This window comes from Octopus sinensis, unplaced genomic scaffold, assembly GCF_006345805.1.
Source record: "Octopus sinensis unplaced genomic scaffold, ASM634580v1 Contig09616, whole genome shotgun sequence".
NCBI classification, from domain to species: Eukaryota; Metazoa; Mollusca; class Cephalopoda; order Octopoda; family Octopodidae; genus Octopus; species Octopus sinensis.
Genome location: NW_021831849.1, coordinates 20,175 through 164,353, shown reverse-complemented (window position 1 = coordinate 164,353; position 144,179 = coordinate 20,175). Strand labels below are relative to the sequence as shown.

The following is a 144,179-nucleotide window of genomic DNA, read 5'->3' as shown; positions in this document are numbered from 1 at the left end:
ATTATGACAAAGCTAATGTTTATAGTGTTATTCAAAATTTGGATTCGCAAATTGTATTTTACGTAATCACCTTTCTAGACAACAACTACTAATCTTGGATCGGTTGACAGCTCCTCTGGAATTCAACGGAATGATAAGTTTACTCCTGGAATTTATTTAATTTTCTTACACTTAAAAAGTTCGAGCACAGACAAATTGTATTATCAATCCGTTGATTTTTCATTCAAATATGAAGAATTAGGTACACTATTAAACCATATTTTCAGTTAAAATAAATTCCGTTAAGATGATACCTTTGAATGAACTTAAAGTTTGTTTTACAATTAAAACAAATCAATTAAAGTATCAAGTGCATTTAATTCTCGTTGATACAACTACTGTATGAATTTATTTTAATGCCAATTAAATAGAATAAAGAAATAGTACAAACTTGTCAGAATTGTAAGTCAATTAATGTTTACAATTGTACTATTGGGTCGAACATTGAGTTTTATCTGAAAACAGTGGTTTTCAATTATGAATACATTAGCAACAAATTCCAATTAATCTACGACAAGCCATGTTTTACATGCTCATTTAATATTAATTATAGTCGAAATTCCTAAAGTTGAAATTCATAAAGAATTTATAAACATTGATTTGACGAAGTTTAAAATTTTGGAAAATGAAAAACTTGTTATTAAGGTCTTGGAAGGAAACAATATTGTAGTAAAATATTGCTGAATTTATAGATTCATGAATCAGAGGCAACAAAAGATGTCGGAAATATTGTTTCATTTGATGGTCTGAAACCTGAAACAGTTTTCTCAATTAAGTTCTACGTTATAAATGGAATAATCATAAAGGAGCAAACAAAAATCATTACAACTAAAAAATGTGATTATTTTGTGAACTCTAAAATTAGATTTTGAAGAAATTTCTATTGACATATCTCAAAAAGGGTGGATTTATATAAATTATAATAAAATTACAAATATTAAGTTTTGGATATTTTGCCTTACAAACACAGTTACAAAAGAAGTACTAAAGATTTTATGTAATCTAGAAAACTGAATTTAATATTTCAACTAATGATATTACCAAATTCAAATTTGAAAAATCGGGAACATTTATGATCACAATTAAAGTGATTGGGAATGACGGCGTAATTCATTTTATTGATAAAAATACCATCAGTATACCAAAAGGTTTCGTTTTTACTGAATTTGCAGATGAAATTGTTTTTGAAACTCCAAATATCGATGTTAATACGAATTTCCCAGTATTTAAAGTGCCTAAATTGGATTTGAAAGAAGAAACATCCATTATCATACATTGCTTTGATCTGGGCTCAAATAAAGTTTATTATTTTTATTTACATTCTAGACAAATGAAATACTTGTCCCTACTTATAAGGCAGGCCAAACTATTAGCTTGCCCGGAATAATTCCTTTAAAACCTTATATTATGACAGTCATTATAAAGATTAATGGAGTTAAAACTAAAGTTTATTCTAAAGAAATCACAATTGTCTCAAAGAGTACTTCCATAAATATATTGTGATATTTAGAGATCGATAAACTTATACTTAATTTTAATTCGATAAAAATTAATCCAAATAATGGTCACTGTGAGATATATTGGTCTACTTCTCACCCAAACGTCGCTGGACAATATACACTTCAAATTTTAAACGATAAGGTAATTCTGATCAAAAAATAATCACTACTATTAGTCAAAAGAAATTGTAAATCTCAAAATAAACAGCAGTTGTCCCAAAATTAATGCAAATAATTTTAAACTTGGCGAAAAATATACATTAACTTTGATATTCACGGACAAATATCAAAGAAAATACAATTCAAGTCATCAAAAGATCGAAGTAGAGCAAAATGCAGGTAAATAGATTCTGACGTTGGACTCAAATTAGTTGTTGCTAAAAACGTGATTTCATTTGAGAACGGGTTTGAAGTTATACTGGATTCTATAATTTCTGAGTCTCAATATATGATAATGTATTGGAATTCTGCTATCCATGTTTAAATATTCTAAACAATTATTTTAGAATGAAATTTCAACTTTAAAAAATTATGATATGAAAACATTTACTCCAAATTCCAAAAGCATAAAAATAGAGAACTTGAAGGGCAATCAATTGTATATGTATAGAATTATAATGCTAAAAAATGCTATTATTTCTTATGAGTCTGATATGTATTCCATACATGTGATTTCAGACAGTATTTTTATACAAATTAAATACTTACAGATTTTATAAAAACTGTTAATGTATATGAAAACAGTGTCTTTGAATATATATTTTCATATTTATTTTCAGCTGGAACTCATATTCAGGCTTATTACATTAAAGACGGAATAGAAGTAATTATACAATTTTCTGAGATATAGAAATTATTAGCAAAAGATACGATAACCGAAGAAAGCAATAAATTCGGTTTCACAATACATTCATTCTCAACAATTTTAATAAAAATAAGAATAATTATGAATGGATTCAATATTCAGCCTGCTGGAATAGATATTCAAAAAACACCTTTAAAATGTTTATTCTTATAAATTATTTTTTGGGATCGAATCGATTACCGTTTCTAATACTGGAATAGCAGAAATTGACTTTGATAGTAAAATTAATGACAAAGATTATGTTTATTCAGTCAAAATTTTCTCGGGGAAACAAAATAATTATGTATAACTTAATCTAGATTCCTAATTTGTTCAGAGTCGGAATATTTTGATAGATTCACATAAAGGACAAATTAATGAAATAAACCCCGGTGTCAGATATAAAATACAAATCAGTGCCGTTAATAACGAAAGAGCATACCATAGCGAAATAAAAACAATATTTTATAATTTTATTCCAAGTTCGTTGACAATTAACACAATATTTTAGAGTTAAATGATATTTCATTAACCTCTGATGATTTTTTAACATTTACAGCAGTACCAAGTGGTACACCATCTCGAGTTTTACATATATCAGTTTTTACTGATAATAAAGTTTTTAAATGAATATATATTTTTAGTTTATTGATGAATTCCAATATGAAAATGATTCTAAAAAAAAGATTGTAACGGAGATAAATCTTAAACCAAATAATTATTATATTGATCATTGTCTAAATTTAGAGAAAAAACTGAGAGTATGTGGAAAAAGACAGCAACTGTCAATAGCTGGTAAAATATGGTATAAAATTGAACAGGGTTGATGTTTAAATCCGTAAAGGTATCTTTGAAACATATTCGAGTACAAATTTATTCAAATGTAAATATAAAATTTACCTCCGTTGTATTACACGTTGAAAACCAAAATAAAAATGTATTGTATTAAATCGAATTATATAGGAAACGGTAGATATGCCAATTGAAAATAATGAACTCGTATTTGAATATGATATAGACTTTACTTATAACATTAGACTTAATGCAATAGATCAAAATGGAATTGTTTATCTTAGCGAAAAGATTTCAGTGAATTATGGAAATTTCGGTAATTCACGGTTCATAATATATAGACGCTAAAATTGAAAAAATAATATTTAGAAATGATAACCTCGTGAAAATTAAAATATCTAAAGAAAGTGAAAATCCAGAATCGAAAATATTTCTAGTAATATTTGATGAAAATTCAAAAGTAATAAATTGTTGCTCTATTTGAAGAAAACGCAAGATATTTTTGCAAGCTCGAACTATTTGGAATTTAAACGCGACTCTTTGGACAAATTTCAAATACAACTAGAAGCTCGTTTTGATAAAGTGACATATTTGAGTTGTAAAATTCCACTAAGTCATTTATCAAGCGACGGTGCATACATATTTTTGAAAATGTTTTTAGAAAAAATAGACATTAATAAGATTGTGATCTGGGAAGATGGACATGTAACACTTAAATTTGCAAACAAACTATTGTGGTTTAAGGATTCTAAAAAGATCAAAATTGTGATATCTGATCAAACAAAATCTGAAAATGTAGTTGAATGGAAGTAAATAATTCATTTTAGAAAATCACGACAGTGTTGGACAAAAATTTTGTAAATGATTATCTAAATTTTGAAAATATTTTTTCAAGATTAAATTATATTATTAAATTCTATTATACATTCAAGAATATTGAATATGAAGGGAATTCTTATTCTCTATCCGCTCAAAAACTCAGTGATTTATTTCCTCAATAGCTAATAGATGTCACACCTAAATGGATAGACATTCTGAGCGATGGAAGACTGTTTGTAATAACGCCTATTGTTCAAAATCACTTTATTGCTGTTTCAGAATTGAGTGAAGGCAGGCATTCAGTATTTTTAGTTTTGATTATCTAAAGCCGTCAAAATATGTTGAAATTAAAAACAATGAGGGGCAGAAGTTTATGATTGGTGGTCTTCACCCTGGAAAAACGTATGAAATATGGATGGAGTTCAAAACAAGTCAAAAGACATATATTGCATCTATGCCTGAATTGTTCACTCTTTTTGATCATAAAGAACTAAATAATAGTTTAGTAAACAAACTTGAATTTTAAGATATTGGAATAAATGAAGTTATTATCGACCCATCGAAAAATGTGGAAATAAAATGGTATCGAAAAGAAGATTTTGGAAAGTCTTTTTTGTTAAATCTGTTAAATACTGAAACCCATAAAGTAATATTTGCGTGATTAATTTGGTAGTCCCAACTTTTTGAATGTCCCGTTGACGATTCCCAGTTAATCATCCCAGCTAAATATTTCACAAATGGAAAAGGATATGAACTATCGATAGTTGCCAAAGTTTCCCATAACTTATTTTATCACTCTACGTCAAAATCTTTTGATTATAATTCAGAAAGTTGTTTTTTTTATCTATAAAAATACATTTTAGTACCAACTGACTTTGATGTCAAAACAAATAGTAAAAAAGGATCCGTACAAATTTCTTGGAACGAACTAAAAAATATTGTGTCGATGGAAGTTATTTGTGAGGATTCTGACGGTCAAAAAGTAAAACATATTTAATTAATTTCAGAAAATAATAAAATTAGACAAAGTTGAACAAAAAAATATCGAAATAAATGGCCTCCCGACCGGACAAAAGTATATAATCACAGTGATCATGACTGATATAAACGGGGTCAAGTATATTTCTAAAAAGATGAGAGTAACAATAAATATTTTGGGTTTTTAATATATTTAAATAACAAATTAGTCACTAAAATCACAGGAATGAGAATTCAGGTAGCAATGCGTGAAAATAATGGAATTCCAACACTTTATTGGACATCGATAGGAAGTCACTTTAAATATTACATTGAAATAAATGAAATCGGAGGAACATATAAAGTTTACTTAATTTATATTATAAAAAGGACACAATTCCTGTGACAGGGAATAAATATGAATTTTATGAACTGATCAACGACAAGACGTATGAAATTAATCTCGTTGCCACATTCAAATCATTTAAAATTAAAACAAATTCTATTTACTATCTCTATCAAAAGCAAATCGGTTAATCACAATATTAATTCATAGACGTTGGGGTGATTGAATCTGAAATTCATTCTGATAAAATAGTGATTGATTGGAAAACAAATGTCAAATATCAGACCACAAAATTAACTATAACAGATTTCTCAGATAATTCTGTATTCAATTTAAACGTTATTTTTTAGATTTTTAACAAAGAAATTAAAACTTATCCCGTCAATATTAACATTGATTTGTTTAAGGAGGGATACTACATCGCAAATCTTAATTATATTACTAGTTCAGGTGCAGTCAAGTCACTGGAGCCTCTGTTTCTTTATATTACTGTTAAAGGTTCTATTTTATTGATATTTAATTATAGAAAAAATTGTTTTAGCAGATATTACGCAGAACACGCGAAATATTGCAATTGGAAACTCAGTTATGCTTAAATGCGAAGCTTCTGGCAAAAGTATGTTATTATTATAGACAGTAGCAATTTCTTGGTCAATGCTCGATAAAAATTTTGAAAATAACGTAAAAATTCAAGGGAACACTCTTTCTATAAATGTGATGAATCACCTAAACGAAGGAACGTATATATGCACTATCAAGGACACACAACAAAAGATAAAATATCCTATAGCTGTTATTAATTAAACTAAGTTTGAACTAATAATTCTAATGATTTATTAAAATTTACTAATAAATTATTAATAAAGTTTCGTTGAAATGTGTATAATCTTGATTGATTTGAAGCAAATTTTGTTTACTTTTTAATATTAATTCCTGAGTGTAGAGCAGAGGTTTCCAATGGGGAGGCGCGCCTCCCTAGGGAGGCGTTGACTCGTGTCAAGGGAGGCGCGAAAAGTATTTCAGAAACATTTTTTAGAAAATTATATCTATGTAAAAAACGTGACTATATTCCGATAATAAGAGTTATTAATTTAAAATTATATTTTTTCAAAAATTTATTTAATTTATTAGACAATTAAATAATTTTAACACATGAATAAATTCTTGAGTGGTTGCAAAAGAAAATTCACGAATAATAAAGATTTTGACGATGGTTCAAAAATCAAAATGATTGGAATATAATCAATACCACTCCAAAGACAAGAAAATACTTTCCATCTTACTTATTGTTAGGATTCACACGTATCTTTGTTGATTCTATGGAAAAACCCCTCTGTTTGCTTTGCCTCAAAACACTTGCAGCAGATAGTATGAGGCCATGCAATTAAGAAGACATTTTGAAACGATGCATTCTGAACATGTCCATAAGTCTGAAGAATTTTTTAAAAGAAAATTAGAAGAGTTTGATAACCAAACGAAATCGTTAAAAAAACTTGTTTCTGTCTCTTCAAATGCTTTACTAGCATCGTACAAAGTTTCTTACAGGATTGCAAAATGCAAGAAAACGCACAATATCGGAGAAACTCTAATTATTCATTAACTTTTTGTTTTAAAAAATGTTTTTTGATAAATAATAATTTCTATATTATGGAATATGGACAAGATTGTACTTTTTCTCTAAGGAGTAAAAAAAAGCTTGGAAACCTTGTGTAGAGAATGGGGATTTGGTGTTTGTTCTCAATTCAAAAGTCAGATTGGGAGTCATACTCCAATTATACTGGATCAGACTTAGATATTTTTAGGAATATCATTAATAAAATTTCAAATATAAAATTCAAGTTTTTGTGTTTTGTCATACTAGTTTTGATCAAAAGTTGGAATCGACGAGATTGGATAAATTCAAAATGAGATTGCTCGCAATAGTTTACCAAAAAAATTTTTATTTTATGTTTTGATACGCCTTGATACGAGTTTCATAAACAACAGAAGTTCTAAATTTTAAATTAGGTATTTTAGATTTGTGAAATTGCGAGAAAGGATTTAATATTAACACATGGTGCGTTTCTTTTCTGGTTGTGCAAATAGCAAAATTGCAAATAGCAAAATTAATGTTAATTTCAAACAAGAAAAAGAAAATCGGAAAGTGTCGATAATTGTACGTGTGTCAAACACCTCTTTTGATTCAATTGAGGTAGCCAATATCATCTGTAATTCGAAAACTGCCCTCAAGGCGAGAATCTCCCGTCGCTTTGATGGCTCATACGAACTTGTCTTGGCGATATCGTGTTTTAGCGTCTTAAAATCATAAGGGACCAATTTTGATTAGAAATCGCAACTAAATTAATATTATTATATTATTTTTTAAAAATTATTATAATTAAATTTATATGTACAATACTGTGGCAACCCTAAATTTAAATTTTTTAAAACTACATTTTTTACAGCAACTTAGTAAAACATGAAAACAGTGAAAAACTCGAATTATTAAGACAAAGGATACTGAGAATTAATAGTTATTAACATTTTAATAAATGCATTCCCGCCTCCACAGGGATACGTATCATTTCTCCACCGCCATTCAAATTCCGCCAGATAAGAATTAAAAAGAACACGGGATGTTCCATTCATCCTTTTTAGCTTGTTCTTGGCGTGAGACCACAATGACTCGATTCCCTGCGTATGTGTGGTGCGATTGTTCTGATCAACAAAATTGCGGCTGTGGTTGACTCTTAAATGATCGGCATATCCTAACAATTCGATTCTATTGTAGGCTGGCCAATAATCCGTACAGATAATCGATCCATTCTGTACATGAGTTTGGATTATTGGAATCAGCGTGTCTCGACTCCGATCAGGAACTTCGACCAGAAAAATATTCCTAGGGTTGCCCCTCTCTTTTCCACCAATAGTAACAAATCATATGTTGGTTGAGTATTATTAACAATAATAGTCGATGAGACGGCCTTCCACGAGACATCATTCAAAAATACTGTTAAAGCGTTGCAGATAATAATTAGTTTGATAATTATAATAATTTTTAAAAAATAATATAATAATATTAATTTATTTGCGATTTCTAATCAAAATTGGTCCCTTATGATTTTAAGACGCTAAAACACGATATCGCCCTTGTCTTTAATTCGGAACTGGATTTCGAGTCTTTTAAAAACGATTGGGAAATGAAGCTTCCTTTTGGTGACAATGGGCACACAATAGAGCACCGGACACCCACGGATTCGACCTTAATGATGAGGAATTTACCTTTTTGGGTTGATAACGAGGATCTACACAGGCTTTTGTCGAAAGTGCTATCTCCAGGGTTCAAACTGGAGAGATTTAGTAAAAATGGGAAATATCTGCCACTTGGCAAGCTTACTATCCAGGACAGAAACGAAGCACAGTCGTTGATCACCCTAGGTCTTAAAATTGGCTTCAACCAAATACGTTTTACCTGGTACAAAAATCCCGAGAGGCAATGCTATCGATGTTACAAATTTGGACACATCTCGTTATACTGTAAGGAGACAGTGCGCTGTTTGTTGTGTGGTGATGCACACGATCGCACCCAATGTACGATCGGAACAACGTCAAACTCCCGTGCATCAACTGCGGATCACATGGACACCGGGCGAACTGGTTGGGCTGTCCGGTGGCGAAACAATCGACAAAGAAGAGAAACTGGAAGTGACTCCCACTAAGAGAAATCGTGTAAATGCAATACAAATGTCTGGCATACAAATGTCTTGGTCGAAGAAGTACTTAATCCGAAATGCGATATTGGTGTTCAAACTGACGTTATCGTCAAGAACTTGATCGAATCGGAAGTCAGACCTGCTTCATTAACACGGGAATTCAAACGGACCCATGCCCAGAACAAAACCCGCCGCCCCGAAGGCGAGAGCAGTGAAGAAAACTGCAGTAGCAAAATCTGGAGTTCAGCTGCCAAGCCCCGAAGCCCGGTGGAGGACGATGGGACGCCTCCAGAGCCGGCTGAAACCGGTGGCAAACGGAAAGCAGGCAGACCCCCTTTACCGAAAAAGGTGGCGCTCCCACGGGAGGTCAGCCACCCATGTCGGAAGGATTCCTTGCTCTGACAATTCTAAATGCCCGCTCGCTTGCGAGACGGGCATCGGAGCTGAGGCTCCTGCTGGCCACAGCGAAGTCTCACATATTGATTATCAATGAGACTAAGCTGAAGGAAGCTACGAGGGTGGAATTCGAAGGCTATAAGTCTATTAATATACCATGGAAAATAAACTCAGTGGCGGGGACAGGAACCTCAGTCTACTACAGGGCGAACCTTAAGGTAAGAAACATCAGAATTGTGGAGGAGTCACTCTGTGAACTTATTGTGCTCGAGCTGCACACGACTGCTGGCTGGCTAACCGTCGGGGGAATGTACTCAAAGTCGCTAAGGCGCTATTCAAACGTTATTGGACGTTCTTTGAGGAAAATTGCCTGTCAATCCTAGCAGGAGATCTTAATGCCAAAAATGTGAGTTATGGATGTGAAACTACGAATATGGATGGAACTGTCCTTGAGGACTTGGCCAGTAGCTTGGGTTTTTCGGTCTTTACATCGGAAGAACTGAATCATTATGCAGACAGAGGCAGGGCTGATCGCTTGGGTCTCTTTCTATGCTCGGCATCAATTAGTCCTTTATGTTACATACCGAGGTTGGAAGCGGACATTGGCTCTGACCACGTGCCGCAAACGATGTTGATAAAGATGACTATGAATGTTACGGAGGACTTGTTCATTGGTTACAACCTCGTGAACATGAACTGGAGTTTATTCGAATCATATATGCGGGATTCTCTTCGAAATGTCGTGTCCCAGCCTCTGAGAAGCAGAGATGATATTGACAATCTCGATGATCACCTTAGATTGTCAATCATAAAATTCCTGGATGTTTATGCATTAAAAAATGTATGGAAACCCAAAGGAACGCAAAAGCGGATGAATTCGAAACTTGTCACTCTGATCAGAACGAAAGGTACCCTGGAAAATCGCAGGAGAAGATGTCGGGTTGAGTCAATCAAATGCCGCCTGAAATTGGAGATCGACAAGATAAAATCTACTATTGCAAAAATGGCCAAGACTGAGGTCGAAAGTAAATGGAGGTCTGAATGCAGAAAACTGGATAAGCGAAACCCTAATTTCTGGAAAGCATATCAACGCCTTACCAGAAATGATGCCAAAGGATTTGAAATTTCACTAAAAGAACCAGACGGGAAATATATCCTCTGATCGTATCCCGGAAGTACTCAGGAACCAACTCAGTCAGGTTCAAGAGGTCGAATCTACCGTTCCACGAGGGACTTATGACCGAATTGTGAAGAAGCTTGGCTCTTCGCAATTATCGGAGGGACCATTATGGGGGGCGATAACACAGGAAGAGGTTGAAAGGGCAATTGCTGGGTTGAAGAACAAGGCGCCTGGCTTCGACTACATCCCTCCGAAGTTGTTAAAGAAGGCCCCTGAAATCTTGATACGAGCATTGACTATGTTGTTTCACGCCAGCTGGACGTTCGGGCACCTTCCATCGGCGTGGAAGCATACGATTGTTCGAATGATTCCAAAATCTGGTAAATCGACACTGCTGGCACAGAACTACCGGCCAATTAGCCTCATTTGTGCTTTCTCTAAGACAATGGAAAAGATTGTCTTTAACAGACTCTCTGGTCATATAGAGTCACAAAATTTGCTTTTACCCGAACAATGGGGATTTCGTGGAGGAAGATCCACAGGGGACTGCCTCAGGGAGTTAGAGCACCAATTATCCCGTGCTGACAGAAATGAAGCATGGCTAACTGTGGTGTGTCTGGATCTGGCCAAAGCCTTCGATAGCGTGTGGCACCTGGGCCTACTCTCCAGAATCCATGACATCGGAGCCGGGATAAAGACCTATCGATGGCTGGAGAGCTTCTTGTCAGGAAGACAATCATTTGTCCGCTGTGGAAACCGCCTATCGGGGTGTGTGGAACTTAGAAGGGGAGTCCCGCAGGGATCTATCTTGAGTCCACTTCTGTTCAACCTCTTCTTGGCGGACATTCCTCTGCCGTCGACACGTACTGGCAAGCTCGTTATCTATGCTGACGATATCCTGGTCATGGATACCTCGAAAAGGATATCGCAGTCTTGGAGACGACTGAAATCATACATTGCAACGCTAAAGATGTGGACTATAGAGAAGGGTTTGACCCTAGCACCGGAGAAGAGCACCATTTCATGGTTGCGGAGAGGGAGTCGCTATGCGGAGTCGTGTGCATATGCGATGAGTAGCTATGTGATGGATCTCCCGAAAAGCAAAAATCTTCTTACCTGGGAGCAACCATCAACTGTCGTGGCTCATACGTAGAGCATATAGCAAATCAGAGAAAGAGGAGTGTGAGGATCCTCAAAAGCTTAACCAGGTTCCATCTGGATCCGGAAACGTACATCTACGTATACAAAACGTGTGTGCAGCCAGTCCTCACATATGGCTACGAGGGCTGGTACGGTACGGAGGAGAGTGACTACCTGATCGAACAGTTGGAAAAGACAAGACGTTCGCTATGAAATTGGCTTACGGAGTACAACTTGACGGAAGGTTAAAAGACTCACAAGAATCCTCTGTGCCCACGATCCGGATGGTCTTGGAGAATTGTCGTCAACATGACTAGTATTGGGGATACGCATGGAAAGAGACACTTCGGTGCCTTGTTTTTATCTCCCCGCCGATGATTTCTTCTTTGTTTTTCTTTTCGCTCAATAAACGCTATTCTATTCTCTATTCTATTCTAATATTAACACCTGAATACATTTTTGATACTTCTTTATTATTTAACAACTAAACCCAAAATGTGAAATTAACTAATTCATGAATCCTGGTCTCCGGAAATTTTTCTCTTCTTGGGAGAACTTGAGGCGTATGAATCCACCACCATCCTTTTCAGCGTCTTCTTCATCACAAGTGCCTGAATGTATGTTCTCGTCGTGCCTTCAACGGATAAATTTCCTATATAGGCTTTGTAACAAGTTGAAATTATTCCGTCCCATGTCAGCACAATTGTAATAATCTTCACAGGTGCCCCAACCAGAAGATTGCATTTATGTAATTTTTTCAGTGCAGTTTTCAGGAGTCTTTCCTGCAATGTAATTCTAACTTCAGTTATAATAATCACATTCTTCAGCTTGTCGTAGATAGATATCTGGCTTATTGAATTGAACTTTGGTATTTGTTGATATTGATGTATCCATCCGTATCTCGACATTTTGGGTCAATACAGTAGATTGCATAAAATGGGACTTTAGCTTCCCAGTTTTTTTTTACTCAAAACTGTCTGCAAATGTGGATGCATCTCACAACCTCACTACTTAGAAAATGGCCAAGAACTCTTTATTCTATAGGATGAAAATAGATTAATAAACCCATATGGTTATTTCGAAGCAAAAAATATTCTTACTCATGTTGATAGGTATATTGATCATGTCTTTGGTTTCATTAACCTCTTGTCCTCTAAAACCTTAACGATGAAAAAGCAGAACGCCTAATCGATTTTTTGATCTTCATTGTTAGATTTAGTGTCGCCAAAAGCCGTCCTGATTTAATGGAATAGTGTGAGCAAGAGATCACGGAGTTACTTGAGCTCGTGTATAGCGATGAGGGTGAAGGAAAAAGCTACGAACTCACCCTTAGTATTAGTTTGGTTTTCTCAAAGATCTTTGCTGCTTGTTACGAGAAGCCAGAGTTTCTTTTATGTAAAGGCTGGATCAAACAAACCAATTATTTTTTAGATCAAGAAAATTGTATGCTCAGAAAATTGCATGCTTTTTGATAAAAAAAGTTAGTGGACTCAATATCACTAGGAACATTAACAAGTGGAGAATACTGATTCGATATTTTATTTGAGTCATTAACAAGTCTTTTATTTTTTATTGCCTTCTTTACTCCGTACAAATATTCTGCTTTTAGCGAATTTTTTATAGCAAATATCAAAACAAATTTCTACATAGGTTCTGGAGGTAACAAATACCCTATTTTAGCAAATAGTTACCTTTGACTACTGTTTTTGAAAACACGTTTTTTATGGTGGCAATTCGGTTGGGCACCAAAAAGTAATTTAAGTTTATCTTTGCAACAATTGTAAATAAAATGTGCAATAATACTACGTAGAACAGATTAGGATACAAACTAACTCAAAACTAAGACAATTTATTAAAAAGTTGTCTAGAAAGTTTTTTAATGTCAATAATAAAAATAAACAAGTAAAATTATTACTTGATTTGAACAGATTTTCGATAGCTTTTAATAAACTGGAATTGATATGTGTTAATTGAATATTGATTAGAAAATGAGTTTCATCCTTGAAAAGGGCGAATCAAAGAATTATAAATAAGAATTAAGTAGACTTGTTTAATTTTCAGTAAAGCACTTAACCCTGAATACACTATAAAAACAAAATTAAATTTAAAACAGAAATGAATCATTTTGGTAAAACTGACAGGCACATGGGTTCTATAAAAAACAAAGGAATCATCGAACACGAACTAGCTAAAGATTACAATAATACGTGGCTCGAACAGGAAGGATGTGAATGGTTGCAACAGTCACAGGCAGTTTACTATAAGGACCATCGAGTCCTTAAAATGACACTGGGGGACATGACATTTCATCATTATGACTATAAAAAATAATATTCATTATTTATCAATCTAATGGACTGTCAGTTCTTTTTTTAACAATCATTGTTATTAGATTTCTTATTCAATAAATATCAATTTTACTTTAAAATTATCAAATTAAGAAGAGTTTGCCACAAACTTCAACTGCTTGTCGACTCGGTTCGTAGGCCGAGAAGGTCGAATCCACGAAACTGACGAAATACGAGGATTTGTGCGATCGCTTTTGCTGTTGGGCAATTGCCGTTAAGACTTCCTGTGTTTTCGGGGCCATACGCTTGCTTACCTAAAGAAACTTGGGTCTGTGCACCCATCGCTCCAGAGATCCCAGGGAATGTATATTCCTTATTCAAAGGATCTCGCTGGCTGTTTTACGCGGGAATTGTCTCTCAATCCTGGGAATTGTCTCCTAATTGGATTTTTGTTGTTGTTGATTTGATTTTACAAAGGGGATGATAATTGGACATTATTTTCCCGAAGAAAACAATTGAAGAGATATCTAAAATTCTGGAAATTCCAAGATCGACTTTGAAATTTGTGACGAGAAAGTTTTCAAAGACGGTTCAACAATTCCACAAAAAACTGGATCTGGACGTCCCCCGAAGTTGTCTTCAGATCAAAAAAACACATTACAATTAATCTCGAGGGATGAACCATCAATTGCCAACACCAATTTCAATGTTGACGTCTCTCTCAAAACAATTGGTCGGATACTAAATTCATTTGTGCTATATGCCAGAGTAGCAAAACAAAAACCTCTTTTGACTTGAAAAAACATGAATTCCAAATGGTTAATTTCGAAAAAGTTTTTATCCATATCTGACGAGGATTGGAAGAAAGTCATCTTGTCGCATGAATCATGTTTTGAAGTTTATAATAGTAAACTACGAAAGATTGTTTACCGTGAAAACGGCCTGGATATAAAAAGTCCAATATCGTGGCTACTGCTAAGTATGGTAAAGGAAAGTTAATGGTCTGGGGATGTTTCTTATATAAAGATGTGGGCAATCTTGTCATCATTAATGGAAAAATGAACAGTGCAAAATATATAAACATTTTCTCAAATAATCTGGAACAATCAGCGTCGAAAATAAAACCAAACTCTTTTATTTTTTAGTAAGATAATGTCTCTTGCCATACTTCGCGAGCAGTAAGTGAATATATAAAAGATAGAAAATATACCATTGAATCCAATAGAGCATTTTTGGGGAAAGATGAAGAATAAATTATTGCAAAACCCACCAAAAAATTGAAAGATTTGGAAACAAAATTATTTGGAATATGGGAGGCACTAGCAAAAAAATGCTGACTCCATCGGGGCGTTTCCCGTCTCCACGCTCAAGCCCCACAGGTTTCAGTTCGGTAGGGAATCCAGCGGCTTGTAACGCAGCCGAAATGATCTCGTTAATGGCGAAGTGGGTGCACGGCCAGCACTCTTTCTGCATGAAAGGGGATTTAATCTTTCAGTATCGACTTTTCTACCACATCGGCATTGGCCCCCCGTCAGAAATTGAGTCAATCCTCACTGTCAATATAGAGAAAAGTTCCAGAGTGGGAACAAAGAAGGGCATTAAGCCACGCACCACTTTCAGGTCTAAACAGAGGAGGCGGTTTTGATCCAATGTAGATCTGATTGCGTCAATTTTAGCTTCGCTGGAGATGACACCCAATTCATATTGGCGTAAGATTTTGGATGGAATGACCAATCCGGATGCCTTCCAGAGTTTACAAGCAAGAGTAACGTAGGATTTGAGTGATAAGGACATGAGAGCTGGCGAATGAGGAGAGAAAGGCGGCGAGGGCCATGTCCAGTGGCGAATTGGTCCAACTTCACCAAGGCGTAGAGGTAATTTGCAACAAGTCCATCCAGCGTCATCAAAGCCTATGTTTATAATTTTTTCAGCGGCCAACTTCTGAGAAGTATCGAGCGATTGAAGCATGTCAGATTGTATTGAGCAGTTTGACGTTTGCAGCATTGAAAACATAAGGTTTATTCTGAGCATGAAAAATCTGTAGTGAGTATCAAGCAGCATAGGTTTATTTGTAAAATCGTTGACCCATTTTGATTTCTCAGATAGCGACTTAATGAGTTGGGCGTGCCCGCCGAGGAAAAGAACATCATTAATGGGTGTGGTTGTCAGCCCTGGCAGGCGAAGTTGCAGTTTGTTTGATGCGGAACCAAATTTTGCACTAAGATATGAATGATTATTTTTCGATAGCTTCTTTTTTTCTTAGAAATGAGTGATTAGCCGTAATTTTAGTAAAATGTATTAATAGATTCTTTTTACTATATTATCATGTCGATGAAAAAAGAGCATTTTTTAGATCTAAAACAACCTCGAAATGCTTATTGTTCTCAGAGGCTAGGGGAAAAGAAACAATACCTAAGTCGGTGGATGGAGCCTTTTTTCCTACTGAAAAAGTCCCAGACCTTCATGGTTCTCGTACCCATGTCCCCTAAACGCTAATTTCTTAAATTTTCTTTTTTTCCTTGTTGGCTAAATTGCTCCAATAAACCAATATTCTATTTTTAGTGTCCTCATCTGGATGGCTCCCGAATATGCCTGCTCTATGCCCAAAGACGAAAGGAATCGAACTACTCCTCTTTCCTGAACAGTCTGGAATTCGGACTACTTTTGTTCGTGGTAAATGGTGTCATCGGTGAGAAAGCAAAGGCATTTTTGAAGAACAATGATTTCGAAACGTGCTCCGAAGAGAAGGGAGAGGCTTAGGGATTCAAGATCATCTCAGTGACTATCCTGGAAAGTAACCGCATGACTATCTGCGGTACAACCCAATCTACACTCCTGGAATAGATCAAATAAAATGTCACCGGCCGTAGGATGGACGGCGCCGTTCATTGGACACTTTCAAAATCTCATTTATTTCAATTTTGCCCATATAAAACATACCTTAATTTTTTCCAAGTCCCATTTGAAGCCTATTTTCGATGAATTTGGTGACTTTTGAGAAAATAAGAGAGCTAACAAAACCAACCACACCGTTTTTTCTACGATTATTGATTAAAAATCATAATGTTTATTATATTTCGAGGTTTACCATTTTAAAATAATACTTTTTAATAGTTATAAAATCGAATTTATTTGTAAAATTTATTAAATAAAATAGACGTTGGTATCCTAACAGCAATTTTAGAGATGACCAGTACAGATTTCTAAAGGGAACCCTAACCAAACCTTAATTGCTGCACACGTATTACTTCTTATCCAGCCTTAGGCTTTCAGGCAGTAAGTCCAACCAAAACCAATTGGCCTACGGCCGAATTTTTTTTGGAATCCAACTATTCCCCTATGCGGCCTTCGGCCGCGGTGTGTAGTTTTTAAAGTCCTACCTAAACCAATTGGCCTACGGCCGAATTTTTTTTGGAATCCAACTATTCCCCTATGCGGCCTTCGGCCGCGGTGTGTTTGCTTCTTATTTTAAGTTGAAAAACGTTTAAATTGTGTTCAGCCTACAAAATTTGATTTTATATTTACCTCAATTGTTTTCATCTTAAATTCATTTTGTTCGATAGTGAAGAATCTTAGTTTTTTACCATTTTTCAAAATGAAAAGCACAGATTGACATAAATAAAATTTTTTGAGAGAGAACGTATTTTAAAACGTTCTTTCCTCTGTGTTTCATCTTCTATCAAGCCAGTTTCAATATAATTAATTAATTTTTCAACAAAGGATTGCAATAGATACAACAAAACCATTCTCACGCGATTCTTAATTTAAACAAAAATTAGGAATATTTAATAAATTATTTAAATAATTTTGATTTTTTAATGGAGATTATTATTGTAAAAATATTTTTAATTAAAAATATTGCTTAGTGTCCACTCAACGGCGCCGTCCATCCTACGGCCGGTGACATAAAATTTGTACCAAAATAATTAATTATTATTTAAACCAAGAACACCGTCAAAGTTAGAAAAAAATCGGTTAAGTAATCCCGACATTCCCAATCAAATCACGCAATTTCTCTCTGTGTTCAGCAAGGGATCCGACGTATCTTTTGATTGGACGGGGATCCAAGGGCTATTTTCAGCATGTTTTAACGTATAACACAGAACCTGACGTCCATACAAGCGTTTTGAAAGCAGTTGGCTTTATAGGCCGTTCATTGAAACTGGGGATAGACTTTGCAACCTTCCGCTATAAGTTCGAAATCTGCAGATTTTATGAAGTTAGATAACTAATGGAGGGCTCGACATTTTGTTTGTATATAGTGTTGAACCAGGGTTGTTTTATTCCCGTGCATGAACCAAGAAAGGCGTTTAAAAAGTTTAATCTTCTCGATAGTTTAGTTGTAAAATTGTCAATATGCTTAAAGAATGAGAATTGTGTATCTAAGGTCACACCAAGAATTTCCTGGGTTTTGTCCGTGGAATTCTTGTTCCGTTTAAAACAACATTGATTTCTGAGTTGGATATTTTTTTGTTTGTCGTGAATAGAGTAGGCATGGATTTTTCGGGACTTGGGTTCAACTGGTTTGTACATAGCCAGAAAAATATGTTGTTAATATTTCCCTAAAGTTTTGGATTTCTGTGAGTAGATTTTGGTCCCGTGATCCTATAATGATATCATCAGCATTTGGTAACAGTTTAGAAACAGAGTTTATTCGGCCATAATTTACAAAGCCTCGACATTCACTCAAAAGGTTTGCTAGCCATAGTTGAATGAATGAATTTTTTATTAAAACGGAAAAGCCGAAAAAAAGAGAGAGAAAGTTAATGAGACAACGTATGCCTCTTCTCCGTTGTTTCCCTCTTTTTTTTAATTCGAGATTCGAGAGGAAAAGGCTCTCTCAAAAACAATTCCAACCGTTTCCGTCGCGTCTTCCATCTCTTGAGGGATGGGTTGGTCCAGCTGGAGTCCATTTACCAATTTGATGGCATATTGTCTCGTCTTTTCGAGCTTAGCGATAATACCATCCCTCTCAGCAGTAGGGTACCATCCCTCAAACCCGTAGGTAAGCAATGGTTCGACGAACGTTTTATAAACATATAAAAACGTTTCTGACAAAGGTGGAAGTGAATTATGCTCCTGAGAATTTGAGCGCATTTCCTTCTCCTCGAGTCGATGTATCTGAAGTAAGAACCCTTGGATCCAACTTCAGCCCCAAGGTATTTCAGGCTAGCTAGTTTGAGGTTCAATTTAAAACAAAAAATTTGCGAAAAGGTTCTTTCTGGGGGGGGCTGAATCAAACGCCTTTTGTATGTCTACTGAGCAAAAAGTTGTTTTTTATGGATATACTTTATTTTAAAGCCTGCGTGAATAAAATTAGAAAATTTTTTTCAGATATGAAGATGTAGATACTCCTTTCTTCAAACCATGTTGGAACGGTGCAAGTGAGAGAGATGGTTGAATCATTTTTAATATTAGTTTCTCCAAAATTCTCGATAGGACGCATAATAGAGAAATGTGTCTATATGAGACAGGATTATCCTTAGACTTCCCGACCTTCAGAATTGGGCGGATATGTGACATTTTCCATGTGGTTGGCATTGCATAGAATAGTTGTACATTTTTATCAGCGCCATAATGATCAAGATCTATGATGTTATGCTGGGGATTTTGTCAGGTCGCCATAAATGTGTATTTTTAGTCGTATAATCACGTCATGAACTTTATTAGAATGTATATGGAAACCGAGCGTTTGTCTTCTTGGTTTAGTCTTTGAGATCCCTGCGACTATGATTTTTATGAGCAATAGTGCTTTATTGTTTTTTTTTGAGTTTTGGTTTGTGTAAAATCCATTCATTTTCATTGGTTTTTTCCGAATTTTGAAACGTCTCAACATTTTGCATAAATTAAAAAGGGAAAATAGGCTTAGTCACACCTGTTTTAGGTTGTTTGCGTTTTATTCCTTGTAGTCTTCTTATATTGCTCTCGATTTCCTTGTTGTTGATCACGTATTCTGCCACTGACATCTCTTACTTTACGTCTTTTTTTCTTCAGTTTTTTTTCTCTAATAAGCAAAGTTGTTTGTGCATTGAATCTCCTATTCGGTTTTTTAATTATTCGTCTTGGAACAAAAAGTTTTCCTTCTTCGAGAATTGTATTGTTAGAAGTAATACACGACACAATCAAGGGAATTGAAGTTAATGATGTTAAAATTGGTCAGAGCATACTCAACGTAATTTGTGAAACTCGTCGAGTCAGGGTTGTTGTTGTATTCAAAATAGGTTGTCAATTTGTTTGGGGGGAGAATATACTGTTGAGATTCAATATTATAGGGTTGTGTCACTTCGTAAATCGTAAGAAATAGACCAACCAGTGAATAAAAATAGCCGTGGTGAAAAGAATGAAATAACTGGAGGAGTAACTGGGTGCTTTTCATTGTAGGAAATTCTCGTGTTTTGATTTGGGTTGTTGAGCATAACAAGTTTTTCAAATTGTGTCAATAAGAGGTTTAATCTGATGTACGATAATTGTTTTGTAAACCAAATTGAGTGCTTTACATTTAGATCGCAAAACAATATCAGACTCTCCATATTATCCAAGTCGGACAACTTAAGATTAAAGTCCTTTGGGCAGGATCCCGGTGGTGGAATATATGTTGGCAATTATCAAGTTTCAAACCGAAATAGGTAACTTTATTCCGATGAACTCGATCGGTGACTCAGCAAAAATTTTAAATTAAAATGAACAGTTTTTTGAAAATCCGGGACTGGATTCAATATCTCAATGGGTGATCAGAAGTAGCTTTGACAAGAGTGGAAAGTCGTAAAAAGGGGAATACCGTCCAGGAAAGGACAATCTTCCGGATAGTGTATAACTAATGGTTCTTTTTGGTGCATAGTACTAAGCCACATGTTATCAGAACCTCAGAATTTACTTATGGTGAATCAGACATCGATATTTTATTATAAATCAATAAAATTGATAAATTTAATTTTCAAGAAGATTTCAAAAGCCATTTAAATATTGATTAGTTCAAATTCTGTCACGCGCTTTTTGTGTTGCATTGCACTTCAAAACTGTCTGATGTCATTGGGTCGACAAGATGTTTACTTACATGAAAAATTAATATCGAATATACTACTTACTAAAATTAATCATATGATGGAGGCCGGGGTTGTTTAAATTATTTTTAACTTTACTAGGAATACGGAAAAATTATTTTTTATGTTGAAAATATCGCAAGTAAAGAAGAAAAGGAAAATCTGGATGTTAAACTCGTCTATGTATTTGCGCTATTTGAGTTTATCAGTTCTTTTGACATTTTTAGGAGAAACTTGGACGAAGATCTGGAACTTGGGATAAGAATCCTTAAGAATGTAATTCTATCTACTTTCCTATATATAGGCTTTAAAAAAATTTAAAAGATGTACAGAAATATGTACCCTTCTTGCACGAGGAAACAAAAATAAATATTTAAAGTCAGAAAGCACTGAATACGCTCTTCTTTGCAAGAAATGGTACTTTCTGAGTGTAATGTAGGTATGAGAAAGCTCAGAATCTGAGTAAAGACAAGTACGATATTGTTAATCCAATAAATGTGCTGACATTTTCGTATGCTCTTGGAGAGGACTTTTCTACCGAAAATAAGAAGAAATTGGGTTTTTTACTTTTAAACAAACACAGTCGCCATGGTTGAAGATCGGGCAATTAGCGGTCGAAACGACGGGTACTGGAGTGCGTCAACACTTGTCATCCTTTCTTGTATTGTCGGTGAATTTAATAAGCTTGAATCTCATTTGAGCTTTATAATAGAATATAGGCCTTCTGAGAGGTTGGCATCCGTCAATTTATTCTAGAAAATTGTCATCTCTTTTACGAAATGTGATAATTCTGACTCACTTTGGAGGAGACTTGTACATGGCAGACCAGTCTATTTTCAACAATTCTGTAATGTATATATTTATACTTTTAGTTTGCTCAAATAGTAGAGAACATTCTTCGAAATTATATTGTGGATGTATGCTCCATATATGTATATTTTGTTTATTTACATATTCAGGCACTGACAGAGATGCAAAGATCTATTTGTAAAGTGACCCCAGTCTACGAAGACAACCGCATTGTATATTCTCGTTTTAGCTTATGTTTCTTAGAATGTAGTGTTTGAAACTGCTGATAATTTTTGTTTTCTCCAAAGAGCAAAATTTACGTAATTTCTTAGTTTTACAATTGCAGACTGATTGACAACAAAATAAAGATTTCATCAGCGACAGGCGATCAGGATTTGACTTTTATAACTTCTTCAAAAGCAGAAAGGTTTTGTAAAGTTAATTGACATTTTTTAGTGTTTTTTATTGGAGTTTAACTCATTCGCAGAATCCTCACGTTAAAAAATCTTTTTTTGATAAAGTATCTATCTTAAAAGAAGTAGTTCAGAATTTTTTACTTCCACCAATCGACTTCTCCTCAGTTTCCGATAATTGCACGTTTGGGATACAGGTATCTCAAAGCGAAAGGGCAGTGCTAAAGATCATTACTTGTGTTGATTTAAAGTTTATTTGTTTTGCCATTGTCGTTTTAGTGAGGCCAGTGATCTACATTCAATAATAAATCTTGTTGACACAATGAATATTGTGCACGAATTTATTTTTGGATATTACGGCGTGTCGATGAATGATTTGTTCGTTTCCGTCGCCTTTAGTGGATCTAACAGTATTTTAATGATAATAACATTTAAAGTGATTTCTTTGAGAATTTTGGCGACGTTTCGAGAATTTAAATACGTAGAAGTTATTGACTATATCGAACAGTTGATTTACGGTCTTGGTTTTTTGGTAATGTATGTTTTACTGTATTTCATAGCATTCTCGCGAGTTAATTCATCTCTATGTCTGTGCAGAGACTGTATTTCTTCAAAATACCAAGATAAAGATCGAGTTTTTTCACATTCCTATTTTTTTGACAATCAGAAGGCAAGAGTTGATTTGTCGTGATGAGTATCCGGAAATTGCTCCGGAAATTTCAAAAAATGATTTTCCAAACTATTCCAAAAAGGTTTTGGTTTTTAAATATTGGCAGATCGATGTCTGGGGAGTGGGAACAGTGGCATTCGAGTTTTTTGCCAAACAAGTTTTTCATCCTGATTTGGTTTTTCTTATATTTTAATATTTTTAGCTCAGAAATGAAATTAAACTTGAACCTGAAGTAGATGACTTTATATCAAAGTTTGATCTTTTTATAATTCTGTAGATGCCTTGTTGAAGATCCTGATTTTAGAAGCCCGTTGGAATCACTCAAGGACCATTCTTTGTTGAATTAATTTCTATTGAATAATTCTACCAAATGGTGTTTCTTACTTCTGGAACGTAGTTTTCTTATTCTGGAATGTTCAAGGATGAGTTTGCATTCTTAATTGAGTCAATTCAGACTGGAAGTGCGAAAAAATTGTTAAAGAACTTTAAAATTTCAAAAATTCGTCCTGTCGTGAATTCTAAATATGAAATTAACTTTTTTAATTGAAAAATTGTTAGTTCTTTGTTTTGTAGTGGTTTATTATTTAAATTAAATTTTTTTGTTAGAATATGACCTAATTTATTAGATATTATCAGCCATGAAAAGGGTTTTATTTGTTATGCAACTGAAAAAGTTATTTTAGGAAAATGTGAAAAATTCATCCCGATGGAAATTTTTGATAGTACATTTATTAACATACAAAAATATTGAAAATGGTCTTTTTCAGATAGTTTTTGATAAAATGAGCAAGAAATTGCTAATAAATACGAAAATACAATCTTTAATAGTATCATTTTTGTAGAGCTTTATTTTATGTTTATTTCTGGATACATTAATTATGAGGAATATTATGAATTGTATATTGTTCTTCAATATTAAATTCCTCGAAGCACAAGTTTATGTAAATATTTAATTAGTGATAATTTTTTACCGAATTTGAGGCTTTGCAATCGTAAAATCTTGAAACTCTGACTTTTGATTGCAAAATATTTTGTTTTTTTAGGTTTTTTAATGCAAATTTTCAGAATTCTATTTTTTAAAATTTCCATCTTAAAATTTTAGTATTTAAACAGAAGTTTTTACATGCTATTAAATTATAAAAATATCAGTTTTTTTGAAATTGGTATTTAACATAAATGTAATATCAAATTTATTCTCAAGGCGCTCAAAGAAAACTCTTGCTTAACCGAATCAGCTGTAAATCACTACACTCGGTGATGTTTAAATGTATGGAGGAATCAAATATTGACCTATCTACTTCTTCGCAATGACTATTGAAGGGTAACAATGATCCGCTGAGCAAAGCATTGTACTGTCTTTTACAAGATAGTAATTTGTTCTTTGCATAAACTGGATCACTCTGCGTCCATTGCAAAAAAGCAAGCAGACTGTTGACCGTCTAGCCATGCGGTGTAGTAGGATGTTAAACAGTGATTATCTCCGAAGACATAATGAAGTGGTTAAGACACTTATGTCTAATGTATGGAATTAAACGAAACAGGAAATTGAAAGGATATTTGTTTGTATCAATAATATCGACCCAAAATGTAGAAATCAGAGTTGAAACGTCAATTATGACTCAAACGAAAGTCCAATTTAATAAACATGACTTTGTGTATTAGAAGAGGAAAAAAAATAAATTTAATTGAAGTGAGCATTAACTCATAAGATCGTTTAAGGAATAGTCAAATTTCTCTTTCTTTAAAAATGAAAGCAAACATTCCACATCTTCACGAGTCTTTTTATAAAGTTGAATATTCATAAGGGAATTCCCGCACAGTCCAGCACATGGAACAAGAATTCGTGATCCGCCGAATTGAAGCCTTTTTTAACATCCACTTATGATGCACAGAGATCATTGCCATATTCTTGATTTATGCATTGATTGATAAAGGCTTGTTCCTTAACACTTTGATATTTCCTTCTCGTTCCCAGTTGATTTTTAGACACCAAAACAAAAGCATCCAAATAATCAGAGAGCTTGAAGTTTACACATTTTTTCAAAAGTTTATACAGAGCAGGCATCCACGTTATAAGGCGTAAATTGCGGGGGGTTTCACAAACTTCTTTTGGGGATCAAGTAAGTGACGCCCGTATAAAACCAATCTTCAGGAATGTATTTCTTATTAACTATTCTGTTCATTTCCTGGCACAGGTATCCATGTAAAGAATTAAATCTTTTGATAAAGAAATTATACACTCCATCACATCCACATGTCTTCAAATGGGAGAACCACTTAATGGTCTGTTTCATGAACTCCTCGGTTAATTCAAAAATGAACTCTCAATACCAGTGATCCTCTCATCAACGACCCCAACTGACTTATTGGCATCGAACTTCCCATTTTGGGATTCTGCGCAACCGTTCTTTTGTGACTCCCACAATTTGGAACACCCATGTATTTTTAGAGGTCACTAATGATTGCATTGAGAGAGTGCAGGTTTGTTGACATATTTCCAGCATGTATAGGATCACAAACAGTTTTTACTGTGGCCTCGTCAAGCCCCAAAGTCAATTTTCCTGCGTCCAATAATTTACACGCTAAATAATTACATTCTTTAATTTTACTTAAATTAAAAATTTACACAGCAAAATGTTTAATTTTTTTTTAATATCAAACGAACACAACAAAGTAAATAACTACAAGTTAATTAATTATTATTATTATTATTATTTAAGCCAAAAACAGAATCACCGTCTTAACCATTAACTAACGTGTTCAGGTGATTCCGACACTTCTCAACAGTCTAGCCATCTTTTCACGATGTTCAGACCGTGACCCCACACACTTTCTGTATGTACGGTGAAATGCTTGTGGTCCATCTCCACGATCCCTCCCACTTGCCTCTACAAGAGACTCCAGTGTTCGATGGACAATTTTCATGTCGGTATGGTCCTTCAGTATGTTTATGGATTTTTCTTGGATTTTCTCGATTTTTAGTTGGTTCGTTGCCGCCAGGTTACAGCCCCAAGCAGCACATGCATAGCCTATTGTTGGCTCGATATACTGCTTGTAAAGGGTCTCTACCCCTGGGGACAAGTTCTCCCACAGTTCGAAAGAAAGGCTTTCACAAGATTGATTTTCTTTATACAAGTTGACACGATCGATTCAACATGAGGTGAGAAACAGAGGAAAGTGTCAAACGTTACACCCAATATCTTCTGTGTTTTCTTTTGTGGTATTGGGACTCCATTCAGCATGACTTCAATAGTTTTCGTCCCCATCTTCCTGGTTTTCGTGAATAGGGTGACTGCTGACTTTTCGGAACATGCATGTAGTCTGTTTCATATAGCCATCCATATAATTCGTCCAGTATTCTTTGTAGTCTTTAAAAGCTTGATTATTATTAAAAGCCGAAATGTTTAATTATTATTAAAAATATGATTTTTAATGTAAACTTCATTAATGTTTTTACTAATTTGTATAAATACCTTTGAATATTGTTATTCCATTTTAAGTTATCTTAATCATAAATTCACTTAATTAACACTCGAACTAAAAAAAATTGAGTTCAAAAAAAAAGTTATCTTAATAAAATTTTCAGATAAAATTTATCGTTAATTTTTAATAAAAATGATTCTAGATTTATGAAAATTAATCAATTTTAGCTAATCGAGAAATATTAATTTCGTGTAACCGCTCCCCGTCCTTCTTTTCAATGACATAGAGATCATTTGTTTGCTCGACAACAATATACTTATTAACATCAAGTCCATCGTACAGTGGATACTGCCGAACATTGGCATCGTTGTCCTGTCTAAAAATTAATTTGACGCTGAGACCTTATAAGATCAGTCGTTCCGACATTGATATTTTTTTCGTCGTTTCTACTTGGCTTTGTAGATATTAATTTTTTCAACTAAAAATATTTACTGAAAGGAGTTATTACCTGACAGAAAGCACAAAGCGAAATCACCTTGGAGATTTCTTCTCTATTCAATCCATAATAGAGATTTCTTAATTTCGAACAAATCCGGTCTCTCCAAAAGTGGTTATAGTTATGTTCCGCCTAGCTTTTATTTATTAAGCTGGACCTCAACGCACTTAAGCTTTAATTCGATTTCATCTTCACAGAAAAAAACGCAATTTAAGCCTATTCTTTCGAAAATATGTTTTTCCTCCCCAATTTTGTGAGCCCGTATTGCTCATGCCCTCGATTGAGGATGTATCAAAGTTTGGGTCCTTCATTACTAATGAGTATAGTTACATTATGTGCCCTCGTCTTGAACTACATGTAATACCACCCAGGCCGGTGTGTATTAACGATGGGCACATACGGGTTCCATGTCCTTTCCCGCAAGAAAAGCGCAGTTCGTATACCTCGCCATAAGGCTCTTTACAAGATTTTCTTGAAGTCCTCAAAAAACAGACTATCCTCGAGCCAATTGGTTTCGAACTAATGACAGAAAAATGCCTGATGGGTCTACGTCGTTCGCCTTTAACACTGGAAAGCCACTAGTTTGGAATCCCACGTGTGTTGACACTTTTTCTAAGCCGGCCATCAACGAATCTATCTCTCTGCCCGGGTCTAGTGGTAATAATGAATTTTCGAAATTTAAGAAATATCAGCGCTTTTTAGACGGCTTTTAATTTAGGCCAATTGTTGTTGAGACTTCGTGTGTCTTTGGCAAAATAATTATCTGAAGAAACTTGGTTACTTCTGTTTATTTCGCTCCGAGGTTCTTATGGAATTTACTTTCTTATTGCAAAAGATCATGCTGGCCGTTTTTGCGTAGGGGCAGCTGTCCCATCCGGCTTGTTGGCCCATTAAGTTAAGTCTAAAACGTTTTCCCCAATCTATTACGTTGCTTTTTCAATAAAAATTATAAAATTGATGTTTCAAAAAAATTACTTATTTATGACTACTTTTCAATTTTGTTAAAATTAGTATTTAAATACAAATTTATTACTTTTCAAAACATTATGATTACATATCGGTTTCTTTACTTTATATTTCAAATCAAAGTTTTCAATTAAATTTTCAAAAAAATGTAGTAGAAATTTTTTCAAAACCCAACATAGCACATGTATATTTTATTAACATTAACGAAGACTAATGAATATTAAATGTCTTCTTTTCAGTTTTCACAAGCTTACTGTTATTTATATAGTTAAACAAAAAATTTAAAGTTTTTTCGGTATAACTCCTAACAATAATACAACTTTTAAGTTAGTAAGATAGCAGATAAAAAATGAGAAAATTAACAAAATGAACAATTATCGATATTTATCAAAAAATGCATTGTATTCTTCAAGTGAGTTAAGGTATTCCCTAATGACAGGAGACTGTGTCGCTGCAACTTCTCTAATGACCTTGAAGCAATTGACATCCGAGTAGGGAACACCAGTCAAGGGATCCTTATACTGAGCGGGTTGGTTACTCAGCCCACATGTTTTAGATTCAGAATTCGGAGTAGGCGTATCAGACTTTGAAAAAAAATTATTAAAAGAATCGACGTCCGAAAAGCACAACAAACTAGAATAAGACTGTTTATTTGTTTCAGGACTAAACAAATTTAAGAACATGAAACTTGAGAGTTTGATAGGATCGATATGAAATGACTTTTCCTACATTTTTCTTAATCAATTTATTTCTCTTCTTTTTGGCAACTTCCCTTCGATAGTACCTTTCTAAATAATATAAAATCTTTCAAAATACCCAAATGTCGGATATTTCTCTCCTCAGTAATTTTAGCCTCCAATAATAATTCCTCCTGAGTAAGACGTCGGAGAGAAGGGCCAGGAGCTGATATTCGTTTTGTGGGTTCTTTTCTATTAGATTCGTTCACAGCAGTCAATCCACGTTTAGTCAATGTCGAATTCCTAATACTCCGTGTTATCGACAATGGAGAGAATTCTTTGATTTGTTTTGTCTTTCCTTCTGATTTTTGAATTTTTTGCTGTTTTGAACTTGGTAACTATTTGAGGTCACAAAATTAAAAAAAAACCATATAAGACGGTTTTTTTGATGACTTTTTTCTTTTGCGGGGATTTTCAGTTTCCTCCTCATTTTCGTCATCTTCGTGGCCTGAAAGAATCTTTTCACATTCTGAGTCGATGGACATTGAGGATTCTGAGTGGGCACTGACTGATTGATCGGACTCAACAGCCTCTTCATCCTAAATAAATGAATTAGACGAATGTTAACAAACTTTAATCCAATTTTGCATCAATGAATCATAAAATGCATCTTTTGTGGCATTTTTGATAAGATTGTCCATTTTTGAACCTGCATTTGATCTTTTAGGTCGATCCATATACTAATATACACTACAAAAGAATAATTTTAAAAAATTTATTGTATTGTATATTATAAACAAAATTAAGTGAATATCCTTTCATTAATATTTTAACATACAAAGTTTAATTATGCACGAACGCAACAATAAGAACGTTGTGTTTTTATCATCGTTTGTGCAGCATTTGGAATAATTTTCTCAGTTAGACGCCTTTACAATTTTTTTGAAATTACGATTTTCGAAGTTCGTCTATATTACCAACATTTTCTAGTGGCATTATAATATTTTTTGGATCATTTTGTATGAATACTGGCAGAAATGTACGTGTCTTCTTTGAAAGGAATCGATGCTTAGGAAATACGATTTCTTGAGATCATTTGCAGAAGTAGCAGGGTCCATTTTCCAGATATGTCAAATTAGCTTTCATTGACTATTGCTTATTGGTCTTAAGTATTCAGATTTATACCTAGTGTATATGTTCTGGTTGCTGTTTTAGCGTATTTCTAATATCGGTGTTGGCTTTTTTCTGTAAAATGCATTTAGGTTTTCACTACATGTTTCATTCAAGCTTTGCTTTATTGAGTTCTATTGCAAAATAGGCAAAATAAATCCATTGTATAGACCCACTTTTGTATTTGTTGAAATATGTAGATATCTCAGCTATATAGACTTTAATCTTCTAAGTGCAAGTATAGAAAGCATTTTCCTTCGCTGAACATTTGCACAACCGCCAATTAATGTGTCGAGTTTCTGTTTTTTTACATTTCTTAAATGTCAGATGACAATTTTTAGTTGCGTCTTTTTCTTCGTTCGGTTTTAGAAACCATGCCTTAAAAAATCCAAGAAATTGTGAGGACTGTCCTGATCTTTTTCATGTCTCTTGAGAAAAATTCTACGCAATCCGCGTATATCAATTTAAATCGACCAATTTTTACTCGCAGGTTTTAAAAGGCAATCTCCAGATTAATAAAAAATAGTATTGGAGGGAATAAATCGGTTTTTGAAGTACCAATATGTGTTTTAAATTGACAGGCCCCCTCCTAATAACACCAAACTTATATTTCATTAGCTTTCTTTTGAATACTTGGGAGAATTCAATTTCTATTATGTGAACAGCTTTCTGGAATTTTTGCTTTTTGCCACATATCCATTTATCTGTCCATACGATATATGCAGCGGACCTTCCTCTTCTAAATTCACTTTGACTCAGAGAGTTATTTCCTATCCAAGACAATCGGAGACAGTAGTTTATGTAGATTCGTTAAAAGAATTATAGGTTTGAAATTTATCACCAATCCGACCAGCTTCCCTCGTTTATGTATAAGTATTAGAATTCCTTGCCCTATCGGGACAGGCCTGTGGTTCAAAAATATATCATTTAAGATATCGTAATTAATAAGCCAGTGATGTTGATGAATGTTTCAAAGTTCTTTTTGATATCATCAATTTCCGGATTTCTATTGTTTTTCAGGTGTTCAAAAAAACGTGACCAATGGAAAATGTAGGTTTATTTTAATTTTTGTAGCTTACTTTTAAAAATTTTCAAGGAAGACAAAATTTAAAATAGTTTTGTCTACACAATTCAATTTTTATATTTGTCACAGTCGGCTAAATTTCCAAAGTAAAACATATTCTAAAAAATCTTTGTTCAAAAATGTGACCGTAAGTATTTAAACACTTAATTTGTTTTCCTTCTTCTCATAGACTTCCAGAACTCTTTTTTGTAAGCTCAAAACATATTTTGTAGGTCGTTTATATTATCGGCATTTTTCTAATGGCATTTTGAGATTTTAAAGTCTTTTTTCTGTAAATAGTAGCAAGTTTGTACGAAACTTGACTCGTTAATTGCCGATTGGAAAATGTTCGACGGAAAGAAATCCCTTCGATACTTGCATTCAGAAAATTAAAGTCTAAATACTAAGATACCCACAGATTTAAACACATAAAAATGCCTTTACACGATGCAATTAGTGTCAAAATACTTCAAAAACCATCTGGCGTGGAGGACAGGGTAAAGGCATACATCCAGACACTGGTGTTGCGAAAGACCTTAGAAAGCATGCAAGCCGAGACAAGGCACGGCTTATCGATGCCTGTTGATGAGGTAGTCCCTAAATCTAGACTGCGCGTTGACATCAATCTGCCCATCCGTGCACTCAACGTGGGCCCTAAGTAAATTTTAAATGAAACAATTTTTTGAAAAAAAATAAATGCATAAATGCATTTCACAGAATACAAGTAAAATTGACCAGCAACCAGAATTTATACGCTAATTCATTTAGCTATTGCAGCGCGACACTGATTTGGTGGGTCTCCTAAGTTCAATTTTTAAACAAAACGGAAATCTCTTGTATTTAATGCTATCTGTGTTCTGGGAATGGCGCTGTTAGATGTCTGGCATGAGAAAGTTTTTTTTCAAACTTAAAATAAAGTGAGAAAACTGTCACCTAAGGATGAGTACTAAGTCTGACACTGTTTAACGTATTTTCGACTTCTTTATCCAAACCAAAAAATGTTTTGTCTAGAATGTATTTCTACGAGATCACTCTATAAAGCCAGAGTGTGCATTTCGAAGAATGCAAAATGTTTTCGACGATTTCGCACATCCAATTTGTTTCAACAAATGCAAGGTCTTCAAAAACCTAACTGTATATAAAACGAAAAGCCAATTCCAGTAGTTTAAGAATTAGCTGAACTTAGAGTGAAGTTTGAGAAAATGCACTTGACTCGGTGCACTTGGCACTTTTCAGCTGGAAAGTTTTTAGACTTTTGTAAAAAATCCAGTTTCAGTTCTTCTGCTTAGGTAAGGGAAAATAAGGTTTTCGGTATCAAGCCATTGGAGGTTAGGTTTAATAATTGGTTTTCGAAGAGAATTAATTATTTAAAATAAATTTTGGTCTTCTTACAAAATAGGAAGATCGTCCTTTTTGTTTGTTTGGAATGAATAGCGTATTGACAGATACCTTGTGTTATTAAAAATTAGCAAGCTTGGGACTATACCGTATTTGTCGCAAAATAAAGTAAAAGTCATTAACATAAAAAAGAAAATTACCGAACGAGGGTGTCAGAGATAATTAAATCGAATAAGGCGGAAGATAGTAAAGATTATTAAGCACACTATTGGGCACAATTTCCCAAAAAATTATTTAGTCCAAACAACACACATGTGATGAGGAAACGCGTAATTATGTGGTTACATTTTTTTGATCCAGCCAAAGTCAGATTATTAGACGAATTCTGTCAAATTGATTTGGTTGATGTATGATCAAGTTGAAACTTAGTGGCCTATATCCCTTTGGGCCTCTAGAGATCGTAATGTTCTAGGATCCTGCCTTTATGTCGAGTATTCTGAGGTTTTTCGAGAACTGGTTCACGAACTTCAATTAAGGCATTTGTCACCTAGCAAAACAAGTTCACAAATCTGTCCGTTTATAGATCATTATCAAACTGACCAAATTGATCAATCGTTTTTCACATTGATCCCACTTCGGAAAGCAAAAACAGTTGCGCAGAATTTCATTGAATTGATAGCTCATTTATAAACGCTGTGAAATATGGTTACTGGGTTCTCTTATATAACGCAAATTTGTGAAGCTTTTGTTTATTACTTTTTAATATACACCACAGCCCTGCAGTGCTTGACCGATTGAATTCACTATTCGAACCAAACGGAGTTTTTCACCTTAACAAACTTGTTTCGGTTGATGGAGAGATCACAATAATTAAACGCCATCCAAATTTTAGGTATGTTGATTCTGTTATATTTTTAGACTTTTTCTAGCCGTTAATCCTTCTAATGGAAGAGAGCTCTCCCTTGCTATGCGAAATCGCTGTGTAGAACTATTTAGACTTGGTATTTTGAAATAGTGACCGTTAAAGGATTTTGTAAGTGTTGTGGATGACGAGAATGCAAGTATAAATGAAATATTAAATAATAAGTTTTTTTATATTTAAAAATTAAGTCTCTTGATAATTTGATAAGATAATGTCAATCAGTAATTCGCAATTTTTAGAACTTATCCTCGGTTCACTTTTTCGGACATCGAAACTGATAACTTAATCGACCACATTTTTTGTTTCTATTAGCAAACTGCCATATCCTACTGAAATTGATTTAATGAAATTTTTTGTTGACAAATAGATTTGAGGGTTTATGTTTTTAATTATTTACTCCATAGAATTAAGTTCCATTGATTGTCGCATGTCATTAAGTCAATTATTGTACCGACGTCCAATGATTTGGATATTGTTAATAAAAATGAATTTTTCTTTAACAAGTATTTCATTATTTTGATTTTCAGATTTTTCGGCTTTAATTTCATTTGCAAGTTACAAATTTACGTATTGAGTGAGCAAGTTCGCAATGGTTAGACAGTTTTTTAAATATTTTCAGATGAACAGCTTAAAGATTTGTTGTCTATATATAGAAGACCGGCCTTGAAATTGAAAATGCAAAACGTCCCGATGTTTGTACTCTATTCGCTTTTAAATCAAAGAAGCAGCTTGTTTGGTACGTCACCTGTGCTGACTCTTTCGCCAAGGGAGCCTTGAATTTCACTGAATGTCGACCCGGTTCATTGCTTGTGAAGGCCAAATCCATGAAACTATCGAAGTACTATGATTAAATAATTTTGTTTCTTAATTTTTTAAAAATCGATAAGGGGTACGCGAAAATTATTTAGATGGCAAAGAGTACGCAAGTCAAAAAAGTTTGAGAACTACTGGTTTACGACATAATAAAAAATGAAATTACTTTCATTAAACTGGGAATTACTTTCAGGAACGCCTGAAGCAGACCGAAGTTTAGAAATGCCATAAATACGATCTATTGGCTTGGTAGTTTACCAGCCTCTACGACGCTCAAGAGAAAATAGTTTTACTGTTTCAGACCTGGGACAAAGTCGTTTCCAAGTTTTTAAGAACTAAATTGAAAAGTTGGATATCGAAAACGGAATTTGGAAGAAGCGGTAACTGATTTGATGACAGAGGACGAAGAAATGGTGTTGGTTACTTTCTCCTCTAAAAGGAGGAGATTAATCTCAGGCGGATAATGAGCGGATTAACATCGTAATAATTATTTTTGATGTATTACACGTTGTATTTTTACAGTTTTTTTTGTTTATTATTAATGAATGTTTTCAAAATTATTATAATCAAACGACGCTCCGTAAACACTTTTTATTGCTTGAATTTCATCTTCATTAAAATTGAAGCGGTTTCTAAATTTGATAATCTGAATTGAAATAAATACGTGATTTCTGAAGAGTTTTGTACATAAGATGAAGATGATTTACTTCCATTAAGCTTCCATGTAAAATACAATATAAACTAGTGAGATTTTATGTATTTTCGTTTTTTCATGATTTTGAGGCACCAAATTTTTTTCAATTTTTAATTTTTTTTGATTTTCCTTCTTAAGATCATTGTATAGAATAGTCAGCAACGTTGACTTTGATTTTCTCTAACATTTTAATTTTAAGATAAAGGTACACTTAAGGATGCGAAGCTTTCACATGTCAATGAAGCCAAATAAGCATTGATCAGTTTTGGGTACAAAATATTTTTAAATTGTGAAATCTAAAAGTACATAAAGTTACAAAACTTCTGTAAAACTAGAGGGAATGATTAAACTAAATTCTTCAATTTCCTTTCGTGAATGAATGACAACCTACAAATTACTATAAAGAAAATACTGAATAAATTCCTCTATGTTGCAATAATGTAATTACAACAAAAACATGTATCATTTTGGATGTGATCATTTGAGGATTAAAAAGAGTCTCGTTTTCACGAAAAACAATAACCACCACATCGTTTCCGATAAATCTTTTTTTTAAAAGCTAAAAATATTTTTTCAAGTATTTGTTACACGATCTAATTCGACGTTATTAGTTTTTATCATTGTAGCAACATGAACATAATTTCAAGATCTTTAAAAACGCTATAAAATGATTCTTTTCCGCTTGAATCATTTGATACATCCAATTCTCCTGAATATCTAGATTTTAATAATTTTAGTTAATTCTTTTTAAATCCTTTGAGCCGCACTCTCTGTGCAATTGATTTAAGAAAAGTTTCAAAATATCTGGTTGTCACATTATCAAACATTGATTCTTCTTTGACCTAAAAGTTCACGCGTAGATAAAACTTACCTGCCCATCTTTTTGCAAAATAACTCCGAATTGGAATTTTTTCAAAAGCCATAGTTGATCCCAATGTAAAATTTTTAGATTTACAATTTGACTTGAACACATTTCAACTTTTATGAGGTCTACTTGGTTATTTGTAAACTTCTAGATTTAATATATAATAAATTTGATCATTTAACTTTAACAAGGGCCTGAATAGACACTTCTTCGTCGTTTATATCACTGGTTCCCATATAAACACAACCTGAAGTCGATCTATTTATAGCAAAATACTGTTACACCGTATTATAAACATATAATTAATGTCTTGGCGCATCGAAATAATTAATTTATTATTTTCACTATCGATTCCTAACAAATTCACGTGATACTAACATATTTAATATACATTCTAAATACTGATTTGAAAAAATATTTTTCATAATAAGAGGACAACAAACATTCAGCTAAATTCCATTCAATTTTAATACAGTCCATTCCACGAATAATCTTTGAATTGCTAAAATCCAACTGAGGATTCTTAAATTATTTTATTGACACTATTGAAAACTCACTCTAAAAGTATTCGACTTTTTATTTCCGATTTTAAATAAAGATTCTGTCGGAGTATTACAAAATCCATTTTGATCAGTTTTTGAATGACTGTCCTACAGCATAGAAACAAAAATCACTTTTTTATCAATTTCAGTTTTCAAAAATGTATTCTTGAATGAAGTAAATAATTTATTTTTAAAGAAAGTATTTTTAGAATTTTTCATAAAATCCACTTCTTAAAATAAAATAAAGTATAAATTTACTTTCCCTTACATCTTCATTTTTTTCAGTCGGTTCAGGATTATTTTTAAGACAATGTTTTTCATCTATCGAATTTTTAAAAAATGGCTTTTCTATTTTCCAAAAACTCCTACATTATATTAAATTCATAGTTCAACTTAATCTTATTGAATCTAAATGTAATTAAAAGTATTAATCATATATTGTTACTTATTAGATTCGACTTTTTTCATAATTGAATTTTGAAAGTTTTACTAAGCAAAAAATTTTCAGTATTAATCAGAGCAAAGATTTTCTATTTATAAATTAAATAATCAGATTAATAACATAGCGTAATAAACTTGAAAGGATTATCTTTCAAAAAATGTATCTAAATGAAAATTTGAAGTAAAAGAAAAAGTAGTACAAATATTAAAGTTCTCCATTTTCATCAATTTAGGGTTTTCCGAAATCAGATTAAAAAGACTTTTGCGTGGTATATCAGCTCCAACTTCTCAGATAGGAAATAATATTTTCTAAGCTTCTCAATCTCTACATGACGCAGTCTTTGGCCAGATGCATTCCCAATTTCAATCAGGAAAATATGATTCTTTTTAATCAAAAACACACAAATCAGGCTTGTTATGTAGTATCACTATATTCATCTTGATAAATGTATCGACTCTTATTTCTATCACGAAGCAATATCGTTAAATTCGGATTAACGAAAATTTTTAAGAAAATCAAATTTTAACGAAAATTTTATTAACGAATACGATTTTTTGAATTTTGACTGATGCGCGGACAAAAGAATAACGCAAAAAACAATCGAAAAACATGTAAGTTTCAAAGAAAGCTCAAAGATTTTAACTATAAAAAAATTTAAAAACATTACACAATAAAGTAAAGTATTCAACATGGCAATAGGAACAATAAACAAAATTCTAAGCAATGAATTTTATTTTAAAAACAAGAATTCTAACAAAATTTCCTCAAAGTTTTCCTTAATTCATATACCGCTTTATGAATGGATTCAGAATAAAAGATCATTTGGCGAGACTATTACAAATGGAATGCAATAAATATGCCATGGAATGCTACAACAAATTCAAAAAATTTAATTTCAAAATTTTAAAGCTTCAAGTACATGATTAATTTTGTGAGAATAAATTTTGAATAAAATCTTGTACTATATTAGGAGATGAGTAATTAGTCAATCCTATATTTTTATATGAAAGCCATGCTGACTTTTTATCAAAAATGTCATCTCATGATCTCAAAGATGTGTTTAATTGTGGCGAGACCTATAAAATATGCAAAAACAATGATGAAGAATTTTTGGGAACAATTAAAGATAAGGTTATGTCCTGTGAAGATAAGGATCAAGAGAATAAAAATGATAAAGATGTAGAGAGAATTGGTTTCTGTGATGAAATGTGTGCAATTGAGACTATGGCAAAGTTTATTCTATAAAATTCACCTTCAAATATAAAAATTACTGGTGAACTACAAAATGTAATGCAAGATATAAAAAAAAGGAAAAAAACTTTTAATGACTGATTCTATTTGTAAAAATTCGAATGTTCGTTAAAAAATCAACCGTAATTGGTTTAGGACTGCTTACAAAACCTTTTCTCTTAGCTTATGTATAGAAACGAATACTACGAATACTATATTGAAGAATACGGCGACTTGTACTTCATTCACATGTGGAGAGTATAATATTGTTAGAAATCTAAAACTAGCAAATCATCAATGATTAAGACTATTTATTATGTCTTAGTTGCGTGAAAACCATAATTTAGATTAAATATGTTTGACAGTACGATCTGTAAATAGGAAATATCCAGTTCCTTGCCATTTATGTACAACTAACCCGCCAAAACGAAATTAATAAGTGATCAAACAGCTATCAAATAAATTATTCAGTTCTTCGGAGAGAAATAAAGAGATCCCAGTTGTGGGTTCCGTTCAAAACAAGTTTAAGCAATTTTTCAGCAGCAAGTGTTTTAAAAATCAAAAGGATCTCGGTATGTTAAAGATTTTTCAATCCGTTTTGGAAATGTTGGCTTATGCCTCGCTATTAATTGCTATTTTTTTCTAATTCGGCTCTCCCCTTTTATTGTTTTAAACAGCATGGGTTGTCTGAGTTTTCGTTCCATGTTCCATGCTTTCGTTCCATATGGATTTTTTCTGGTCTCGAGATACCTGCAAATCTTCATGTTCAGAGGAACTGAAACTATATCAATGACTTTAAAATTGCGAAGTCTTTGTACTAACGCATCAATGCTACGTGCAAACATCATTCTGGTGATTGCCTAAATACTTTGCCATTTGTATTTACTGGATTCATCCAGACAAAGAGTATATGAAAATTGGAGTATACTTGAAGCTTGGTCTTAAAATATGCCAACACCATGTTGTGTCTATGAATGAATTGTCGACCTAAAGCAGAAAAAAGAAAATCAAAAAATATACTCTCACCATAAGTACTTGGCTCCGATCTTGTGTTCTCTTTGTCTTTGGGACAATGGCAAGGCAATTCCTCCCCAGTTGATTCACCAATGCTATGCTAGTTGCTGCTTATTGAGTTTGTAATGTTAAATGTTTTATTGATTTAGTTTACTATTATATCGATTATTGTATGTAACTTAATAAGCTTAATTTTGTCAAAGTTTAAAATCATAATAATAAAAATTATTTTAAGTTAAAATTTATATAAACAACCGTAAAAAGTAATTGATTTAGTAAAGTATTGTCATGTATGCTTAACTGCATTTTAATCAACTTAAACTAAATCTCAATATTTAATATTAAACGATTATATAGTTATGAATCACGAAAAATTATTTACTGTTCCACCTGAAGCGCCTAAATTTTACCCAACTGAAGAAGAATGGAGCCGAGGCCCGGGGTACTATCTTTCCCTCATAAGAAATCAAGCCGAGCCCTACGGAATATGCAAAATAATCCCTCCAGATGTGCAAATAGCTTTTTTGTATTTTTAGACTTGGAGACCATCGTTTAACGCAGAAGTATATAAAAGTACTTTTGTTCCCCGAACACAACGTCCGTACGAATTGAATGTATAATAATCTTTTAATTTTTAGCCAATTTATCGATGCCGTCAACTTTTCTTTAGGAAATTATGCTCATTTTGGCATGAAAAAGTAACAATTTACTAATATATAAACATAGCAACTTTTTCTTAAGGACGTTAAAATTGATGGAAGGCGTTTGGATTTTTACACTTTATTCCATGTTAGATTCATTTCTATGTAATGATAGGCTGTAAAAAAGAGAGGTGGATATAAACCTTTTTTAAACTCGGATCCGTACTGGCGAGAAATTTCCCAAAATACTGTGAGCACTTCTTTATATGGAAAAAAACTTCATGATGTTTATCAGCATGTTTTATTACCTTATTTACATCCGGAATTATTCGATGTGGTTAACATAATGTAAGAAATATTTCAGACTCTGACACAAAATACTTTATATTTTGAAAAAGCCGAATACACTTCAGAAATTGGAGAAGCTGAAAAAAGTGAAATGGATGCGAACTCGATTTTTTCAAACAAAATGTCAACTGTACCGAGCTGTATTTCTTCCAAACGAGAATGTTATGTTTGTCTTGAGGGGAATCTCGGGAGAATAAATCCTTGGATGAAATGCTTTTTTTGTGGGAGGAATGTTCATACTAAGTGCTCTGTCTTAGCGATTCATACAAATAAACATATGAATATATGTACAAGGTGCTCGTCTGATGTATGTCGCACTTCTAATATTTTTTAGCGCATTAAAACAGAGGAACCATATGGATTTACCGATTCTTTAACGAAATACAAATTGGGAGATTTTCTCAAGAAAGCACATAGTTATAAGGAACAGTATTTTTCTACTAATTTTGTAATTATCCGAAATGAAGCTTTTTTATTTAGACTGCAAATACAAAAATCACTTCAGGTCTAATCGAGGAGACATTCTGGAATATAATGGATAGTTATGGTGAAAAGGATGAGGTTGTGGAATATGGAACCGATTTACATGTGGTTGAGTTTGGGTCCGGTTTCTCGAATACAAGTGAGAAATACGCGTCTTCTCCGTGGAATCTGAACAATCTTGGAATAATCCCATCTTCTGCCCTCTCTATGTATACTGAGACAATGTCTGGGGTTCGTGTCCCTTGGTGTTACATTGGGATGTGTTTCTCGTGTTTTTGTTGGCATGTTGAGGATCATTGGAGTTATTCAGTAAATTTTATGCATTGGTAAAAATTGAATATTTATTTTAAAGGGGAGATATCAAGACGTGGTATGGAATTGGTCGGAGACATGCTGATAAGTTTGAAGCAGTTATGAAAGAGGTGGCACCTGAATTATTTGATCAGAGTTATGATTTATTAAACCACCTCACTACATTGTTGAGTCCTTCTATTCTTCTCGAACATGGAGTTGACGTTTATAAACTTGATCAATTACCTGGGGAGTTTGTTGTTACTTTTCCCCGTGCTTATCATGGAGGTTTTAACCAGGGTCTCAATTTCAACGAAGCTGTTAATTTTTGTCCATCCGATTGGGTTTTTTATTTTAACTAATGTAGATTCCAATTGGCCGTGATTGTATTGCTCACAATGCTCAATATTCTCGAGAAGGTGTTTTCTCTCACGACGAACTGATTTTTAAAATGGTCACCTCGAAAGCATTAAATCCTGATTTTTTCTCCTATTGCATGGATGATCTTAGACTGCTAATCAAAGCTCAGACCGACTTGCTCTCTCATATCGAAAAAAAGGTTTTATAAGATTTTCTTTATTTTAAAGGGAATTACTCTTTTAAAGCGAACTATTTTTGAATTATTGCCTGATTGTGAACGTTTATGCTGCCATTGTAGAACACATTGTTTCTTATGGGCCTTCACATGTAGCTGTAGTGGTACATCAGGATATTTATCATTTTAGACCGATTGGTATGTCCATCTCACCTGGATAAACTCTGTGAATGTCCTCCTTCTTGCCATGCTTTTAGATTCAGATATAATTTAAGTGAGATAGAATCAATGAGTAATTCATTGAAAAATCAAATTCTCCATTATGAAAAATGGAACAAGAAAATGATATTATTTTCTTGCCAAAACTCAAATGAAACGAAATCACTTGGTTAAGATTTATAAAAGAATTTGTAGATCATATTGGTTTGGCAAAACTTTATGAGGAAGGAATTTCAAATGGATTTTTTAAATGCAAGGAATATTCATCATTGGAATCAGTCGTAAAGTCAAACCTCAATATCGCGAGGAAAGCAACTTCGTTTCTGCATAATTTATTAAATGACGATGAATGGTAAATTGTGGTAAACGAAATTTTTTCAGGAATCATGCCATGAAGATGTCTTTGACTGATTTATTGGAATTGAAGCATCGAATATCTGAACTTCCTTTAAAGATTGAAAATTCTGAAAATTTCGATCGCTTGTTGGAGCGCATAGAATTATTTCGAGAAGAGACTAACTCGCTTTGGAAGAATGAAACGATTGACATTTTAAGAGTGCAGAGAACACTCTTGTTTGATATCCCCTTCGATAAAATAGAACTGTCTGAAGAGGCGGCATTGAACGATGTAAACATTACCTATTCCCATTTGTATAGCTCTCACGTCAGTATGAATGGCTGAATAAATCATACGATCTATTTGTCAATCAAATATCGATTGAACAGATTATCGACTTTCTTTCTTCTGAGCGTTCAGCAGTGAGACACACTTCTGTGGCGAACAGACTACTAGCAATTAATCAAGTCTTGTGGGCTGCAAGAAGAATAGAAGATGATGCTCGCATGTTGTTAGAAAGGTAAGCTGTTAATGTTTGTTTTATATTTAGCGGTAAATTAACAGTTTATGAACTCGAACAAGTTAGAAATAATTGAAAATGTTTTAGATTTTGGGAGAGGATGTTGAACAGTCAATAATCCTTCCAAATGTAATTCTGGCCAGGAAAGCAATTCGTGACTCAGAGGTGTGGCTAAGTGCGTATAATGATGTGATGGTATATATTTTAGTAATCTTATTTTAGACTGGAAATTTAAGTTTTCCTTTTGACATTTTGGAGCAATTGTTGGAGATTGGATCCACCCTTCCGCTTAAGATTAAAGAAATGGAAATTTTAGAATCATGTGTTAAAGAAAATCGGAATTGGAAAGATAGTTTTCGGAAATTTTTTCTTAAACCAAACTGGACGGAGTCTTTACTTTCTGTAGCATTGTATCATAATTAATTAGGTAATGTGGCCATCAACTAATCATGAGGAATGTTTGGCGGAATTCCGAAAAGTATATAAATTAGACAAAAAATTGGAATGGAATGACTTGTATGATATTCGTGCCCTGTCACGACACACATCGAACGTGGTTTGGATTACTAACTCAAATTCAAGATGGTAGCCTATAAAAATTCCAAGAAAGTGGAATTAGATGCCATCAAGATGACCAGAATGTTTAACCTAGAAAAGCGGAATCACCACCGTTTGAAAACTTCCCAGTTTTGTGTATGCCAGAAAGCTCCTAACAACGCAATGCTGTGTTGTAGCGTGTGCAATGATCTGTTCCATGGTATTACTTTTAAATTGAATATTATAGAAAGCTGCGTTATGCCTTCACTTCGAACAGGCTCAGCTTCCATAAGGAATTCGATAGGGCAAAGCAAGACTAATAAGTTTGTATGCATGAAGTGTTCCCGTACTCGCCGTCCCCGGATTAAGAATGTCATTAATTTATTGGTGGGACTGCAGAGATCTACCGTCAGAGTTCCTGAAGGAGAGCTTCTTCAATGTGTGGCTGAGATTATGATCAACTGGCAAATAAGAGTGAAAAGATTACTCTGTAAAGAACAAGTCGCTGATCTTCTTCGCAGTCATGGTAGCGAAACTAGCAGTTCTCCAATAAACTACAAGCAGCTGTCTATGTTTAATACAGATAACGAAAATCAAATGTCTGCTTTTTTGAACGAGCCTAATATATCTCATGTTGAAGAACAAAAAAGTGATTTAAAGCAGAGTGGAAGAAGAACAAGAAAAGCACAGCTAGTTCCACGAAATTTCGAATGCCCTCCAATGGAGTTGACTGAATATGATTTTTCGTGTATTGAGGAACTAATGGTGGAAGGAGATCTTTATCAAATAAGTTCTCATGAAGCAGATAAATTGTGGGAATTGCTGCAAGTTTCAAGAGGGTCTTCAAATCCACTTTTTCCAGACATTGTTAACTCCACCACTTCAAGGAAAGAAGGAGTTGGAAAGGGTCGTCCACGTGGAAAAAAGAGACTTCAATCAAAAGACGAAGTCAAGATGAAAAAGCCACGTAAAGTAAAAAACACAAGTAATTTAATATTAATCATGATTAGATGAGATTGATAGCGTTAGCGGGTTATACTCAGTTAATTCAAGCAGTGAGTCGTTCGTAGGTGAATACTACGAAGAAGACGACATTAACTGTGATTCCTTAAACTGCAAGTATCCCGTAGGTTTTTTTCTTATATGATGACATTTTGGCAGGCCCTGTTGATTGGGTGACGTGTGTCAATTGCAATGCACGTTTCCATACAATTTGTGTTACAGAGAGCATTGTGGATTATATGTGTGATTACTATTGCCAGAACTGTCTCGACGAATTTGACAACCTCAAACCCACACCTGGATTGTTTGAAGAAGTTTTGACTGCTGATTTACCTGAGTCGCCCCCTGCCGTAAAACTACTTTCTGGGGTTAGGTTGGTTTCTATGGAAGAGGATGATGACATATTCGATGATCACAAGAATTTAGAACATGATTTATCTTCCCGTTTTTTAAACCCTCTCTCTGATACGTTAGATCCTTCGTCGTGAATTAATAATTGTTAAAATTCAATTTATAAAGTTTTTCCTAATAATTATCATGTGATTTGCTGAGATTAAGATATTCCTATCATTTACGAAAAATTTGCGTCTAATTCTCTTTTTATTATTGTAATTTGCCCACTTCTTGTGTAGTGGACTTCTGAATAAAAGCTTGCATAGCTATTTTTGCTAATAATGGCAATAGATAACTACAAAAATTTACGTCCTTGTTTTTCCAGGAAGTTATTTTTAAGGAAGCATAAAGCGTTGTGAATATTCGTGTAATCCTTGTCAAAATTTGCAAGTACAAACTTCAAGCTGCAACCACAAAAATTAAATTTTTAAGTACAAACTTATAATTTGTAATTACGAAAGTCAATGTTGCATATAAAAAATGTTTTGTCAAAATACATCGAAAATTGTTTTAGATGACTGAAAAACAAGATATCGCAAGTACAGTGATCATACAAAAAATAATAATTGAAACACATGAAAATTTTGGCGATTGGTGGTCTCTATGTTCTTCTCTTGTAGTGAATTTGATTACAGCTTATCATTGAATTTAAAATAAAGATAAAGAAATACATCCAAGAGGAGGTAAAAGACATTCAAAAAAATCAAATAAATATAAATGAATTAATCAATTGGATTGAGGCTGATCCTTAGATCATTTTGAAAGAATGTGTGGAGAAAATACGAAATAATTATTCAATGTCTGTTACAACAGTAAAAGATTGGCTTGATGGGGAATTAATTTCTCTCAAAACCTGTCGACCAATAGTTACAAATGTAAATTCACCTGAAAATAAAGAAAAAAATACATTATTTAGATTGCTTGTTTAAAACAAGGTCTGCTGAAAGAACTTTAATTTGGATCGATGAATCCAATTTTAATTTATATTGTAAGAGAAAAGAAAGACGATCAAAAATAGGATCTCGTTCTTTTGTCATTACTCCAAATTCGAGAGTCTCTAACTTACATTGTATAAGTTACAATGTCTGCTTCAACAATGCTTAATTTTCAATGCAAAAGAGGTTCTTACAGAGGAGAAGATTATAAAGAATGGATTAAAGAATTAATGAATGTAGCCCTTCATCCGTACAAGATCCTTCTTTTATAATTGACAATGCTCCTGTTCACAATCAATTGGAATCAGTTGTGGAGCAGAAAGAAAATATTGAACTTTTACGATTGGTTCCATATTCCTACTTATTAAACCTTATTGAATTAGCCTGGTGTACTTTTAAAGCAGAAGTAAAAAAATGCTAATAGAAAAGATGCCAATAATTCTCAATTATAACAAAACTCCGGATGGTTTTTCAATTTCTGAATATAAACTAAGAATATTGGAAGAAATTGCAGGAGACGCAAAAAAGGTTTTAACACCAGAGAAATTGATGAGATTTAGTTAGTTAATGCACGTCCGCGTTGCCAGTAAACAAAGTTTATGGTTTCGCTTGTGCCATGTTTTTAACTATTTTTGTCGTTAGCCCCTTCCATCCCTTCCGTCGTCTTGCCCTCTTTCCGATTTCGTCCAGATCGTCTGCATCCATCAATCGGCCTCCGATCATAGCATATTCCTTCGTAAGTATTCCCGGAAGACAGTCTCTTGGACGTCCTCTATATTTAGAGTATTCAGTATGGCCAAAAAATTCTTCCATGGCCATATTGCAAGGTGTTTATTTCTTCATTCGTAAAATATGTCCAAACAGGCGCCAGCGGGTTTCAAGTACATTTAGACTTATAGACCCACAGTTAGGTAACTTGTATAATTTATCATTTGATATTTTCTTCGGCCACGAATAGCCGAGGAGTTTTCAACGTGCCGCTCTTTGATATGTCTCAAACATGTTCTATTCTATGATGAGATTTGTTGAAAAATATTATCCCAGAGTTACTCGTGAAGTTACCTTTTTGATTTTTAATTGAACAAATAATAATTGTTTTGTTTCCCATATTAATAAATAATATTTTGATAAACTGCATTAGATAAAAAATTTTTTATATTGTAAGAGAAAAGAAGGGATCACCTGAATTCTTCTTTCTTTTGGCTATGACGGTGGTTTTCTGGTTCAATAAATTAAATTAAATTATTAACATTAAGTTTGAGAAACACGTCATCAATAATTTAACATAATCGCAGAATTTAAATCTGTATTAATGGAATAGAATTAATTAAAAACTTCATAATAATAGCATTTCCTTCAAAATATTTAGTTTAAAAAGAATTTAGTGCGTCTCCAATATTTTGACTAAAAAATAAATTGTGAATAGAGGAGATTTTCGACTTAATCTTTCAATTGCAAAAAATGAGGCCAAGAAAAAGGCCAAAAAATCTGATGAGGCCAAGATAAATGAAAAACGCAGATAGGATAGAAAGCTCCTCCAAAAAAGCAAATTAGAATAAAATATTTAAACTAAATTTACTTAAATCCTTGTCTTTTAAATAATTTAATTTTTATATAAATTATATTTGAAAATTATTTATAATTAAATATTATTTAACCAATTATTTTTCTTGTTGTTGAGGAAATATCAGGTGCGATGGATGTATCGATTCTCGATTATTATGGCGATCGATTAAAAGAAAATTGCGGATATTGTGGAAAGGATAATAGTGTTTTACTAACTAGCATGTGGGGTTATTATGTATCGACAAAAACTTACGAATGCTTACTTAACCGTGGTTGGAGACGGTTTTTAGTATAAAAAAGATTATATATAGATCTGGGAATTTTTATTATAAACCTAACATAACAGAAAGTTGCTGTGCACAATATACAATCCGCGCTGACATAAATGAGTTTCTTCTCAAAAAATCCCACAAACGGATTCTCAGAAGAATGCGCAGATTTTTGATTTCAGGTGTTTTATTCTTATTTTAGTTCTGATATTTTTTTAAGAAATTGTGACCATAGATATCTCTATATTTTATCAAATGTAGGAACCAAATCAGGAAGTCAGCCAAATGACAAATCTGATTTTTTGAAACGATGTATGAATGGGAAACGAATTTGTTTTTCTGATTTCTCAAACCAAGAGTCTTTTTTTAAACCACAGTCTGTTCCTTGTGATCAACAAAACTACCCAAAAGATTTACTTTTTCACGTTGATAGTTCTCTCCCACCAAATTCTGCCCATGATTTAAAGGTTTTAGAAATAATTAGTTTTATTATTATATAGGTAGTTGTTGTCCGCTCCAGTCCTCCCAGTCAAAAGTTTGATGAATCTTTTGACGAATCTTTTCGTTTATATCGTAAATATCAAGTTCAAATTCATCATGATGTTGCTACAAAGTGCACTGTGGAAAGATTTCGTAATTTTCTATGCACTTCATCTTTAATAACCGGTGAAGGCAGTGGAAATATTGAATTTGGTTCTTTCCACATGCAATACTGGCTGGATGGTGTTCTTATAGCTGTGGGGGTGATTGATATACTTCCGTCATCTCTTTCTTCTAAATATTTTTATTATGATCCAGATTATTCTTTTCTTTCTTTAGGAACATATTCTATTTTAAGGTAATATTTGACTATTGTGATATGTGCAGGGAAATTGCTTACATGAGGCATTTGTCGTTGAGATATTACTACATGGGATTCTATATTCATACATGTCCAAAAATGAAGTACAAGGGTAATCTCACCGGGTCTTATCTACTCTGTCCTACCACATATACGTGGTTTCCTTTCGCTGATTGTCTCCCTATGATTAAAGAGAATTTATGGTGTAGTCGTTTTACTGATATTCAATTTGAAAGTTAGTTGTGTGATTGAAAATAATTATTAGGTGAAAATAATGATGATTACTTGGAAAAAGTCAATTTTTTATTCAGAGATAAGCTCGTAAATTTCCGACATTATTTGAATATGAGAGGGATTTCTAATTTGGATGAAGAGGAGAGAAAGGAGATTTCGAATTTTGTGAGCTATGTTGGCCGATTGTGTCTTCCAAACACTTACTTGTATAGACCAATTCACAGATAAAATATAGTTTCATATAATATTAACATTTAATGTCGTTTTATAAGGATTTTAAACACAATTAGATATGCGTCTATCGTGTCAATACTTTGCTCATCAAGTACTCCACCGGACTGTTGAGCTCCAGGCCGAATGCCAATTTGATGGCAAGTAGTTTTGTTTTTTTAGAGTTTGGCGATTAGGCGGCCTCTTTTGTCCGTTTGATATTAGCTTTCCTATCTATATATTAGTAGAGGCTGAATTTATATCCTGTTAATGTGAAGAAACGTTTCTATGTTAAGACAAAAGCGGCTCAGTTTTTTTAGGAATTTTGCACATTGTTTACGCATTGCGTCCACATATAGTTTGTAGGACCCGGTGTTGTCTACTGTCACTCCCAAGTAGCCTAGTTTCTTCGATATCTTTGAAAGTCGGTTTGTCTTTTGTTAGGTTTTTTTCCTAAAAATGATTGATTAGCCGTAAAATTGGTTAATTGATTTGATTAGTATAAATACGGTACTTATACGGTACTGTTAGTTACATGCCACTTTTTAGTGTTGAATTAAAGCGAGTTGAACAACCCATTTGATGAACTGCTAGATGCCATAGCGGTTATTAGTAATAACATATATGGACTATAAATAACAAATGAATTGGATGCAAATTAGTGATGCACCGATAACCATTTTTGGATTTTGCCGATTACCGATTATCGGTCAATTTCACCGATACCGATTAATCGGCCATTATATTATGTGACCGTCCATAGAATGGACACGCCGTTGAGTGGACACTAGAGCATTAAAAGCAAAATAAATAGCAAATTCTATAAATAATTGATTGAAAAAGCATTTTTTAATTAATTAAAATATTAATAGTTAATATTTTAATTATTTTTTTAAGCGTGCAAAATGGGTTTTGTGAAACTGAAAGCTTCGGATCTAAAAATACTCAAAGAAATTCAAGACGGCCAGTCAATTGATGAGCCGAATGGGAATGTCGACCGTAAGAAAAGATTTCGATACAAAAATTTGGCCAAAAAAATGATATTCAATGAAGATAAAGTGTATATTTTACACAAGGGCCTTCGGTTACGTTTTTTTTGTGAGGACGAAGTGGAACTAAGGGAAAAAACCTTAGAGGTATTCAAAAAAGTTAAAAAAATTTAGGCGGAGCATAACTACAATCATTTCGGACGAGATAGATTGTTTAGTAAATTGCGAATAAATAAAATTTAGGTTAAACCAAAGCGTAAAACGTTGGATATCCTCAACAAGCTCGTCATCTGGTCTATTTGGACGCTATATAGAAGTTATTAAAGATATAATTTTTGATTATAACAACACGATCCATGATACTACGAAACAAATTCCTTTTTACATTTTTATGGGCTGTGAATATCCAAATACAATATCAGATCTGGATCTTGAAGGAATGAAGGCATATGAGATCGATTCCGCGATATCTGATGCACGAGAACATGCATACACGAATATAATTATTGCCGGAGAAAAAATGATAAATAAACGAAAATGGAGATATGATGAGGACCCTATAATAGTTGGATCGACAGTTTTACTGAAACAAGTCTCTCTCAAAATTTATTATAAATAGGACAATGATGCCAATATAAGAAGGTATCCGCTCTATGATGGGTTGGATACAAATACATATACAGTTGTTAAAATCCAGGATGATCTGTTTACGATTCAGAGCCTTAACGGTGAAGAAACAGCTAATGTACATATCTCCAGATTAAAAAAAATTACAGATTAACACTACTTAACTAACTATCTTTAAAATTTTTGCTAGAAATCTTACATCTTTAAGCTAAAAGTCTGTATCAAACACACCGCGGCCGAAGGCCGCATAGGGAACTGCATCAAATACGTTTTCAATGATTAGGGTTAGGATTGTTTTTAGAATTTTTGTTAGAAATCCCACATGTCTTCTTCAACAATTAGGGGTTTAGTTAGGATTGTCCATAGCCTAAGGGTGCATAAGAAGCAATACGTGTGCAGCAATTAAGGTTTGGTTAGGGTTCCATTTAGAAATCTGTACTGGTCATCTCTAAAATTGCTGTTAGGATACCAACGTCTATTTTATTTAATAAATTTTACAAATAAATTCGATTTTATAACTAGTAAAAAGTATTATTTTAAAATGGTAAACCTCGAAATATAATAAACATTATGATTTTTAATCAATAATCGTAGAAAAAACGGTGTGGTTGGTTTTGTTAGCTCTTTTATTCTGTGAAAAGTCACCAAATTCATCGAAAATAGGCTCAAAATGGGACTTGGAAAAAATAAGGTATGTTTTATATGAGCAAAATTGAAATAAATGAGATTTTGAAAGTGTCCACTCAACGGCGTGTCCATTCAACGGACGGTGACATATTATACATAAAAATATATTTATATGTAATTTATTTTATTAAAATGTAATTAATATTTTGTTTAACATGTCGAGCGTTGTATGGAAATTTTTTGATGTCTCAGACGATAATTCGTTTTTTTGCGTATGTAAATATGCGATATTTTAATATCAAGAGGAGGACGAACGCGAAAGACATTTACAAAACATCTAATATGATAAATCATCTTAGGGTTTATCATAGTGAACAATTAGCTGAAGAACAAATTGTGTTACAGAAAAAACGACCTTTTGCTCAATTGAAGCAGTTAACACTTACTCAAGTTATAGAAAAGAAAAATTCTACTTATTACATGTTATCGAGAGTGATCGAACAACGAAAAGCTCTCGTAACATATGCAATTGATAATAATCTTTCAATATTATCAGATATACAGTGGATAACAGCAGAAAAAATTGTTAAAATCGGCAAAGTGGCCGATATGCCGATTACCGATTATCGGCCGATTAATCGGTGCACCTCTAATGCAAATTCAAGCATTTAAAACTCGAATCACTCACTAGGTTGTAACATTTGAAAAATCAATGTCCAGTTCTATCCTGGGCCCGTCGCAAATAGAGGCTGACAAACGCGGAAGATAAAAATAGTCTGAGCCTTAGACCCTTAGATTCTAAAAGATCACCTCCACTGAAGCAAAAATAATCAATAAGAGGGAATAATAATAGAGGCAACTAAAAAAACTAGCTGTATATCATTCACGGAAAGATTTCCAAAAAGATAACCTATATATTGACCTAAATAGAAGTTTTTATCGAAATTTGTTAGCTAAAACGAAGTGAGCTCATTTTGTTTCGATAATTTGTTGCATACCCTCCTCACACATCATGGTATGCGACCAGCAATCAGCAGAAAAACAGCACCTTCCCAGGTTGCTTCCGAAAGACCTCAGTGGAAAGAACATTGAATTTTCTGCAGATAGGAAGAAGACCGTGACAACGGAAAGGTGATCAGTTGAATAATCAACACAGCTAAGATCGCAAAAAGGAAAGATAGAGTCGTCTATTTTGTTAGCGTAGTAGTTTAATGAATGATGATGACCAGAGCGGTAACAAGAAAGATCAATCTATGCGGAACGGTCAAAAAGCATCCTGTGGAAGTTTATTGAGAATGGAGTTAGTGTCAAATTTAGAATTGTTAACTTTGAAATATAATCGTGAATTTTTTTCATTTGATGAGAATATTTGGTTAGACCATTGATTTTAGTAAGGATATGAGAGTATTGTTTTGCAGGCGTATTCTCCAGTAAACAACCATTGTCATTTAGCACATTTAAAGCGGTGCAAGGGTAGCAGGATTTTAGAGAAGGACATATAAATTGTGCTCATTTCAAATTTCAATGTCCTTATATCGGAAGAATATTAGTTTCACAGTGCAGGTGGTAGATGTTGATTTCGGGCACCCGGGTATAATACGCATAGCCTTGTTTCCACGGTGGAGTTTTTAGATAAGCAAAAAGCCCGGCTCGAAGTCGCTTTACTTTGTACGGGTGTATTGTTTGAAGACTTGTTTAAGGAATAGTTTTTGGGCACTAATGATGTGACCACTTATTGCTTTTAGAATGTTTGTCTGCCTTGTCCAAAATGTTCGAGACATGTTTGTTGAAGGACATAGTTGGGTCAAAGGTAAGTCCGAGGACAGTGGGTTGTTTCATTAGCGGAAGGTCAGAATCAAAGAGACAACTTGGGATGTATGTTTAATTGTCTTCTGTCGGAAGATAATAAGGTGACCGAGGACTTTAAGGAAGAAGCCTTAAACCTGTTTTCGATGAGCTAATTCTCAACAGAGTATAGATGTTGCTGAATGTTGAAGGATGCGGCTTTGTAGTCTGTGTTTTGAGGCAATAATAATGTCGCCTGCATAAGACAGTGTAAGTTCTTTGGGCCGTTGGCCGGAAAGTCGTAAAAATAAAAATTGAACAAAGACAGACAGCACAGAACTTTTCGGTATCCCGTTTGGAAAATAAAGTTGTTTAAAACAATGGTCTATAAGAGAGACATAACCCGTGTAACTCGATAAAAAATTTGAAGCCAGGATTTATAGTTTGAGTTTAGGTTGGTCTTCAGAATTTTTTTGGTGAGTACACATCGAGGGTGCTATCAAAAGCCTTAGCTAGGACTGTTTGTTTTGCAGGTCTCTTATCATTAAATCCTTGCAGGACGAATTGGAAAGGTGAGTATTTGTTGGAGCAGTGGTAAGAAAAAAATAAAGAAATTATTTTCAGCATGTTGATAAAAACGACAAGAGAATATTGACATTGATGTGTTCAAATTATTCGTAATAAAGTGTAACATGGGTAACCAGGCCCCTATTTGGACTCTGATATTGAACTCTGCACTCTTGCTTTGGAAGGAAAAGGATTTCATCATACCTTCAGAACGATCTCTCCAACGTGAATGGGATAAAATTATTTGTGAACATTATTTTGACTTGCTGGGACGTCTCTCGGACCAGCACAGACTAGTTTGCTTCCGTGCCAGTCGCCAACCGTATTCTGACTCTTGGGTTAACTGCCTTCCCACGACCCATTTGGATACCTGCCTTGACTCTGGAAAATGTCTTCGTCTCGGACTACCGATGTGTAACCCCCACCCCTGCAGATGTGGATCAACGATGGACACATACATGCTATTTCCAGCAAGAAAAGCGTAGGTCGTATACCTTGCCATTAGGCTTTTAACAATATCATTTTCACATTCTTTTTAGATTCCTCAATTCGATTTATGATTTTTTAGAATTTCCTGTTACGTGTTTCAGTTTGTTGCGAGTCTTTATGAGGGAGATTATTTTGTTGTAACTTAAGCAGAACCTTTTTGTTATTCCTTAACGGAAGAATTTGTTAGAGTTGGAAATGATAAGAGCATTTGGGTAATTGACTGTGTATCAGTCAAGCAAAAGCTGTTGATGTTGAAATCATTCAGTGATTTTTCTAGAACAAGATTGTATTCGTCCCAAGAAGCTCTTTTGAAGTTAATGTAATAGCGATGTTGTTTGTCAATGTTAGATTTTAGAGCATTCTCAATTATGATTAGATTATAGTCAGAGGTTAGGTTACTTTCCAAGAAGTGACGGAGCTCAGAATTGGAGTAAAAATGAGATGTTGGGAGAGTAAATTGCGTCGCCTTTTTTGATGGGGTTCTGGCATAAAATGAGGGGTTGTTGAGAATAACTAAACCAACAAATTGATTAGATAGAAGAGATCATCTTGAGTTTAGGGGTTGATTTTTAGCCAAATCGGACTCTTTGTATTCATATCACCACAAATAATGACATTGCTGAAGGTTTAGAATTAACGCAGTCCATTCGTGAGGACAGGATAAATACGAAGGAATGTACATATTGATCAGTCTTCTAGTTAAAGACCCTGTAGAGACCGTTATAGATGTCACTCAATGAGTCATTATCGATTAGCAAATAGACTTGAAGTACAGTTAGTAAAATGAATTAATTTTCACATAAGAATTAGAAAGCTGCCACAATTTACAGAGTCCGGTCTGTCAAGCTTACTTTTGAATAGATTAATTTACTTTGTAATATATCATTCAAATACATAACAAACATGTAACAGGAAAAACAATCACGTGAGACTAGCTAATTAAAAATCCAGATCTTCAGTGATTTCTCTTCTTCGCTTGGAAGAAGAGTTTTCCATAAACTTTCTTTCATTCTCTATTTCTGCGTCAAAGTAATTGTTTAGCTGAGTGTCCTCACGACATGCCAGCTCCGCAAGTTTATTGGCGGCAGAGGCGTACTCCTCGTTGTCTACCTTAATCCCATGTCTGTGCTCGATAAGCATATTCTCTAGCGTCCTCGTTCCTTCTTCAATGGATAACTTGTCCATATGACTTTTAAAGAACTTTGAGACAACTCCATCATATGTCAAGACAATTAGAATAATCTTCACTTTTGCTTCATAGAGAACCGACAGTTCGTTTGCAATATATCATTCAAATAAAAATGCTTGTATTAAAAACTTTAATATAATTTTACGATCTTTTACAGATCTGGATTAAACCTTGAGTACAATGTTATAAATGATAATCAGTTTTTGTTAAATTGAAATTAATTTTTTTTCAACAAAAACGATTTAATATTTTATTAGATGGGATAAATTTTTTTAGATATAATTCGATGCTATTTAAAAAACAGTATAAATAGTGATAAGATAGGAATCCTGTCAAAGTTCTTATGAATTAGAAATACACGAAAAAAACATTAATTTTCTCTGCTTTTCTATCTGAATTTTATATTAAACGCATGATTTAAAATTACTGAGATAAAAAATATTTTCCTGAATGATTAAATGATTAAAACAATAATGTGACATTTATTAAAGAACAAATAAATGAAAAAACCAAAATTTAGAGTTGATCAATACTAGCAAAACATATGGAGGAATTAGTTCCACCAAAACCAAATGAGTTTTTAATTCCATATCTACGTTCATTGTGACTCCATTTCCAAACTTGACTTTCATTTGGTACATAATTTAGATCAAAATCGTCATCAAGATTGTCAATATTAATGGAAGGCGGAATTATTCCTCGTTTGCATGAGACCATAGACAATGCAAATTCCGCACTCCCGGCAGCTCCAAGCATATGGCCAATCGATCCTTTAAAAGAAGAAATTTGCAGATTTTTAGAATGAGATTCAAACATTTTTTTGACAGCTCCATTCTCTATTTGATCTCCTGCGGGGGTCGAGGTAGCATGACAATTCACATATCCAATTTGGCTTGGATGGATTTGCCCCTCTGCTAGTGCCGATTTCATGCACTTTAAACCACCAGAAGAGTCAGGATTAGGAGATGTAACATGATAGGCATCGGCGGAAAGACCATAGCCTAATATTTCTGCATAAATTGGAGCTCTTCTAGAAATCGCATGCTCATAATCTTCAAGAACCACAATTCCTGCTCCTTCTGACATTACAAATCCAGCTCTGGCCTTGTCAAAAGGACGAGAAGCCTTTTGAGGACTGTCATTATATCTCATGGCCAATGCTTTAGCTCTTCCGAAACCGGCAATTGTAATCGGATCGATAGGAGATTCAGTGGCGCCACAAACCATGACACGAGCCATTCCATTTTTGATGTAGCGATAAGAATTACCTATGGAATGGACACCAGCAGAACATGCCGTGGAAAGAGAAATGTTAGGACCCTTAAAATTCAAAAATAAAATAAAACTTTTAATTTATATTTGATTGAAGCTAATCCTGCAGTAATATTAATTATGACTTTGGGAATAAAATGTGGACTTAATTTACGGACTCCCCCGTTTGTGAAAGCCGTCGAAGAATCCAAAATATCCGGAATCGCGGACATGGAAGAACCAACGGAAATACCTTATTTATTTATCATAAAAATTTAAACCAGTATAGCACATTTCCTCCTCTGTATTTGGATACCAATTGGCGTCTTCAAGTGCTTCTTGAATAGCCTTCAAGCCGAATAAAGTAGCATCGCTGTAATTACGAGTTTCTGATATACTCCCAACTAGAGTGCTTTGAAACTCAAATTCTTTTTCACCACGAGGAACAAAACCTGCCACACGACATGGGAGATTATCATAAGCTAAGATTAGAGTGATAAATAAACAAGATGAAGTGAGTTGCTTAATTCCGCATTCACCGGCCAGGGCTTTTGCCCAGACTGTTTTCATATTATGTCCAAGACAGGAAACTATTCCAAGTCCGGTAACAACAACTCTTCTACGGTTTGGAATGAAGTGATTCATTAACCTAATCTACAAATATAACAAACTAATTTTTATAATTAAAAAAAATTTAATTTATAGAATTAATGGAAAATTAAACGTTTTTTAATCAAAACATTTATGTTGCCAAATAATCATACTCAGTACATTTAGTTTTCTTACTTTAAAGAGCCACAAGAGAATTTCTTTCAAATTATTTTGTCACCAAAGAGCATAGCGATGAAGTTTTATTTTTGAATTATTCTAAAATCTTAGATCACGGAGTTCATCCGAAACCGGTGCCGTCTGTTAATCATAGGAGTAGGAGGTCTTGGTTGCGAGATTCTTAAAAATTTGGTTTACCTAATTTAAATTTAATTCGAAGGTAATGTCTGGTTTCAGAAAAATCGAAATCGTGGATATGGACGTCGTGCAGCTATCCAATTTGAACAGACAATTTTTATTCAGGTTATTGCTTACAGTCGGATATTCTTGAAGGGAGAGTGATATAGGAAAACCAAAGGTTGAAGTTGCTGCAGCTGCTATTTCCAAGCGAGTTCCTCAAGTAGATATAAAACCGCATTTTAACAAAATCAGTGACTTTGATGCTGATTTCTATTTGAGTTTGTACGGGATCTTATTTTTAGAATTTCACGTTATCGTCTCTGGGCTTGATTCCGTCTCTTCTCGACTTTGGATTAACCAAGTTTTAACTAATATTGCGGAGAACGGTCGAAATACTGTCCTTGTTGATGGTGGTATCAATGGTCTCCGGGGATCTATTAACGTTATCCGTCCAGGAAAAAGTGCTTGCTTTAATTGTCTCTCTAATTTGTTTCCGGCGCCAGTCGTTTATATTTTTTATTTATTTTAGGTGAGTTATCCACTCTGTACAATCTCTGTTATGCCACGTTTACCAGAACATTGTGTGGAGTATGTAGCCATTATTCTGTGGCAACGATTGAAACCGTTTAACTATTATTATTATTTTTAGTTTTTCTGAAGAAGAGGTCGATTCGGATAGGGAAGATCATTTGACGTGGGTTTATGAACAGTCTGTTTTGCGTGCTAAAAGTTATGGAATAGAAGGAGTCACACTATCTCTCACTTTAGGTCATTTTTACACATTATTTCAGGGGTATTAAAAAATGTGTTTCCTTCATTAGCGGCCACTAATTCTTCGATTGCTAGTATTTTTTTATTGATAATATAGGTCTGTGCGTTTTTGAAACTCTCAGGCTGATTAGCGGATTTTCTGATATAGAACATAATCATATATTTGTTCAGCAAGTTGAAGGATTTTCACTTCTTTGTAATAATATAATTAGAGATGTTTGGCTTATTTTTTTTATTTTAGAGCAATTGTACGACATGTTCTTCTCTATATTTTGAATAAATATAGTTTTTTTATTTCAGCTAATAAAACAAGTACTGAATAAATAATAACTATGACTTTCTTTAATAAAATTTATTTTTTAATTCACCCCTTTGCAAATACAGTCGGACCTCGGTTTGAGCCACTTGGTGGCTCATAAACCGAGGTTGTATCATAAACCGAGGTTCGCTAATAATCCTAATTAACAGTACTTTAAGTAAAAAATAGTTCACAAGAAACAGATAGAAACAGTTCATAAGTTATACTTTTTTGAAATAATGCGTAATCTTTTTTCCAAAACGATTGTTATCCTGTAAATTAATCATTATTTTTTTCCTTAGGACGTAGAAATCATTTAATAATTCTGGAGAAAGTTTGCATATATTTTCCTCCATATTATTTAAATTACTGTAATTTGTCTTCAGTGCTTTAATTATGCCCATATCAAATGGCTGAACTAACGATGTAGTGTTTTCAGGTAAATATAAAAATTCAATGTTTGAATAATCGGATAGTCTATGAGAACTAGCATTATCCAACAACATTAATATTTTTCGGTTTTCAGAAAGCATTCTGGTATTTAATTAAAAAACCCAGCTTTTAAAAATTTCAGTTGTCATCCACGAATTTTTAGAAGAAGAGTACATGACGTTAAAAACATCAGGATTGAATTGTTTTAAGCACCGAGGGTTTCGATATTTGCCGATAATTAAAGGCTCCAGTTTCTCTCCAAGATAACTGCAGCATAGAAGCAGGCTAACCCTTTCCTTGTGCTGCTTAAAACAAAACGAATTTTCACCACATTGTACAAATGACTTAGTTGGTGTATTTTTGAAATAAAGTGCAGTTTCCTCGCAATTAAATACATTTTCTTTACCATAATAAACAACTTTTGTATCTAATTCTTGGAAAAAATGAGGGAGCATGGATGTATCTGCGGAACCCTTTTCACCACACAATGTTTTGTATTGTAAATTATGTCGTTTCTTGAATCTTTGAAGCCAACCATTTGAAAATATTCAATGATTCAATGATAATTTTGAAGCGACCATCGACCCAATTTTCTTAATAATCGGTCCAGATAAGGGAGCTTTTTCAAGTCGCAATTTGTGAAAAATTTCGAAAACTTTAAGATCGAGATTTTTAAGTTTTTCAGAATCACTAGTTTGCTCGGATAAATCAGAATAAATAGTTCCATTATCAAGAAATGGGAAATCTTTTTTTATACGTGAAATTGTAGCCCTGCTAACTTTGAAAATTTCCGCAATTCTGCGCTCTGAAAGCTGGTTCCGTTTAATATATTGGGCTATTTCGAGTTTTTTTCGTGATCAATTTTCATTTTAGGCATCTAGAAAACATAGAACAGTGGAAAATACTTCAACAAAGATAACAACGTGACAAGGAAAAAATTCTTTAATTCGCCCAGCCTTCTTGCAGTTGGTTCGTATTCTTGATAAAACTGTCGGCGACTAGGAATCGGTCATGCTCTGGAATTCTAATTAGGACCAGGCGGCGGTATTTGGGAAGATATGTCAAAATTTCATTAGGGCTCCGATTAAATTTCCTTGGAGTAAGTATTGTTAAATAAGGAATAGGTGAAGTAGTAGTTTTAAAAACTCTTTCCAACGTTCATGAAACAAGCACAAAGCCTGTTCGGAAAGACCCTGCAACAAACCTGACTCATTTTAATACATTTAAGGTAAAAGTAGTTAAAGCAAGAATCATACAGAATACAAAATTTCCTACTGTTCAAGGATTGGCAGGTGACACATTCCATAACTAAACGTTGGAAATAATTTTGTGGACCTTGGTTTTTTCTTCCATATTTGGCGAAATTAACAATTCTTCACCTGTTTAAAACTACAAAACAGTTGAGTACTTTTTTTTTCTCTAGAAATATTTAATTAAAATGGGGAATAAGTTATACACGAATTAATAAAGAGCCTGGAGGTCAGCTCAAAGTCGCCGCACTGCGTATCGAGTGGCAGTTTCCGCGGAGCACTGCGACCGAGATTCCCTGGAAGAGCCAGCTCGTCTCCCTCCGGTCGTTGGTCTTCTTGGCGATTCTCCTGGCAATGTCGGCAAGAATGCGAGTCGCAGACCTGCCGACAATTCCAGATGTTTCGAAGGCGAGGGGGACAAACTCGTAAGAGTCCGAAATATTTCCATACTTCGACCTCTTAGCCTCCTCAGCCTGAGCACTGGCGGAACCCGGGTTAGTGATGGACTTGAGTAACACCGACGCGGAGAACGAGTCAACACAAGTTGCGTCCCAAATCAGGGACTTGCCTTCCCTGAAAGGGAAGGTAGTCATCCCGTCAGGACGCTTTCCATCACTCCGGCAGAGACCGACTGGCTCTAGAGTGGAGGGGAAACCTGCCGACTCTAGTTGAGTACTGGATTATAGACCAATTATTATGTTTTTAGTCCGTCAATTGTTCTTTTCATACATTCCGACTTTATTTTGTTGATAATAAATACAATATATATAATTTAATCTTTTTATAATTTAAATAAATACTAAAACATGAAATATTGTGATGATTTATTTGTTAAAACAAATTCGATTTTTGTGCAATAAATCAGCAACAAAATATACAAATAACAACTATATCCCTGAAAATAAAACAATTTTTTCTGTGTCAAATTGGTTTTCTACCGAAACATCCACAGTAAATACGAATGTATGCCAAACAAAAAAAATACCGACAAATGATTTTTCTTATGACACAAAACATTTAGAAATCAATGAACCACAAAATACAAGATTTTTGTCTTTTTTTAAACACAATCGGTTTTTAAACGTCGATTTGACAATGCTGTCACCTGCATGTTGCGGACCAGCATTTCCTATTCCAGGATTTTCTCCTATTCCAAAGCCAGGACCAACCCCATCTCGTTACAAAATGGAATTTAAACTTTTCGAAAGTAAGACTATGAACCAAGAAATTAATAATTTCAACAATATTTTTGATTACATCTCATCATTTACTTCATTGCCCAACAAATATCAAATTGTGGATATTATTCATAGATTCAATCATAGCAACATTTATGAAGAAAAGAAATTAGGCGATAAAGTATTTAAACTGTTAATGTCCGATGGCGGTTATTTGTTCTGCCAGGGGATGGCACTTACTGCACATTTGTTTTCTGTTTCTGAGGTAGCTGAACATTTATTTAATTTAAAGATTTGTCAAACTCTGGATTTTTTGGATTCTATTGGGTTCACAAGTGAGAATATAATGTGTCACCATCTCCTTACCTTACTCTATAACGAAGGCTATAAACGTCTTCCTTTGACAGAAGCTGCTATTTTTTTAGAAGTTTTGGTTTCCCTGCACCAATTTCAGCCAACAATACTTACTGAAAACATTTACCTAAGTTTGAGGGAGTTTTTTAGAAATACTGTTGATATGTAATTAATTTATTTTAGAGTCTGAAATACGTCGACGATGAATCATTGACGAATATTTTATCGTTTATGTGCCTTCCACCAATTGACGCCCAGTTTAGAAATCAAATTATCGAAAATCGTGAAATTGAAGATACTGTTTTCATAAAATATTTTGAAATTCATAACTTTTTTTACTCTGATTTTGACAAATCTTAATTTAAGTATTATTTTGAATTTTTGAGTTTTTAAATTGCTTTCTCTCGGAGGATATCCGCAGAAGTAGAAACACTTCACGTCTTTCTAGCTCATAGAATTTTACACACTCTTGACAAAGCTGAGAATCAACGTGGCCATGATAAAAAAATCAAACTATCTGCTAACAATCATACGCTCTCATTCCCGCAAAGCGAGAGGAGGCGGCGGTCTGTTCGCTTTAATCAGAAACAATTTGAAATACACACATGTTCCTGCAGAAGTGAGAAATTTTATCGAACTGATGAGGTATCCGAGATAATCGGGATCTCGCTTGGCACAACGAAGGGACGATTATGGCTGGTTAATATGTAAATTCTACTCCCGATTCTTGTCCGAGGAGCTATAGCCTCCCAGCTCTCTTTATACTGGCACGCATCGATGGGGTCGTCTTTTGCGGAGACCTGAATACGAAATACCCCCTCTGGTTGTCAACTCAGTCGGCGGATACGAGAGGAAAACTTTTATTTTTTCAATTGGACTCATTAACAATTTTGAACGATCTATCGAGGAACACAAGGACTCCACTCAGACTTACTGATATGCCTACGTCACCCGATGTAACTCTATGCTTTTCATCCCTCGCTTCGACTACGGACTGGTCAGTCCTCTATGAAACGAGTAGCGACCACAACCCGATCGCGCTGAAGATCAAAAGGGAAGTTGTCACCAGGAAAGTCCCTGTCCCATATAATTATAATGCGGCGAACTGGCCATGGTTCCAGGAGATCTTAAATTCGAAACTTAAGAATTGCAATCTGTACAACTTTAGCTCTTTCGTCAAAGCCATCGGTTTCTTCACGAAAATTATTCTGGAAGTAAAAGTAATGGCTATACTCGAACGCCAACCTTATGCTGCTAGTAGCTGAAGGAGATCTGGCTAAGGAAAGAAATCGCCCCAAGAAATCCAACGGAATGACTCCCGATATAATGATCCGTATCAGATCATTGAACACCGAATTGAAGACTAGTGAACACTTGTTTGAAATGTGAACCGAAATCGTTCAACGGGAGAAGTATGGAAAGCCATTCGGAACGTAGCCAAGGGGACACAACTGAAACTGTTGAAGAGTATGATCAAAAAGGTGTCAACAACCTCATCAAATTCTACGCGAAAATAGCACACAAGGAGCACATGAAATTGGATTCACTTCCCTCAACGAAAGCCTTAAGAAACGGTCGGCACGACTCCTTTTCTCGGTACAAGAGGTGGTGGACATCTTGCACTCCATAAAAACGTCTACTCTCACGGCCTGGACAAAATCTCGGTCTTTCTATTACAAAATATTGGTGTTGAAGGAGTCACGTTTCTAACGGCTATCTTAACCTATTCGATCAACCATAATGAGATTCTGTCATTATTGAAACAAACACTAATAAGACCGATACTGAAACCTGGAAGACCAAGAGATGACCTGGCATCTTTCACGCCGGTTTCCCTGTTATGCTCTATGTCAAAAATCCCGGAAAGGATGGTTCTTGGAAGAATAGGATAATTTTTCCCCGAATGACCTTTTCAACATGGGTTCAAGAAGGCGAAGTCCGCCTCTTCATTCTTACAGTCATTGACGGAATTCATTTGTACCGACATTTTTCCAAGATTTTGCAATATTTTAGCAAATTCATTATTTCATCTATCACAAATAGTTTGCCGACGCCTGTTGATGAAAAACAGCCTTACAACATGATATTTTCTCTTCAGTGCTTTATGGTAGGTATGGTGCATTTTGGCTATACGCATAATTGAATTTACGCCAATTTGATAGCATGTGGTTCATTCCGATAAGTTTTATTTTTGCTTCGTCTGACCATAAAATATTGTTTATGAATTCATTTTCTTTATTTAAAAAATGAACTTGGTCGATTAATAACAGTTCCATGTCGTTTCCATCGGGTAATAATATTCTAAACCAGTGGTTCTCAACCCTTTTGTGTGAATAAAAAAAGTTTTTTGTCGAAAAAAGTATTACTTTTCTTAAAACAATGTTGAATAGCAAGGTTTTGAGCAGTTCCTCATCATGGGGACCGCTGCTATCTTGGACCTACAGAAGAAGAATCTAGAAGACTCGACTAAAGGCGTACAGATTAACCGAACGTTGGTTTTAAGATAACAAATGTTTCAGACTGGCTTCGCTGAAGGATCTGATTAAGCAGAACTCCAGATTGCAGGCCAATGTCGCAGCATTACAGTGTCTTCCTTTCGAGAAAACACCTTTAGGTCGTCCATGAATAGAAATGGTTCGTTGAGTATACATTAGCGTCTTTGCCTGACTTGTCCACAAGCACATTATGAAATTTTTCATTTACTATTCTATTTAGGACAATTACAAAAATTTAGGGCGATAAAGAATCACACTGGAAGATCACTCTTTCATTCTCATAGGTTGAATTTCAGCTTGATCTTCGATTTTGTGACAAATCTCTTTATAAAATCTACAATCAACGAAACCGGAATTATCGAGGACTTGGTATAGAAATTTGTGATACCCAGAGTCAAAGATTTTTGTACATTTACCCACGCAGAAGGCAGGTTATTCCGATTTTGTTGATGAAAACATTGGTTGAGCAGTTCCTGCTATTTGGTTCCTTGGCACATTCTTCTCGTTTCCAATTAATTATTGTTGATCAAATAGTATGCTTCAATGCCCAGTATAGAGGATTTCAACAATTCAATGAGATTAGCTGGTCGATTTGCTTCATAAAAGATGTCGAAATTGAGATTTATTAATAAAAAGAAACTAATTAACTAATTAATTGCCTATCTAAATCCAGAGCCTTCGTGATGAACAGCGAATGGCAGTCCACGCACCTTCTTCCATTTTTCCTCCTCTTTTCTGGCAATGTAGACCTCTGAAAAAGTGCAGTTCAGCGCCTCTCGCTGACTAAATGTTAGGATAGGACTGGATCGGCAAGCGATCTAGGTACTTGATGCCAACTTCCACAAAAACGATATCCCTGGTAACCTTATCGTACACCACAATATTGGGTTTGTTGTTCTGGACAACAATTGAGGTGGTATCCACTTTAATCCACACCTCGAGTTCTCACAGACTGATTGAACTTGATGGGTTCGCAACTTTCCAGACCGCCTCAAGCCATACTTATTGCAGACAAAAGATGGAGAGACCTCACCACCTTGTTAAGCCTCCATGTGTAATCATCGTACAGCATACTCCCGCATTTTGTGGCTAAATAGTTAACGGTCAAAAATTATCAAAAAAGTTATTATAAAACATGTCAAATCAAAAAATGATAGGTGTTCCATGACTTATTTGCCTACTGTAGACATTACAACACATGCGATATAGGCGGGATTAAGCTAGAAAGAGATCATAGGCAACATCATGTGTCCATTGTTTGTTATCTGTTTAGAACATTTGAATAATGTCCTCACTTCTCACTTTGAACAGTTGTCAATAAACCAAGACGGATGACGTTTTAGAAATCAACTATTTCATGTCAACTATTTTCTCAATTTTTAGAGAGATTTAACTACATCAAGTCTGAGACTGAGATCCTTATGTGTGGTGAACTAGTGAGTCTTGAAGGAAAAAAATAGTGACTAGTTATTCAAGTCTTTAAAAAAATAACAATTTATGAAGGCTACTTATTTTAAAACTTTTTTTGAAATTTAGTTTAATTCATTTTATAATCAATCTTAAATTTATTATTCATATTCAATTTAATAAATTATTATAAAAATCACCCTTTATAATCATGTTGTCTACCCAATCTCAAATGGACTATTCATTTCTCAACAGTACATTCTCTGACAAAAAAGAACCAAGCCAATTCAAAATTTCTCGTCGTCTTGACATCCCTGTGGATTTTAAAAGATTATTAAAGCAATGTTGCTTTTACTAACATAATTTTAATCTTTATAGCCACAGCTGAAAGTACTTCGTTTCGTATATTCGATTGCGGGTGGACTGTTGCTTCATTGGATTCAAAATCATTTCTGATATGGAATACCATATCCGATGTAGACAATTAATTAAATTTCAAGAGGTTTCATAATTCCCGACATCAATTGAATCTTCCCTCGAAAATGTGCTCAAACGTCGATTTACTTTCGATTTCGTCTCATATTTGCGGTCAAGACAATATTTTTCGCTGTGTTTGCATCGGTTCCGATGGAAAAGTGTTTGTCTGGCACTCGGCCGACGATATTCACGACTTTCAGGATTTTGTTAGTATAAAAGCTGAAAATGATTGGCCACTTACTTGCCTTACACTGCTAAACGAGCAGTCATATATTGCCATGTCGTGTCCGAATAACTATGTAATCTTCCAAGTTACACAGACCAAGGTTTTTATGTTTTAATTAATTGAAATTCTGTTTTCAGTTAAATTTCTGAATTATAGATTATTGTTCTTCGAGGCATTCGGAGAAAGAGTCTAATCGGAGATCTTGGTTCCAGAGTTGGTTCGTTTATTTTCGGTAACGACAGCTTAAATGATAGTATGTCAAGTAATTCCAATGTATCATTATACTTGTATTTCAATAGACTATTATTTTGTCCAATGTTTTCCAAAATTTGACCGAGAATCCAACTTTCTACTGTTCTTCCCAACGATCTCTAAGTCTCTACGAGTTCTTACAAAATGTGGGTTTGAAGGTTGTTAATTGTTGATAACTGTAGGTTTTGTGTTCAATAAAAATTGAAAAAGAAAGCACACTTTTATGTCCTCCGCTCTTTTCCTTTTCAGAAAATGGGAATGATCATTCAGTTTTACAGAGATTTCAAATACTTTCAATGTCATACATATGGTATTTTTGTGAGATTTATGTAATGTAGTAATCGATTATTTATTCTTTTTAATATTCCTCCACAACCATTTACAAATCACAAATATTTTCTAATTTTGGGTTTTTAATATATATTATTTGAGGTATCGTCCAATGGCCTTCCGACCCTATCAGAATTACGGAAATTTTATGGCAGCGTTCATTTAATTTGGTTTATTTGTCTTTGCTTTAATATATTTTAAGTTACCCTACGCTGTTAGTTTGCACGTTCCTTCATTTCAGCAAGAAGAATTATTCATTAGATTAGATGATACTGTTATCTCTGTTTCTGGTGAATTATATTTTTTTGTATTATAGCTTTTGGCTGTTTGGAAGTAAAAATTGGAAAATCCCCAAGAATTTTAGGATTGGGTTGTTACCGTTCTGACTCCGAGGTTGTTGGTTTATTGGTTCTGGCTGAACGAGGAACATATCACATCTACAGGAATCCATTAAAGTTACATATTTATTTAATCATTTAACTAGTCTTCTCAATAATTCAATCTTTGAAGGAATTGGAGTTTATCAATTAAAATTATTTTTTAGAATAAACAAACTGAACCCGAATCCAAACTGATGAATTGTTACTTTGAAATGTGCAAAGGAAATATTGTTGGTTTTATTGATCATTTCCATAGAGGAAGTCTGAGGATTATATCAGAGAGTTTTTGAGCGCCACAGAGGCGAATGAGATTATTTCAGATATTATCGAGTGTTCAAGATGTATTGTCGTCGACAGAATGACTCATTTATCAAATGAGAGTCAATGTTATCATTTTTAATGCTTAATTATACAGGTGTTCTTATTGATATTACTTGTGATGATATCATTCTTCCAAGAGTTGAAAATCATCGACATTTCCTTCAATTTCTTGCCTCTTCTCCTCTTTTAAATACTGTATGATTTGTTAGGTAATTATTCTTTATAGTTAACCAAGAATTGCTCAGTGGAGGCACTTTCTTTTTGTTTTGAGCATTTGATTTGTCATAGCGAACTTGTTCAATGCCACTATGCATGTTCTCGCTTGTCGGTTTCTTATAGTGATGACATTCAATCTGATTCTTTCAATGAAGAGGTTTATTTTCCTTTTATAAAATAGATAACGTCACTTTTCTTAGAGCTAAAGAACTTAATCCTTAAAATAAATCTCAATGTGACAAGATTGGAAACTATTAGGGGAAGCATTATTAATCGACTTGACTATGTGTGTGCTTTACTTACTGTTTGATCTATTTTTCATGACAATATAGACTATTTACGAAAGTGCTACTTTGGCTACTAAACAGACTATGGATATTCTGAATTACCATCCTAAGAATGGGAAAACAAACTCGTGGCTTCCTTATCCAGATTTACTTGATATTATTAAACGAATTGTTAATTATTTTATTTATTTAAGGGCGAATTGTTCAAATCGACGCACAGCTCTCGTAAATTTGAGTTTCTGACATTGTCGAAAGCTCATATGGACTATGCTGTATTGTTGAGTAATAAGAATGAATGTGAATTCGATTCTTTTCGGTCATATCTCTCTTCTATGATTGGTATTCTTCGAGATATTCTATTTCTAGTGGATTTGGTCGGCGTTGAAGAGGGATTACTGTTTGCAGAGGAATATGAAGATTTCGAATCAGTCCTTGATATATGTGAGAAAGAAGAATACGATGAAAGACTTATTTCTAATATTAAACGCTTTTCGAACAAATTTGATGAGCTTGCATTCGATCGATTAATGAAAAAAGGTATCAGTTTTTCATATTTTTATATAAGGTCGAGAAAAATTTTGTTTATATTCTGGAACATTTTCTGACGAAAGATTGGAATATTTTGTTCGAGAAGACGGGCAGCATTCACTTCACTCATGGGCGTATTATCTCCACGTCGGGCAGTATTCAAAAGTTTTAATTCTTTAAAAGTTATAATTTTTAGGCTGTAGAGCGTCTTAATATATCGGTTAAGAAAACAACGTCCTTGCTTCTTAGACGACGGTTATGTTCCATTGGAAAGTTAATATGTCGTGGGTATCCTTCTGTCGACGTTGCATATTCAGGCATTGTATTTGTTGTATTCCCAATAGATGAGATTGAAAAAGAATTACTGTTGATTGCACATAACGACGTGTTTGCCAAGTCATTTGTACGTTTGTAATATTTAAATTTAGTTTCAGCAAAGCAATGATATTTGCTTGTCTGCATCTGATTTGATAAATGTTTATTTTTTATTTAAATTATCTAGCGCTATTTGAATCATTCTGACCTAAGAAATGAACAATTTATTTTTGCTTGTGAGTTGTTGTCTTTGATTGATCAGGTGTTTTGTTCACTACTATTTTAGACTTCTGATAGAAGATATTTACTTTTAAAACTTTTTATTAAAGCAATACAGGAAGACAGGTTAATTTTTTTACCATTTCAGGTGGATGGATTTGCCTGAGTATAACTTTACCGAATATTGTCTTCGTACTAATTTTGCTACTGTAATGAGAACAGTAGTGGATAGTGGTTGTTTTTTAAATGATATCAGTCTTTCAGGGGTTGTTATCAGTCCTTAGACATCTGGCGAAGTGTCACATAGACAAAGGACTATTCCTATGGCTAAAAGACTTCCTCCGCGACAGGCGCTCTGTGATAAGCTTTCTGAACTATGACTCGGATGAACTGAAACTTAAAAGAGGCGTCCCTCAAGGATCAGTCCTCAGTCCTCTATTATTCAACATTGTGATGAGCAATCTGCCGTCTCCTGTCAACCACGGACGGAAATTTTGATATACGGCCGATGATGTTGTAATCCTTGACATTTCATCGAAACCTGCCTTATCCGAACAAAGGATTATATCATATATGAATACATGGAGCAATGGTGCGATGAAATATGTTCATTATTGCGCGTGAGAAGTCCGCATTACTGAGAATCACAGAAGCAGAAATTTAATAAATTTACCGTGCCTGATCAAGAACATACCTCGACAAAACTCAATTAAATATCTTGGCTTGTTCATCGATGAAAAGGGAAACTATCTCGAAAACGCAAAATTAAGTAAAAGGAAAGCAACTAATGCTCTGTTCTGCCTGAGGAAGTTAAATTTGGAGCCTGATACTTTCCTCTACGTTTTCAATACGTTGATCCTACCGGGACTACTATACGGAAAAGAGGGATGGTACTTCTCTAAAAAGAAGGACACCATCTTAACTAAATTTGAAAAGTCTCGCAGGCTCGCTTGAAGCTTGCTTACCACCAAAAAGTTGAAGATCCAATCCCCCTGTGGCTTGAAAGTAAATCCTCCATGGTCGGTGAAACTGTCGAAAAAGCTATAAGTGGTTATAAATCCAACTCAATTGTCACTGGACGTACCTGCAGAGGTAAAAAGAAAAAAAAAAAAAAAAAAAAAAAAAAAATTTACTTGAGGGGGTCTCTTTTTTTTCTGGGAAGAAGTCGATAGGGTAGTCCTATTGTTTCATTATACAACTCCCCCCTAACCTTTAACCCTTCTCTGTTTCCAATAAAACTTCCTATCCTATTCCAGGGGTTGTTGTAGAGGATATTCCGTCACTTAATGAATTGTTGGCACAAGCTCATTTAGTCGAGTATAAAAATCATCCAAAATTTTGTTCTGCGCTGGAGATTGTCTATCGTTCATTTTTCTAAGTTTTGTTCTGTTCATGTTAATTTAATACTTTGTTATTAGTTTAATTTCTATAAGACTTTGTATTGTTTCGACTGCCATGGGTTTTAGGGAATTAATTTTTGGTTGGTTGACAAAGGTCATGAGTAGGGCCAACATTTTTTTAACCTTAAAAATTGAAAAATTTAACCTTAAAAAGTTAACTTTATTAACCTATAAACCAAAATTTTTAACCTTAAAATTAAAAAAATTTAACTTTATTTATTCTCAGGTTAAACCTGTAAAGTATAAATAAGAAACAATAAAATACTTTAAAGACTATTTATTGAAAATGGACATAACATAGTTTTCCAAATTTTGTGTAGCAAAGTTTCTGTTTGACCTCATAAAACTCCTAAATTGCAAAAGCATCGTTCGATAGAAGCCGAGGATGGTTGACAGTTTTTAAGTAACGAATAATCTTCCGGAGAGATATTTTTATTATCCATATTAATAATTTTAGTCATATCGCTCTCTAAAATTCTCTTCTCTAAATATTTTTTGATCCCTGCTTCATCCTTCCCGAAGTCAAGTGTACTTAACGTCGAATATGCAAATTCTATTGTACATTCGTTACTTTCAAGTTGTAATATTTTCTCTATGAGATTAATTACTATATGAAAAACCTGGAATATGTGAATAGTTATGCGAAATTGCACATAAGCTTTTTACTAGTTTTTCACTTATCAATGCATTTTTGTGGCAGTCACTAGTATTCCTTCGTCCTCAATCAAATCAAAAATGTTAATCACTGAGATTAAATTTCTTGAATAAAAAGATGCAGCCTTTAACCAGGTGCCTCATCTCGTCAACACAACTTTCGGAGGAATTCCAATTTCGTAAAACAACAATTTTCGCTTGTGGTTCTTCCTGACAGAAGCTTGCACGCTAGCTATCACACCATCAACTTCTGGATAATATTTTCTGACCTCCATTGAACAATTATGCAAAATATGGGTGACGCAATTAACATGAAAAAGATTGGGATATAAATTTTTTAAAATTTTCCCGGCTAAATCATCAATTAATTAAAACAATACCGGATGTCATATACCGTGAAGCATCGGAAATGAGAAGTTTCATCGGTTATTGTAAAAATTTTTTGTTCTCTAGAAAATAAACTTTGATGGAATACTTGAATTTGTCCCTAAAAGATCCTATGTATTCATTTGCAATATATTTTGCACAATTCCTTGCTTGTGATTGCAAAGGAAGGGAAATTTTGTTGCTTTCGAAGAGATCAACAAATAAAGGCATTGATAATTTATTTAGCGGAATGTCACATTTCAGAAAAGCCTTAGTCACCCTCAAATTCCAGTTTCCAATTTCAGATTCATCTAATTTTTGTTGGCTAAATGTAGTCAAACGATCTATATATTATCGAAAAATCCTTACCAACGAAAGTCTTATGCTTCTTTGATATCCTGTGGAGGTTAACAAAATGCTTTTTCGAGCACTTTACTGTCGTTAAGCATAGTTTACAAAACAATTCATCTTTGTTATTTAACTGAAATTCCTTTGGGAATTCGTTAACAATTAATTTTGCTTTAGTTAGACAAGACTTAGAAGTACGCGGCATACAAGAAAAACTTGTAATTTACACGCTGTTTAATATTTATTTAATCGTATGATAATAATTTGTTGAAATAATTAAATAAAATAAAGTTAAAAAAAATTTAACTTTACGATTTATTTTTTTAACTTTTTAACTTTATAATTTTTTAAAATATAAAGATAAAACGTTTAAAAATAATATAAAAACAGTTTTTATTTAATTTTTATTTAAAATATTAAAATTTAACTTTATTAACTTTATCACCCCTAGTCATGAGGAATTTCTACCACAGGTAACCAGATAAAGATCTATAATCAAATTGATTAATCATTTTCTGAACAACAGAAACATTTAATTCGTGACGCAATTTCCGATCTTTTAAATACAAATACAGTCCGACCCCAAAATGGGGCAGACCCCAGGGGTGGGGCACCCTCGGATTTTGGGGCACCCCCGCAATTTGGGGCACTTTATTCCAAAAGTACATTTTGGCAGAAAAAAAATAAAAATCGATAAAAAATTATGGAATTTTTGGGGCACCATAAAATCATTTATAAGGAATTAAAAATAAAATAAAATTATAATAAATTAATTATTTTGTTTTATTTTCAATTTATATTTTTATTGTTGTGGTTATGGATTACGAAACTAAATTGAAGATTGCTAAAGAAATTTTGAAGAAAAATTTATCTGAGAGGCAACTAATGAAAAAGTACAACACAAGTAAAGGAACAATATCAAGAATAAAACGAAATATTGTACCTTTCTTGCAACACGGCAATACTATTTCTGAGGAATATGACACATTTAAAGCCGATAAAGATAAATTTGATGATCAAGTCTTTGAAATACTTCAAAGACTACGCGTAGATAAAATTCCGATTTCAGGCCCTATTTTGAAAAAAATTGCCTTAGTTACAGCTTCAAAAATTGGATTTACTTCTTTTAAAGCTTCCAATGGGTGGCTTGATAGATTTAAATTGCGGCATGAACTTCAATTCAAGTCAATATGTGGTGAAAAAGCTTCTAATGTTGCACCAAGTATGCTCCGAGATTTTTTTGATTTTCGGCTGAAATTGACGAACAATATCAGACAAAACTCTACAAATAAAAAGAAAATAACTGAATATTTTAGTAAAAATGTTTTTTGATGTTTATTAATGGTTTAATTTTTAAAAAAATAACAAACCCCTGTTTTTGGGGCACCCCCGCATTTTGGGGCACTTGGTGCCCCATTTGGGGGTCGGACTGTAGTTATTTTAGATCAGCGGTTCTCAAATGCGGCCCTCGGGGCCGCATGTGGCCCTCAGGATTTTTTTGTGCGGCCCCTCTAGAGTAACTGACTTTTTTAATTTTTTAATAATGTTTAAATTTAATTATTCATTTTTAAGGTTAAACATATCCATAATTGGTGATTTCATTAATCAATTTGAAGCACGTTTTGGGGTACATTTATATAAGTTTAATTTTTAGAATTTTAAAGAATTCCTTCCTTTAACGAAAATATTCGCAACTCCATTCAGCGTGGAAATTAAGGATGCGCCTGCAAAGTTTCAACTAGAACTCATTAATTTACAACATGATATAGAACTGGCGGCATTGTTCAAAAATGCGTCCATTATTAATTTTTACGAATTAATTCCTCAAGACAAATTCAAAAATATAACACACAATGCATATATGAATCTACATATTTATGCGAATCAATATTTAGTAAAATGGAAAATATAAAAATATATAAAATACTAGCTCGGCAGCTCGCTTCGCTCACCGCGACCTAGCTCCTGCGGAGGGCCTGTTTCATCAAACAACTATAAGTTTATGTAGATGTATAAAACTACCTGGTTTAATGTAACCCTATTCTATCGCCTGTTGATAAACGATGTTTGTCGTCCGTCCTTCCTTGGCATATATGAATAAATTTTCTCTTCTGCCTACCCTCGAGCATCCCACATACAGCTGTCCATGTGAAAAGCACTCACTCTCTAAAAATAACCCAACTACCTTTATGACTGTCCCTGGGCCTTGTTTATTGTCATTGCACACTTTTTTTTCATTTTTGTGGTTTATTTTTTTTTATATTTAATTTTTTCATTTTTCCTTTGTAATTTCCTTTTTTTTCTTTTTTTGTTTTTTACTGGCGGAAATGGGGCAGGGGGAGATGCGGCAGGCAAGAAAGCGACACACAAAAAAGCGACACACAAAAAAGATTTAATTAATTACCTTATTAAGCTGACCGTTTTTTCTTCAGCTTCGTTTTTCCTCCTTCGGTTATCTATTTAAAAAATTATTTTTGAATAATAAAAAAGTTTAGGAAAAGAGGCATACCGAAAATAAATTCTATCTTTACGAAAAACTCAAGTAAATAGTTAATATTTTTACGCAAATTCTTCTGATTGCGCTGTCAATTGGTGGTAAATTGTGTTAATGGTTGTGCTAATGTGGTTTCAACTATCAAAGTGTTTTTCAAAATCTGTTAATTGCACACTCTATTCAAGGTCGTGCGTCAATTGGTGGTAAATTGTGTTAATGATTGTGCTAATGTGGTTTCAACTATCAAAGTGGTTTTTCAAAATCTGTTAATTGCACACTCTATTCAAAGTCGTGCAATCTGTGATTGCACATTCTGTCAAAGTCAAATATGATAATAGCTTTAATTTTGATTCATGGTCGATAATGATATATGCATTTAATTTTAAAGAGAAAAACATAGGATGAATTGAATTTCTTTATCGCGAATAATTGGGAGTTCATCATTGTTAATATTCTCGCTGTCGTTTTCATCAAGGATATTCTTAATACGTGAGATTTTTGCCTTGAAGGTTTTAATGGACCTCATCATGAATGTCGAGGACATTCGAGTTGTTCATTTTAATCAAAATGCAGAAAATAATTTTTTGATTTTTTGGGAAAAAGGTTTTAAGGACTTCATCATGTAAGTCGAGGACATTGTAGTTGTTCATTTTAACCAAAATGCAGAAAATTTTTTTTTAATTTTTTTTGGGGGGGAAGGTTTTAAGGACTTCATCATGTAAGTTGAGGACATTGTAGTTGTTCATTTTAACCAAAATGCAGAAAATTTTTTTTTAATTTTTTTTGGGGGGAAGGTTTTAAGGACTTCATCATGTAAGTCGAGGACATTGTAGTTGTTCATTTTAACCAAAATGCAGAAAATTTTTTTTTAATTTTTTTTGGGGGGGAAGGTTTTAAGGACTTCATCATGTAAGTCGAGGACATTGTAGTTGTTCATTTTAACTAAAATGCAGAAAATTTTTTTTTAATTTTTTTTGGGGGGAAGGTTTTAAGGACTTCATCATGTAAGTCGAGGACATTGTATTTGTTCATTTTAACCAAAATGCAGAAAATTTTTTTTTAATTTTTTTTGGGGGGAAGGTTTTAAGGACTTCATCATGTAAATCGAGGACATTGTAGTTGTTCATTTTAACCAAAATGCAGAAAATTTTTTTTTATTTTTTTTGGGGGGAAGGTTTTAAGGACTTCATCATGTAAGTCGAGGACATTGTAGTTGTTCATTTTAACCAAAATGCAGAAAATTTTTTTTTTAATTTTTTTTGGGGGGAAGGTTTTAAGGACTTCATCATGTAAGTCGAGGACATTGTAGTTGTTCATTTTAACCAAAATGCAGAAAATTTTTTTTTAATTTGTTTGGGGGGGAAGGTTTTAAGGACTTCATCATGTAAGTCGAGGACATTGTAGTTGTTCATTTTAACCAAAATGCAGAAAATTTTTTTTTAATTTTTTTTGGGGGGAAGGTTTTAAGGACCTCATCATGTAAGTCGAGGACATCGTATTGCCAATTTGAAGTTGGTGTGCACACACAGACAGACAGACAGACACACAGACAGACAGACAGACACACACCATACCATTTTATTATTAAGATTTTTTGTGCGGCCCGCGAAGCTAATCTTAATTATCGATTTGGCCCTTGAGCTAAAAAGGTTGAGAACCCCTGTTTTAGATAATCTTTGTGTGTGAGCACCAACTTCAATTTAGTGGATATGGCTTCATGCTCTTTCCTCCAAGAAAAGCACAGGTTGTATAGCTTGCCATTAGGCTATCAACAAGATCATTTTCGAGACCCTCGAAACAGCTGTTCCATCTGGCTTGCTAGCCAAGTAAGTTAATTCCAAAAGCCTTTCTCCTATAGAATTACACTTAAATTAAAAGCTATTAATTGTTTATGAAAAAATTAACACAATTGACTATCAATTGACAACGCAATTAGAAGAATTTTCGTAGAAATATTTATTTAGTTTTTCGTAAAAATACCATTTATTTTCTAGCGTTAATCGCCGTCGGTTCTTTCATTCCTTACTGTGGCGTCCAACAGGATGCTCCTTTGGGCCTTTATTGTTCGTTCGGTGTATCGTTCGACTTTTGCACTTTTCCTTTAGTCAATAAATTCATTGAGTAGTCTGAGTTCAGTGAAAATCTTAATTTTTTCAATTGTTTCACGTGTTAATTCCACTAGAACCATATTGTATAATTGAGAATTTTCAATGAAAAGTTATCTGAAAAAATATTTTTTGGTATTTTAAGCACTGTGACCTCGCAGCCTTGGTGTCTCGACTGTGACAAAAATTACTGCTAGAAAACAAGATGAAAACCAGTCAGCCTTTAAAGAAGATATTTTTCAGGAGCCCACAAAGGATTGAGTTGGGACCTGACAAATGACATAAGCTTTAGTTCGTTAATGTTGTCTAGTTAAAATGAAATTTGTTGGATGAGCCCCTCTGTTTTGTTTTTAAAAATAAATTAAATTATGTTGTTATTATTAACTATAAAAATAATTAAATGACTTGAAAAAAATTTCCATGTAAACGAAAGTGATTTGAAAATGACCGAAATGAGTTACTTTGCAATGAAAAATGCTGCAATCGCTAGAGAAGCTGTAATTATACAATAAATATTTATAAATGATAACCATTTTATTAAACTATTTTAAAAGGATGTTTTGAGAAGCGAAGAACGTACAAAATGTCTTATAATGCTTATATTACAGTATCTAGAAAACGAAGGGTATATTTAAAAAAATATTTATAGATACATTAATTCCTATAATTCGTTCATTGCTGAAACTAATATGACAGACTCACAATTTGAAGTATGCGATAATGTAGACTTGGAGACAGTCTTAATGGAATATCAGTCCTATCATTTTGTTAAATTTTCCAAATATCCAAAAATAATCCGAAAACGATCTCGTATAATTTTATCTGTTTTAAATTCATTGTTTATTAATAATTCTCAGGAGAAAAACAAAATTTTACTTCTTTGAAAACAGAAAAGAATGTTTCAAACAGTAAATCTTCTCCATCAAACGCGTCTTCTAGACAAAAACAAAAACCAATAAAAATAGAAAATCAAAAAACTAACGAGGATCTCAACGTCATAGGTACTAATCCTAAAACATCCTTAAAAGTAACACAATTAATAATTTAAACATAAGAGTGTTATTGACTGTCGTCAAATGATTGACAATGCTAATAAGTTGAACCCAGAAGAAATAAATACTGATCTTCAAAGCGTTAGAAAACTTAAGATGAATAAAAATTTAGAATAAAATTTTAAAGCCTCTCATACATTTTTCAAACGAATGGAGAGAATTATCTGCGATTATAAGTCGGGTAATGTAAAATCGAAATAAATTTAGGATATTTTTGTAGAAAATCCTGACGTCCATTGGAATGACATAATCGGATTGCAGACACCTAAAAGATTAATAAAAGAAGCTGTCGTTTATCCAATAAAGGTTTGCATCATTAGGGTTACTTTGTAGTACCCAGAATTATTTTCTGGAATACTTTCACCCTGGAAGGGACTTCTTTTATATGGACCACCGGGCACAGGCAAAACAATGCTGGCTAAAGCTGTCGCCACAGAATGTGGGACAACATTTTTCAACATTTCAGCCTCCACTTTAGTAAGTAAATGGAGAGGAGATTCAGAAAAACTTGTAAGGGTTGTTGTATTTCTAAAATATAATTTGGATAGGTAATGTTTGAGATGGCAAGATTTTATGCTCCGTCGACTATATTTTTAGACGAAATTGATGCAATACTTGGGCAGAGAGGATCTGTCAATGGATCCGCACCGTAATTCATTCTCTATCTACGAGTAGAGAGCATGAAGCTAGTAGAAGAATGAAAACAGAATTGCTTATGGAAATGGACGGTCTTGCAAGAAGTAATGATTTAGTATTCCTTTTATGTGCTTCGAATCTACCCTGGTTTAATTTATATTAAGTTAAACATACAGGGAACTCGACCACGCAATGTTGCGAAGACTCGATAAACGGATTTTTGTAGATTTGCCAGTTTTTGAAGCTCGGAAAGTCCTTTTCTCTCACTTTCTGCCTTCTCCGAATATTCTAGGCAAAGACGGACTCGATATTAAAACTGAAATAGACTACACATTAGCAGCCTCAGTAAATTATTCGTTATTACTTATGGGTAACGGAGGGGTATTCGGGTTCAGACATTAAACTTGTATGTAGAGAAGCTGCAATGAGGTCAGTTAGAAAAATATTTCGTAAACTAGAAGAAGGAAACTTCCATAGCTGTTTTTTGGCTTTTAATATTTTAGCCGAACTAATTGGCCAACTTGAACCTATCTGGACTGAAGATGTGCTTGCTGCTTTATCGTCAACTAAACCTTCTGCAAAGCAGTTCGCGGGAGAGTATGCGCAGTGGCAGAAAAACTTTGAATCAGTATAGAATTACTAAACTAATGTTAACAACACTCATAAAATTTCTTATTTGTGTCAAATTGTTGAACTTCACTTGAAGAGTCGATTATAGATTTCTCAAATATAAGTGCCTGAGAATTAGAGTAAGCAAAAAAGACGATCAATTTTTCAGGTGCAACCTTCGAGAATACGAAATTGAATTTTAGCAGAATTCTTTGCGTACCCGTCGATGAGAAGGCGACTTCGTGCAGGAAATGGACTCAAGCTTCGGCTCCTTTACAAACTTTAACTTCAAATTGTACTACAGTCTACAGCACAGCTATATTTTTACAAAGGAAGATTGCCGTAATTGATTTAGGCTATGTTTGTCTCAAATCCGTGTGAATTATTATTATAAACTCCAAGCTTGCTTAGCATAGCAAACCCGGCATAAACAGTCATAGCTAACTAATCGAATGAGAAAGCCAAGGAAGGAGGAACTGTCCGTGCCGATCAACATTAGTCTCCAAATCTTCAATACAGCTTTCCGGATCCAAAAAGAGGTGGGGAATATCTGGTTTGCTCAGTTCCCAATTGTCAGCCTCCTATCGTCGCTCACCCCACGTCATTTGTTTCCCGAAGGGTTTTACATATTGAAGATTTTCATTGGTAAGTGATCAAGGGAGGTAGGAGGTCCCCTTTTAGATCCGTTCTATTACTTTCTTAGATGCGCTACAATGCTCAGAATGGCTTGGAGGGAAGTCAAAATAATAAAAAATTACAACTGTTTTAATATGGTTGGATTCCATGAGGAAGTGGGAAAAATATGTTTAGTGACATTGAATGTGACGAAATAACGATGGACGTTGCTAATGAGAATGTATCGGAATCGTGTCCGATGAAGAAATATGTTTAATGTTTCTTGTGAAGGCGATGAGGACGAAAAAGATCCAAACCCGTAAAAACAATCAGTTCGGAAGCTATAGATCCATGCAGATTGATACGCCAGTTTATTACTAACAAATATTTAACTGGCGGCAATTCTCCGGAAAATGTTCACAAGGGAAGGACTTTAGGCCCTCCAAGATGTAAACGGCAGATGCCGCCAATGGCATGACATTAGGGGGATGGAAATCAGGATTTTTAGATTGCTATGCGGCAAGAGTACCAGAGCAGTGTGGAAAACTCCCCAGATCCTAGTATATACCAAGATATTCGATTTATTTAATATTATTACTCAATAACAATTTTAAAAAAACTTTAAATTAAAACAATAAAATTAGTCACATTATAGTGTTCAATGTATTCAGATGCAAATGTCCTTGATGAAACAATCGAGATATGGAAAGTTAGAAAGCTTATTAAAAACCTTGACTGTGCCCGAGGGTTGTTATAAAAATTGATTTCTAAGTAACGGAACAAGCATGATATCGCTGATTGTACCCCCACGTGATCAGATTTCCCGGGTAGCCAAACTCTTATCCACGGAATATGGAACAGCAACAAATATAAAGAGCAGAGTAAATAGACTTTCTGTTCAAAGTGCAATAACCTCAGTCTTATCTCGACTTAAACTGTATAATCGAGGTTGTTGAGTCTATTAAACCTGCTTTCAGTACCACCAAACGGACTAGTATTATACTGTGGCACAGTAATTACTGATGATGGAAAAGAAAAGAAATTAACAATTGATTTTGAGCCATTTCGGCCTGTAAATAGTTCTTTATATCTTTGTGACAATAAATTCCACACAGAAGTGGGCTTATTTTCATAATTTAGGCACTTTCTTCACTCTTAGACAGCGAGCAGAAATTTGGATTTGTAGTAATGGACGGAAATGGCTGTCTATTTGGAACCCTGACTGGAAACACGAAGGAAGTCCTTCACAAATTTCACGTCGATCTCCCTAAAAAACACGGTTTTGATTTGGAATTGACTTTTAAAGGACGTGGAGGGCAGTCACAACGTCGATTTGAAAGACTTCGAATGGAAAAAAGGCATAACTATCTTAGAAAAGTTGCCGAATGTTGCACTGAGTTATTCATAACTAACGATAAACCAAACGTGGCTGGAATTATTCTTGCCGGATCAGCCGATTTTAAGGCAGAATTGAATAAATCTGATTTATTCGATTTGGTATAGCACTCCTGGAATGATTATTGTAGAGACTGGCGGCGATCGTGTTGAAATTGGTGGACATATCTTATGGTGACGAGAGTGGATTCACTCAAGCAATTTCACTTTCGTCCGACTGTCTTAGTAACGTGTCTTTTAATAAGGAAAAAAAAGTCATTGGTTTGTTGGAGTGGTTTTATTTTAGACAAACTGTTTAATGAGATAAATCTTGACACTCGTAAATATGTTTATGGTTTGGCCGACACGTTGCAGGCATTGGATATGAGTGCCATTGAGATTCTTATAGTTTGGGAAAATCTGGATATATATCGCCTCACTCTGGTAAATACTGTTACTGAAGGTCTACTTTGTTTGGTTATCTTTAGAAACTACTCACAGGCATGTAACCAAGGATGAAATGAGTAGATGTGATCGTTATTTCGACCCAGAGGAATTATCTTGTGGAATATATTTTAGACTAATGTCGAATTGACTGTCTCCTCTAATGAGAATTTTTTAGAGTGGCTTACAGAAAAATACACTTCGCTTGGAATAGCTTTGGAATTAGTAAGTGATCGGTCTCCTCAGGGGTCTCAGTTTGTTAAGGGTTTCGGTGGAATTGGAGGTATTAAAATTTAGAGACTACTTTTAGGGATTTTGCGGTACAAAGTTGATTTTAATCCTACGACTCAGGAAATATTAGATGATCAATTGGATGAAGATTATTCGGACAATGGACACGAGAATGATTCTGATGACTTTGAGTCATTTATGTGACAATCGAATATCTATGCTTCGGGTCGGCAGTGGGACGACCTCACCGTTCCACTGCATATCTCTCATTATTAATGGTTTTTGCTAATTTCTTTAACATTTTTCTTATGGTTAAAGTATTTACTAAATGTTGATTTGTTACATTTACCTTTTTTAAATTAGTATCTATTTTTTGTTATTTAACATTAAAATTTCAGATGCGTGAACATGACATACTTACTAGTGAATTTTTTTTATGAAATATTTATTAACATTTATAAAAGTAAAAAGATAGCTAAGCTAATTAATGGCCTCACGAGACACCCGGCCAGCCTCGCGAATGGCGAAGTAGTACAGTGCTGGTAGAAAAAAACCGGTTTTGCAGTTACTAACTTTTTTTGGCGGATAGCATTTATTTTTTTAACTGAATTGAACTCTTTGTAGTTGATTAGATTTATAATTTTTTTTATTTATAAAAAATTCCATTAATCGTTTAAAATTCTGAAGATTTAAATTTTAGAGTGTGAATAAAAAACCGGTTTTCATTATTGAGTGATATTTTAGTAGTTGAATTTTTAGTTTTATAAGCAAATGTTAAATAAAATAATTAAATGGAAGATTTTTGCTCTTTATGAGTTAAATTGGACGATAAAAGATATCGCAGATCATCTAAATACTCCAAAATCGACAATCGGAGATTTTCTTCGAAAATTCAAAAAATATGGAACTATTGATAGGATTCCTGGTTCTGGACGTCCTAAAAAGCTTCAAAAAACAGACGTTGAAATTTTATTGCATCTTGTTGAGTGCGATCCAAAAAAATCTTCTAACACGTTGAGGAATGAAATAAATTATTTAACCGGTAAGAGTGTCTGTAGAAAGAAAATTGGAACTTATTTAAATTCCAATTTTCTCTTCGGAAGAGTATGTCAATGTAAACCGTTGATTTTGAAGAAAAACATAATAAAAAGATATGAATTGTCAAAAATTTTTATTCGGATGAACAATGACGCATGGAAAACTATTATTTTCTCTGATGAAGCATCTTTTAAGATTTTTTATACTAAAAAAGGCAATACAGTTATCGAAAAAAAAGTTCACGTTATGAATTGAGCCATATTACGCCGACAGTAAAATTTGGTGGAGGCAGTGTTATGGTTTGGGGCTGAATCTCCTATCAAGGAGTGGGCAATTTAGTTTTTGTTAATGGAACCCTCAATTCCGCTAAATATATAAATGTAATAACGAATAATTTGTTCGTTTCGGCGCGAAAAATGGGACTAAATCAGTTCACTTTCCAACAAGATTTGGCTCCCTGTCATCAATCTGCATTGACAACCAAGTTTTTTGAAGAAAATAAAGTTCCAATTTTTGATTGGGCTCCGCAATCTCAGGACATGAACCCAATGGAACATGTTTGGGGCATGATGAAGCAGAAGTATTCTTTAGATCCTGCAAAAAATAAACTGGATCTGGAAGTCAAATTAACAAAAATTTGGAACGAATTGCCGTCTGAAAGTATTCAGAAGTTAATTGATAGTATGCCTAACAGGTCATACGAGCTATTTATTAATCGAGGATACCACACAACATATTAACTGTTGATTTTGTTAACTCTTTTTGTTAAAACCGGTTTTTTATTCACAAGCAAAAATTTAAATTTTTAAAATTTCCGCCGATTATTAAAATTTTTTAAAAGTAAAAAAGATTATACATATAATCAACTTCAAACTCTTTATTTCATTTAGAAAATTAATAGCTATCCGCCAAAAAAAGTTAGTAACTGCAAAACCGGTTTTTTTCTACCAGCACTGTATGTTACATGCCCCATGCGTTACCATGCCTGACGCGTTACCATAATATTAAATTTTAAAATTTTAATTAAAGATTGAAATATATTTACCTATTAATTTAAAAAATAATAATATTATGGATTTTTATTTTTCAATGGTTAACCATTATCATTAAAAACAATAAATTAAGCATTCTGTTTAATGTCTCGTTTGTTTGTTAAGAATATTGAGGAATATTATTATATTGTGGATATTTTGAATGGTGTACCCATTCCCGTTAAATCAAAACAACAAAGATATCGACTCAGAAAAAAAGCTGAAAAATTTTGTGTGATTTCTGGAAAGCTGTATCTTTCAAGCAAAGATAAAAGTCCGAAGCTTGTAATTACTTTGGATAATGAAGATGAAATGGCTTTCCATTGTAAGAATATTCACAATATTACTCACTGCGGGCAGAATGCTTTAGAACAGCACTGTCATGACAATTTCTTTACAATTAAAAGAAATGTTGTTAGAAAAGTCGTTTCGGAATGTCAAATTTGTTTGTTGAATAAAAAAATGGGAGTTCATATGTCAAAATATTCATTTTCAGCTGAAGATAAGAATAACTGCGTTAATGTAGAATTTTCGGATGAAGATACCAAAGAAAGAATCAACAAGATGACAAAATAATTAATTTTAAATTTTATTTTACGTTTTAAACTTGAGATCTATAGAACACTAAAATTTCAAAATTTCAAAATTACACAATTTTTGTTAATCCTCATCAACATCAATACCATTGTCATTGTCCAGAATAATAAACCTGATGTTTTTGTGTTGGATAAGACGAAAATAATTCTAAACTTAATTTAGTGTGAAATTAGTAATCAGCGATTAGTGAAACAAGTTCAAATGGAACAAATGCATGAACATGACCTGCTTCCTAGTGAATTATCATTGGTTCAAATGATAAAATGAATATAGTACCTTTCGTGCTATCTTCGAATAGTATGTAAGGAATTTTTACAAGCACTGTCAGAATACTCTCTTACTATATGACAAGAATATATGACTGCGAAATTTGAATTTTCTTTCTACGAATCCGACTGATGTTCCCGATTACGCAATTATAGTTATGAATTGAGATAAGAATTTTAATCACGTTTTATGAATTTAAGAGTAAAATGCTTATATTTTTTAGGTTTATAAAAATCTTTTCAAAGCTTTTTCAATCCCATTTGATGTTGAAACTAAGGCAGTTCTAGGTTGTTATCAAATGGAATTACTTAAAATTCAATGCAACACTACACGTAAATCAAAATATTTTTCTGAATTGGATATTTTGTGCTTCTACAGAAATTTTTTATGTGTCAAAAAATCTCCACAATTAACCTACAATGCTGGAAAAATGGCTTATATATTTGGAAACACATTTTTGTGTGAACAGTTAATATCCTAAATGAATAATGTAAAAAATTGTCTGAGAACGAAGATGACCGATTCACATCTTAACGATATATGACGTTTACCAATTGAACAGATTAATGAGTAAAATAAATTAACTTTTTGTAATCATTTTTAATTATTTAATCTGCAAGCGTTGCCCTGGAACGGTTAGTTCTCGGCAAAACAGATAGTTTGTGCGTTACCGCTCACGATCGCAAATGAAGCGAGATCCTCTGTTTTAGCTAAGAGGAGGAAGGAACTGGAGAGATTGTTGAAAAAAACGTCCAAATTGAACATTCTGTCGGATGTTATAACCTTCAATTTAAAAAGAGGCGTATTACATACTTTAACTAATAAAAGCTAAAGTTGAGTTTATTTATTGGTAAAAATAATATATATTTATAAATTTTCTAAATTAATATTTATATTTAATAAAATTTACTTTATCAGCTTGATGTGGTTGTTTATTTAGCTATATTATTTTATATTTAATTGCGTAAAAAGATTAAATATGTGTAGTTCTACAAAAATTCGTTTGAAAAAAGGAGAAAAGGCGCCAGTTTGTTTATTAGATGGTGCGACGTGGCGTATATTTTATAAAAGTTATGATTAGATATTGCTGAAATTATCGATAGTCGTATAAATAACACTGTCGCAGAATATTATGTTCATTATCAAGACTGTAAATTTAATTATTAATTTGCAGTCAATAAAAGATTGGATGAATGGGTTACGGAAGACAGGATTGACTTTTCTGGAATCAAGAAAAACAACTCGAATGTATTTCTAGTTATATTTCAATCACAGGAAATAAATGGATTAAATCCACAAAACTCTGAAAAAAAATCTGTTGGTTTTTATTTTGATATGATTCAAGGAATCTAACACTCAGAAATACAAAACCGGGAGCATGGCCGTGGCTACAAATTTGGACGACCACACAACGCGGATAAAGAACATATCTCTGATTCAATATGGAAAACATTTTATAGAGCCTTGGTATTTTTCTCCATATCCCGAAGTAGTCATTGGACATGCTCTTTTTTAGATCCTGAAAAATGAGAAATGTTTATTCATTTGTCAATACTGTCTCGGATATGCTAGAAACGATTTTTGTTTTAGTAGGCATCGACAGAAATGTCATGCTTTCCATCCTCCTGGTCGAGAAATTTATAGGAAAGACTGTCTTTCCGTATTCGAAATTGATGGACGGAAGCAGCGAGTTTTTGCTCAGCGTCTCTGTCTTTTGGCCAAACTGTTTCTTGACCACAAAACTCTATTCTACGACACTGAGCCATTTATATTTTATGTTCTATGTGAAATTGAGAGTGACAGCATGAATGGGTACGTTCCTGGAATTCATCAGGTTTTGTCATGTTCTATGATGAAATAGGATGGTCACGAACGATTTCGCGGATTTAAAATGGTCGGCTATTTTTCCAAGGAAAAGCATTCTACGGAAGACTATAACGTAGCTTGTATTCTCACTCTTCCGCCTTTCCAGAGGCTCGGATATGGCCGTTTTTTGATTGAATTTAGCTATATTTTATCCCAACGTGAACACCGAACTGGAACCCCTGAAAAACCTTTGTCGGATTTTGGCTTATTATCTTATCGTTCTTATTGGTCATATGTTATACTCAATTTGTTGGTGGAATATTCCCAAAAGGAGTGCAACGAGCGCTTCATTTCTTTAAAGTGAATTTTCATCAGTTGTTTATGTGTAGTGAAATTTCGGAAATTACTGCCATAAAAAGAGAAGATATTTTGTCCACATTAAGGCATCTGAATGTGCTGTTTTATTATCGCACTCAGCACATATTCAAATTGACTAAATCTGCTTTTGAAATATATAATAAATTAAAGTCAAAAATACGTCTCACCGTGGATGATGCATATTTGAATTGGAATCCAAAAGATTTGGGTAAAATGAATAAGTGGTAGCCACCTTTTCTATCTAATTTTATATATATTTTTTAATCTTATTGCTTAACATTTTATTCTAAGTAGATTACGAAAATCACGATTTTGAATATTGATTTATCTTAAATTACAAAGAACGCTTTGAGTATTGACGCAGAGTTCCCAGGAATTAAATTAAATCCAATTATGATGATTAACAAATTTGCTAAGCTCAGGCACGATCTTGTACTAAAACTCAATATGCCAGATAGTCGTTGCGTGAATCGACCTACTTTATGAAAAATTATTATATTTCTAAACAAGCGCACAATTCATTTCTACAAAAATTTATTTTTATTACCAAGTTAGGTTTAAAGGTTATAGTATTTTCAAATCAACCAAACTAGACCTAATACCGGTAAGAAAATATAATTACCTGCTTTGTCCTGTGCCTTCGCCTGTAGCGCTTAGTTAGCATATTTCCAGATTCAGCTTTTTTGGAAATTATTTTAGGAGTAAACTTGTAGCATTTACAAATTGAACCAAATCCCTGTTAATAAGGGCTATTGATTATTAACTTTGGTCAATCCTTCACGGAAAACAAGCTTAGAACCAACTCTAACACATTCAGGACGCTGAATGAATCGGAAATGAACAGTTGCAGAATCCCCGGTCCTCAAATAATCATTCCCGTAAATATTCAAAATTTTAGCAGTTTGTCTAATCCCATCAACATGTACTAAACATAAATCATCAGAACTACAGTGTGTATGATATCCAACACTTATAGTCGTTGGATGTTGCATAATCCTAACATCTGCTTCGAACTCCATACAGGGAAAAATATCAGCAGGTTTAGGGGAAACAGTTACTATCATTCCTTTACGGAGATGCATTTCAATCTAAATTATAACGGATTAAACCCACTTTTCTAATGAATAATGTTGCTAGTTGTCCTTGCCGCGCAGATTGAACAAAAAGTCGACTTCTATTAATATTTTTGACAATAGTCTCGGAAAATCTCCCGAAATAGTCTGGGCCAATTACGATTGGGTCATTTATTCTAACCACTCCTTTCATTACAATTACAGAAAGGACAACTCCAACATTCTTAAAATATAAAAAATGATCTCAACCGGAACATTAAAAATATTATCGACTATTGCCTCGAATGGTCCGTCATTCGTAAAGAACCTAACGTTTGGTTGAATCAAGTCGATAAATCTCCGCAATAAGTCGATCCCTGAGCCCGTTACGTTCGAAATAGAAAAAATTGGACAAAGACTAATGAAAATTACAGAAATAAGAGAACATTACCGAAGTGAAGAAAACATTTCTGCACAACGAAAGACGTAATTCATATTTTTAACTTTTACAGGAGTCCTATTGACAAATGGACTCCGAATAAAGGAAACAAGTGATTGTAGTGTTTCCGTAAGTTTTTGTGCAGGACACATGTCAATTTTAGTGACAACAAAAAAGCAGGGAATGTCGAGAGATGTTGCAAGCCAAAAATGTTCTTTCGTCATCCCAATCATACCTGCGTTGGCCCCAATCTAAAATGACGACAGTGGGATATAACAATAAGCATGCAAGCGTCTGGCGCGTATCCGAACATTCCAGAAATCGTCGTTTTTAAGTATTTTTCGTGTCCAGCCAAGTCGATTAAGGAAACAACTTTCGAAGCCTTTTTACACAATTTCTGCCAATCCAGTTTTCCTCGGTCGGGATTATTCAGACAATTTCCAGCGTAGTCAAAGCCAACAATATTGACTCCAATTGAGCTCGTTCTACCGGTGGCTGCCTCGTGCTTGTGATTGAACATTTTTGATCTAGCAGAGCCTCTTCCATCATCGGAAGTGTTGTGGGTCAAAACCCCCAACAGGGTTGTTTTTCCAGTATCGACGTTTCCTGCAACTGTGATTCTAAAAATAATATTTTTGAATGACCTAGTTTCTATAAAATCATATTCGTCAACAATATTTCTTATTCGAAAGTCTCTGACAGGTCCGTCGCCTGATTTTCGGTCACACAAAGAGATGGACTGACATTGCATATCTTTAACGACTTGTTGAAAGAGTTTTTCAAGTTTATCCAGGTCGATGTTGTTTCGGCAATGATTTATAAAGTCTAACAGTAATAAGAATTCAGGATTAGGTGAACCTTCCTTTCCCAACACATAGAAAGTTTCTCCTCTAGAGAGTTGCATTAAATTCTCTATTTCATTTTTTATTATTTCTATTTTTTGTTGATCCTTTTGGGATTCAACAATTTCTGGATCATTTTGCATTATTCCAATTAAGACAAAGTAAATAATACAGCCGTTAGAAAAACATTTTATTTATCAATAAATAAAAATCTATTTTTAATTAATAAATTATTTATTTATAATTGATTTAATTTTTCAGAATAGGAAAAAAACATTTCTATAAAAATTTTAAAAAGGATTAAACAAAAATTTGGAATTTTTTATAAAAGACATGGTTTTTATATTTTGCAAATAATCTATTTTAAAATTCATTTATTATTACTGAATTAATTTTAGAAACAATTAAGAAAAGATCATATTTTGGCCCAAACATTCTTGACCTATAAATGTTCTGATTTTGTGATATTTTCCGTTTTAAATTCTGCTTTTTTTTGAATGGGATTTCTCAGGTATGCATAAAGGTAGAATTGACTGAGAAAATTTCCTCAATTATCCATAATTACGTCATTTATGATATGATGTATGACATAAGCACTGGTAATAATTGAGTAAAATCATAATTAGAAAAAAAAAGTAAGCAATTGGGTGCTAAGGGAATTGTCGAGGGCCTGAGGGTCAGCTCAACGATGCCGCGCTGCGTATTGATGCAGTTTCCGCGGAGCACAGCAACGAGATTCGCTCTAAACAGCGCTCGTCTCCTCCGGTGTTGTTTTGTGGAGATTTTTCCCATATTGAGTCGCATTTCCGACGATTCAGAGGTTTCGAAGGCGAGGGCAAACTCAAAAGCGTCCGAAATACAAGTCGGCCTTTCCCGGAGCGACGGCAAGCGTCCCGACGGGATGACGACCTTTCCTTTTAGGAAGGCAATTTGTTTATGCCATGTGTCGACTCTTTTTCGGACAATGCTTCCCAGGACTGTCGCATTCGCCGTGCCTGGCTAAGAGACAAAGATGACGAAATACCGTGATTTCGGACGCTTTTGAGTTTGCCCCCCTCGCCTTCGAACCTCTGGAATCGTCGGAAAGCAGCACTGGTAATAATTGATTTAGATTTTAGAGAAACTAGAAAATAGTAATTTTAGATGCCGCCACGTTATCAACGAGCCACATAACATTTTTGCTCTTTCTGAAGAGCCATCCAGAACTCTCGTCCTCGTAGGAAAAATCTCCATTGCCATGGTCTGGGATCACTTAGTTAGCTAGAACTTTTTTCTTTTTCCTTATAATTTGGTGATGCCGGAATAACAGTAAATTAATAAACAAGTCTTTGTTTAATGCGGTAGGTAGAATGAATCCGGGCTTTCAAAGGAATGTCATTTTAGATCGTACAAAATAATTTTCCATCGCGATATTCGACAAAGTGAGACTTCCTAATCTTAATATGTGATAAAAAGTCGCCATGGCGACAGATCTCCGTGAATATTTCAAATCTTTTATATAAGAATTACATCTTTTATATAAGTTTGATTTTGATATTTTTCTTGGGAATTTTATATTTGTCATCCTTCTCAGTTGGTTTCGATAAAATTGGTTCAAACTGTTCATTTCCGCTTTGGTAATTTCCAATGTCGATCTGTTATACTTCATGAATGAAACAACAAACATGTTATAAATCTTAAGTCTTATATTTGTATTTAGCTTAATTAGACGCCAAATGTTTAGAAATTTGTTATATCCAGCGATTGATGATATTCTTCTTTGCGTGACATTTTCAGAGTTACCTAGCAGTGATCCGACTTTTTTATGCTTTCTCTAGGGTTTATTGTAAGGGCGTTTAGCTTAAACAATTTTTGTGTATTCCGTTTTATTATGATTGACTGTTAGGAACTATTTGGAAAATATATTTGGTAATGTTTCAATAATATGGTAAAGGAATTCAGCATCATTGGCATACATTATTTCGTTGTACAGTCAGACCCTCTTTGGGCACCTTCACTTTGTGAGTTGTTGGGGTATTCTTGCATTTTAGTCCATGCCAGTAATAAATGCTATTTTTCATAGTCCCTAACAAATTTATAAAACGCAAATTATAGCAGAAGATTAAGTAGAATTTTCATTAATTTTCAAAAAATTCTTCGACTAAATTCAATGCATAATTGCACGAAATTAATCAAGAATTAATTGTTGGTCAGAAATAAATAAAGAAATGATTTGGTGCATTTTGAAAGTAGACTGACGTATGAGCACTTGGAGAATGTTATTTCATTAATTGTGGAAAACTAACCATTATTCAATCAAAGAGATAAAATGTTGTAGATGGAATTGAAACTGGGAAAATTAGAATAATTGACATACTAAATAAACTTGAATATAATATGGAAGCAAAATATCCAGAAAATCTACAAATTTACTATGAATTTAGAGTGAAATTAACTCAGCAGTTATGAAAAAAAATTGGAGGAACAATTACTGACCATTTAAATTATTCGTGATTCAGTTTTAATACAAAATTAATGTTTTTTATTTACTTAAAACATTAAAAATCAGATTCCATATCAAAACCATTCGGTAAAAGTGAAATAAAATAAAAATAGTAAAAATAAAAGCATGTTTAAAATATTTTCACTTTTCGTGCCACTCCTGTATTTTGGGGCAAATTACAGAAAAAAATTGGCGCCCCAAACCAGGGTCGAACTGTATTTGCTATTGTCCATAAAGAGCTTGGAATTTCTGAATGATGCCTCTAGGCGGACGATGAACAAAACTGGGAACAGCAAGTTACCCTGTGGTATGTTCCGTGATGTGTAGAAATAGTTTGACAAAGTTTTACCAAGTTTAGTTCCTAATTAAGTATCTTCAAGAAACTTGAGAATGATTCTGATATCTTCCTGATTTAAAAACTTCTTAAGTATTTCCACAAGTTTAATTCTGTGAACTGAGTCGAATGCTCTGGATATATCAATTCAGAGTGTTTCAGTTTACCGAGAGATGAAGTTAATTTAAACTAGTGACTGAAACTGTTATTTTTTTAATTTTCTTTTTTTATATTTTTAAAGAATACAATTTTAAATTTTTAAATTTTAAATATTTAATTGCTTTCACGTGTTGAATAAAATGTTTATTCGAGTGAATTCATCAATTTCTTTGGATAATTACATTGCTATAATAGTATTTCTAACTAAAAAAACAATAGCCAAACATTTCAGACACCCTTCCACTCGGAAAAGACTGCATTGAATCTATGATTTCAAGTAGTGAAATTCTTGTAGGATATATTACCCATCCTGATATATTACCTCTTGTTGGTTACCAACCAAAACGAGCTGTCACTGCGGCAGAGGGTTTTATTAAATTGAAATAAATTTTAGTTTATGCCTCTCCATCAAACAGACTTTTATTTATCAATTTCCGAAGTGGACTTGTCCCTGTAAAAAGAATTATAATCTCATTTCCAGAAAAAAAGGGAAACTTTTTGCCGAGATTTATGCCACTGGATTAAAGAAATCAACATTTCATTTATTATAGTACTTGGAGCAGTGATGGCTACAGACCGAATTGAGTCTCAATTGGAAGGGTTTTGCTGCTATTTTATTATGTAGGTCCCAAATAAGATTTCTAAGTAACGTACCTCTTTCTTGTGATTTGATTGAACTGGAGAAGCACAGCTCAGATTTTTCTATTCCTCCTAAATATAATCTGGCTATGCATGGCTGCGGATTTGCTAGAGAAATATTTTTCCACTGGTTCTTACATATTTCATATAATTAGTTCTGCTCAAGGAATTTCCTGCGCAGTTCTCATTAGGTTCTCGGAAACTGGAAGATCTAGTGATTCTCAGATCACTGAACTTGTCTCCTCTTCTCAGATAATACTTTATGCTTGTCGACATGCTAATATTCGATGTGTTGAGAATCAGTTTTGCTGATTTTTTTGACTAATTATAAATTCACTTCTGTGAACCTTTGGGGTGATATTCTAAAATATTTTTTAAGCTCGACGAATAATAATTTTAAATTTTTATTATTTTTATAAATAATTTATTGAAAAGAAAAGGGGTCACCCAGCCCCAGCAAATAGAATCGCTTTGCTGTAAAAAATATGCCTTGTGATCATTTCTTAATACTCTTGGGAGTGTGGATCTCGGTTTTCCACGATATTTTTCGCCATACTTCATGAAGTATTTGTGCATTGCGAGATTAGCGGGAGTGGCTGCGCTCAGTCTTAAGATGCACCAGATTAGTTTCCAGCGACCTCCCATAATTTCTCCAGACAGCGTTGTAGTGTTTGTAGAGTGACTGGTTATTCATTTAAGATGGCCAGTGAAGCCCGCACTTCGTGGCTAAATGGTCAACGGTCATCGCCTTACTTTTACAGTGGTTACACTGTTTCGGTTGACCATTAAAAATTTTTCTATGCTACAGATATGTGAGTGACCCTTCTGATCGGGGAGAACTATTCCCATATTTCAGCCACGTTGATGACGACGATATGTCAATGCTGCTAAAGAGAGCCTGTGAAGGACTTTTAAGTTGATCTTTTTGATTGGCGATTCCCTTCGAAGTTTGATCAACTCCTTCACATTAATTTGGGTAGCAACTAAATCCATTTTATCCTGCTCACTCGGCTCGAATTCGATCAGGCCAATGTAGTAGTTATTTCTTAGTTATAATATCAGTAACAATTTTCTGTTCTATAAGTACAGTTCAGACACGATTCGGTAAAATACATGAAAACTGTTTTACCGAATTTTAAAGACTAGATTATTATTTTTAATATATTTGATTTCAGGAAATTTTATTAATTTTTAATTTACTCCTTGGCAACAAAATCAAATGAAACTGAAACATCGACGGACATGTCTGCCCTCTCAAGTAATATAATCAAGCACAACCAAAATAGAACAGTTCATTGCGAACATGCGCAATTGCAACTTCACAAAACGATGAAAAAATAGCCGTGGCAACTGGGGATCGTTATATTCACTTTTTTGATCGGAATGGAGAAAGACGAGACAAAATGCCCACGAAACCCGCTGATCCGACGGCAAATCACTTTTTTAATGTTTTTAGGGAAAGAAAAATTATATAATTACTGCACTCGATTTTTCTCCTGATTCGACGATGATTTCTGTTGCTCAAACTGACTCGATTGTCTTTATATATAGAATCGGGCATATTTGGTCCCCTAAAATTAATATATATTCGTTAGGGGAGAAAAAAAGGCAATTACCAATAAATTCATTCAGCCTTCACCCGTGACTACTTTAAAATGGCTCAGAGATGACTTGGTGATTATCGGGTTATTCAATGGAAATGTTCGACAAGCTAATGTCAAATCTAATCGGTGCATTCCACTGTTTAACTCAGATTCATCAGTGATATCCATGTGTATCTCGTATTATAATATTTCTTTTTAATCTATTATGTCAGGCCCAATAAGAAGGCAATCCTTACAGGTCACATAGACGGTTCTATTGTCAGATACTTCTTTTCTCAAGACAAAAATTTTTTTGGGTCACAAGTTTGCTTTATTCGCAAAAATTTTTAGGGGAAGATTACAACTCACACTTGTTCTCCATATGCTCTTGCCTGGGGCTCAACGTCATTTTTCGCTGCTGGTGGAGACAGAAAAGTGCTATGTTACAATAAAGAAGGAAAATCATTTCAATATTTCGACTATACAGACGATGTAGATGAAAAAAGTTTTGATTGTGCAGTAGCGAGTCCTCAGGGAAATGTGATAATTTTAGGCTCTTATAATCGGTTTTTATATTTTGAATGATTTTAGATTGAGGGTTTATGCATGGAATAGTAAAAAGTATATGTGGGACGAGATTAGCAAGAAGGATATAGATAACATTTACAGCGTAACCTCGATGGCATACTCCAACGACGGGACTAAACTTATAATAGTTATTAAATACAAAATTCATACAATTAGGGAGGTCTGTGTGGGACTGTAGATATTTTTGAATGCAGTCTCAAGAAAACACTTTTCCATAGCCGTTATGAAATGAACTATTCTAGTACTACTCAAGTTAGTTTTTATTCCTCAGAGGAGATTAGGTTGTGGTCAAGGACCTTGAAACTGGCTCCTCTTTTAGAATAGTATCGTCTGAAGGATCAGACATTGAGACGATCAAGGTTCTTCGAAATAACCGGACCATTTTGGCTGGTACGGCAAACACGTTAATTCTCTATGATATAAATACTGCAACTACCACTGAAGTATACTCTATATTTTATCTAAGATATTGTGGAGGGCGTCAATGGATGGTATAAAAGTCAATTTAGAGAATAATGTTATTTTCAATTATTAAGATAATAGATATATGTGTTATATATCGGCGGACAACTTTTTGTAGTGGAGTTTGAAGCTACTGAAATTCTATTTTCAGTGAGAACACCTTATTTTAAATCAAATTTTGTGAGGTAAGAATTTTATATTAAACTTAACACAGCGTACAAATAAGTCGTGATTGCAACAATATTGATATGAAAAAGATGATGGCCTATCTCTTAGACCGAAACACTATTGGAATTGGTTTACTATTTAATAAATCAATATTTAGTCGATCTGAAAAATGGAATGCCTGTAGCTGAAGTAAACCATTCACAGAAAATAGATTGGCTTGAGGTTCGAGTAAAGTCCAATATTCTTAGCTTAGCGAAAGTTGTGAATATCTTTTATATAAAGACAAATCGTTTAGAGTAAGTAAAATTATTATTTAATTATTTTTATAGCTCTTTCTATACTCTAAAGCAGCCAATAATAGTCGTTTACTTTTGGATTATTGTTTATATACTCAGGTAACTCTAATTGTGTCCACTTTTTTATTTAGTGGATCCCGGAAAGTGATATAGCTGGAGGACAGTCTCGAAATATATTTTACGTGTGGTACAAAATGAATTCACTTGATGAAGTGACAAAACTTGAAGTCAAAGTGAGTAGTAGTCAATTTAGTCTTCAGGGAGATGTTGTGGGAATAGAAAAGAATAAAGGTGTTGCTGAGATTATTGTCAGCTCGGATGGTAAAAATATCAGAATTCCTTTGAACAATCAAATTGTCGAATTCAATTCCGCAATTAATTCCGGGGATCTTTTGAGGTATGTTAGAAATGATCAGTTCTTTCAAAGAGCACTTCAGTTTTTGGAGACATGTGAAAAACGTTCAGAAACTGATTATATGTGGAATGATTTAGCCCAATTGGCGCTTGATGCTAACAACGTTTCCATCGCTAATCGGCAAGCAATTGGATTCTATATTTTAGTTGCTTCGCTGCTCTATGTGACATCACAAAATTGGAGTACATTTATAAACTTGGTGAGGGATCTTTTCAAATGGCATGATATATCTGAAAATTTTTAGAGTCCGGACAATTATGTCTATCGTGCAAAGATTGCTTTGCTAAGAAAAAATATTTCCCAGGCAGAAAGCATTTACTACGAACAAGTAAAACTCATGTAATCCGAAATTAAGAACGACATTGACAGTATTGTTGAAATGTATTTGCAATTGGACAGATGGGAGGATGCTATCACTGTGACACGCCTTCGGGTAGTAGTATTTAAATATTTTATCAGAATCCTGATAAACATAAAGAATTATCTGAAAAATATTTATATTGGCTAATCAATTCAGGACAGGAGAGAAAAGCCGCGCAGGTTAAGCATTTGACATTAACGACGTTAAAATAGATAAAAGAAACGAGCGGTGATTACCTAGAGGCCATCAACCTTTATTTATCATCTGGATCACCTAGCAGTGCAGCCAAGACATTAATGTCTCACTACGTATTTGCTGACATGAAAATACACTAGAGTCTAAGAAATGATCGAATTTTAATGGATCGAATAAAAAATGGTTTGATAAATGCAAAATTATACGAAATGGTTGTTCACGATTAAAATCAGGTTTAGGCAGGAGAGCTTCTAGAATCTTCACATAATACAGAAGAGGCATACGAGTGTTATAAAAAATGGAATATTTATTCAAAAGGTGTTGGTCAACAAACTTATATTAGCTATTGAAATTGCAAAAAAATCATATCCTGACCAAGTTCTGGATCTCGAAGAAAGATATGCCGATTATTTGGTTGAGGAAAAAGAATTTGATTCCGCCTTGAATCATTATATTGAAGCAGGGTTAAAATTTATTAAAGATTTTTAGAAAAATCACGAAGGCATTGGATGCGGCCATCAAAGCACATCAATGGAATATGGCTGTTCAAATCCTTGATAGTATGTCGCCAAACACAGTGGACAAAGAATACTACAAAAAAATTGCAAACCATTATATAGAATCAGGAAATCTAAAAGTAAAATCATAAATATTAAATTTCAGGCAGCAGAGGATTTATTTTTAAAAATCGGTTGTGCAGGGGAGGCCATTGAAATGTATACCAAGCAAAAGAAATTAGCCGATGCCCAAATGGCAAGAAATCGTAGTTCCTATTATTTTTAGCTGGTGAAAGAGCATTGGTCTGCTGAAGAATCGACCCGTTTTTTACTTGACCAAGCAACCAAAATGGATGAATCGATGAAATTCAAAGAAGCAGAAAAGTTAAAATAAATATTTTTACGAAAGACTTTATTTGAGCGCTGGTCATTCTGAAAAAGCAATCTCAATGTATATGAAACAAAAAAAGTACGACGAAATGATCCGGCTTATCAAACAATATCATCCAGAACACCTCAACGACGTTTATCTTCAATTAGCAAAGGTCAGGAAAATAAAACTATATTAGGAGCAAGAAAATGCAGAAAACTATCGAGGGGCTGAAAAATTTTATTTAGTTTCAAAAAATTGGAAGAATGCAGTCATTATGTATCGGAATGCTTCATTATGGGAAGATGCTGTCAGAATTGCGAAAGAACATGGAACAAAGGAAGTGACAAGTCGGCTTATCTATGAATGGGCACGTCGTCTTACCCCTGATGCGGCTGTTAAGCTTCTTTTTAGATACGGACTGGTGAAAAGCGCTCTAAACGATGCACTTGAAAAAAAGTCAGACTAATTTATCAGAAATCGTATTTAGAGACTATAAGTTTGCTATTTCCATTGCAGAACAAACCAAATCAGAGCTATTGACAGAGGTGTATTTACAATATGCATCAAGCCTGGAAAACAGCGGGGACTTTGAAGAGGCTGAAAAATATTTTATTGCAGGAAAAAACCCACACGAAGCTGTTTTAATGTATTTTCTCTTGATAAAAAGAAAGGCATATCAATAACAAATCATGGAAAGCCGCAAACCGTGTAGCTGACACATATAGTCATTCTTCTTCGAGAGAAATAGCGATTGCTCAAGGAAATGAGTTTTTCGCAAACGGACAGTTTCCTCAGTTTGAATCTATCCTCTTGTCGGTAGATGAAGCATATATGATAGTTGAATTTTACAAAGTTATAATATAAAAATACAGTGATAGGATTCTGGAATGTGGGAGGATGCTATGAGAATAGCCCGTAAATATACCCCTGAAAAAGTATCTGGCCTTACACTGGAATATGAGAAAAGTAAAATAAAACAAGTAGAAGGGACTTTCGATTTACAAATAATTCAACAAGCGCGCACATTTGAAGTATCAGGCGACTATCTCCAAGCAATCGAGCTTTATTTGAAAGCTGTCAATCAACCTGATATTACTCCCGAGATTTTGGAAAAATCTTGTAGTAAAGTTTGCTTCTGTCTCTAAGTGTCAATATAGATATTCAACTTGTCTATAAGAAATCTCGACGCAGACAAGTCTCAATCAATAATTCGGGAGATAAGCTCAATTCTTAGCAAAAATGGATTTTATGTACAGGCAGCAGAAAAGCTATTGCAAATTGATTTACTGAAGGAGTCAATTGATGTTCTCATAGAAGGTGGTGAGTGGAAAAAAGCTCGGAAAGTGGCGTCTCAATTGGACCCGCGGTATTCTAAATGTTGAATTGTCTAGGTATCAACCCTATGTTGAAAAAAAATACAAAGAGCTTTTGAAAAATAAGGGAAAGACATTTGAGGTTTACACTTGAAATTTAGACGGTCATAGTTATCACTTGTCGACACGAATGAGACCATTCAATATTATGTTGACCACAATGAGTGGGACCGAGTATTCGAAATGGCTACAATTGAGGTTATTTGAAATCAATTGATCTATCAGGGAAGGGATGTTCTGAATAAATATCTTGGTATGAGAGCTGTTCAACTGATGAAAACCGGTAACTGTAAACAAATCCTCACTATTTTTGATACTTACAAGCCACCGGCAAATCCTCAAGTGAAAAATTCATTTAATTTCAGCTATACTCACTTTATCGTAAAATACACTCCGAAATAGTCGGGAACTACTGTCTTAAAATTACCGAGGATTCTCAGACGCAAAATGAGCATTATGAACTCTTGTCCAAGCTTCGGAATGTATTTTTTTCATTGGTATCGAAAATTAAGCGCAAACCTTTATAGACAGAGACACGTGGAATTGCAGAAAACGTAAGAACAGAATTTGAGAAAATGCTACAAATTGCTCACTACTACGCTACTGCTTGTGCAATGGCTGTTTTCAAACAGTTATGGGAGAATGTGGCTAAAATTTCTCTTTCGTTGTTGAGACATGTCCGTCAGATTCCTGCTGACAAAGCTTTTTTTGAAGCAGCTGAATGCTGCAGAGAAGTAGGATGGAACTCGATTGCGTTTGTTATTGCTAATCGATTTTTTGATATCGATGAAGTAATACAAAACTTTGTGATCTATTTAGGCCATATCTGGCGGCTTACAGGGATCGCTCAGGCTTACTGAATTGGATTATACAGATATACCAGATGAAGGACTGTTCTTGTCGGAAAGATTATCTTGTCAAGTTTCTTTTTTAAAAATGAGAATAGATCTCCGACAAAGTCAAAGACTTGAAGCAATGGCTTCTTGAAAATGCGTTCAATTTTTCTTCCTCGGACACACTTTCACCTGGAAAAGATGGCATATTTGAAGGATCCCTTGGACTGCGGGATGAGAGAGCAATTTATAGACCAAGCATCCTGACAGGCTAAATGATTGCCACCAATTTATAGGATATCCTGTCAAGGAATCAAAAGTTATTTTTAGAGATGAACACGAAGTTAATAAAGATGAATGGAACTGTTTTCTGATGGCAGCGAGAGTATATTTTACATTTTTATTGCAGACATCCCGAGACCCACGACTACAAGACGTTATTAAGTTTCTCGGACTGTGGTGTGGAGCAACCGACGAAATCGTATTTTAATTTAAATTAAATGGATTTTTTCTGACTAATGTCATTTATTCCGTGTTATTGTGACAAAAAATCAGGCATTTATTAATAATAAGTCTCCATAACGTAGTTTTTAGGTGTGTTGGCTCTATTCATAATATATATCCAAATAGACTTTAACCTCATTCTCGTCTCAATTTACAGATCGGAATCGGAAATTAAACATGAAGTATAATCTTTTTTGTACCTAATAAATTTTATCATACTTGTCCATGTAAAACTCTTAATCATTCTCTACAATTTTCAATACTAAATGCGATTAAGAGCAAATTAAGTGGAATCAATAAAAAGCTAAGTGGATTTAGCAGAAAACTATGTGGATTAGCAGTTGGAATTAATGATGAATTAAATGAGATCTTTTGAGTTTTTAAAAATGTTTGTTGAAACTATCGTCAATTTTCAAGTGCATCAACCACTTAGACACTGATTAATTTTTATACATAACGAAAAAATTTCATCCAAATTTTTTACATTGTAACCATATCTTCTTTCTCTTCTTCTGAAAACACTGCTTTTAAAAGGTTAGTAGGTTATGAGACGCTTTATGACCTTTAATTATCAGTGATTAAAAACTGTTTTCTAGAGTTATGTTCATGCTGTGGTCTGAATATATGACAAAACACTTTTTTTTGGTTTTAAGAAGGCATTTCTTTAATAATGTAGCGACAATCAATTTAAGAACAATCGGTACAGTATTGGTTTTGTGAATTAATTCTAATTCCAAAGATTATCTATCAAGATAAAACCCGCATCAATGATCTATATTTTTTTTTAATTTAAAAACTTTATTAGGTATGATACAGGGAATAAGTTATTCACGAATTAATAAAGAGCCTGGAGGTCTTTGATCTATGATCTATATTGCATGCTCTTTATATTGTATTTTTAGCTATGTTGTATTGTTGCATCTACGCGTATATCCGAAAAAGTTTTTGCATGATAGTTTTGTATGTAAATAATATAATTTAGATTAAATTATTATATTAAAATAATGTAGAAAAAATATTTAATTTTGATTCGCATGGAAGAATCTGATGAAACGCATTCTAAAGATAAGACCTCTGAAAAACAAGTTTTAAACTCTACTTAACATATTAGACGGTGATTCCGAAAAAAGCCAGTGTTACAGAATCGTTAAGCAATCTCAGTCTACAAAATAAATCTCACGAGTTCTGGGATACTCAACCCGTCGTACGAATGAGTAATTGCTTTTATTTTTCATATCCTCAGATGAACATGTTGAGGGAAACGAACAGTATGAGTGTGCTACAACAGCTGATCAAGTAAGACAAACACCATACGGACTACCAGAAGGATTTCAATGGGACAATACTTTAGATATCAACGATCATAAAATGGTAGTATCTTAGTCGTCATTACAACATTCAATTATTATAATGATTTTTATTTTTGTAGTTGGATGAGGTATATCAACTTTTGAGGGACCATTATGTTGAAGACAGTGATAATTTATTTAGATTTAATTATTCCAAGGATTTTCTCAGATGGTATAAAAAATTCGTTTTGGTCACTTGTTAGGGCACTTAAGCCCCCAGGATGGCGTGCCGAATGGCATTTGGGAATTAGAGTTACTAAAAACCGAAAATTGTGTGGTTTCATATCCGCTGTTCCATATGTCGTCCACATTGAGGACAAGTTTTTTCTAATATTTCAAATATTTATAAGAAAATTTGACTCTGTCGATGTAAATTTTTTATGTGTAAACAAAAAATTACGTGGAAATCGTATGGCTACTGTTCTCATTCGGGAAATAAGAAGACTAGTAAATCTCCAGGGAATTTTCCAAGCTATATATACTGGAGGGAAGATCATATCCAAACCCTCAGCTTCTGTCTGCTATTATCATCGACTCATCAACGTCAAAAAACTTGTGGAATGTCAGTTTGCAAGAGCTCCCTCTAATATCTCTCTAAAACAATATTGTAAGTTATGCTCATTGGAGAGGCTTAATAAACCAAAAGGATTTCAGCCTATGCTTGAGCGTCACTGTCTGACGGCACATGCTCTTCTTAATGAAGTCGTCTTTCTTTTTGTTTTGGCAGTTTCTAAGTAAATACAGTATGCATGCTGAATTTGGGCTTGACGAGTTCTGTCATTGGTTTTTGCCGAGAGAAAACGTTGTTTGGTCTTTTGTTGTGGAAGTTTTTGTTTTGTTGAATTTTTGCAGGATGATAACGGAAACGTTGTCGATTTTATTTCCGCGTATATTCTGCAGACATCAATACTGAATAATCCCCGCCATTCCGTTTTAAATTCCGCATATTTGTTCTATTATGCTTGTTCTAGTAATCCCTTGCATGAAATGGTCAGTGGCCTCCTTTTGTATGCGAATGAAGTGTAACTGTTGCTAGATTATCCTAGGTCGGGATAGATGTTTTTAATGCCCTAAACATAATGGATAATAATGGATTCTTTGATCAGCATAAGTTTGGGAAGGGAGATGGAAATTTGTACTATTATTTGTTCAATTGGCGAACTTCTCCTATTCCCCCCGAACAGGTGTGATGCCGATGATTTGCTATATTAGGTCGCTATCGTTCTTCAGTAACCTTAATGTGTAATTTATTTTATGTGTTTTTTGGATAAACAAAAGCATTTTCTGGGTTACCGTAGCTCTTTCTATAGGCGTGACGAATTTAACTCTCCTAATTAATTTACTGGACGTATTCTTTGTGGAAGTAAGTTGACTTTATCGTGACTGATATTTTTAATCGTGATCACTTTCTAATTTGAATGTTTTATAAAATAAAAGCTTAAATAAGTAAAAATAAATATTCATTCATCCAACCGCCTACAAAATAGTCAAAATACCAGCCAAAAATTATAAGAGAAACGAAAATTATCGGATTGTATATCACCAACAAAAAGTAACCAACCAAGCAAATAGTCTCTTCCTGTGTAACACTGCCTTCATGCACTCAGCTTGCAACAAGACGACCTGGCACGGACTAAGAAAAAACTCTGTTGGGGAGACCGAGAATATATATAATTGAATCTACTGCTGAAAGTCTGATAAACATCTGCTAAATGATGCATGCTTCTATCGGGGACAACAGCAGACACCGAAACTCTGTGTAAAAAGCACCTGAATGAGGAGAAACACACTGAAAACACGAAGATGGCGAGACAAAAGGCCAATATATATTTTCAGACAAAAATTGTGGGTAGAGCTTACTTACAGAGCTAAATATCACAAACAAATAAAAACTCTTATAAAGAAAATGGTTCCAGATTCATCAGCACGAACTCTGTGGAATCAAACAAACCTGTTGATTTTCAAGTGGGCCAATATATGTTTTGGAGTCCGAAATCATCGTGCCAAAAAACTGGATCACCACCCAAACACGCCAGATATGGCAAAGTGACACGGAGAGCTGCGGATAAAAAGGGCAAACACGTCAGAGGAGAGTATAAAAAGAAGCTCAATATTCAACAAAAGGAATTACAGTGGAAAGTCAAGCAGATAAATAGAAAACATCTTCGTCTGATAATAATTCTGAACTCGATACGCAAGGTGATGGCAAACATTGCACTAAGTCGGGTAAAAAGTGTGGCTGAATACCTATCAGCAAGTCAAAGTGGGTTTTGAGAAGGGAAGTCTACGGCGGATATTATTTGGAGCCACAGATGGCGCTGCGAAATGCACAAAAAATTAAGAGCGTGTTGAGAATAGATCTCTCCGGAGCTTTCGACTTAATAAACAGACAGAAACTAATGAACGTGTTTGAGAAAATACTGGATGAATCGTCGGTTAGGATAATCAGACTATTATTGGAGAAGACAAGACTATCTGTGAAGATAAAAGGAACAACTTCTCACAGTTTCAAAACAGGAATCAGGACACCACACGGTGATTCCCTCTCCCCGTTACTATTCACCATATCTGTGACCTTCGTAAATACTATAAAGCAGACATAGAAGAGACATTTTATGCGGATGATGTGAATTTCGTATCACGGGACTTACCGCAGTCCAACACCTACTAGAAAATGCATTTTCAGAGCTTGGGAAATGGTTTCAAAACTGAAATTACGAAAATTAAATGTATACAAAACTGAAATTACGGAAATTAAAAAAGAAGAAAATATTACTCAGCAAAGATGGAGACATACTAATAAGCTCAGCTTTTTACTAGGAGACATCAAATATGTACGAAGAGGAAAACACTGGAAAACGCAGCAATGTGCACACTGAAAAAAGGATGGCTAAGAGCCAAAGGACTCGAATTGAATTTAGATGCAGGCTTTACAACTTTTTGTTTCAACCTATTCCACTGTAAAGAATATCAACCACTAGTATTTACAACAAATTTGTATGTGCTCCTAAATCAGAGGGAAATTTTTCTCCTCTTGGGAGAACTATTTACCGCACTATCACTTTCATTTTCCGAGTCGTTCATAATTTGCCCATTTGTTTCATCCGAGGGGTTTTCGCAAAATTGGTTTGTCATTTCAACCAACTGTGTGGTTGCCGTAATTAATTGTTCTTGAGGCGTATGAATGCCATGCCTATGCTGCACCACCAGGCTTCCCACTGTCTGAATGTATGTTCTCATCGGGCCTTGAACGGATAATTTTTCCATATAGGCTTTGTAACACGTTGAAACCATCCAGCCCCATGTCTTCACAATTGCAATAATCTTCACAGGTGCCCCGTAAAGTATCTTTAGTTCTTCAAGCAGAGTATTTATGTAATTTTTCCATTTCGGCTGACTAAGTCTCTCTTGCGATTAATTCCCACTTCAATGACGGTAATCTCATTCTTCAGCTTGTTGTAAATAAATATATCAGGTTTATTGGTAACTTTGGTATCTGTCAATATTGATGCATCCACCCGTATCTCAACATTTTGGTTGCACCGAATGGGACTTTAGCTTACCAGTTTTCTTTGCTGCAAACAGTTTGCAAACGTGCAAATGGATGAACTTCACATCCTCGTTGTGGATGGATGGACATGAGCATGAGAAAAATGCGTTTAAAACTATTGACTATTGAATTGTTTATTTTCTATGTAACAAACTCGTCACTAGATTAAAAGGGGGAGAGAAGAGCCAAACGAAACCAAGGAGACGGAAGAACCAAGTTTGTTTGCTGATTGGGGTCAACTCTAATGGGACACCAGATGTCCCTTCGATAAAAATAACGATCCCTTGCACCACTATTTATTTAAGTGATGCAACAGTTTTTCAATGGATCGTACCGATCCCTCCAGCTCTGGGGTTAGTTTGGATTTTAAGTCCAAGCCATGTGCCAGTTTAATAACATATCTCCGCGTTTTCTCCAAAAGATCAATATGTTTCTTTCCTTCGCAGCTTCCGAACCATCCTTGAGATCCATAGATCAGGAAGGGTTCTATACACGCAGAGTATACGTATAAGAACGTTTCCGGTTTCAGCTGGAATCGCATCAGAGCTTTCAACATTTGGGTAGCCTTGTTCTTTCTCTTCCTTATATACATCTTGAATGAACCAGTTGCATCCACAACTATTCCGAGGTATTTAAGATCATCCACGGGTTTTATCGCTCCGGTGTTAATACAAACATCAGGTTTCCTTCTCCTTTCACCAATCCAGCAAACAGTGCTTTTTTCAAAAGACAAGCCTTTATCCTGGCACCATTTGCTAATTTTTTCGATATGACTATGGGTTCTTTTCCACGATATTGATTTGCTCATAGAGAAATCCATAATTAAAATATCATCTGCGTAAATGACCATCTCCATGTTAGGGAGATCCACTTGAGGAATGTCGCACATCACACAGTTAAATAAAAGTGGACTGATGACAGATCCCTGCGGAACTCCTCTCTTAAGCAAAATTCTCTTCGATAATTGGTTTCCGACCCGTACAAACGATTCTCTTCGCGAGAGGAAACTCTTCATCCAAACTAGGGCTGTCTTTCCAACGTTAAAATTGTATAAAGTTTGTAATAGCCCGGCATGCCAGACGCTATCAAATGCTTTTGATATGTCTAGACGGAGATTATTATCTAGTGGGTCAATGTCATTTTCAAGAGTGAAAATAAGGCAACAATAAAGACAGAAAACGAGCATTTATCATATAAAAACAAGTTTGGAGGCAACATTACTGTTGTGCTTAAAGTCAATAACCCCTCGATGGGATCTATTAATATTTTTAACACGCTATGCAACATGAAATCGATTAAGAAGGCACGAGTTTCTCGCCGACAGTCAGGAGAGTTTCTACTGAATTTCAAAGTCGAAAAAGATGTGGAAAACTTTCAAATTGAATTAGAAGAAGCAAACCTTTTGGAGAGGGAGGCCAGTCTCTCAAAAATAAGAAATTCGGGCCAGTGGCAATAATTCTAAAAAATGTCCCAACTTGGATCGAAATTGAGGAACTCGAAGACTTCCTGAAGGGCAAAGTGAAAGGAAAAATGACTCTCGAACATTTTGAGAAAAGGGGAGTGAGACTCCCTATCATTAAATTGGTAACTTCTGATCATGGAGAAGCTCAATCGCTTGTACGATTGGGGCTAAAGATTGGCTTTTCGAATGTAAAGGCCGAGTGGTACAGAAAACCGGAAGTCCAGTGCTATCGATGCCGAGGATTTGGCCATATAGCATGCTTCTGTGAAAATCTGGAGAAATGTCTATTTTGTTTAGGCGCACATGTGGGAACAGATTGCAAGGACTCTAACATGAAAAATGTGTCAACTGCGGTTCTTCGAGGCACTTGGCAAATTATCGAGGCTGTGAGAAAGCTAAAGAAGCTTCAAAGCTGAAAAATGATAAAATTCTGGTTCAGAAACTGTTAAAAGAAGCTTCGGAGAATGCTAAAATCAACCAAACAGACATAAAAAATTTACCCTTGAAGCCATGGGCGGGATGGAACTTTCCAAGAGTTAGGAAAACAGTTGAAGTTGGAACACAGACAGAGGAAACGACTATATCTCACTCGGCGGTGCAGACTTTGTCGACTTCAGAAGCTGGGTCAATGACGGGTCGACCTCGAGCTGATTTAATTAGTGAGCTCGAAAGGTCTATTAAGGACGTGACCAGAACTAAAAAAGATGCCAAGCTTTTACTCGGTTTGGTGGCTCTCCTAAAAGAGGGAAGCAGCAACCAAATAAATCAAACGTGACCAGGATTACCCTGGTTAATGCCCGCTCTCTTCGAAAGCGGGCAGCAGAGCTGATAGCTCTTATCAGCACAGTTCAGATGGATGTATTTATCATTAACGAGACGAAAATGAAGAAGTCTGGAAGTATCACATTCCTGATACAGCTCGATTGATATTCCTTGGCATCCTGGTGCTAACGCCGGCACAGGACATCAATATTTTACAAAAAGTCTATTGACATTCGGAATCCAAGAATAATTGAACAGAATGTATGTGAATTAGCATCCATTGATTTAAAAACTTCTATTGGATGGATAACCGTTGGAGGTATATATACTCCAAAAGGTTGAAAGATTATTCGTCGATTGTCAAAAATTTTATGGAAGGAAATGAAAATCCATTCTTGTTGAGACTTAAATGCGAAGCATTTTGCATATGGGTGCGTGAAGTCAAATCAGGATGGAAATTGTTTACTTGAGATCAAAAAAACCTCAAATTTTCAAATTTTAAACGTCTGAAAAGCTTAACCACTTTCAGCAGCAAGTGGTGATCGATTAGGATTGTTTATTGTTGCAAATGCCTTAAGTGGTTTGTGTGACCGGCCTTATGTTGAAAATGATGTTGGGAGTGACCATCTTCCGCAAACGATGAAATTACGAACGGGAGCAGTTCTCACTGAGGATGTATTTCTTGGTTATAATATCAGCAACATTAATTGGAATCATTTCAATTTTTATATGTCTATGAAATTGGCAAATACTCAAGAATTGAAAATACTAAATCTTGACGAGATCAATTATTTCGATGAAAGAATGAGAAACATTATTCGAAGTTATCTACGTTTAAAATTGAATTGAAATTGAATTGAAATGTTTATTTTCTATGTAACAAACTCGTCACTAGATTAAAAGGGGAGAGAAGAGCCAAACGAAACCAAGGCTGACGGAAGAAACAAGTTTGTTTGCTGATTGGGGTCAATTCTAATGGACACCAGATGTCCCTTCGATAAAAATAACGACCCCTTGCACCACTATTTATTTAAGTGATGCAACAGTTTTTCAATGGATCGTACCGATCCCTCCAGCTCTGGGGTTAGTTTGGATTTTAAGTCCAAGCCATGTGCCAGTTTAATGGCATATCTCCGCGTTTTCTCCAAAAGATCAATATGTTTCTTTCCTTCGCAGCTTCCGAACCATCCTTGAGATCCATAGATCAGGAAGGGTTCTATACACGCAGAGTATACGTATAAGAACGTTTCCGGTTTCAGCTGGAATCGCATCAGAGCTTTCAACATTTGGGTAGCCTTGTTCTTTCTCTTCCTTATATACATCTTGAATGAACCAGTTGCATCCACAACTATTCCGAGGTATTTAAGATCATCCACGGGTTTTATCGCTCCGGTGTTAATACAAACATCAGGTTTCCTTCTCCTTTACCAATCCAGCAAACAGTGCTTTTTTCAAAAGATAAAGACAAGCCTTTATCCTGGCACCATTTGCCAATTTTTTCGATATGACTGTGGGTTCTTTTCCACGATATTGACTTGCTCATAGAGAAATCCATAATTAAATATCATCTGCGTAGATGACCATCTCCATGCTAGGGAGATCCACTTGAGGGATGTCGCACATCACACAGTTAAATAAAAGTGGACTGATGACAGATCCCTGCGGAACTCCTCACTTAAGCAAAATTCTCTTCGATAATTGGTTACCGACCCGTACAAACGATTCTCTTTCCGAGAGGAAACTCTTCATCCAAACTAGGGCTGTCTTTCCAACGCTAAAATTGTATAAAGTTCGTAATAGCCCGGCATGCCAGACGCTATCAAATGCTTTTGATATGTCTAGACATGCAGCCGTAAGATACTCTTTTTTCCTTTGTGCTGTAGATATGGCCTCCTTTAACAGTGAAAAGCAATTTCCAGTGCCCTTGTTCCGCCGAAAACCCATTGATCTTTCAAGAGATACTGTTTATCTTCAATATAAGTTGATAGTCTTTTAAAGACAATTTTTTCCATGATTTTTGAGATAGAACATATGAGGCTGATTGGTCTGTAATTTGCAGGATCCGAACTCGGTTTTCCTTCTTCGGGATCATGCGAACAATTGTCCTCTTCCATGCTTGGGGAACATGTCCAATACTCCACGAAGAGTTAAATAGCTTCCATAGTTCATATAACAAAGGCATTCCCGCCTTTTTGAAGATAATCATCGGTATTTAGTCCCAACCAGGGGATTTATTTTTACATCCGTGTATTGCTGATTTGATTTCTTCCATAGAAATAGCTCCACATAATGGCCCCTCCGTAAGCGATAGTAACTCCCAAATACACGTCTCATTTTGTATAGTCTGAGAAATCATAGACAAAGGGTCCACTTCTTGAATCTTAGCTAGCTGCTCTTTTAACTTCTCAGGTACCTCCTCTCTTGGAATCAGATTGCCATCACTGGACTTGAGTTTTATCTCTCCACCCTTTTTATCAGAACTCATCTTTGAGAAAAGTTTCCAAAAATTCGGATTTTTATGAGAGAGTTTAGAGCATTCTTTTTTCCAGCTCTCCTCTACTATATCCTTAGATAATTCCTCTGATAAGTTTTTAATCGATTTTATTCTTTGTTTGAGGAAGATAGTTTACTTTCCAAGTTCCTTTTTTCACGAAGTAGTTCGGATTGCTCTTCATTTATCAATCGATTTTTGTACGAGAAGAGAAACCTCTTTTTTCCATAGTCCTCCAGATAATTTCGAATAATGTTCCTTATTCTTTCATCCAAATAATTGATCTCGTCAAGATTTAGTATTTTCAATTCTTGAGTATTTGCCAATTTCATAGACATATAAAAATTGAAATGATTCCAATTAATGTTGCTGATATTATAACCAAGAAATACATCCTCAGTGAGAACTGCTCCCGTTCGTAGTTTCATCGTTTGCGGAAGATGGTCACTCCCAACATCATTTTCAACATAAGGCCGGTCACACAAACCACTTAAGGCATTTGCAACAATAAACAATCCTAATCGATCACCACCTTGCTGCTGAAAGTGGTTAAGCTCTTCAGACGTTAAAATTTGAAAATTTGAGGTTTTTTTGATCTCAAGTAAACAATTTCCATCCTGATTTGACTTCACGCACCCATATGCAAAATGCTTCGCATTTAAGTCTCCAACAAGAATTGGATTTTCATTTCCTTCCATAAAATTTTTGACAATCGACGAATAATCTTTCAACCTTTTGGAGTATATATACCTCCAACGGTTATCCATCCAATAGAAGTTTTTAAATCAATGGATGCTAATTCACATACATTCTGTTCAATTATTCTTGGATTCCGAATGTCAATAGACTTTTTGTAAAATATTGATGTTCCTGTGCCGGCGTTAGCACCAGGATGCCAAGGAATATCAATCGAGCTGTATCCAGGAATAGTGATACTTCCAGACTTCTTCATTTTCGTCTCGTTAATGATAAATACATCCATCTGAACTGTGCTGATAAGAGCTATCAGCTCTGCTGCCCGCTTTCGAAGAGAGCGGGCATTAACCAGGGTAATCCTGGTCACTGTTTGATTTATTTTGTTGGCTGCTTCCCTCTTTTAGGAGAGCCACCAAACCGAGTAAAAGCTTGGCATCTTTTTTAGTTCTGGTCACGTCCTTAATAGACCTTTCGAGCTCACTAATTAATCAGCTCGAGGTCGACCCGTCATTGACCCAGCTTGAAGTCGACAAAGTCTGCACCGCCGAGTGAGATATAGTCGTTTCCTCTGTCTGTGTTCCAACTTCAACTGTTTTCCTAACTCTTGGAACGTTCCATCCCGCCCATGGCTTCAAGGGTAAATTTTTTATGTCTGTTTGGTTGATTTTAGCATTCTCCGAAGCTTCTTTTAACAGTTTCTGAACAGAATTTTATCATTTTTCAGCTTTGAAGCTTCTTTAGCTTTCTCACAGCCCCGATAATTTGCCAAGTGGCTCGAAGAACCGCAGTTGACACATTTTTTCATGTTAGAGTCCTTGCAATCTGTTCCAGCATGTGTACCTGAACAAAATAGACATTTCTCCTGATTTTTACAGAAGCGTGCTATGTGGCCAAACCCTTGGCATCGATAGCACTGGACTTCCGGTTTTCTGTACCACTCGGCCTTTACATTCGAAAAGCCAATCTTTAGCCCCAATCGTACAAGCGATTGAGCTTCTCCATGATCAGAAGTTACCAATTTAATGATAGGGAGTCTCACTCCCCTTTTCTCAAAATGTTCGAGAGTCATTTTTCCTTTCACTTTGCCCTTCAGGAAGTCTTCGAGTTCCTCAATTTCGATCCAAGTTGGGACATTTTTTAGAATTATTGCCACTGGCCCGAATTTCTTATTTTTGAGAGACTGGCCTCCCTCTCCAAAAGGTTTGCTTTCTTCTAATTCAATTTGAAAGTTTTCCACATCTTTTTCGACTTTGAAATTCAGTAGAAACTCTCCTGACTGTCGGCGAGAAACTCGTGCCTTCTTGATCGATTTCATGTTGCATAGCGTGTTAAAAATATTAATAGATCCCATCGAGGGGTTATTGACTTTAAGCACAACAGTAATGTTGCCTCCAAACTTGTTTTTATATGATAAATGCTCGTTTTCTGTCTTTATTGTTGCCTTATTTTCACTCTTGAAAACTGACATATACACCACAACAACCACTATACTACGTTTAAAAGATGAACATGAGAAACAAATATGTGGTATTTTTGAAGAAAAAACACCTAAATCATAAAGATGCGTTTAAAATGTTGAATAATATGAAAAGTATTATACTTAAGAGTCTTGAGTCAAGACTATACTAATATTAACGCAATTCAAATGAACTTTAAATTGTTTCGAATTGTATTCTGATATCAAATCAAAAAGAACAAAGAAAATAACATTTTTTTCAGTTTAAACTCTATATTAAAACAATTAAATCGAATAAATATGTTACTAATAATTAGGAGGGGTTATAGCCCAGCCGAACGGATTGCTTGCGCGTTTCCGCGCACGATTGCAAGCGAGATCCTCTGCCTCAACCAAGAGGACTCGCGAGCATCCATCTTCTTCCGAGCAATGAGGATTCCGAGGTCTTTTAAGAAGCATGAGGTCAGCGGACCGGAAGCGCCTGATGTCTCAAAAGCCACAGGCACGATGGAATGCCGAGTGGCAAGATTCTTGTACTTTTCTACTTTGCGGGCTTCCTCCAGGGCCGCGGCCGAGCCGGAAGAAGGAGCAGATGACAGTAGAGCGGATGGGGACCACGTGTCTGCGCACGTGGCGTCTCAGATCAGGCAATTGCCATTCCGGAATTAGAAAGTGGTCATCCCGTCCGGGCGTTTGCCGTCCCCTCTGTCCAATCCGGCTGGTTCAAGCACGTTGGGGAAGCCAGCAGCGTTGAGAGCTCTTGAAATTACGTCGTTGATTGCTCCATGGCGAGGCGAGCGGCCTGCGCTCCGGCGGCAGGAGAGGGGGTGGAGGCCTTTCACGTCCACCGTACCACCGCATCGACAGGGATGAGGGGCGCAGACATCGAGCCCCAGCCGAAGAGCGACCCCGATACGCAGTGTTTCGTTGTCTAATAGGGAACCCGTCGATGACGTTGGGTAAGCGTCGAGCCAAGAACCACTATGCTCGTGTGCTGTAGAAAGCAGGCAGGCTTGGCGGTGTTGGTACAAGGCCGGTTGAAGCGTGGAGAACGAGTGTGCTGGCCAGATCTCGTCCCAATCCCTCTGTCTGGACATCTCAGAAGGGATCTGAAGGTTGGAATTGATCCAGAATTCCAGGAAGTCAGCAGTCGGCAACTCCAGAGAGAGTTCGTTGAAGGGGAGTAGAACCTCTCTGACAAGTTGGCGGCTTCTGGAAATTGAAGAAAATCTTAATAATAAAATGGTATGGTGTGTGTCTGTCTGTCTGTCTGTGTGTCTGTCTGTCTGTCTGTGCACCACCCACATTCAAATTGTTACAAACCAGATCAAATTGTCAAAACCTTCCCTTTTGTAGTTATTCGATAATGAGGCACAATAAAAGGTTGATATCCTCTAAGAACCTTCCTGTCAAAAAATTTTAATAAGAAGAATATCCTCGACGATGAGGTCCCCCAAAACCTTCAAGTCAAAAAATTAAAAACAAATTATTTTCTGCGTTTTTGTTAAAATGAACAATAAGAAAGTCCTCGACTCACATGGTGTGGTCCCCCAAAACTTCGAGCTCTTAATAATAAAATGGTATGGTGTGTGTCTGTCTGTGTGTCTGTCTGTCTGTGCACACCCACATTCAAATTGTTACAAACCAGATCAAATTGTCAAAACCTTCCCTTTTGTAGTTATTCGATAATGAGGCACAATAAAAGGTTGATATCCTCTAAGAACCGTCCTGTCAAAAAATTTTAATAAGAAAGAATATCCTCGATGATGAGGTCCCCCAAAACCTTCAAGTCAAAAAATTAAAACAAATTATTTTCTGCGTTTTTGTTAAAATGAACAATAAGAAAGTCCTCGACTCACATGGTGTGGTCCCCCAAACCCTTCGAGCCAAAAAATTAAACAAAATTATTTTCTGCGTTTTTGTTAAAATGAACTACAAGAAAGTCCTCGACTTAAAAATGCACAAAAAATTATATATACCAAAATACATTAAAAAATGCAAAACTTAAAATCAAATGAAAACAATGCAAACAGATAAAAATGAACAACAATAAAGAAAACCAATTTTGTACTTTAAAAATTTAATAACGTATTTTTTCTAAAAAATTTTTTTAATGATATTCGTTCATATTAGACATCTAAATTACAAATTGCCATTTATAATTACCTTGAATTGACTATCTGTACTCTTCTTCCTTATAATACACAAAAGATGAAGCTAATTACTGTTTTCGATCGCCAAAATTTACATGTTCAATTTAAAAAAAGCTTTAAGGCCTGTTTATGTTAGAGGCAATTTGAATAGAATTGCATAGCAAATTTAATATATAATCCCTTCCAGCCAAAAGAGGCAATCTGAATAGAATTGCATACCAATTAAATATATAATCCCTTCCAGTCAAATAATTTAGAAATTTAATAATGAATTTATGCAATTTAACAAGGTCTATAATGCTAATGTTTAAATGCCTTAAAAGATAGAGCCAATTAAAATTCAAATTAGTCATCTAAATTACATTTACCTTTATTCAAATCTTTCCTTATAATATCTCAAAAAAGTGGCTTATTATCTTTTTAATCGCCGAAACTGACAACCTCAAGTATGCTAATCTTTAAATTAAAAAGTAAAAAGCAAATTTTAATAAAGATTTACATAATTGATTATCTATTGACAAGACATTTATGCGAAAACGCGTAGAAATATTAACTATTTATTTCTGTTTTTGCGTTAACTTTAAATTTATTTGGGTATGCCTGTTTTAATTATCTATCTTATCGTTCTTAAATCTGTTAAATAACTACTCGGTGTGTTATGTGACTGTTGATTCTAATTTAATTTGTTTTTTAAGCTCAAAAATCAAAAATACTCCCCCCATCCCCCCTACAAAAATAGAAGAAAATACAAATCAAAAAAATGATGAAAATTAAAAAAAAATAAAAAACATTAAAGAAATACAAAAAAAATTAAAGAAAATTTAAAGAAAAATAAAGAAATACAAATCAAAAAAATGATGAAAATTAAAAAAATAAAAAAATAAAGAAAAAAAAAAAAAAAAAATAAAGAAAAAAATTAAAAAAGAATACAAAAAAAATTAAAGAAAATTTAAAGAAAAATAAAGAAATACAAATCAAAAAAATGATGAAAATTAAAAAAATAAAAAAATAAAGAAAAAAATAAAAAAATAAAGAAAAAAATTAAAGAAATACAAAAAAAATTAAAGAAAATTTAAAGAAAAATAAAGAATAATAAAAAAATATAAGAAAAATTAAAAAATTTAAAAAAATACAAATTAAAGAAAAATTAAACAAAATTAAACAAAAATAAAAAATAATAAAGAAAATAAACAAAATTAAAGAAAAATTAAAAAAATTAAACAAAAATAAAAAATAATAAAGAAAAATAAAAAAATTAAAGAAAAATTAAAAAAATTAAAAAATGATATAAAATCGAAAAATCCAAAGAGAAAAATAAAACACTATAAAAAGAAAAAAACACAATAGAAATACAAAATAAAAAATCACAATAAAAAAACAAATTTATAAAACAAATATGAAAACAAAAAACAAAGTCTATACGCCTGTGTGTTTCTGTGTGTGTGTTTCTGAGTCTGTGAGTGTGTGTTTGTGAGTGTGTTTTTGTGAGTGTGTGTTTGTGCGTGTGTGTGTTTCCTAAAGTCTCAGAAACAATAATTACAGAAAAATACAGATAATGCAAACAAACGAAAATTAATCCAAAATATATTGCAATGAAACTAAAAAGGAAAAAGAATTAAAAAATGCACAAAAAATTATATATACCAAAAAACATTAAAAAATGCAAAACTTAAAATCAAATGAAAACAATGCAAACAGATAAAAAAATGAACAACAATAAAGAAAACCAATTTTGTACTTTAAAAATTTAATAACGTATTTTTTCTAAAATATTTTTTTAATGATATTCGTTCATATTAGACATCTAAATTACAAATTGCCATTTATAAATTACCTTGAATTGACTATCTGTACTCTTCTTCCTTATAATACACAAAAGATGAAGCTAATTACTGTTTTCGATCGCCAAAATTTACATGTTCAATTTAAAAAAAGCTTTAAGGCCTGTTTATGTTAGAGGCAATTTGAATAGAATTGCATAGCAAATTAATATATAATCCCTTCCAGCCAAAAGAGGCAATCTGAATAGAATTGCATACCATTAAATATATAATCCCTTCCAGTCAAATAATTTAGAAATTTAAAATGAATTTATGCAATTTAACAAAGTCGATAATGCTAATGTTTAAATGCCTTAAAAGATAGAGCCAATTAAAATTCAAATTAGTCATCTAAATTACATTTACCTTTATTCAATAAATTAGTCATCTAAATTACATTTGCCTTTATTCAGATTACTTTGACGGGCTTAGATGTTTTTCCACAAAGATGAGGCTCATTATCTTTTTAACTGCCGAAACTGACAAATTCGATTATGCTACTGTTTAGATTCCTTAAAAGATAGAGGCAAATAAAATTCAAATTAGCCATGTAAATTTCAATTTGCCTATATTTAAATCTCCTTGATTTAACAGGCTTTAATTTTTTTCTGTATAATACCCAAAGATGAGGCTGATTATCATTTTCTTCACCGAAACAGACAAGTTCGATTATGCTAAAGTTTCAATTCCTTTAAACATAGAGGCAATTAAGTATAATGGCTTTGATTGGATAATACACTTTACATAAATTTCACTAAATAAATTTACGTAGAAATTTAATATAAATTACTGATTCGCGTTTACAAAATCATAAGAATGTCCTATCAAGAGAGATCTGAGAATGTTAACAACAAGAGAAAATGGACCATATAACAAAAAAAGAGAAACGAGGGGAGATTGGGGGGAGTAATAAAGATGAAATGTGCTTAAATGGTGAGGCGGTAAATGTAGTTTGTGTAGGTGTAGATGATGTAGGTGTAGTTAATATAGGCGTAGGCAGTGTAGGTAAGGTAGGTCTAGGTGGAGGTAATGCCAGTGTATCAAGCATTACAGAAGTTAATCTTCCAAATCGTCTAAATGAAAACCCGAATGTTAGAAAGGTATTAATACATGAACTGTAAATTATTTTATAGTACGTCGAAACAGATTCCAGATTAACGAACATAGAATATTCTGGAAATACACAGGTTTTAGATGATCTATATAGCGCAAAACGTAAATTAATAAATGTAGATTTGGCTAATTCAAGACACTATAGTCACGATGATATATGCGTTAGTTTAAGTAAGCGAATTAGAATGCCAGTTAAGAGGTCAAATGAGAGTTCTGAAATGGCAAAATTTAGACGAGAAAAAAATAGGTTGAGAATGGCTAGGAAAAGGTCTGAAGAGACACAGAATCAAAAGGAAGTTCGACAACAGCTGGACAGGGTCAGGACTGCTGTTAGACGGGACCAGGAGCCCGAAGACCAGAGGGAACTTAGACAACAGCTGGACAAGGTCAGGACTGCTGCTAGACGGGACCAGCAGCCCGAAGACCAGAGGGAACTTAGACAACAGCTGGACAAGGTCAGGACTGCTGCTAGACGGGACCAGGAGCCCCAAGACCAGAGGGAACTTAGACAACAGCGGGACAAGGTCAGGACTGGGATTAGAAGGGAGCAGGAGCCCGAAAACCAGAGGGAACTTAGACAACAGCTGAATAGGGTCAGGACTGCTGTTAGACGGGAACAGGAGCCCGGAGACCAGAGGGAACTTAGACAACAGCTGGATAGGGTCAGGACTGCTGTTAGACTGGACCAGGAGCCTGAAGACCAGAGGGAACTTAGACAACAGCTGGACAAGGTCAGGACTGCTGTTAGACGGGAACAGGAGCCCGAAGACCAGAGGGAACTTAGACAACAGCTGGATAGGGTCAGGACTGCTGTTAGACGGGACCAGGAGCCTGAAGACCAGAGGGAACTTAGACAAAGCTGGACAAGGTCAGGACTGCTGTTAGACGGGACCAGGAGCCCGAAGACCAGAGGGAACATCGACTGAATCAAACACAAGAAGAAATACAGAAAGAAAGAACCAACAAACCCAGAATGAGCATAATGCTGAAAATCGTCATCGCGTTTCACGACGGAATAGTAGGTTATATAATTATATATCTTTGGTAAACGTAGGATTTAGTTATAATATACACACTGACTATAGTGATTTAGGTAATATAGGTGCTTTAACGGAGATATGTACTTTTTGTTTAGCTATGAAATTTAAGGGGGAAACTATCGGATGTGCTGCAGTCGCGGAAAGGTACGTTTACCAGTTTTAGACCCGCCTCCTGAGCCTCTTTTAACACTGTTGAGGAATGATACACCATCATCTAGGCACTTCGTTGATAATATTCGCAGGTACAATAATGTTTTTCAGATGACATCTTTTGGTACAAGTGGAAATTTCAATCCGACGGGCTATATGCCCACATTTATACTTGGGCAAGGCAGTGTATCACAGGATGGGTTCACTCCTTCCAAGTGAAGGCGAGGATTTTAAATTTTTACAAATTTACTTTATAGATAATCACGAAGAACAATCTAACCGAAGATGTCTAGCAGATTCAAGACTACGAGGCAACATTATTAGTTCGTTACAAAATATGTTGCAAATGTGCAACACGTATATTTCATCTTTTAGATCTGTTCTGAGATCCACAGCAGATGAGATTGTAAGGTGTTTAATGCAGTGGATAGGACACCTGCAAATGAACATAACCGTCGATACAACGCACCAACGTCAAACCAGGTTGGAATTCTAATAGTAGGTGTCAACACTATGACTCGAGAGACATAATAATAAACAAGAGATCCACTGGATTAATGAGAATTTCAGAGACACATCGGTCATATGATGCACTTCAGTACCCATTATTATTTCCGAGAGGAGAGGATGGGTACAATTTTAAGGTAATGCATTTTAATCCGTCGACTGGTTTAACTACTACTAAAAAAACCAGTTGTATGGAATTTTATTCTTATAGGTTGATGATAAGAGAGCAGGAATTCAACATTCTACATCGTACAGGCCAGTTATTTAATCAGTTTATTGTAGATATGTATGCGAAAATAGAGGCAGAGAGACTTCTCTACATTCGGTTGAATCAGCGGAAACTGAGAGCAGAAGAGTATATACATCTAAGACAGCGGTTCTCAAATGCGGCCCCCGGGGCCGCATGTGGCCCCCAGGATTTTGTTTGCGGCCCCTCTAGAGTAACTAACTTTTGTAATTTTTTTAATAATGTTTAAATTAATTTTCATTCTTAAGGTTAATATCCATATTGGTGATTTCATTATCAATTTGAAGCACGTTTGGGGTACATTTATATAAATTTAATTTTTAGAATTTTAAAGAATTCCTTCCTTTGATGAAATATTCGCAACTCCATTCAGCGTGGAAATTAAGGATGCGCCTGCAAAGTTTCACTAGAACTCATTAATTTACAACATGATAGAAACTGGCGGCATTGTTCAAAAATGCGCCATTATTAATTTTTACGAATTAATTCCTCAAAACAAATTCAAAATATAACACACAATGCAATATGAATCTACATATTTATGCGAATCAATATTTAGTAAAATGGAAAATATAAAATATATAAAAATTTTTGTGCGGCCCGCGAAGCTATCTTAATTATCGATTTGGCCCTGAGCTAAAAAGGTTGAGAACCCTGATCTAAGAGATGCCATAATGAATGACGTAATGTGTCTAATGTAGGTCAAATGGTTATTTTGCCTTCGTCATTCACGGGAGGACCAAGATATATGCATGAGCGAACTCAAGATGCTATGACATCGTTAGAATTACGGAACTCCGGATCTGTTTATCACTTTTACGTGTAATCCGAAATGGCCAGAAATTAGTGATAACTATTTGTAGGACAAAAGGTCGAGTATAGACAAGACATCATAGCACGTGTTTTTAAACAAAAAGTCGATAAGATGATTGATCTTCTATGCAAGGGACAGATTTTTGGGAAGACAAGATGCCACATGTATACAGTAGAGTGGCAAAAAAGAGGTGTTTACCACATATACATATATTAGTATAGTTAGTAACTAAAATTAGGCCTACAGAGATAGACGATTGCATACGGGCAGAATTGCCAAATCCAAATGAAGATAGAGAATTATACGAGATCATCAAAAGAAATATGATACATGGTCCGTGTGGCATATATAACAGATCATCACCGTGTATGCAAGATGGTAAGTGTTCTAAAGGGTACCCAAAAACTTAATAATTAACACGCAAACAGGTGAAAATGGATTTCCATTTTACCAGAGAAGAGGAGCAGCTGAAGGAGGATATACTGCAACCCTCCACGAAGGAAAAGAAAATGAAATAACAGTTGATAACAGATGGATAGTGCCTTATAATCCACTATTAAGTAAGATTTTTGATGCACATATCAATGTGGAATTTTGTAATTCAATTAGATCAATTAAATATGTATGTAAGTACATTAATAAAGGGTCAGATCAGGCAATCTTTTCAATAGAGCAACGTGATGAGCCAACTTTTTATCAACATGGACGCTATATCTGCAGTAATGAAGGAGCATGGAGAATTTTTGGATATCCGATTCATGAAAGATATCCATTGGTTATGCATTTAGGGGTTCACCTGGAAAATGGGCAAAGAATTTATTTCACAGAGCAGAATGCACGCAATCAAGTTACAAATGCAAGAAATTCAACTCTGATGGCATTCTTCGAATTATGTCGTACAGATCAATTTGCAAAGACTATATATTATGTTGATGTTCCTAGATATTATACATGGGATGTCGCGGGGAAGAGATTTAAGAGAAGGATAAGAGGAAATCCAGTAAATGGACATTCAGGAATTGTAAGTGCAGATGCATTGGGTAGAGTATATACAGTGCATCCAAATAATTTGAATGTTATTGTGTTAGGTTACTTTTGCACACCGTACGAGGGCCAGAATCTTTCACTGATCTACGGACTGTAGATGGAGTACTCTGCGAAACATACAGAGAAGCCTGTTTTAAATTAGGTCTTTTAGAGGATGATAATCACTGGAATCAGACTTTACAGAAGCTGAACTTGCAGATTCCCCATCGCGACTAAGGTATTTATTTACTTTGATGCTAGCCCATTGTGGGTTAGCAAATCCACAACAACTGTGGGAAGGTCACCGAGAAAGCATGTGTGAAGATATATTAAGAGAGAAGAATAGATTGAGTTTCGATGCAGAGATTTTCAACATTGGATTAATCATGATAGATAGATTGCTAATATCTATCGTTGGTAAGAGTGTAGGTGAATTTGGTTTTATAATCAGCGATATTCATAATATTAATTCATTTGATGAGCATTATAATTTAGAAGAACTTCGAACAATAGTGGAAGAAAGAGAACAAAGCTTAACCACTGGCCAGTTGGAATATACAGAGAAATTAATCGAGTCATCCAAGAAGAAAACGGTTCTATCATTTTTATTGATGCACCGGGTGGAACAGGTAAGACCTATCTTCTAAATCTATTATTAGCTAAGGTCAGGAGCGAAAATAAACTAGCTTTAGCAGTTGCATCTTCTGGAATTGCTGCAACTCTTTTAGATGGCGGTCGAACCGCACATTCGACATTCAACATTCCGTTGAATCTCTCATATACTACTGAACCGGTTTGTAATGTAAAAAAAAATTCAACTACGGGTAATAGAATTATGCATTCTAGGTTAATTGTTTGGGATGAATGTACGATGGCTCATAAAAGCGCATTCGAAGCAGTTGATCGAACATATAGAGATATCAAGAATTGTAGCGACCATTTATTGGGGGAGCAATAGTTGTATTGGCAGGTGATTTTAGACAGACGCTGCCAATTATTCAAAGAGGGACGCCTGCGGATGAATTGAATGCCTGCCTCAAATCGTCATATTTGTGGACACACGTGAAAAAGGTAAGCTTAGATGTAAATGTACGTGCACATTTACAAGGCGTTAATAGCATATTCCCACAAATCCATCTAGATATTGGAAATGGGGCAATCACTTCAGAAATGCAAGACCAGAAAATTAGGCTACCGGAAGAATTATGTATTTTCGTAGAAACTGCAGAAGAATTATTGAATGCCGTCTATTCCGAACTATCTGAACACTACGTGAATTTCGACTGGCTGCGTGAACGAGCTATATTAGCTCCACTTAATGATGAGGTACTTAATATAAATTTAGATTTATTAATAAAATCCCTGGCAGAGAAAGAATATATAAATCGGTCGACGTTATTATGGACCTGAAAGGGCCTGCGAATATCCTGTAGAATTTTTAAATTCCTTAGATCCATCTGGAATGCCGAATCATCTATTGAAATTAAAAATAGGTGTACCGGTTGTGTTACTCCGCAATCTTGCGCCACCTAAATTATGCAATGGTACAAGGTTGGTTATCAAGAATTTGATGGCTAACGTAATAGAAGCGACAATATTAACAGGTAATTACAGAGGTGAGGATGTTTATATCCCACGAATACCTCTGATTTCGGAAGAATTACCTTTTAGATTTAAGAGACTACAATTTCCGCTGAAGATAAGTTTTGCTATGACAATAAACAAGGCCCAGGGACAGTCTTTAAAGGTAGTAGGCTTATTTTTAGAGAACGAGTGCTTTTCACATGGCCAGCTGTATGTGGGGTGCTCAAGGGTAGGTAGAAGAGAAAATTTATTTATATTTGCCAAGGATGGACGGACTGCAAACATCGTTTATCCACAGGCCTTAGAATAAGGTTATATCAAAGCAGGTCGCATTTATATATCTACATAAATTTATACTTATTTAAGGAAACTGCGAGCGTAGCGAGCAGGGCCTCCGCAGGAGCTAGCTCGCAGTGAGCGAAGCGAACTGCTGAGCTAGTAACTAATATGTCACATGCCCCACGCGTTACCATGCCCCACGCGTTACCATTGCTCTAAATTCTAAAATTTCAATTAAAAATATTTAGACGATTGAAATATATTTACTTATTAATTTAAAAATTAATAATATTATGGATTTTTATTTTTTCAATGCTTAACCATTAAAATTAAAAAACAATAAATTAAGCATGCTGTTTATTGTCGGGGTTAGGGCTAAGGTAAAGATTAGGGTTAGGGTAAAGGTTAGGGTAAAGGTTGGGGTTAGGGTTAGGGTAAAGGTTAGGGTAAAGGTTGGGGTTAGGGTTAGGGTAAAGGTTAGGGCAAAGGTTGGGGTTAGGGTTTGAAAAAATTTGAAAGTGCTTGTTGTGATACTGTCACGATCAAATCAATCTTTCTTATAACCGCGTTAATGTAGAATTTTCGAATGGAGATACAAAGATAGTTTACATGAAAAGAATCAAATAAAGGACAAAATAATTAATTTTAAATTTTATAAACTATCAAATTATGTTGCTTTAAGCTTTTCACACAATTCAAATTTTATTGCATTATGATTGATTTTTTAATTTTTCTTAAAAATTAAAAATCATATTTCTCAGAGGTAACGAGTGGGGCATAGTAATCGCTGAGGCATGTGACATAATATCTATGTCGCAGACTTGATGGTCAGTCCGACCGCGACTCGCTGTGAATCGAGAGGCAGTACCAGCGAAAAATTGAGACCAAGACGCACTGGAAGAGCCAGTTCGTCCCCCTTCGGTCATTAGTTTTCAATGCGATTTTTTTGCTTACCAGCCGTAACAACTTCTCAGTCTGTTTTCCATCGAAGGTGAGGGGCACAAACTCATAGACCTCCGAAAGCTAAGTGTATTTCAATATTTTCTTTTTCCTTGCAAGCCCGCAAGCATATCTTGGAAAACATGTCCTGGACAACAACCTCTTTGACAGGAAATCCAAACAGGTCATGTCCCAAACGAGTGACCTACCTCCTCTGAATGGGAATTTAGTCATCCCGTTGGGACGTTTTCCATCACCCCGAAAGAGACCAACGGGTTCCAAGATAGACGGGAATCCTGCGGAATCAAATGCTCTCTTAATCACTTCACGCGGAAATCGGCCAGCACTCTTCTCACAGAACAAGGCATGTAATCTGTTTGAAAGGATCATGAAATCATATCGGCAACGGTACAGTTGGCATATATCAAGTCCAGATCGAATACACACTCCGATACAAACAGCCTCGTCCTCCAAAAGTAGAGAGCATTTAGCCAATCCCCCGAGTAAGGCTGGCATGACAGTTAAAGGAAGTTAGTTGCATCTGATCGGCTTGCGTGCGAAGACTCTCCAAGGAAGCGAGATGCGTACCACATGATCAACACAGACAGCAAAAAAAGACGTCCGAGAGAATCACCCAGTTGGATTCCACATTCCGACCTTATGACTTTCCCAGAAAAACGGCAGGCTGCTTGGCATGGAATTGAGAAACTGGCTATCATTTCATCTCATTCCAGAGAGAATGCAGACATTTTGGGTAAGGATTTGTGATAAAGTGAGACCAATGATTCACCGTCCTAGAGCATAAATGATCGGATTTGCGTACTTCAGATTAGCATGAACAAGCTTTGCCAATCTAAAAGCTTGCTATCCATTATAAACATATACACATCACATAGCGGATGGATTGAAAAAGACCGTATTGAGATAGATCTGTTATACTCCTGTCTCTTTGAAGTTTATTCTGAACTTGTACACTCGTCGCTGGCGACCTCAACGCTAAAGTGGGAATTAAAAGAAGCCCAAATAAAACCTTCATGGGAAAACACGGAAGAGGAATACGGAACGTTGCAAGTACATTGCTTGTCAATTTTTGTCAGGCAAACGTGCAACACTGCATTTATGCACCCTGCAAGACATAAAACTACATGGACAGGGTGTCGAAAAATTTTTGTGGCAAAGTTATAAACATTTACAACCAGATTGATTACATAATCTGTCGAGCTAAAGACAAAGCACTTTTCATTGACGCAAGATCATATGGGGGGTCAATTATCCACAGTGACTACAAAATAATCATTGCCAAAATTTCATTGAATAAGCATCTAATAAGGAACAAAATTAATATCAAAGGAACACATGCTATTCACAGGAGGAGGAAACTCAACTTAAATGCACTGTCATTAAAACAAACGGGAAATAATTACAGAAAATGCCGTGATACGTATCTGAGAAGTATAAAAACAAATCAACTAATCCCCAAACTTTTGAAGAAAATGATGCCGACCTGCCCATTTTATTTTAAGGGATGAGGACTATTGCCTTTGGCAGAGTTGTCAAACTAATTGATAAAAATAATTAATTAATAGTTAATTTGATTAGTAATAAAATAAGAAATAGATATAGATATAGTTTGTAGTGGAATGGTAGTGTGGTGAGTATAATTTAGTCACTATTCACATCATACGACCAATTAAAGAACAATGTGATGTGCCTGAAGGAAGAATACCCAAACATGGACGTGGTAGTGTCAGAAGACAGCGAACTGGGTGCCCAAAGTGATGAAGGACTGTTGTCCCACCAGACAGAACAACTACATAATTTCCCACCCTCTCTAAACGAATGTCCAAACGCAGTGATCCCTTCGTACGAGGGAGATCGAATAATCTCTGAAGGGGACGAATTTGTGTCATTCGACGAACTGGCCCACAAACTAATCAACCTGCAAAACGTGCGTCGAATCCGCCTCCTGCCGGTCGTGGCCAAGAAAATCCGTCGACTGCAAACAAGAAGGACAGGCAAGAGGACAAACCCTTCTCTGCTGTTCTACAACCTGACCTACGGATGCTCGACTCACTGCGGGGCGGACATGCAGTTCAGACTGTATGACCGAATCACGTGTCCTTTCCGAATTGATGTGGGACTGACGAGATGTCATCAGTTTCTGGTGGTTAAGTCGATGGTGGAGGCTCACAACCACGCCTTCCCCCTCAATGTGCAGATTAGTCTGTTTGAGGACCAACTGGCTGTCCGGCCTATCCAATCTGAGCCCGAAAGGCGGGAAAAAGGTATGGTTTAATATTTCCCGCCAGTTTCGTTATATGGGCCGTTGTATCGGGAGAGAGTGTTCAATTTTGGGGACAAGTTGAGTGAGTTGAGGAATGAGGGGAGACTGTGTGACATCGAACTGAGGTGTGGGGACTCCCAGTCAGTCCGGGTACACAAATTTGTGTTGGCTGTCCGCTCTGACTGTCTCCGAGTGCTGTTTAGAAAGCACAATGTGGAGGTGTTGGAATTGGACTGCACGCCGGACACCATGATGGGGTTTGTTAAGGTCATCTATGGAGAACATGTCCCCGACTGTGCCAGGACTGTACAATTGCAGGCATTGCTTCATCACTTTAATGTGGATGTCCCCTTTGCTGTCATCAAGAGGGATCTCAGGGGCAATCGATTGTTGGATAAGGCATCCATGACTGACATTGCTGGACTCCTCTTCTCTGATGATCCTAATGTCCCCGACATGGTCAGAGGCACTGAGACCATCATTCGTACTCGCGGAATGAAGAATAGTTACATTTAACTGAGTTGTTTTGGGCTACTTTATTCTTTCGTTTATAATTATATATAACTGCAGGCATTCTAAGGGAAAGCACCACGTCAAAACTTGTTTGAATTAATTTATTGTTTTTTGAGTTTAGAAATGATAGTACAGTTGAACCCCGCCCCAACAAAAACCCTGAAAAACTTGACGAATTAACTTTTAATGCTTTTCGTCGATTGCCACCTGAAGTAATAATTACAAGATGGGGAACCTGGCTTAGTGCAACCTTTACTACTCGAAAAACATGCATACAGTTCGCACTATAGTTTCTGGTCCTGAATTTAACAAAAAAGGGAAAATCTTAGATAAAGTAAAAACTGCTTTAGATTCAATTAATTTGGAAAGAAACCTTGCATTGATAAAATCATGTTATAGTGACATATTAGATGGATTACATCAATGCCAAGAAACTTTTTTTACCATTGAGGATGCCGTTAAATTTATTAATGTGATAAATTTTGGGGATGATCCATGTGGAATATCTAAATATTTCCGTAAAAGAATAGATAAAAATCGATTAAAAGAAATTTATACTGCTAAGATTGATAATTGTTCACCAGAAATTTGTTCGATATTATGGAAATGTCCAGCAACAACTATTTCTATTGAAAGAAGTTTTTCTATGCTTCAAAGAAACTTTAAAAATGATAACATTAAATATTACTTTTCGTTATATTACAATAAATTTGAGTGATTAGTTCTAAATATAAGCCTTATTAAAACTTTATTAATACATAAAAATAAAAATTTATTAGGTCATATTAAGGGCATATATTTTTTCGTTTAAGGTCATATAAGTCATATTTTATCGGTCATATTTGAAATTTTTTAGGTCATATTTGCGGTTACCCTACTTATAATTAACTCGTTTCTGAAATAAATTGTTATAATTAAAAAAAAAATTTCACAGTTGTTGAAATATTTTTAGACTTAAATTGTTCACCGCTTTTCCTATAAACTATTTTTCTTGTTTTGTTTGGAATCACGTGAAAAACGCATTCATCCGAAAAAATTGTACTTTTCCATTCGTCATCAGATATGGTTAAAAATTTTTTCGTTATTTTCAATCTTTTTTCAGTGTTTTTTTGTTCAAAAATGGTTTATTTTTAGCGACACGCCCAAATATACCATTTTCGTTTAGATTTCTTATAATTGTTCTTGATGAAATTTTTTTATTTGTTAGTTTTCCGATTTCATTTGAGATCTCTTTCGATGTTTTTGTTGGATTTTCTTCAGAATATTTTATCAATTCTTTTAAATCATTTTCATGTAGATATGCGACAGATTATGGTACTTGTTAGAAAAGCGTGGATGAAAGTTAAAGAAACAACAATAATTAATTGTTGGAAGAAAATTGAGGAAAATAGAGAAGAATTAGTTGAAGATAAAAATTGCGGGGAAGAAGTCCTGAAAGAAATAATAACTGAAGTAATATCTGAAGAAAACGAAGATCTAGTCAAAAGTCGCGAATTTTATAATGGAATTGGGACAAAGGACAAAACAACGATATTAGAAACGTATGAAATGATGGATAAGTTGGAAAATGTAGCGCAAAATACATCTTTCGAGACACTCCAAAAATATTATGAGTTCAGATTTCAACTTGAAAAGATTTAAGAAATAAGAAAAATTTGAAATTGATTGATTATTTAAAAAAAATATTTAAAAAATTATAATTTATTTTAATCAAAATCAAATTAAAAAACAGAAGAAACTCGATGAGAATAATTTGTCCAGAGAGAGCAAAACCAACCATCCCTAAATCGTTAGACAAAAATGATTTATTATAACTGTTTATAGAATAAATCTCTCATAGAAAAACATTTTCAGTTGCCCAATAAAAACTTGATAATTTCTCAATCATTGAAGAACTAAATTATAATAATTTGATGAAATTTCTCTTACAGATTACAGTGACTAATCTTCCAAGTTTTTGAATTTAACATTTACTTCTCCCGTGACATTAAGTTCTCCGTTAAATAAAAAATTCATATGAGAAATAAATAGTCTCACATTATGTGGAGTACGAGCTGATGATAACTTTCTAACAATAAAAATATCATTTCCTGTGGGCAAATGGCTTATTTTATCAATGTTTGTTCCCATATGAAATTTTTGAGATGTAATCGGAGACCAGTAGGAGGCCCAGTATTTGATCAAATTAATTTCGTCCCGAATAAGGTTTACTTCTGAATAATTTCCGACGTTAAGTACGCCAATATATTCTCCATTGATTTCTCTAATTTTTTTGTCTGTTTCTGACTGCACTATACGATGCTGTCTATGCACGTTCATTATTGTGGGAATAAACATGGAAAGCATTTCAACTACAATAATTATTATTCAGCAACTACTTGTTAAAATTAATGAACTAATTATGTTAATTGTAAGAATCCAAGTCATTTTGACGTCAAATTTAAAAATAGTGTGACTTTAGGTAATTTATTGAACACTAATTTGGAAATTTATTTCAGGAATAAACTATTTCTAATTTAAGGATTTTAGACAAAATTATATTAACCCCAAAGACCCGTCGTTACAACAAAGTATCTTCTAGTAAATCTACGGAATATTTGCTCACTAGTAGTCTTCTAGAACTTTAGTTGTCCTTCTCAATGGCTAGGCAACCAATTATAAAGTAAATTTAATAGTAAAAATATTAAAAATATTTTAAAGAATCCACTAACCCCATCACGGTCCACGTCCTTAAAACATTCAAATAGAGACTTGAAGATTAATAAATCTGCAATACTGAGTAATTAGAATTGTGAGTCTTCATTACATTGATAGGTTGGCAGATTACCGTTGCCACTGCTCCCTACAGTAATCCAAATGAACTACCGCCACGAAACTGCTAATAAAATGAAGGAGAGTATTGTCGTTAAATATTTTGTTTTGAGAAGCATTTCCTTCACTTGTTCGTAAATTGAGATTTGGCCAATTTTAATAAATAAACCGCGGGTTGAAGTCATGGTTACTCCATTAAGTACCTTTATGGTTCCTTCTTCTCTTAATACTCGAACTAGTCCATCAAAAACATGTTTGTAGCTAGGGATCTACAGTAATAAAATGCTTTCGACGGTCTTTGACATGTCAGTCTGCATTCGGACGTTGACCATATCTCCGGGATTGCCAACAATTCCGCCGACAAACCCAGAAAACCCGGCCAAGCATATTTTTTGATAAAATAGGAGTGGTTTATTGGTTTTTTGAGAAATTTTTTCTTTAAATGTTTCATAAATAGCGAATCGGGCGAGTGAATATGTTCCCTGTCTAAATAGTAAATCGGATAGCCCGTTGTAGAGGCTTTTTTTCTGCATTAAGTGTATTCTTGGCTATTTGAAAATATCGTAGTATTGCCTTGTACGTTTGTTTGCAGATAATGTAGTCTATTTAATTATATTCTTAATATTCTCAGATTTTTCCTTTCTGTGTCGTTTTATGTCTTGTAGCTTCATGTAGTTTTATGTCTTGCTGACTGCCTAAAAGCAGTATTGCATATAAATAGTTTGAATGTATTGTGAAATTTTGCAAGCGATTATCCTAATTGATTTTTGATCCTTCTTCCATGACTTCTCATGAATTCTCCATGCCTACTCTTACGTCCTGCCTTTGCGTTCCAATCTCCAGTAATATCATGAACAATGTTTTGAGAGATTTATATTATTATTAGGGCAACCGAAAGTCAACAAAGTCAACTTGAGTTTTTGGTTTAATTATAGTGTTAAAATGATATTAGTCAAATTATTTCGATAAAAAAATGTATATATAAAAAGTTATAAAAGCAACAAAATCAATTTTCTACTCTTACCGTCAACTTTTATTTTATTGAGCAACTTTTTTACTCTTATTGTCAACTTTTATTTTATTGAGTAATAAAAATTTATAATAACATTTTTTTTTAATATTAATATAATTTCATAGTGCACGTTTCTTCGGTTTTTGTTGACTGCTTTTTTACAATGCTTAAAAACAGGAGTTCCAACACTAAGCGAATTTCTTCTATTGTTAAAAAATATCCTAAGGAGTTTTCATCTTCACTGGATGGAAAATTATTCTGCAAATTATGTAATTCTTACGTAACTGCTAATAAGCAATGGTTTATTGATAAGCACAGACATTCTAAAAAGCATATCCTGAGAATCCCAGATACTAATAATACTTTGGATACTCATAGTAAAAATGAGGTTACTGCTGATTGTTTTGCCGTGGATCTTGCAAATGCATTTTTATCAGCAAATATTCCACTTCATAAGTTACGAAATACATCAATTATTGGTTTTTTAAATAAATATGGACATTCTGTTCCTTCGGAAACCAAATGCAGAGACATTGTTACATTTCTAGGTGAAAGGATGGTTTCACAAATTATTAACACAGTTTCAAGTGAACAAATTGTTTTAATGATTGACGAAAGTGATTTTGGAAAAGAGAAGTATATTAATTGTCTTGTTGGAACGTTAAAAAATCCACAAGAATATTTTTTAATTGATTGTATTGCAATCAATACAGCTCCCAATGCAAAATTCGAGACTACATAAGCTTACGAATTTCAAGAAAAGACATTTTCAAAATAATGGAGTTATCTAAGCTACCAATTACTTCATTTCACCACGCATTATTATTGGATTGCCCGGCAACATCGGGTGAAGTAGAAAGATCATTTTCTATTCTTCACAAAATTTTAACCAAAGATAGAAATTTCTTACCTGAAAATGTTAAATATTATTTAATGTTGTGCTTTAATAAATAAATTTCTGTTTCTTGGGGCAACTTTTTATGCATATTATGTCAACTTTTTTTATTTTTTGAAGCAATTTAGTTGACTTTTAAGGTCAATTTTTTACATTTTTAAGAGCAACTTTCCGGTTGCCCTAATTATTATATAGCACTGTCGGAAAATCATAAATTTAATTAAGTTTTCCTTGTGCCACAGCCAGTATCCTCACCCACATCTGTTTCCATGCCCCCCTGTTCTTTGCTATAGTCCGTAATGAATCAAGATCGTCCCCACTTTTCAATCTTTTGTTTACTCCTGTCAAGTCTTCGTTTAACGCGGTAGGTAGAGTGACTCTAGGTCTTCCACGGAAAGTTCCTTTGGATTGGGCAAAATAGTTTTCCATGGCGATGTTCGCGGAGCGAGGTTGTCCAGTCTCAATATGTGCCCAAAAAGTTTCCATCTGGATTCCAGGATGTCCATGGAGATCGAGTTAGATCTGTTTTATAAGGCCGAGTTTGATATTTTTCTTGGGAATTGTATGTTCATAATTCTTCTCAGTTGATTTCGATGATATTGGTTCAAACTGTTCAGATCGGCTTTGGTGATTCCCCATGTCGATCCGTTATACAAGACAGGAAGAGATTTATATACCTACAACAAAGAAGAATAGAAGTCGTCTAATTTGTCACTGTTGATTGATACTTGGACAGAAGTTGGTGTTTATTATTATTTTTAACCTAAAAATCACCAACAGTTAATTAGGGTAATTAATTAGGTGACTCCAATTTGGTGTGTATACATTAATACTGGAGATTATAGAGTGATTTCACTATTTTTGCTTAAATTTAAATTAGATGTCATTTTAAATAATTTTAAAGTAATTTATCAATTATTAGTTTATTTGTGCTATTTACATGAGCTGCGGGATTTGTGTTGTTATAGGAGGCTGTGGTTTTTTGGGAACAAATTTGATACCTCTTTTATCCTCCAGAGGGTATAAAGTGCGGGTATTTGACATTGTGCGTCCAAAAGAACAGCTTGTTGACGTTGAGTACATGTCCGGGAGTCTTTTAGTAAAATCTGTAATAATAATTGTATTAATTTTCATAAGGATTTAAGAAGATGCCTAACAGAAGATGTTTCAGCTGTCTTTCTACTCGCATCTCCACCTCCACTATGTCAAGATGAAAAACTATTTATTCAGGTCAACTATTTTGGGACTAAGAATGTTATTAATGTCTGTAAAGAAGCAAAAATTCAAGTATTTTATTAAAAATTTAATAACTTCAGAAACTAATTCTGACAAGTTCAGCCAGTGTAGTTTTTGATCCACTACATGACACCATCAACGGCGATGAGACATTGCCCTACGCTCTAAATTCACCCGATTCATATACAAAATCTAAAATAATGCAAGAATCAGTTTTTTTATGTTAATAAACTTAAGACTGTTTTGGACGCAAATTCTCCAGAACTTGCCACCGTTGCGCTCAGGCCCCACGGAATTTTCGGACCAGGAGATCAAGTATTTCCATCAATCAAAAAAAATTGCAGTTCTCTCAAAAAGAGATTTATGATTGGGTACTCTTGGTTGGTTATTTTAGATCCGGTACAAATGTTGTTGACTTTACATACGTTGAGAACGTTAGTCATGCTCATATTCTTGCATTAGAAAATCTTGAAATTGAAGGTCGCTTGGCTGGAAAGGTTTTTTTATTTTACGAAAAAAGGCCTATAATATTACAAATGATGAAACTGTGTTCTTTTGGGATTTCATGGCCGACATAATGAAATTTTATGGACAGGATAAGCCTTCTATTCAAATTCCTTTCATTCTCATGCTATTTTTTGCCTTTCTTTTGCATTTTCTGAGGAGATTGTTGATGCCAATTGTCGATTTTAAACCATCTCTGACACCTATGATTGTCTCGCTCGCTGGAAGACATCACTACTACTCGTGTGAGAGAGCAAAAAAAGATATGAACTATAAACCAATAGTCTCCTTGAGAGAAGGACTCCAGAAGACGAAGGATTACGATAATTATAGTTGAAGCTAATCGGGACCATTTTTCTTTATAATTTCTAATAACATGGTTTTTAAATGAAATATTATTGATGCCTTTTTTATTGCGGGAAAATTATTTGTTCTTTGCCAGGGACTTGAAAACTACGATATGTTGAATAAGAAGAAAATAATATTAATTAACATTTTTCAGAATAAGCTCTAAATATTTTGATTTGTCACATTTCAAGTACTCTAGTGAAGGCATATTGCGTCGATTTTTTTCTTTCAATTTAAGTCAGAATGAAGTAAAGTGGAGGTTATTCTAACAAGCATTCTCTATATACTATCACAAAACGTCGTTTCTTATCTAAAGAAAAAAATGCGAAAAGCTAATTAAAACAAAGAATGAATTATTAATTATTCCGAATATTGTGTTTATTACGCCTGAGATAATCGATGACAAATTCAATTGGATCCTCAGGCCTGAATATAATTTGAAAATACGAAACCTTTGTTTGCAGAGTGACATCATTGACTGTATTATGATGGGCACAACTGTTTTGTGCAAATACTCTCGAGTTGTGTATGACTGATATTGTGCACGATGCATTTTGCTAGAATTTTGACGATCTGAAAATTTATTCTAAAATTAGGATAACTAAGAATTCTGGGGTCTAGAAATTGATCATCGTCGTAATTGTTAATATTGTCACTACTCATACGAGAAATTGAATGTGAATTGACTAAAAAAAGTATAATACAAAAAATAGGAACATCTATCCATAACACACAAAACTCAAAAAAACAAAATTTATATATATGTTTAAAAATAATATAATTATATATATAATTAAATATTTCCCAACTATTTTTCGTACTTTAAATAGATTCTTTGAAACATTGCATTAATGTTTACCTGCATTTTAGTTCCTTAATGGAAGCAATGATAAAAACGGAAAATTTGGAAGAGGCTTAGCTTCATACGAAATAGAATTTCAAACGAGGTCACAATGAGCCATGCCTCTATTGTCTGGCTTTATCTAACTTAAAACATTTTTTGGAAAATATATATCAATAATTTGCGACTTAATTTCTCAATTTGAGTGCCGTTTTGGGGTCGATTTGGTTACAAATATACTAAAAATATAGAATTTTAGAGAAAAATTACCCTTAATGAAAATATTTGCGACACCTTTTGATGTTAAATTTGGGGAATGTCCTGTACGATTCCAAATGGAAATAACAGAAAAAGAATTTGTCAACTTAGACTTGGATCTACCCATTGAAAATCCCGAAGATAGAGAATCATCCCTATTTGAGCAATACTGAACAGTCTCAGTTTCTGAAGATGACAGTGACTCAGATTCTGATAAGCAAAAAAAAACCAAAAAATATAGAGAAATTAACACGCACAAATGTCCAACAAATGTTAGATAAAATCTGCCACCTTGCTTGCACTCAAGACCCTGCATTACTCTCAGTCTGATCTATCTGAACAATAAAGCAATTGCTGAATCGAGGCTAAATACGAGGAAATCCTATTGAGAGATTTCTATTAATATCACTGTTTTACTTTTTGGTTATAAGTAAATTTAATGACTTGTTCAATATTCCGGCCTTCTCTTTATACCGGACAATTCTGTTGGTCCGGAGAGAAATCGGTTTAAATGGGTTTGACTGTACATTTATTCCGCATATATGTTAATACTAAGAGTCCAATTCTCGTTCAACGAGAGACGTCCTCGACATGTCTCTGCATGTCCATTTATTGCATTGATTACCACCAGTAAATCTTTGGTATCTTGACGACGTTACTCATGGAGGACTTATTGAGGACGTATAACATGATGTCACAAAAATTATTTCTGCGTTTGCTTCTATTAGGGTTGCCTGATCTGCCTGTCCACAAATTTATCTGAATTCGAATCTTCATTTTTAACTTTATCTCACCATGTTGAGCAATTGAGGATCACCATCTTTGACAACCTTGTTATCCTCTGTTCGCCAATCAGTGGCAAGGGCATTAGGAAAGCTCTCTGTGACAAGAAAGATGAGATGGAAATCTTTATCTCACGTATCTGCAAACTCAAATCTCATCTGGAGCTTTTTCTACTAAAAAACTATCTTTTTATCCAAAAACTTACTTTTTTATGCGGTCATCGCCCTGCTTTCGTGAACAAGAACACCTTAATAATCTGATTTCCAAAGCCCTCTGTTGCTCGTGAATATCAAATTCAAACATGAGACATACTGCCTGTCAATTTATCTATTTGTTGCGAGGGCATTTCGGTGATTTATCCATTCCATGTTACCTATCATCACTGTCCACTTCCAATAATTTCGTCAACTCTGTTCTCTTTCCCATTTCTGAACAGTGTGAGTTGTCGAAATATGATGCAGATGTCAACAAATGGGCTTCTCGTAGGCCCAAAAACCCGGAAATTTCTTCAGTTCAAAGGAACTAGGATATTACTTATTGCTCACACATACTTGAAAATATTTGCTTACACGCCGACTAGTCTCACCTGACAAGTATTAACTGCCCTTGTCAACCACATTCGGCCGATTGGCTTGAAGCTTTGTTGATTTCGACAGCCGGTATGTTCCTGAACAACGAATCAGTCTGTTTCGGCATCTGTATACGCCTTGGAATTGAGATTTGGCAGCCACATTGTTGCAAATATGACAAACTCGTCGACAGGAGGGGATTACACCCTTTCTCCTGTCGTTTTAGTGCCGGCATGACTCCCAGGTACGCTTCACTAAATGATGTCGTAAAGCGCGGATTTCCTTCAGTACTGGAACCAGTTGAACTAGACCAGTGTTTCTTTACCTTTTTTGACCGGGGACCACTTTAGTCTGTTGAATTTTTTGGACACCACCAGTAACAAAACAATTTAATAAAAAGCTCAAAAAATTAAAAAATCATAGTATTTAGAGTTAGTGTGATTTTTGATCCTCTTTTTTAGAAACTAGCTGTTCAATTTTTGGTACAATGTTGGTAAGTGCCATTCTCATATCGTCTTCCACCTTAAGTCGGTTAAGAACTTTACTTTTCAGAATAACAAGATATTGTCATTTCACATAAATAAGTGGTTGAAAAGGGAATTATCACTTCCAGTGCATTTTTACTTAAGATTGGATATTCATTAATAACAAAAATCTAGAATTCCATAATCGAATGCGAATTGAATGTCAACTTGCGAAACTGCGAATTTCGTAATTCAATCAACTGTTCTTGGAAATCAATTTCATGGTCGTCATAAATTAATTTATTGATTTCCGTAATAAAAGGGTGTATTATCCAAGTCGCAATTGGTTCAGTAACTAGGAAATAATCTCAAATTTTATTTTCAAGATTTTCGAGATTATCAATAATCAAAAAAGGAAACCATTTTTCAAATTCATTGTCACCAATCTTATTTTTTACCATCGGAAATAATTTTTTAGTCATAAAAATTAATTGACCTAAACATATTCCTGGGGACCACGTTAAGAAACACTGGGCCGTTGGGAAGAAAACGTTCTATCGGGTTTACATTATTAATGTTTAAGATTTGGACTTGCCCTCATATAGGATGCAACCAGTGTCGACTTGTTCTCTTCATTATCGCTTATAAACTCTGCTTATCGGCCTGGATTTACTCCTCTTGCTGAAACCAAGAAAATCGTAAAGTATGCTTCCTTGGTCGACACTTGTTGCTTTGTCCTCCTGGGTTTCGAAACCAGTGGAGTAATTAGCACAAAAGCTCTTAAATTCCTTCTAGAGATTGATTTAATTGTCTCGAAAAGGAGTCACGACAGTCGTGAAACGAGCTGGTATTTTCAACAGATATCGCTCGCGATATTATGCGGGAATTGTTTGTCCATCCAATCGGCGACTAATCTAAATTAAACTTTTGGATTTTGGGGATTTTATATTATATTTTGATTACTAAAAAGCCTCGCATTTAAAAAAATTATGGGACGAATCATTCTCTTAGATTAACAAAGTTAGAACGACAATATGGAAATCCAGTTACTATTTTTCCAGAAATGTTAGAAATTTTTGTCAATGTAAAAAGTAGAGATGGATCGGTAACAAGAATACATTTAAAAAGACTAACAATGTTGAAAAAGAGTTAAGAAGTTGATTTTGACAGATAATAGTTAAATATAACAAAATTCTTAATATAATAGAAATTTTAAGTGAAATCGAAAAAATGAGAAAATATTACCTCTTATTTAAAGAGTTGGAATTAATCTATCGTGCAAGAGTAAAAATAGTACTTATTGTATTAACATGGGATGGGCTGGTTACTTTAAAAATTTCTACAATATGCATATTTGCTTAACATCAGTGAGAGAACGCACGCATATATTCAATCACTCACTATAAAAAAACCCTTGAGAGCCCTTGAGAGAATGATCGCCCGTGGCTGTTAGTACTTCGAATCGTCTAGCGATCGACAATCTGACATTGATTGGAAGCGTCTAGCGATCGAGCTTGCATTGGGTTCGCGACATAATAAATAATGATGACCAGCGCAGAAACGATTAAAATTAATCTGACCGGAACAAGCAAGAGCATTCCTGAAGGGTGAACATTGGTGGAAGCTTATTAAAAACGAGGTTAGGAGTCAACCTTAGAATTTTCGACGTTAAAATGTAATCGTGAATTCTTTTCATTGGATGTGGACATTAGTTCGGGACATTGATTTTAGAAAAGATCCCAGAGTATTGTTTTGTAGGCCTATTCTTCAGTAAACGACCATTGTCATTTAGCACATTTAGACCAGTGCAAGGGTGGTATAATTTTCTCAAATCAAATAGGAATTGTCTTCCTCTCATATTTAGATGCTCTTCTGTCAGGAGAAGATTAATTTCACAGTGGAGATGGCCGATGGGTCCTGATTTAAGTATCCGGATATAATACGCATAACCTTGTTTTGTACTGATTGAAGTTCCACTGTGGAGCTTTTAGGTAAGCAGGGAGCCCGGCTTGGACTCGCGTAACTTAGTGTGGAGCTGATTTATTGTTTGTAGACTCGTTTGGAGAGTGCTTGTTTTAGAATGTTTGTGCGCCGGTTTGCCTTGTCCGAAATGCTCGAGACATGTTTGTTGAAGGACATAGTTGGGTCAAAAGTAAGTTCGAAGACAGTTATGTGTTTTATTAGCGGGAGGTGAGAGATAACTTGGGATGTATGCTTGACTGTCTCAAAAGATAATAATGTGACCGAGGACTTTGAGAGCAAAGTCTCTAGACTGTTTTCGGTGAGCCAATTCTTAGCGGAGTACAGTTGTTGCTGAATGTTGAAGGAGGCGGCTTTTTAGTCTTCGTGTTTTGGGGCGATAATAATGTCGTCTGCATAAGACAGTGCCAATTTGTTTGGGTCGTTGACCGGAAAGTCATGAAAATATAGATTGAACAGAGACGGAGATAGCACAGAACCTTGCAGGTACCCTATTTTAAAGATAACGTTGTTTAGAACAATGATCTATAAGCTAGGATTTGTATTTCGAGTTTAAATCGCTCTTCAGAATTTTGTCGATGAGTCCACATCAAAGGACGCTGAGCTAGATGGCCTTAGAGATGTTGATGGAAGCTAGGACTGTTTGTTTTGGGGGTCTCTTTTCCAGGACGAATTGCGAAACCGTTGTTAAGTGGGTAGTTGTTAAAAGTGGTTTGAAACCATTTTGGCTGTGGGATTTAGTAAGTGATTGGATACTCGTAAAAAATTAGTCTATCGAAAATTTTGGCTAGCGTGCATAAAAGAGAAATTAGGCAGTAGGAAGTTGGAATGGCACCCAGTTCGTTTGGTTTGATTAATGTAAAGATACGTGATTTCTTCCAAAGGGACGGAATTTTGTTTTTTGAAAATAATTTAAATTAGAAAAAATAGATGATGAGAATGTTTATTTTGTTGTGATGAGCGAACAAAGTGGAGTTTGGGCTTACTGCTATATTTGCAATGGAAACGTGAACATAACATCGCAGGTGTGTGTTGTGACTGATAGGACAGGACTACGTGTGCCCTACGTGCATGGGGGGGTTCGTGGAAGTGCAGAGTGGAATGTACAAGTTGTGGTAATGTTAAGGGGCAGTGGTGGAGTGAACGAGTACTATAATTCGGAGACAACGGAAATGGTATGTTTGTTGGAGGAGTGTTAGAATAGTCAAGACTCGATGTCTGTGGGGGAGGATGAGTAAGTGATTGTCAAGAAGTGTGTAGACTGGAGAGGGCCAGAGTGTTGTACCGATTCTCCTTTCACCTATATAGTCAGGACGAACAGAACACAATGCGAGGGTGAGTGTGTGTCTGACTGATTATAGAATGGTAGAACACATCCTTCCCACCCTTATCATGTCTTCTACTTTCGGCTCCGAGTCTGTCCTCCTAATGCGTGAGGGGAATTGGCTCGACATTGCTGAACGACTGTTTGCTGATTTGGAAGATGGCGATCGTCCATGTCCTCAACACGTCATTGACCGATTGAACAAAGTTACAATTATCGAGGCCGACATTGGTACGATTCTCTGTCTTTACATTCTAGTCGATCAGGCTCGATGTCCAATCTGTCTTGACCTGTTTGTGCTTGACGAGAATGTCGCCAATCTCACTTGTTCTCACGTTTTCCATGTGCCTTGTATCACAAACTGGCTGCAACTGGTTCCCATTACTTACTCATTCCAGCGCTCGGGCTGTCCTGTCTGCAGACGTACTGTCCAGGAAGAAGATTAACATTTGTTTATTAATAGTCTTTATTTCCTACTCAGTCACACAGTTGATTAGATTAACCTCATTATTTTTGCCAGACACGTTTACTTTCCAGATGCTTGCAATGGATAACCGGGTAGTCTTTTAGGATTCTGTTAGTGTGAATATTTTCAGAGCCGCTTGATACAAATCTAGAAAAGACAGCTGAGTTTAGCGAAGTAATTTATCCTTCTGACTAGTCAATTCTATAAACATGGTCGACTGAGACTTATTGTGCAGTTTTTGATCAAGTTAATGATGACTTTTGGACAATCCTGGTTAAAGTGGAAATTAAATTATGGTCTGGTATGTTTTGAATTTATTCGAGAATCTCGGGAGTGATTTGAGGACTATGGGAGTAAACATCATCATTTACATACCAGTCGGGAAGGTTCCTACACGTTCCTTCAAATAAGACAATTGTAATGGGGTCTTTTTTTATTTATTTATTAAAGACGGGTAAGCCAGTTAATGGGGGTCTTTTGGATTTAGACAAAAATTATATTGAGCGGCTGATGTTATAAAAAAGATTATTTAATGAATAAGAGAAATCGTCAAAAAAAATATAGCTATTATGAACTGGCTCGGGGATTGAAAGACAATTCCCGCGTAAAACAGCCAGCGAGATCCTCTGAATAAGGAATATAAATTCCCTCGGATTTCTGGAGCGGTAGGTGCAAATGCGGCCAAGTTTCTTGAGATGAGCAAGCGTCTTGGTCCCAAAAACACAGGAAGTTTCGACGGCAATTGCCCAAAAGCAAAATCGATCGAGTAAATCCTCATATTTTGTCACAGGCGCTACCGGTTACCGAGCGCTACGGGTTACTGAATGCTCAAATTTAACATTTAAAGAATTTTGTATAAAAATTAAACCTAAATTTTTTTAGTTATTATATTTAAAATTAATAAATATATAATTTCAATATTTTTAAAAGGCGCAGCATTTGATAATTTTTAAATAGATAATTTGCCATGCGTATTCTATAAAGTTTTCTTGATGCCTCGCTGTTTTGTCAAAACTGTACAAGAATATGATCATATAGTTAAAATATTGGAAGAGCAAGGGATCATTGGAATATCTAAACAAAAAAAATACAGATTAACTCGAAAGTCCAAGAATTTTATTTTCATTACCGGGCGGCTATATCTTAAAGACTCACGTGGAAACCATAAAATAGTCATTCCTGCAGACAATCATGAGGAGATGCAATTAGTGGCTACGCAAATTCATCAAATGACTCATTGCGGACATAACACGTTGGAAGAGTTTTGTAATCAGAGATATTTTTTTGTTAAACGCGAAATCATCAGGAAAGTAGTATCGGAATGTGATGTCGATTTGCGACACCACTAAAAATAGTTGATCCTGAAAACCACATTATAGCCTCACAACCAAATGAGAGATTTCAGATAGATCTGATTGATCTCAAAAGGTGAGACTTTGGAGATATTGTACAAATTTCCAGTATATTGTCAAACAATATTGTCGAATTACGAATGTCCGACGGAACAATGAAAAAAACCCACATGAAACGAATCAAAAAAATAAATAAAGATCAAAAAGGCGAAAAGTCTCTTTCCGGCGTCATCGGCGAAAAGTCTCTTTCCTTTCTAAAAAAGCTTGGCCGCATGATCTCCCATAAACGGGGAGACCCACGCGAGTCCAAGTGGCTTTTCGAAAGGATTTCCTTGGCCATAGTACGTGGAAACTGTGTTTCCATTTACGATGCCGGGAATTTAGTTAGTTAATAACTATTTGTTAATTACATATAAAAAAAAAAAAAAAAAAAAGATCAAAAATAATTAAAATTTTAGTTATAATCCATAAAAAAAGTTTTTTTCAATTTCTGTGTAACGTTATATGAAAATTTTGGAGCCTTAGAGCTTAAACGTCTTACGCCTTATTCTTGAATTAAATCTGTAGTAGATACATTTAGAATTGTTTTTATGTAAGATAACAATTATTAAATCTTAAATTAATAATTTATTAAACCAAAATTTAATTAAGGTTAAGATATTTAATTAGGATTTTCAATCCTGATTGGTAGTCTCTCTTCTCCTTTTAGGAGAAGAGTCTGCTGCTTGTTCCTCTTCATTCTCTATCTCTGCGTCAGTTGTTGTGCGTCTTTTATCTTTGAATGGAGTGTCCTGGCGGCATGCCATTTCTACTAGTTGATCGGTCGCAGAGGCATATTCCTCGCCAGTTATTTTCATTCCATGCTTGTGTTCAATTATCATGCTCTCTAGCGTCCTTTTGAGCACAACCGATTGGATGTATGTCATTGTAGATTTTTCAATATATAGTTTATCCATATAATTTTTGAAGCATCTTGTGACAACACCATCCCAGGTCAGAACCACGGGAATAATTTTAACTTGGCATTCGTAGAGTAGTGATAGTTCATTTGCAAGGAAATCATATTTGTGAAGTTTCTCAACTTCCACTTGTTTTAAGCGGTCCTGAGATGTTATGCCCACCTCGATTAAGGTTATTTCCTTTTTAATCTTGTCATAAACAAAGATATCCGGTTTATTGAAGTTGACTTTATTTTCTGTTATAATTGACGTGTCAACTCTAATTTCTACATTTTGAGTTGACAATATCGACTGAACTGAATGAGTCTTTAATTTCCTGTTCTTTTTGATTCCATACATTCGACAAATATGAAGATGGACACATTTAACCACCTCGTCATGTCTTCGGAGATAATCGCTATTGAGCATTTTACCACACTGAGTGGCCAGATGATCAACAGTTTGTTTACTTTTTTTACAATGATTGCATAACGGCCTCGTGTTTGCAAAAAACAAATTTCTATCTTGCAGAAGGCAGTATAATGCTTCACTTCGGGAGCCATTATTTCCTTTGGCTAACCATTCTGAGGAAGTAGAAAGATCGACATTTGATTCATCCAGGCATTTGAACATAACAGAGTGTAGTGACTTGGACTTTATTTTGTTTAGCAAATATTTTTTCTGAATGTCTTTGAGAGAATTAATATCTATGCTTTCTGTGTCAGCAATAGCGTATTTAGAGGTAAGAAATCCTGCGATTGTAGCCAAATGCCATTTCTTTGTTTTAATAACTCGCAGAATCCCCGACCTTCGCAAACACACAGCCGACTGTTTTTCCAAGCTTTTAAGGAATTGCATGAGTATTAATTCGCTCTTGAACGAGATGGAGGCAAGTCCTCTTCCAAAAGTTTTGCGGTCTAAATACAGCCTTTCTTTATTTGCAGGCTGGAGATGTAACTTGAGTGTCATGAGCAGTCGACGTATTTGTTTATCAATGTCATCAAATTCATATGGCTCAATATTAATTAGCCCAATATAATAATTATATAGGGACAATGCATATTCATTTATGGCATAGAATAAGTTCACCGAATTCAATTTTGTTTTTGACAACATAGTTATTCTTTTTTTTACATTCTCCATTATTGAATTCATAACTTTATTCTTGAGGACATTACTTCCTCCATCTTCAAATACGCCCAAATAGCGATATCCATTGATTCCTTCCAAAGTCTCACAGCATGATAAAGATTTGACATTAGAGGCCGATTTTTCAGAGTTCATCTCCAGGCCAACGATGTCAAAAAATTCTTTAACAGCTTCCATCATTTTAATAACACTGTCCTCTTTAAGAGCAAATATCTTTAGATCGTCAATAAAAAATAGGTGATTGGTAGAATATGTCAACATATTTAGATCCTCCTGATTAATTTGCAATTTGGGGAATTTAGAGTTCAGGATCCTGCTTAGGGGATCCATTACCATAACAAATAGCAATGGGGATAATGAATCTCCTTGTAAAATTCCTCGGGTTAGCTTTACTGAACCAATTTTCCTTCCATCAAGATGTAGATTTACTTTCCACTTCTTGACTATACTTTTCACAAAGTTAATAATCCAGAGTGGAATTCCAGAGCTGTCCAATATGTGGAATAAAAATTGGTGATCAACCGAGTCAAAGGCTTTCTTTACATCCACCCAAGCAGAGTACAGACTGTTTCCATATTCCTTGTTCAAGCATTGATTAATAAGTGCCTGCTCTTTCGCACCCTGACATTGCTTTCTGGTTCCAAGTTGATTGTCTGAAATCAGCCCAAGTCCATCCACAAAATCAGAGAGTTTAACATTCACACACTTCGTTACAAGCTTGTACAAAGTTGGCATACACGTTATAGGGCGTAAATCCTTTGGATTCTCACAATCATCCTTTTTTGGAATCAAGTAAGTTAATCCTGTGTAAAACCAACTCTCGGGCATGTACTCACCCTTGATTATCCGGATTACTTCATTACACAAGAATTCATGTAATGATTTCATTTTCTTGATGAAAAAGTTATATGTTCCATCGCATCCGCACGCCTTCCAATCAGGCGCATATTTGAGCATATCTTTAACCAACTCATTTGTGAATTGAGGTTCCATAGCTTCACCACCGGTAGACCTCACATCCACACAATTATACGAAACGTGATCCATATTTTTCTTTCTCCAGACGTTCTCCCAGAATAACAAGCAGTCATCATCATCAAAGCCATATAAGGTTACCTCATTATTCGACGATAAGTTTCGGTAAAACCTTCTACGGTTTAATTCGAAGCACGCATTGTCTTTTCGGAACTCTTTCCTCGAGTTATAAATGGATATTTGTTTCTCTTTAATTCTGATTAGGTCATTCATTAAGGCCTCAATTCTCATTAGCTCTCCCTTTTTAGATTTTTTATACCCGTAGCGGCAAAGAATATCCATTACATTTTTCTTTTCAGATTGAGGTAATGCTTGTCTCGAAAAGGAATTCACTAATTTAATTTCAGCTGCTAATTTCGAAATTTTGTTTTCTGTGTTTTCCAACCATGTGCTTTTTGTTTTTGGTCTTATAGTTAAGGCCAAATAAGCACACTGTGCAGCATATAATATGTCTGTAATCTGATCCATATTTTGTGGAGGATTATCTTCTGTAATACGATAAATTGCAGAATTCAATCCAGACAGAATATTAGTTTTCACTCTATTTTTTTGGATTTTTGGGGTAGGTTTTCGAGACTCTCTAGGAATAGATTTGATTCTTTCGAGTTGGACTTTGAGTTCTTCTAGACAATTCTTGAAGTTAGAAATTTCAATATTCATGTTAGATTTTCCTTCACTACAATCGCCTCTTTTCCCTACATTTTGATTCCCATTTAGTGGTTTGACCATTTTTTTTAGTTGATATAGACTTGAGCACTTTAAGTATTTTTCATTGAACTTTTTCAGAATGAGATCCCAGCCACCTCTAGGCATCCTTCCAAATCTTTCTTTGATAGCATAGAACACCTGAGACACCCATTCAGTCTCAGAG

The 144,179-nt window shown here is 34.5% G+C and overlaps 9 protein-coding genes and 2 pseudogenes across 9 annotated transcripts in view; 6 read left to right on the top strand and 5 right to left on the bottom strand.

The window, feature by feature from the left end:
• Positions 1-28,103: 28,103 nt before the first annotated feature.
• Positions 28,104-29,143, bottom strand: LOC115228150 (vacuolar protein sorting-associated protein 72 homolog). Its single transcript, XM_029798801.1, has 4 exons — positions 29,039-29,143; positions 28,835-29,005; positions 28,514-28,804; positions 28,104-28,313 (listed from the first exon to the last, which is right to left on the bottom strand). The coding sequence occupies exons 1-4, from the start codon at positions 29,141-29,143 to the stop codon at positions 28,104-28,106; spliced, it is 777 nt and encodes a 258-aa protein (XP_029654661.1).
• A 13,438-nt stretch (positions 29,144-42,581) lies between these two features.
• Positions 42,582-43,807, top strand: LOC115228149 (lysine-specific demethylase 5A-like). Its single transcript, XM_036498854.1, has 2 exons — positions 42,582-43,540; positions 43,572-43,807. The coding sequence occupies exon 1, from the start codon at positions 42,594-42,596 to the stop codon at positions 43,422-43,424; it is 831 nt and encodes a 276-aa protein (XP_036354747.1). The 5' UTR covers positions 42,582-42,593; the 3' UTR covers positions 43,425-43,540; positions 43,572-43,807.
• A 10,842-nt stretch (positions 43,808-54,649) lies between these two features.
• Positions 54,650-55,372, bottom strand: LOC115228148 (3-oxoacyl-[acyl-carrier-protein] synthase, mitochondrial-like). Its single transcript, XM_036498849.1, has one exon. The coding sequence runs from the start codon at positions 55,370-55,372 to the stop codon at positions 54,650-54,652; it is 723 nt and encodes a 240-aa protein (XP_036354742.1).
• Positions 55,373-76,511: 21,139 nt separating this feature from the next.
• LOC115228147 lies at positions 76,512-77,757 on the top strand (annotated as a pseudogene).
• Positions 77,758-84,680: 6,923 nt separating this feature from the next.
• Positions 84,681-85,741, top strand: LOC115228145 (annotated as a pseudogene).
• Positions 85,742-86,951: 1,210 nt separating this feature from the next.
• Positions 86,952-87,989, bottom strand: LOC118761141 (GTP-binding protein 1-like). Its single transcript, XM_036498848.1, has 2 exons — positions 87,863-87,989; positions 86,952-87,829 (listed from the first exon to the last, which is right to left on the bottom strand). The coding sequence occupies exons 1-2, from the start codon at positions 87,987-87,989 to the stop codon at positions 87,234-87,236; spliced, it is 723 nt and encodes a 240-aa protein (XP_036354741.1). The 3' UTR covers positions 86,952-87,233.
• Positions 87,990-91,553: 3,564 nt separating this feature from the next.
• Positions 91,554-101,276, top strand: LOC115228144 (intraflagellar transport protein 172 homolog). The gene is given in 27 exon segments (XM_036498847.1): positions 91,554-91,762; positions 93,056-93,241; positions 93,277-93,609; positions 93,641-93,791; positions 94,175-94,278; positions 94,320-94,437; positions 94,510-94,557; positions 94,591-94,656; positions 94,689-94,954; positions 94,985-95,171; positions 95,444-95,512; positions 95,546-95,641; positions 95,847-95,992; positions 96,435-96,854; positions 96,886-97,069; positions 97,277-97,525; positions 97,556-97,764; positions 98,002-98,101; positions 98,137-98,268; positions 98,299-98,562; positions 98,718-98,808; positions 98,901-99,063; positions 100,011-100,072; positions 100,352-100,479; positions 100,538-100,629; positions 100,661-100,777; positions 100,808-101,276. Coding segments are annotated over 27 exon segments (4,578 nt in total). The 3' UTR covers positions 101,196-101,276.
• An 8,830-nt stretch (positions 101,277-110,106) lies between these two features.
• On the bottom strand, positions 110,107-110,886 carry LOC115228143. The gene has a single exon (XM_029798797.1). It carries the CDS (start codon positions 110,884-110,886, stop codon positions 110,107-110,109), a length of 780 nt encoding a protein of 259 aa, XP_029654657.1.
• A 5,328-nt stretch (positions 110,887-116,214) lies between these two features.
• On the top strand, positions 116,215-126,984 carry LOC115228142 (trichohyalin-like). Its single transcript, XM_029798796.1, has 3 exons — positions 116,215-116,828; positions 125,465-125,555; positions 126,604-126,984. Exons 1-3 carry the CDS (start codon positions 116,215-116,217, stop codon positions 126,982-126,984), a joined length of 1,086 nt encoding a protein of 361 aa, XP_029654656.1.
• Positions 126,985-131,001: 4,017 nt separating this feature from the next.
• On the top strand, positions 131,002-137,681 carry LOC118761140 (sterol-4-alpha-carboxylate 3-dehydrogenase, decarboxylating-like). The gene is made up of 6 exons (XM_036498846.1): positions 131,002-131,160; positions 131,199-131,348; positions 131,535-131,612; positions 135,670-135,767; positions 136,076-136,169; positions 137,613-137,681. The coding sequence occupies exons 1-6, from the start codon at positions 131,002-131,004 to the stop codon at positions 137,679-137,681; spliced, it is 648 nt and encodes a 215-aa protein (XP_036354739.1).
• Positions 137,682-140,860: 3,179 nt separating this feature from the next.
• Positions 140,861-144,179, bottom strand: part of LOC115228141 — a 3,495-nt gene continuing 176 nt past the window's right edge. The window contains exons 1-3 of the mRNA XM_029798795.1: positions 143,742-144,179; positions 142,283-143,624; positions 140,861-142,138 (exon numbers count right to left, since the gene is read on the bottom strand). The exon at positions 143,742-144,179 is cut by the window's right edge and continues 176 nt beyond it. Of these exons, the coding sequence (XP_029654655.1) occupies positions 140,861-142,138; positions 142,283-143,624; positions 143,742-144,179 (3,058 nt within the window). The remainder of the gene's footprint in view (positions 142,139-142,282; positions 143,625-143,741) is intronic.

Coding starts and splice junctions, on each gene's coding strand:
- LOC115228150 (XM_029798801.1), bottom strand. CDS start 29,143: ATGGATCGACCTAAAAGATCAAATGCAGGTTCAAAAATGGACAATCTT. Junction 29,006..29,038: donor TGATGCAAAATTGGATTAAA/GTTTGTTAACAT, acceptor TCATTTATTTAG/GATGAAGAGGCTGTTGAGTC. Junction 28,314..28,513: donor ATTTTATATTATTTAGAAAG/GTACTATCGAAG, acceptor TTTTTTTCAAAG/TCTGATACGCCTACTCCGAA.
- LOC115228149 (XM_036498854.1), top strand. CDS start 42,594: ATGCTGTGTTGTAGCGTGTGCAATGATCTGTTCCATGGTATTACTTTT.
- LOC115228148 (XM_036498849.1), bottom strand. CDS start 55,372: ATGGCTCGTGTCATGGTTTGTGGCGCCACTGAATCTCCTATCGATCCG.
- LOC118761141 (XM_036498848.1), bottom strand. CDS start 87,989: ATGCAAAATGATCCAGAAATTGTTGAATCCCAAAAGGATCAACAAAAA. Junction 87,830..87,862: donor CTATGTGTTGGGAAAGGAAG/GTTCACCTAATC, acceptor TATTACTGTTAG/ACTTTATAAATCATTGCCGA.
- LOC115228143 (XM_029798797.1), bottom strand. CDS start 110,886: ATGTCAGTTTTCAAGAGTGAAAATAAGGCAACAATAAAGACAGAAAAC.
- LOC115228142 (XM_029798796.1), top strand. CDS start 116,215: ATGGCTAGGAAAAGGTCTGAAGAGACACAGAATCAAAAGGAAGTTCGA. Junction 116,829..125,464: donor CTTAGACAAAGCTGGACAAG/GTCAGGACTGCT, acceptor TTTTGAGTTTAG/AAATGATAGTACAGTTGAAC. Junction 125,556..126,603: donor TTCGTCGATTGCCACCTGAA/GTAATAATTACA, acceptor GATTTTCTTCAG/AATATTTTATCAATTCTTTT.
- LOC118761140 (XM_036498846.1), top strand. CDS start 131,002: ATGAGCTGCGGGATTTGTGTTGTTATAGGAGGCTGTGGTTTTTTGGGA. Junction 131,349..131,534: donor GTAAAGAAGCAAAAATTCAA/GTATTTTATTAA, acceptor AATAAACTTAAG/ACTGTTTTGGACGCAAATTC. Junction 131,613..135,669: donor TTTTCGGACCAGGAGATCAA/GTATTTCCATCA, acceptor GCCCTCATATAG/GATGCAACCAGTGTCGACTT.